The following is a 121,896-nucleotide window of genomic DNA, read 5'->3' on the forward strand; positions in this document are numbered from 1 at the left end:
TTTCATGTAGATGTTTCTTATGCTAGAGGTTTAACAAATTTCATGTCTTTTTGTGAATTAAGTGTGTCAGGGATGGTGTTTAGATTTGATTGATGAAATCAGTACAGCAGGATTATATTGAATATGTTGTAGTATTTGTACTGTCCTGCTAGGTAGACCCATGCTTATGTTGGCTTATTTAGTTACGAGTTTGTGAATTTGTGATCTGATTTGACCAAAGAAGCTCTCATCATTGTGTGAATATAATTATGGTTGTTTTCAGTTTGTTTCTTTATAACAGTAAATTTGTGAAAATAAAAGAACTTTCAACTTGACATTGCACTTTTGTTTTAAATAATGGATTTCTTGTTTTTATTTTTATTTGATTTTTAAGTGAAAAGCAAATTTCCATCTTCTATCTTTTTTCACCACAAAAACCTCACTAGGGTAATTTATATTCTAAAACGACAATCAAATGACCAGTTTTTGTGTTCCATGTCTTGTTTCTGTTGCGAAAATGACCTAATCGTGTAAGGACCCCGAAACACAACAAAGTGAGACCTCAGGCTATTTTATATGAAATCGTGCAGTAGTCGGGATTTGTCTTGCACTCCAGCCACAAGGCGGCGCTAGTGTTACTTCACTGTCGCAGCTCTGCATGTTTTCTGAGCCAGAGTCGGGGTTTGTCTGGCTGCTGCAGTGGTTTTTAGGCTGTCTGAAAGTCACTGGCCGTCTGAAGGACACATGTGAAGAGAGAAATATTGTCATTCATATTCGTAATATCCGGACGTCTCCATTAAACAAGACCCACACCTTCCAGTTGCGGGACTCCTCCGCGGCTGTATAAGAAGCTAACGGGACGCTAGCGTCCCACGGCGATAGGTTAACAGCGCTGTTGGTAATACTGTGTAAGTTTCTTACAAACGTAATGAATGAAACCATCATTTTTTGTTTGTAAAGACATAAAGGTTGCTGGAAGGGAGAGTGTAGCGTCTTTCTCAGGTCCAGCCTAGCTAGCAGTCGTAAACCTGACGCAGGTGTTGAGCTTTAGGTTGATTAGCAACACAAATGTTGCTGCGCCTCTTGGGGTTAAAAGACAAAATACACATGTGAAAATGTACTGAAGTAAAAGAACAAAATGAGATTATTTTAAATTTATTTCACTTTTCTTATTTTGTCACGTTACAACCACAAACCAAAAGGCATTTTACTGGGATTTTATCTAGTGGACCAACGCCAAGCGGCAAATAAAGTGCCTTTATAAGGCAGCTTTATTTAATAGCTGCGTAGTGTGACAGCTTGTGTATGTAACTAAAAGATTTTCTTTGCTTCAAGGTTATTAACTCTGAAAGTGGAGATTTAGTTGAAAACCGCACCTCACAACCATGTGTTTCTGCCTCTACATTGCAGCCCACCGCCAGATGAAGCACGATGCATCCAGAGCAGCAGACAACAAGCCCTGCCCTGCACAGACGAAGGGCAGATTCCAGCCCCCAGGGCGTGATGAGCACAAGCCCAGTGCAGGGCCTCATCCAGGCTGCCATGCCTCGTTTCTTCTGCTTTCTGCTCCCCAGGGTCCATGCAGCTGATGTGACTGCTGGGCAGCTGCCCTCCTCCTCTCCCACCACTAGTCCTGCTCCTGCAGCCGTGCCCCGATCCAGCACTCTGCCAAAGATCATTGGCAAGCCAGAATTTCCTGACACAGGATGGGAGCGCATCAAGGACCTCTTTGATCGAGAGTTGGTGTCTGTTTGCTTGTGTATCTTTTAGCCTTAGTTTGATTTCTAAGTTATCAAAACATATGTTTGCTTTTGTGTTTGTTCTGCATCAGTTTGGTTCTTTAGTTTTATTTTAATGGTATATTTAGACAAAAATGTGCAAAAATCTACATTAAGTTAATCATAAAGTTTTTCTGTTATCCTTTTTTTACTCTTTTAGGTTTTTAAAGAAAAATACGGGAAAGCCCAAAAATATTTGTCCAGTATCATAACTTTTTTAAAAGATCAGTTATTTTCTGTCACCTCCCCTTCAGCATGATGCTGCCACCACCATTTCTACATTACCAGGGCTACAAGAGGAAGCCATTGTAGAAGCAGAGATAGATATATCAGCCCCCAGCCAACGAGGCCATAAACGCCTTCCTCTTTCTTTGTCATTATTTTTCAACCCATTTTAAATTCCGACTTCTGTCTAGCTTGTTGCCTCAGGTTTAATCTTCTAAAATATACAGTTTAGGCTGATTTTTTAACTCTCTTTTTGTTTATCATAGCATTTCCTGGGTGCCAGAAAAACTCCCCCTCTGTTCTTCCTTCCCTTTTCACATCCTTCCTTTCTTCCCTGTTTGCATCCTTCATGTTGCCCTTCCTGGTGCCCTCTCTTCCTTGATTTATTCCTACCTTCATTTTTTCCTTTTTCCTTTCTCTCCTTCCTTCCTTCCCTCTCTTGTTCGACTGGTTTGCATGATCTATATTAAAGGCTACTAACTGTAGAATTGTCTGTATGAAGTTAATGAAAAAAGTTTCTATTTATATTTTAAAATGGATGAAAAGGATAGAGCTCTGACATTTTGAGTTAGAAAGATTCAGTAATGTAAAGTAAAAATATGGTGGAACCCTAGAGATGGATATTTGCTCTGAAGATGTTACATTATTTTGATTGTTGCAGTGAGAAGCAGAGACACCCAGAGGAGCTCACCTCTGTGATAAAGTGTGCTGTTGTGGCTGCACTCACAGGCTTCTTGTACGGCGGCCTGCCAGCTGCACGCTTCGCCAGACAGAGGTATATTCAAATCAGCCAGGCAGAGGTGTACACGAGTCGCGTGGAAGCGGTCGTAAGTGAAATCCTTATTGAAGTGTGAATGATCCTGACAAATCAGTTCTGATTGTCAATTAAACATGCTTTAGGGTGGATTTACATCTGAAGGGAGACAAACAGATGTGAAAGATTCCTTATGACGATATCTTCAGATCTCAAAATACAGGGGTTGGACAATGAAACTGAAACACGTGTCATTTTAGTGTGGGAGGTTTCATGGCTAAATTGGACCAGCCTGGTAACCAGTCTTCATTGATTGCACATTGCACCAGTAAGAGTAGAGTGTGAAGGTTCAATTAGCAGGGTAAGAGCACAGTTTTGCTCAAAATATTGAAATGCACACAACATTATGGGTGACATACTAGAGTTCAAAAGAGGACAAATTGTTGGTGCACGTCTTGCTGGCGCATCTGTGACCAAGACAGCAAGTCTTTGTGATGTATCAAGAGCCACGGTATCCAGGGTAATGTCAGCATACCACCAAGAAGGACGAACCACATCCAACAGGATTAACTGTGGATGCAAGAGGAAGCTGTCTGAAAGGGATGTTCGGGTGCTAACCCGGATTGTATCCAAAAAACATAAAACCACGGCTGCCCAAATCACGACAGAATTAAATGTGCACCTCAACTCTCCTGTTTCCACCAGAACTGTCCGTCAGGAGCTCCACAGGGTCAATATACACGGCCGGGCTGCTATAGCCAAACCTTTGGTCACTCATGCCAATGCCAAACATCGGTTTCAATGGTGCAAGGAGCGCAAATCTTGGGCTGTGGACAATGTGAAACATGTATTGTTCTCTGATGAGTCCACCTTTACTGTTTTCCCCACATCCGGGAGAGTTACGGTGTGGAGAAGCCCCAAAGAAGCGGACCACCCAGACTGTTGCATGCCCAGAGTGAAGCATCGGGGTGGATCAGTGATGGTTTGGGCTGCCATATCATGGCATTCCCTTGGCCCAATACTTGTACTAGATGGCCGCGTCACTGCCAAGGACTACCGAACCATTCTTGAGGACCATGTGCATCCAATGGTTCAAACATTGTATCCTGAAGGTGGTGCCGTGTATCAGGATGACAATGCACCAATACACACAGCAAGACTGGTGAAAGATTGGTTTGATGAACATGAAAGTGAAGTTGAACATCTCCCATGGCCTGCACAGTCACCAGATCTAAATATTATTGAGCCACTTTGGGGTGTTTTGGAGGAGCGAGTCAGGAAACGTTTTCCTCCACCAGTATCACGTAGTGACCTGGCCACTATTGACGAATTGACGCTGTATTGGCCGCAAAAAGAGGCCCTACACCATACTAATAAATTATTGTGGTCTAAAACAGGTGTTTCAGTTTCATTGTCCATCCCTGTATGTCATTGCATAATCTTTGTTTTAACACCAAATTCTTTTAATACTTACATTTATCAACATTCCCACTGATTTTGGAAATTACTGCTGAGCCTGTTGTATTGGAATGAACCTCTTATACGATTAAGGAAATATAGTTTTAAGACTTTATTGTTAATGGCCTCAGATCTGTGGCATAATGTCTGATTTTGTCATGACCAGTAAAAAAAAAAACACTTTTCTCCCAGCGTTCAGCTCACAATGCAGCTATCCGAGGATTTTTGCGATACGGGTGGAGATGGAGCTGGAGAGTGTCTCTGATAGTCACTTTGTTCAGGTAAGCAGAATAAGTGGAGCATTAAAAGCTCAGTAGGTACAGTGCCTTGCAAATGTTTTCATTTTTATATGTCTTCACTTAAAATCCCAATAAAAGACATTGAAGTTTGCTGGCGTTATGCTGACAACATGAAGGTGTTATATTAATTATGTGGCTGCGTGCTTGTTTTTCCTCGGGGAACACCCCACACAGTTGGATATCGGGCCAAGACTATCCAACATGTTGAATATTTCCGATTTTTAGGTCGGAGCGATCCCAGCGTCCTTCCGAGGAGACTAGATCACTCGTAACACACCACACAGCAGGAATATCTTATAAGATTATCTTAAGATTTAATGTTGAATTGTGTCAAAATGTGGAAAAAGTCAAGAAGTGCGAATACTTTAGCAAGGTACTGTATGTATTGAATATTAAGGAAAGCTATCTAATAGAAAAATTAAACTCGTAAATGTTTATGATACATATTTTTTCCTTTTTGTGTTCTGTGATCTTTCTCAGTGCGACTGTTCATTCCTCTGTCCTTTAGTTCTGTCAACACTGGCCTGTCTGTGTACAGAGACAAAAATGCCCTCAGTAATTATGTTGCAGCTGGAGGTGAGTTGTCTGGGCTTTAATTGGTCCTGGGAAACTACTGATTGTCCATGCTTTGCTAATCTGACCTATTATTGCTGAACTTGTTAATTCAACATCATGTAGCCTTAAATTGTTGCATATCTTGGTACTAAAATATTTTTTTACATTATTGGGCTCTTCTTCCTTACAGTAGCAAAATACTGAAAGGACAATATGTTCACATGCTTACTTGATTATCTTTTCTAGCTTGGGAGAAATTGCTAAATATCAAAGCAAAATATTTGTATTAAACATACAGCTAAAAAAATATATTTAGACTCTTAGAAATCTGCCTATTTCTGATCATTGAATTTCTAATGTAATGGTTTGAAATAAGCTTTATTGCAGTTTGATGTGCTGCGGTTGATGATGAAACTCTCCATGTTTGCAGCCGTGACTGTAGGCCTCTTCAGACTGAACCTGGGCCTGAGAGGGCTGGTGGCAGGAAGCATCATTGGAGCTGTCCTAGGGTAAGGTTGGCTTCACAATGCATGCAGAATTTAAAGCAGCTCATCTATAGTGCCATGCAAAAGTAGCCAACCCCCTGAATGTTTTTACACTTTGTCTCGTTACAACAGGAAACATGAATATATTTTATTGGGACTATATAGACCTAAACAAAGTAGTGCATAATCGTGAAGTGGAATTAAAACGAAATACAGTTGTTGTTTTTTTTTAAATATGTAAAAGTCAAACGGCAGACTTTAATCCAATAAAGAATCAATTGCAGGACTTGAAATTTTATGTTCACAGAGGCTCTTCATCCACCTGACTGAACCTGAGCTATTCTGCAAAAAGGAATGGGCAAATGTTGTCTGTAGATGTGCAAAGCTGGTAGAGATCTACCCACAACTAAAACTGCAGCAAAATGTGGTTCTACAAAGTATTGACCCAAGAGGCTAAATATAAGTGCACGCCCTGCATTTCAGCTTTTTTATAAAAAAGAAAAGCCCGTGTTCTTTCATCCTTACACATACTTCAATCTTTATGCTCAAGTCTTGTTTATTCACTCACGCTTGTATTCTTGTGAACAGTGAGGCCTTTTTGCTTGAGAGCAATGAGAACTCTGGCAGCCAGCTGCGGCCCTCCCAGCGCCCCTCTGCTGCCCAGCTGTACCTTTGCCCACCCCCCCATTCTGCTCCCAAGTCTGTTGGCTGTGCCAGAGGGACTCATGTGCACCACAGTTGGCCATATTTTTTGGGTCCTAAAGTAAAAAGGCCAGCCAGAGCATCAGCTGCCCCCAACATGGATATCATTACTTCTGCCTCTTTAACCTCATCTTCTGATTTAAATTTGGAGTCTTACATCATCTTTTCTCATCTGCTTTTGTTGCTGAGTTCACTGGGCTAAAAGCAGATTGTATTTTGTAAATTAAGTATAAAGATTTCACTGGCACAAGTGATTAGACGACCGGAGGATGAATTGTTCGTAGTCATTGCCCGCCTGTTGGCTCAGGACTGCTGCGTCCTGTTCTCCATGTGCCTGAGTGGGCAGCCACCTGGAGCGTTTGATGTGATGCAAACCGCTCCAGCCTCTAGTCTGGGCTGTAGTTGGTGAGGTGGAAACAGGGCAGGATGGTGATGAGAGGTAGCTAACTGCAAACACATCACGCTCCAGATCTTTGGTTGAAGACCAGAATTTTTACCGTGGAAAATGAAGAGAAATTAGCAGCCAGTGTGTTTCATTTAACTGGAATTACTGATAAAACCTGCATGTTCCTATTTTTAATGAATGATTTTATATCATCTTAGTTTTAAAAGGAAAATAAACAGTAAAATGGATCTTTAACAGGTACTGCAAAAGAACTCTTAGTGGCTGTGATTCTTTTTTTAATAACGACAGCATCTTTTATACAACAAATAAGTACACCATATTTTTCCAATAAAGTGTACATCTCCACAGGATTCCTGTGGGTGCTTTGGTTGTCGGCTTGCAGTCTTTGACAGGAGAAACTACCAGAGAAAGGAGGCGGCGAGAGCGCAGAGAGCTTTATGAGCTCAAACACGCAGAATGGTAAGAAAAGGGCCTTGGAAAAGTATTCCATGGATTTTATTGGTAACGTGACAAAGTTAAATTCAAAGATCATCATCACAGTGAAGCATAAGAGTGAAAGCATCATGCTGAGGTGTTATTGATTATTAGTTGTTAAAACATGAGGCAACGAAATAAAAAATGCAATTTAGGGTAAAAAAAAAAAAAACTTAAAAAAAAGGCATATAATACACTAAGCATTTGTTTTTTTGTGTTTACCGATTCCTTTTCGTTGTTCTGATCAGGACGGCCCGTCTGCAGATGACTGATGAGTTGATAGACAGCTTGAACATCACTGCTCAGCCAGAAGAAACCAATAAAGACCTGGAGAGGATTCAAGAACTGCTCACCTTGTCACGGAGTAACGATGTGGGAAAAGACTCCAGCAGCCAATGACTGTAGCTAAATCCCTCTCTGGTATTTTTCACTCTTTAAAGGTGGGACATATTTTTATTGAAAGGCTAAAATGTTGCCTTCTTTGCCTGGACTCAAGATTTGAAGATGCGAAGACTTTTCATCAACTAGCTGTCAGAACCTGGAAGCTTGTTAAATGTTAATAAAGAACAGAATGATTTTAAAATCATTTCCACTAACACTTTTATGAAGCATAGTCATGGGAACTAATAAATATGTCTTAACTTACAGTTGGATTTGTAAATATTTAGGATTTTTCAATAAAAGCATCTTATTAAAGAGTCTTGGCTCTAAAGTAAAGGAACTGCCCAAACATTTTCAGAAATACACATTACTTACACATTTGTTTGTAGGTGAAAATAAGTTTTATGCAGAACAATCTCAATTGACCAAATCTTTGCTTTCAACATTTCTACTCCAAAAGTAATTAGGATAACCATTAATATTAATATATTTATAATACTGAGGGAATCCCACGCCTTCACTGACTGCCTGCGGTCTGCCTGGAAGTTTAATTTCTGTTCATTCGTTAGTAAGCCTTTACTCCACTTTGTTTGTTGGACTTTTCATCTCCAGATTCATCTTCACAAACTGAAAGCATTCATTCTCATTATGCACCTGAGGCTGTGGGACCCAAGCGTTTGCAGAATACCGTGCCTTCGGCATCTCTAGACGTCCTAAGCTGGTAGAGATAAAACCCAAAACACTTACATCTGTACCTGCAGCTAAAGGTGGCTCTACAAAGTAAAGACTCGGGCTCTTTATAAATGCACGCCACACCTTTGTAAGTTTTATATGTAAAACAAGCATAAACTTTCTTCCACTTGACAGTTAAGTTTGTTTATAATGATCTGCAACATAAAATGCATTAAAGTCTGTGGTTGTTACTTCCCCTAAAGGGAATTTAAAACTATGATGTTTCTGCCAAGTAATGTATGGTTCATCTCAGATTAGAATATAGTCAATATGTTTATATATTTCAATAATTTAGAAGTTCAAACTATTCTTCTACCAAGTCCTATCTGTTCTTGTTGATGATGATGGCTTACATCTAATGAAAACCTGAAATTCAGTTCTCAGACAATATAAATGCTAAATAAGAACAATTTAATAAAAGACAGGAGGAAGGAGACAACTGAGCTAACTTTGGACGTGATAAAATAACAGGACCAACACTAGCAGATGACTCCTCAAATCATCAATGACTGTGGAAACTTCACTCTGGTCCTCAAGCACCTTGGATTCTCTGCTTCTCACTCTTCAGGACTCCGGGACCTTGATTTTCAAAGAAATTAACATTTTTCTTCCATTTCATAAGATTGCTTCGGAGCACTATTCCATAGTCCAGTCCTTTTTCTTGTTAGTCCAGGTAAGACCCTTCTGATGACGTGTCTGGTTAAGGAGTGGCTTCACACATAAATGTGACGCTTGGATCCCATGTCTAGGTGTGTGTGTGTGTGTGTGTGTGTGTGTGTGTGTGGCTCTAAAAGCTCTGACCCCAGCTGCTGTCCATGCCATCTGAATATTCCTCCAAACTTTAAATACATTTAAATCTCTACATTCCTTTTGAAATGTAATAACACAGCTCCATTATTGGGGAAAATTTCCTCCTTTAGACTGATTTTTTTTTTTCTGGGCGTTTTTCTTTTCGAAAGATTTTAGATTAAAAAGAATTTGGACAGATTGAGTTTTGAAACTTTAAAATCAAGTAATGCAGCTCATCAATCCGCTACATTACCCAGATGTGTTTTTTAATCATGATTGTTAACGTGTTACTGAATAAAAAAACACCACTAGATTCTGCGTTTAAACAATGCTCAGCTTGTCCTGAAATGTTTGTGTTCTTTGAACCTCTTTTCCTCTTCACGTCTCTCTGTTCCACCTCTGTAAACACGTTTCTGCAGTTAGCTTTTCTCTGCCTCATGGGCCTTTTTAGTAACTAGGTCGAACAAAGCTTCGGCCCCTGGTGTAAACAAGATGTGACTAATCAACAACTGTGGCCCACGTTGCAGCAGTGACGGCTGATGTGGAAACATGCGTCTGGGATAGAGATGTTGAGGTAAATCCTTCACACAGCAATTATTCATCTCCTGTAGACAGGAAACTGTATCCTTTTCCCTTATTGTCATTTACGATTAAAGTGATAGTTGACTGTTCCCTTTCATAAAGGACCTCTGAGAGGCTTTCTTCATTATATCCATGTATTTTAAAAAGCTGAGGGATACAGCAAAACCGAAGCATCATAATTGTGACTGCAGATGAATCTAAAGCATCAGCAAGAAAAGTTGGCGATCATAACTTGGTAATGAGCGCCCTCTTGTGTAGATCTTTCTGAATCTGGAACATTAATTTAACCCCTTTCGCTCATTAACTGTTTTTGCCTTCAAATGAGGAAATGAATTGGCACCCCTGGTTAAAAAAAAGTTCCATTTAACAGAAATGTATCTTGCATTTGTTCATGACTTGGGACAAAAAATATGGCGGCACAAGGCCTATTTATTTTAACACACATGGCTGGATGGTGACTCATTTATTTGCTACTATGCAGCAGAATGGTTGATAATCCAGATCATTCCAGATTGATAATCTCTGTAGAGAACTGAAAATGGATTTCCACTGGGCTTCAGCAGAGTAATGATCCAGAACATGTTGCCAAATCAACACAGAAAGTTCTCTAGAAACAAAATTAACCTTCCCCTGTGGCTGTTTCAGTGTCCAGCCCTAAATACTATATAAAACCTATAGTTTTAGCTGAGGAGAACAGAGCAAAGAGGACCAAAGACTCTGGAGAGATGGTGCCAAGGAGAATGGTCAAGGATCCATTTCTGTATAAGTGCTTCCCTGTTTGGGGGGGTTCTGTACAGTATTGACACTGGGGTACCAGCAACTACAGGTATATCTAAAAAATGAGATTATTGTAAAACAGTTCAATATTTTTTATCATGCATTTCAGAAAGTGAAACTAATATATAGATTCATTACACAGAGTGAAATATTAACTATTTCTTGTAATGAGGATTATGGCTTACAGAAAATAAAAACCTAATATTCAGTGTATCAGAAAACCAGAATATGTAAATATCTCGAAATTTTTGAGACTCATGGTGTCACGTTCTAATCAACTAATTATCTAAAAAAAAAAACTGCAAAGATTTCCTGAGCCTCTAGATGGTCTCAGTCTGGGCCAGCAGGCGACAAAATCATGGGGAAGACTGCTGACTGGACAGAAGACAGTCATCAACACCCTCCACACGGAGCCTAAGACACAAAAGGTCATTGCTAAAGACGCTGGTTGTTCATAGGTTGTATCCAAGCATGTTCATAGAAAGTTGAGTGGAAGGAAAAGTGTGGTAGGAAAAGGTTGAACAGCAACAGGGATAACAGCCTTGAGAGACTTGTCGAGACATATTCATTCTAGAATTTGGTTGAGCTTCACAACTAGTGGACTGAGGCTGGAGTCAGCTCATCAAGATCTGCTACACACAGACAAATACTAGACAAGATGCATTCTGTGTGTGCCACCCCTGAACCAGAGACCACGTCGGAAGCATCTCAACTGGGCTAAGAAGAGGAGACATGGACTGCTGCTCACTGGTCCAACGTCCTCTTTTCAGATAAAGTTTGCATTTCATTTGGAAATCAAGGCCCCAGAGTCTGGAGGAAGAGTGGAAATGATCAGAATCTACTTTGTGTGAAGTTTCCACAGTCAGAGAGGATTCACGGTGTCATGTCATCTGCTGGTGTTGTTCCACCGTGTTTCTAAAGTCCAGTCAACTCCGCCATCTATCAGGAAATTTTTAGAAAACTTCATACTTCCTTCTGCCGACAAGCTTAATGGAGATGCTGATTTCATTTTCCAGCAGGACTTGGTACGGGCCCACACTGCCAAAGGTACCAAAAGCTGCTTCAGTGACCATGGTGTTAATGTGCTTGATTGGCCAGCAGACTGGCCTGACCTGAACCCCACAGAGAATCTATGGAGTATAGTCAAGAGGAAGATGAGACACCAGACCCAACAATGAAGATGACCTGAAGGCTGCTATCAATGCAACCTGGGCTTCCAACACCTCAGCAGAACCACAGGCTGATTGACTCCATGTCATGCTGCATTGATGCAGTAAATCATGCAAAAGGAGCTCCAACCAAGCATTGAGTGCATGGAAATAGACATAGTTATAAGAAGCCTGACATTTCTGTATAACACCTTTTTTTTGTTGATCTGGTGTAATATTTAAATTTTCTGAGACACGGAGTTTTGGGTTTTCATTTTCTCTTAGTCATATTCATCAAAAGGGAAAGAAATAAAGACTTGAAGTATTTCACTCTTTTTGTCATGATGTAATATGTGAGTTCCACTTTCTGATATTCTAATTTTCTGAGATGAATGCTGGATTATTTTAAGTGTTTTACACATCTCTACCACAAGTGCCAATCCATTTCCCTGCATCTGTGTCAACATGTTGCATACTGACCCTAAACTGAAATTATATCTATTTCATAGCAATTTGATTACTTAAAGCAACTTTCCAGAGATGTTGAAATGACAAAGTAAGATTCATGTTTGCTTATGTTTCGGACTTTTGAGCCAGTGTTTGTGATTGCTGAGACATGGTTGCGAAGCATTATTGCTGTGTAAAGTATATAAAGTATTCAAATAGGCATCTGCATTATTTAACAAGTTTAAAGTAGACGGTTGTCATCAGTGGACTCTCGACCAACTATTAAAATAACTAAGCTTTTACTTTTTACATTGAAAGCTAAACATTTGAGAGAAGATTTTGAAATAAAAATTCAAAAATTAACCAAAACATTTAGTTTGACTCCATGGCAACAAGTAAATTTGGAGTCCACCTGCCATCAACAGTCTTTTAGATAGCAATTAGACATCTTGATAAGCTGCTGGTTCTGGGACTTTTATAAGCAACTACAGCAGAACTTGTATTCCTGTTTTTGTGAACATATGTGAAATGTCACCCAAGCTGTCTGTTAAAATCATAAATCTGCTCAGATTTTGCCATCACTAATCAGCCTTGAATGTTCTCCATGCTGATCAGATCAATATCGATAAACTACATTTTTAGTGGGTATCTGAACTGTGTTTATACAGGTGGGCTTTTAAATTTGGATCAAGCAAATACAGACACATTGTACATAAACAGAGCTTTTGCTCGGACTGTATTCAGAAATTTGAGGTCCAGATTGCAAGCAAAGTAAAAAAAAATAAAAAGTTAATTATAATATAACTTTCATGTGTAAGGTGGTGGGCATCTGCTATATCAATTCAGGCTGCAAGTACCACAAATCTATATAGAAAAACTATAAAACCTTTAACTTGTGCATGTAGTGTCTCCCACAACAATATTTCAACTATAATTGGAAGCCAGTTGCATTTATATTTTGCAGTGCAGTTTCAACTAACAATGTTTAGTGAGCTGATCATGGCCATATAGGGAAAATAATGGGAACCCACTGGTGTACAAATGTGGTAAATATGCAACTGCAGACATTACAAAAAGAAAGTACACCCTGTCTTCATTTTGTGGTTTCTCTTTTTAGGACATAGTGTCAAAGGTCCAGTCTAAACAGGTTCTAAATATATTTAAATCTACCCTTAAGTGTAAACAAACACTGCATACTGGCATTATTTCTAATAAAAGCATAAACCTAACCTGAAAAGCTGTCTTGAGTAACTGAATTCAGCCAATGATTTAGTAGAACGACCCTTAGCCGCAGTAACTCAGTAGTTGGTTTGTCTCATTTAATCGGTCTTTAACCGGGCCAATAGCATTACCTTGATCCTTCTGTTTTTCAGTCATTCTAGTGTAGATTTGCTGCTGTGTTTGGGATTGTTGTCTTGCTGCTGATGCCTTTTTGGTCAAACTTTAGCTCTCTGACGGATGACCTCGCTGTTCTCTCTAGAGTACTTTGGTATCTAGAGGAGTTTATGGTCCATTAAATGACTGCAAGGTCTCCATGTCTTGAACCTGCAAAACGAGAACAAGTCACTCCTCCACCACTTTGCTCGGCAGCTGATGTAAGGTCTGGTGCTGATGATTATGGCCAAACGTCTGTATTTTGGACTCATCGTTCCAAAGGTCTTATGGTTGACTGAAATCTATCCAAATTTGCAAATTTCACATTCTTTTGCCAACCCTTTCAAACAATGTGTACTTGTTCAGTCTTCTAATTGTTCTACAGTGAACTTTAACACGCTAACCTGAGGCCTGTAGAGTCTGAGATGGTTTTTTACCTTTCCTGAACATAGTGCAACGTGTCCTTTGAAAACATTTGCTTTGACATCAACGCCTGGTGAGATAGTCAGCTGTGTTCAGTGTTTCCAACTCATAAATAAGCTTTCCTACTGTAGAGTGATGGATTTCATTTACTTTGGAAATGACCTAATACCCCTTAAAGATTTATTTGCTGCAACAAGTTCCGGATCATTTTTAAGTCCAAAGAAATAAAGCTTTGGGATATAAGGAGGGTTTACTTAATTTTTTTTATCATGACTTTAGGTAGGAGTCTGAAACTTTTAATTTAGTTTGTTAAAACCTAAAATGGAAATATTTACTTTGTTTTTGTTGTACGTTATTCACTTTTTTATCAAAGCTACATGATTTTTATTGTTAAAAACCATACAAATTAATCTACGGCTTCTTTTTTGTGCTAAACTATGTTACAGATCATTTCAACTCGGCTGTACAATTTATTTTCCAGTTGGGTTTAAAAGTTTTCACATTACGCTTGCTCAGGAAACTCATGGATCGCTTGTAATGTCCACATTGATTCCTTGTTCGGCTTAGGAAGCATCGTTGTCTACCTTGTCTGCAGCATGAGAGGACTGGATGGAAATCCACATCTAAATGATTCATAAGGTAATGCACCAAGTAAAGAAGCATGACATTTTAACAGCCAGTTAAAATGTATTTATTAAGCCACATGCAGCTTACAGAAATCAGCATCTGATCTGATCTGGTAAAGGTTCTGGATGTGGATGAAAGGTGAATGTATGAACAAATAGCTGGGGGAAACATGCATCTGTCCCTCAAAAGCCCTTACTTACTTTTTGTTTAATTAATACCCTAAATACATTAAAACTGATGAAAGTCGACACAATGCAACATCGTACTGCTCAAATAACCTGTAACGACTATATTAACTGCTTTGTTCCTCATCCCTGTCTGCCTAACAGCAACAACCTGTCAGTTTTTCAACGTTAGGCTGTGAAATGTTTTATATGCATGATAACTGAATTAAAAGACTGTTACTAAAATCACCCATCATTCATATTGTCATGTGCCAAAGTCAGTTTGTCCTTAGCTCAGTCGACTTTATGACCGAAGGCGGCTTGTATAAAATAGTTAACATTATTACATAATTAAAGTTATTTTTCTAAAAGACATTTTCCATGTCCTTCATTTAAATCTTTTATAGAGGGGGAAAAAAAAACATGGGAAAACACCTTGAGGTTTACTTGTAAAAAGTAGGGACACCTGAACAAAACCACCATAGACACCATTGATGATTATGTGCCAAATGTTTTCAACGAATCTGGAGCTATGCCAGTCTTTCTAACAACTTCATACTAGTGGAATCATGTTGCTTTCATTTATGCTCAGCATTATGGGATTGATGTGTCAAATTACTGAGAACCTGGTTGTTGAAGATATTTGGCAACATTTAGTGATTGAAGTTGCTAAAAGAAAGCAAGTGTCGATGGGGGGGGGGACATTTCTTTAGCTGGATACAAATTACATTTCTGTAGTGCCTTGCAAAAATATTCATACCCTCAGTATGCATGCTCAGTATGAGGGATTGCTGCATAGTCAACGCCAGTGACTGTCCACTGTCTCTACATGCTCATCTGGGAGGAGAGAATGCTGCAAGTCTCTGACTGGATGCAATCTGCTGGGTTTCCTTAGATAGAAAAACTTTTTGTGCAATTTGATAAAAAGCTAACTCCGACTGCACTGTTCAATGGTTAGGACTAATTGGAATGTATGTACCTGACTGTTGTGAAGTGCCTTGAGACAACATGTGTTGTGAATTGGTGCTATATAAATAAATTGAATTGAATTGAATTACCCCTTGAACCTTTTCATTGTCTTGTTGAAAGGTGAACCTTTACATCCGTTTTCCTCAAGTATTTTCCTTAATTTAACTCCATCCATTTACTTACCATTAACTCATCAGTTTCCTTGTCCCTGCTAGCAAAATAAATCTACAGCGCAATGTCATCGCAACCATGTTTCACTGTGGTGCTGGTGTGCTCACTGATGTGCAGTGTAGTTTTGTAGACAAAACTTTTAATCTTCTCTGGTCGAAGTACATGGTCTATGACATAAAATATTTATAAATTACATCAAAGTTTGTTATTGTAATTTGAGAAAATGAGGAAAAGTTTAAGAATGAATACTCCAAGGCACTGCTTGCTTTTATTCCTGTCTGTTGCTTTTTCTATATTTAAACAAAAAAAAGTATTTTAATATTTTAAATTTATCTTGTGAATAAAGCCCTAGTTAAAGCCTGAGGCTAGTCCTTATATTATTAAATTACAACAAACTTGTTCAACAGGCAGGCCCACATGTTCTGTTTCTGCTCATTGAATCCATCTATTTGGAGCCTCATAACCCTGTCAGAGTTAACAATACAGTATTTTACCTGTCCCAACCCTCAGCCTCAGGTGACTGGAAAGGATGTGGCCGTAAAGGTATGTGTTCATTTTCTATGTTCCTATCCCTGAGATTTCCATACATGTGAAGCTTGAATGTTTCCCCTTAAACAGAGTGTTGCTTTAGCAGTATGCTTCAGGTCATTGTCCTGCTGGAAGGTGAACCTCCGTCCCAGTCTTTTCCTTGACTTGGATCAGTTTCCCAGTCGCTGCTGCCAAAAAAACATCCCCACAGCATGATCCTGCCACCACCATATTTCACTGTGGGTATGGTGTTTTAGGGTGATGGGGTTTGCGCCAGACATAGCGTTTTCCTTCGTGGCTAAAAAATACAATTTTGGTCTCATCAGATCAGAGCAGCTTTCATATATTTGGGGAATCGCCCACATGCCTTTTGGCAAACTGCCTTCTTATTTTAAACACTAAATAATGGCTTTTTTCGGGCCACTCTTCCAGCTCTATGGAGTGTGCAGCTTATTGTGGTCCTATGGACAGATACTCCTGCCACTGCAGTGGATCTCTGTAACTCCTTCAGGAATGGTTTTGCAGGTGGAGGCCATACACGTTTTTTCCATACTCATTTTTTTGACTGCGTTGAGTAGTTCTGCATTTGACCAGGGTCACTTTCATATTGGTAGCATGAAGTGATATCTGGACCCTTCAGAGGTTGCACAGGCAGTCCAACTCCATCAGGATGGCACATCAATATGTGCCGTTTCCCCAAAGGTTTGTTGTTTCCCAGTACAGTCTCAAGAACATGGAGGTTCCCATAAGCGGGAACATTATATGCCCCTTTGTGCAGAGAGGAACAGAATGAGTATTGCCAGAGCCCTACAAAGTGACTTCCAGTAGGACACTGGCGTGATTGTCTCTGACCAAACCATTAGAAACAGACTTAATGATGGTGGTCTGAAGGCCTGGTGTCCTATGCTAGGACCTGTGCTCACTGCCTGGTACCGTGGAGCTGGACTGGCATTTGCCAGAGAACAGCAGAATTGTCAGGTTTGGCACTGGTGCCCTGTTCTTATCAGAGATCAGAGCAGGTTCACTGTGAGCTCATGTAACACGTGAAAGTGTCCGGAGAAGCTTGTGCAGCAGTGTTCAACATGATTTGTTAGGGGGTGGGTCATGGTTGGTCTGGGGAGGAATGTCTATTGAGGGACGCACAGACCTGTACAGGATAAATGATGGCACCATGACTGCCACTGGCAAACCCATAAATCATTTCTAGCTTTAAACTTAGTGTGATTTAGAATTAATATATGTGCCTACATCTTCATTTAGGCTTCTGGGGATTTTTTTAAAGTTCTACTTTATAAAAATGTTCCCATAGGCAAAGCCTTACAAAATCCACTTGTTTGATGTCAGTAAAGAAAACAAATTTCTTTGCCTGAAGATCCAACCGCTTAGGAAGAAGCAGAGAGTTGACAGGAAATAAGCAATATAGGACCAAACCTTAGGGCCATTTCATTGAAAAGCAATGAGCAAAGACATAACTGAAGAAATGACTGTTTTTGCTTTGTTTGGATTGGGGTCAATTACAACAAAAGATGCAAAAGAATCATGCTAATTAATAATAGACTATGACAGATTTTGACATTTATTTTGGTGCATGCAAGTTGCAATGAGTTCAACTTTAAGTAACAGTAGATGGTGAAAGGAGCAACTTCTGTGCTTTTAAGGAGAAGACGTCAAACAGCTGGGATGGAAGCTGCAATAAATGGGAGAATATCTTGGATGTGAGAAAGACATGAGCACACAAATATTTGTCTGTATATTAATGATTAATGAAGATAGAAAACAGTTGGAACAAAAACGTGAACTTTAGGGAGATACTGAACTGAATTTTGTTGCAGAGCATGTTAAGATTTTTCTTTAAAAACCACACAAAAGATGTAGATATTAGGAGCAGAGACATTGTCATACTGAACGAGACCAGTTGCTGTGAAACAGACTTGTACTTTTCTTGCACAACAATAACAAAATGATTGAACTGACATTTTAGACTAATTTGAACATCTAATTTTTGCGATTAGCACAGCTAGCATAACTAAAATAGTAGTCTCCGTATGTATTTAGAATAAGCTCAATTGCCAAGTTTGTACAGACAAACAAGGAATTAGATTTAATTTTTATATATACAGGTCCTTCTCAAAAAATTAGCATATTGTGATAAAGTTAATTATTTTCCATAATGTCATGATGAAAATTTGACATTCATAAATTTTAGATTCATTGCACACTAACTGAAATATTTCAGGTCTTTTATTGTCTTAATACGGATGATTTTGGCATACAGCTCATGAAAACCCAAAATTCTTATCTCACAAAATTAGCATATTTCATCCGACCAATAAAAGAAAAGTGTTTTTAATACAAAAAACGTCAACCTTCAAATAATCATGTACAGTTATGCACTCAATACTTGGTCGGGAATCCTTTTGCAGAAATGACTGCTTCAATGCGGCGTGGCATGGAGGCAATCAGCCTGTGGCACTGCTGAGGTCTTATGGAGGCCCAGGATGCTTCGATAGCGGCCTTTAGCTCATCCAGAGTGTTGGGTCTTGAGTCTCTCAACGTTCTCTTCACAATATCCCACAGATTCTCTATGGGGTTCAGGTCAGGAGAGTTGGCAGGCCAATTGAGCACAGTGATACCATGGTCAGTAAACCATTTACCAGTGGTTTTGGCACTGTGAGCTGGTGCCAGGTCGTGCTGAAAAATGAAATCTTCATCTCCATAAAGCTTTTCAGCAGATGGAAGCATGAAGTGCTCCAAAATCTCCTGATAGCTAGCTGCATTGACCCTGCCCTTGATAAAACACAGTGGACCAACACCAGCAGCTGACACGGCACCCCAGACCATCACTGACTGTGGGTACTTGACACTGGACTTCTGGCATTTTGGCATTTCCTTCTCCCCAGTCTTCCTCCAGACTCTGGCACCTTGATTTCCGAATGACATTCAGAATTTGCTTTCATCCGAAAAAAGTACTTTGGACCACTGAGCAACAGTCCAGTGCTGCTTCTCTGTAGCCCAGGTCAGGCGCTTCTGCCGCTGTTTCTGGTTCAAAAGTGGCTTGACCTGGGGAATGCGGCACCTGTAGCCCATTTCCTGCACACGCCTGTGCACGGTGGCTCTGGATGTTTCTACTCCAGACTCAGTCCACTGCTTCCGCAGGTCCCCCAAGGTCTGGAATCGGCCCTTCTCCACAATCTTCCTCAGGGTCCGGTCACCTCTTCTCGTTGTGCAGCGTTTTCGATACACTTTTTCCTTCCCACAGACTTCCCACTGAGGTGCCTTGATACAGCACTCTGGGAACAGCCTATTCATTCAGAAATGTCTTTCTGTGTCTTACCCTCTTGCTTGAGGGTGTCAATAGTGGCCTTCTGGACAGCAGTCAGGTCGGCAGTCTTACCCATGATTGGGGTTTTGAGTGATGAACCAGGCTGGGAGTTTTAAAGGCCTCAGGAATCTTTTGCAGGTGTTTAGAGTTAACTCGTTGATTCAGATGATTAGGTTCATAGCTCGTTTAGAGACCCTTTTAATGATATGCTAATTTTGTGAGATAGGAATTTTGGGTTTTCATGAGCTGTATGCCAAAATCATCCGTATTAAGACAATAAAAGACCTGAAATATTTCAGTTAGTGTGCAATGAATCTAAAATATATGAATGTTAAATTTTCATCATTACATTATGGAAAATAATTAACTTTATCACAATATGCTAATATTTTGAGAAGGACCTGTATATACAATGGTGGAAATGATTTTTTTCTTTTATGTACGTATATAAACAATTGACTTTACAACAGAACTGAGATCAGTTCAAGTATGCATGGTGTTCCTGAACTCTGGCTGTCAAGTGTTCATTAGAGAAATATCCTGGGGGAGGAAACTGTCTCTGTGGTGGCTGGTTTTAGCAGACGGTGCTCTGTAGCACCACCTGAAGGTAAAAGCCTAAACAGTTTGTGTGCAGGTTGTGTGGGGTCTGCAAAAATGTTAGCTGCTCTTTTCCTGACCCTAGACCTGTATAAGAAGTACAACCTGTGGATGGTTGTATTTCTTGAGTAGCCTCAGGAAGTACAGTCTCCGTTGGGCCTTCTTCCAAACATTGTTTATGCGTGAGGACCATCTCAGGTTTCCAGAAATGGTGGTTCCTAGGATCCGGAAGTGGTCCATAGCAGACAGTGTTGTTGAGCAGGGTGAGGGGGATTTGTGGGGTTGGTGTTCTCTGAAAGTCCACCATCATCTCCACCGTCTTGAGTGGGTTAAGTTCCAGAGAGATTCTCTAGACAACATAGATCGTTACATAAATCCTGGGATTTCCAAAAACTTTTTAAAAGTATTTCCAAATCCTGCATGTTGCATGACCGACCAAGGTAAGTAATGAAAATATGTGTTTAAAAATAAAGCTGTGAGATTATACGTTTTGTCAGTTTGCCGTGTCGCATTGTGAACCACAGTATCAGGTTGCATTGCATAGGCAGCTCATGCCTTCAAGCAAGTGAAGCTTTTACTTCTATACTTCTTATTTTTATTTTCCAGGTATTAAGGGACAGTAAGTTATGTTTGAATACTGAGCATTTTGATGGTAGCTGTAAAACTAACCAGCTTCCTGCTTTTGGTCTTCAGTCTGCCTTAAGGTGTTGGACAGTGCCAGCAGCCAGATGTTGGACCCTTCATCGTGGTTTATGAACACACTACAAGAACAAAACAGACACAAAAGGTAAAACAAACATGGCCACCACGAACCATGTCTAGCAGCAGATAATCTTTATCTGTGTAGATACTGTTTGAGAAATGGAAACCAGCTTTCTACACTTTCTGCAGTACAGTAGAATCTGCAGTCCCTGCAGTTTGAAGCCAGAGGAGCAAACCCATAAAGGCTGCTTCTTCCAGGTGATTGTAGGTGAATGTGATCTACAGTGACAAAAAGAAAATCTCACATGTTCGCAGGTAAACCAATGTTTGCATTGAAAGATGCCAACCATATCCCACAGTCAAGTAACAGAAGATCCCAATTAAAGTCAGTCAATCATATAATACCAATTGGTAAAGAGTTATTTAGGGAAGCTCAGTCTGTTGCATTGACGTTTTACCTCCGCAACAGTTTCTGATCAGAAACAAGCATTAGTGACGGTGCAAAGGAATGACTCACTTTTAAGAAAGACCCCAGTCGAACGAGGCTCAGCATGGGATGCACAGGAGCACAGAGCTTGAGTGTGATCACAAGAGTGGGTAGCTCTGTGAACATTTTGATCTATGAACTCTGAGTAAGGCCTGTTGCGCAGTGCACAACCACAAGAATATTGTGTAAAGGATTGGTTGCTAATTAGTTTGGACTAATCAATACATGTGACTCAAAAGTTGGACTCATTTATTGAAAAATAATCCTCCTGCTACTCCCAGGTTTCTGTGAGACACGATAAATCGATCTGATTATCACAAGTCAAATCATTAAATATAAACTACCTATAAAATCACTCAAAGGAACGTCTTATGGTAAACGACTAGAATTAAGTGTGCTCTTAACTGATATGTTCTTCAGCTTAAGTAGGCATTATACTCATTAAAAAGGATGAGCAATGAAGCTCTCCCTGCCTGCCTTTCTATAAGGAACGGCGGGCAGGATATATCAGTCCATATGGAGTGACTTGTTATGACAGAACGTACACTCCAGGTATTTCATTCAGGCTCATTAAGACATTCTCTTGTCTTAAAGTCACATCACATAAGACCTCGCAGAGCTCCATACGTCATAACACATCTCTCAACTCCACTGTAATCCCTCCTGGCATCCTCTTGTCAGGTTTCAGGTATTTGCACAGATGAAGCAGTCACGTCACAGTGTTAATTGACCAGTACATGACTATCCTTTTAATGCCAAATAATTTCAGAAGCTGTCTTTGCCTGACAGAGATTTATGAATGAGTAACTAGAAAGAGAAACCGTTTACAAGATTTGATCCATCACTGCTGCTTTACTGTTAATAAACCATGATTTCCTCTGTCTTAATTTTTATGTGGAAATCTAACACTGTGTATTACCAGGAACCAGAACTAGGAAATATAGACAGTTTTATAATTATCACAAAAATGTTTCAAGCTTAAAGAATATAATAAAATAAATGCTGAGAGTCCAAAGAACAAAGCAGCTGTTGGTACTTTTGAAAAGGCTGAGATGTTTTGTACTCATTTTCACATTGTATCTGTGAGCACACAGTGGCAGCAATTCTGTGACTTTGGACTTGTGGGCCTTGGATTGGTCAATGTGTGTTTCTGGTGCCACAATGGCACAAGATGCTTCTCTGACTTATTTACAAAAAACTGCAAGAAGATTGTGAGCTATTATTTTCTAAATATGGCATCCAATCAGTAAAATTAAAATCTAGAGCTTTTTGTGTCACCTCAAGAGCTAGAGGTAGACTAACACTGAGAATATGAAATGTTCATATGGCAGGAGGAATGATTTTTAGATCTGACTAATCTGTAAAAACCCAAAGTAATTGTTCTGCTTGAAGTAAACGATAAGCAAGATCAATCAAAATGTTTTATCATTTTTATAAAAAATTTTTTAAACAAGCCTTCTGAATATTTTTCAGATTTTTATTTTCTTGTTTATCTCCTAAAGCATGAGACATTTATTAAAATATGCAGTTTTTTGCAAGCTGAACAAGAAATGTTGAGTTAGCTTTCTCTGCAGTCATAGAATAACAATGCTTCACTTTGTGCACCTAGCGCTCTGAGTCTACTCTGAGTCTAAAATAACATCTCCTGATGAAGCCCTTTTTGCATGAATTACTGCATCAATGTGGCGTGGCATGAAGGCAATCAGCTTGTGGTTCTGCTGAGGTGTAATGGAAGTCCAGGTTGCCTTAGTAACAGCTTTCAGATCTTCTTAATTGTTGGCTTTGGTGTCTGGGTTGACTATGGACTTCAGAAAACCCAGTGGACCAACACCAGCAAATGACATGGCACCCCAAATAATCACTGACTGTGGAAACTTCTGACTGGACTTCAAGCAACGTGGATTATGCACCTCGTCACTCTTTTTCCAGATTCTGGACCTTGATTTGGAAATGAAATGCAACCTTTTGTAGCCCATGTGTAGGAATCGTCTGTGTGAAGTTGCTTTTGATGCACTGACTCCAGGCATTCAATTCAAAGATACTTTATTGATCCCCGAGGGGAAATTAGAATTCCAGTACAACCCATCCAAACATACATCATGACACAAGACAATGGGGGGACGGGTCACCGAGGCTTTGCTGCCCACTCACAGGCGCTGCCCTTGTTAGATGAGAAAAGAGGCCACATTAGGTAAGTAGAGGGGAAAAAAATCATATTTCACACTTTATCCTTAGCAGGATACAGTTTGAGATTGCAAAAAAACCTCAGCACAAAGAAGCAACAAGTTGACAAAACAACATCATGCCGGGAACGGTGAAGGTGGTGTGAGGGGGTGCATATGTTTATCTTGAGCATGTGTGTGTGTGCAAGTGAGTGTGTGCAAGTAAGTCCATGAAGCACTGTCACAGAGGCCATTGTCCTTGATGGTACAATGGAAAGTTCATCAACCGGCCACAAAGTTCTGAGCAGGTCCACAGATGTCCTCAGGGAAGGGAGGGAGCAGAGCGTCATGTTTACATAACTTCCAGGAGAGGTTGAAGATAGCCGGCCATCAAGGCCTTGCCGGGGAGCCAGATTCAGAAAAACAATAATTATTTGGGTTAGGCTGACTCTTAATTTTCCATCAGCCTTGAAAGTCTTGCTGGTGCTTCTCAATGGCAAATCCAAACAGCCAACTTCCTGGTCTTTCTGCCAGATCTGAGCAAACAACTTTCTCCAAGATTTATCCCATTTCACCCCTGAGTCCAGGAACCGCAACCTGCCTGCGATCCTGTATAAGGATCACATCCAGTCTGCAATTCAGCTCACGTAACATCTCAGTCTGAGTGTTGATCGTTCTGAGGATCCCATCATACATGCCAGGCAGCCTCACAATTGCCAGAACAGCTGCTGACATTCTCCGAATTTCTCGATATGCCAGGTAACCGCTGACTCCAAAAAGCAGAAATCCTGATATCAAACATCCAATTATATACATATCTTCCACATCCTCGACTGACATTATCGACAAAACACACAGTCCTCCACTTCTGTCAGGAGTCCATCGTGTATCCGGAGAAAAACGTCCCGTCCGGACAAGTTGGGCTCTCCTTCACCCTGTCTTCTCATCAAGAAAATTTGATCAATTGCATTGAGAGACCAGCTGATCAAATCCATAACTAAGAATTTGGAAGATATGCAAGAAGAGGCTCCAAAGACAAAACACAGAGCTGAAGCAGGGCAGATATGGGAGGGGGTGGGGGACAGAGAAAAACGTCCTCCTCCACCGAGAGCAGAAAGAAGCATAGTCCACTCCTTGTGAAGCTCCCCCAAATTCAAATTCTTGAATGGATTTTGCTTGAGAATCCTCTTAAGGCAATGGTTATCCCTGTTGCTGGTGCTCTGTTCTGGCCAGACGTTTCCCTTCCACTTAACTTTCTATGAATATGCTTATCCAGCTTCTTTAGCAAGGACTGTTTGTGTTTTACCCTCCTCGTGGACAGTGTCAGTGACTGTCTTCTGGACATCTGTCAAGTCAGCAGTCTTCCCCATGATTGTATAGACCGTAATATGGCCAAAACATAACATTTATACATTTAAAATGTTTTTTTTAAAATTGGTTTTATGTACTGCACGGTGGCGCAGTTGGTAGCACTGTTGCCTTGCAGCAAGAAGGCCCTGGGTTTGATTCCCGTCCGAGGGTCTTTCTGCATGGAGTTTGCATGTTCTCCCCGTGCATGCGTGGGTTCTCACCGGGTACTCTGGCTTCCTCCCACAGTCCAATGACATGTTTGTTAGGTTAATTGGTCTCTCTAAATTGCCCTTAGGTGTATGAATGAGTGTGTGCATGGTTGTTTGTGTGTTGCCCTGCGATGGACTGGTGACCTGTCCAGGGTGTACCCCGCCTTTCGCCCATAGACTGCTGGAGATAGGCACCAGCTTCCCCGCGACCCACTATGGAATAAGCGGTAGAAAATGACTGACTGACTGACTGGTTTTATGTAATATTGAACTTTTCAGACACACTGAATGTTTTGCGGTTTTCATTATTTGTAAGCCATATCATCAAAATGACATGAAGTAAAGGCCTGAAATATTTTACTCTACATGTAATCAATGTATATGATATGAGTTTAACTTTCTAAAATTAATGGCAAAAAATGTTAAACATTTTCATCATATTCTATTTTTTGTAGATGTACCTGTAGATGGTTATGGCATATGGCACTTGAAAGCAAAAAGAACAGGAAAGTCAAATCATTACATGAGACAATAGGAAAAAAAAACCACATATAGTACAGAAATGTGTCAACTAAATGGTATGCACATCACTGACTCTACAGTATATGTTCTCAATCCTTTTGCATTAATTGCTGCATCAATGCAGCGTGGCATGGAAGGAATCAACCTGTGGCTCTGCTTAGGTGCCCAGGTTTGCATTAATGGTGGCATTCAGCTCCTATGCGTTGTGGTTTCTGGTCTCTCTCATCTTACTCTTGACAGTACTCCACTGTGGGGTTTAGGTCAGGAAGATTAGACTTCCTGCAGTCCTGTTTGTAAAATGGGATGCATACCTACTAACAGCAGTTCTTGAACAATATGTTTTTGTCATTTCAGGTTGTACACAGTTCTCCTGCATTCTGTAACTAAATTACCAATATGTATAACTTCTTCAAACTTCAGTTGTTTAATTGAATACATGCTAGTCAAGAGTTAATACCAGAATAGGCTATTTTGCATTGGCAGAGAGGATTTAGCACGTTTTTCATGGGTGCAACTTAGGCACTGATCTCTGCTGCTTAACCCACAAATACACTCTCCGCGTGGCACCATTTAAATACAGGTTGAAATACAAATCGACCACAACACAAATTTTCTTTATGGCAAATTTATATATTAAATTCGGCTTTTTAACTGAATATCTGAAGTATCTGATATTTTAATTTATTGTGATGCAGCTATTTTTTTCGTGGTCCTCAAACGCACCACAACTGTGCGTAAACAAAACGTAAACACGTGGAGTCGTTTGGACCAGCGTTATCGCACAACCCAGAACTAACGTGGTAGAAACAAGGAAAAACAAGCAGTCGGGAAAGAGATCCATGCAGGTCCGAGCGACAGTGAAGTTGATGCTTCGAGGTAAACAACATAACTCGCTGCTGTAATACCGGATCTGACAGTTCCCCACCAGCTGATGGCTGACCGAGCCTGGTGGCAGAGTCTCCGCCTGCATGCCTTTGTCCTGTCAGCGATTTGACCCCAGGGGCTGACAGGAGAGCGACCGGCTGAACGGATGCCATTCAGACCATGGAGATCAAGGAGAGAGGAGACAGGAGCAATCCGCTGGCGAGTGCCAACCTGTTTTCAAGGCTGTTTCTCTGGTAAGTGTTGATGGATCCGAGGGGCTGCGGACAAGGCGTCTGTCAATGAGCGCCTGCAGTGATTAGATTTAGTAGAGCGACCGCTGGAAATAAACAAAACATACTTTTATTTTTGGAGAAGAGCCGTGCAGCGGTACTGCAGACATGTCCCGCCTGCAACGCTAAAAGTATTTATGACTTGCGAAACTCATGCTGTTGATGTTAAGGAAAATGCGAGTTCTGCCTGTAAGCCTCTAGGTTTCCAATTTAGTTAGGAGCTTCCAAACGGGTTGTGGTTCAAATTTCTTCATTGTTAAGAGTCTGTTCATGTTCCTGCACTTTTAAAACTGTTTATTTATTGAAACGAATTACCTAAAGAAATGAATATTTCATTGCTGAAACGACTTGTACACATTTTACTTTGGTAGGTTTAATAGCTACAGTCCAGAGAAAGTATATGCCCCCATACAGAGTTTATTTTAGTTTTTTGTGTTTGATTTCATTAATGTCAGGCCAAGATGATGAGTGAATACAAAAGACAGTTTTGAAATTTTATTGCCTTTATGACCCTCCTAAGGCTTACATCTCTGTAGACAAATTTTGACTAACTCTTTGCAGAATAGTTTTATTTCTGTCACATTGGTGGGTTTTTGAACATATTCATACTTTACTTGATCTTTTTGTTTTATTAGTGGTTGTTTGCTTGCCCATTTTTGTTTTACGTTCTGGAAAAACCTCTTTGCATTGTATTTGATTGTAAGAAAGTGTTATAAAAACTCTTGATTGACAGCCTGTTCAAGGTCATGCCACAGCATCTAAATCTGATTGAATTCCAGACTTTGACTATGCCCCTCCAAAACCTTTTTTTTTTTGCCACTCAAAAGTAGACTTAGTGGTGTGCTTTGGTTCCTTGTCTTGCTGCATATCCCAAGGTTGGTGATTGGTTTCTGCTGGATTGATATGGGCTGTTCTAACTGCAACTGTGGTTCTGTTTCAGCTGGTTGACCCCGCTGCTGCACCTGGGCCACAAACGGCAACTCAATGAGAATGACATGTACGATGTTCTTCCAGAGGATCGCTCAGAAAGCCTCGGAGAGGACCTACAGAGGTACACTGAATTTGTGGCTTCACTAATAAGTCTAATCTGCTTAGTTTGGTTACAGGAATTTCACATGATTCCAAATGTGACTATAGACAAAGTGGTATTAATTAAAGATGGGTCCATTTGTTCAGATACTTGAGACAGAATTGTCTTATAGGAGAGATTAAGACTGTAGAAAGAGGAGCAGGGATCTTAGCTGCTACTTCAGTTTGCTTTTACAAACAAATCCCATCCACAAATGGATGGGAGAGGCTCAGGTGGGTTCATTGTGGAAGATGAAACACCCTATAACCAGACGAACCTGCCAGACCTGGCACTGCTCGCTTCTGGGAGATCAAGGGGAAAATCTAATTAAAACAATAACATAGTTGCATAAGTGTGCAACCCTTCAACTAATACTTCCTGGGAGCACATTTTATATATTCCTATTATTTCTTAGAAGTCTATAAACATGTCCATGTCTTGACTAAGCAGTTTTTTGGCTACTCTTTGCAAAAGAAACTTGTCTTTTCAGGAGATTTTCTGTTGAATCATGGAAAAAACTTCCTGTAGCCCATGAATGTTTCTGTTGACATCTTGGTACCTTACAAGGTTTTTCTAATGCTGGAGAAAATGTGTGACTTATGTCTGTTGTTAAACTGACTGCACAATTTTTGAACATATTGTAATTGTTTGCTTAACAAAGATCATTTCACTCAGAATGAATTTTTAATACAAGTTGAAAACAGCTGTGCTTAAAGCCGTTGACTTGTATCTGAATCAGTCAGAAAGCATGTTAATCCCAAGTCTGAACAGAGCCTAACAATTTAAAAACAGAAAGCACCCACCTATGAACAGGCTGCAGTGTTGCATAGAATCACATGTAGCTTTGATTATGGCACACCTTTTCCGTGGAATCGTTTTAGTAAGCTATCAACACAGAATGTTGTGGAGCTCATTTCCAGTCACACATTTCGTAGATTTTTTGCCAGCATGTTAAAGAGATGAATTGGACGTTTGCATAAAGATTTCTCTGGCCTGCACCAAAGGTTCTCAGTAGGCCAAAGGTCTGATCTCTGTTATCCTTTAGAGAGAAATTTCATGCTTCCTGAAGCACTTGAGTCTGTTAAACGCTACTGTTGTCATGCCCTGTCAGATGAATCCTTTACCCATCATGTGACTTTGTTAAATAAGAAGCAGCTCATTGTAGCAGTTTAAATTTAAACACTAATCACTGCAACAGTTTTTACATGGGAAACTTCTTTGTATATAGGAAATACGTAGAACAGCTGACTGGTCACTTAAGGAGCCCCTGTTTGGGTGAACAACTATATAAAGTCAATTTATTAAAAAGTAGAGGTATCAAACATTTTACCAGACCTGAAAATGTTGACTTTATTTTCTTCTGGACCTCACTTTTTGTATTGATGCTAATGTTTTTGGGTTTTCCTGTTCTCTTCTACTCAATTGTTAACTACCAGCTTGTGTCATTCTGCAGTGAAAAGGAATATTTACATACAATTCCTTGCAAAAGGGAACAGGATCACATTTTCTCCAGTTACAGCCACAGGTTTTTTATTGGGATTATGTGCGATCGACCAACACAAAGTATTTCACAATTGTGAAGTTATTAAATAAAAAGACAATTTTCAAATGTGTTTACAATATAAATTCTGAAAACTGTGTGTATTTTCTCTCTGATACTCCTAAATTAAATCCTGTGCAGCTAATTCCTTTCAAAAGTAACCTGATTAGTTTATGGAGTACAGCAGTGTCTACCTATAATTTACCATATATAAATATCCAGCTGTTCTAGGAACAGTAGTTTTTTGAGAAAACATTAGAGAGGAAATCGCACCATGGAGACCAAGGGATTCAACAGACAGGTCAGGATAAAAGTTAGGTTATAAAATAATGTCTCAAGCTATAAACACCTTGCAGAGCTCTGTTGAATCTAAAATATAAAGAGAGCGCATGGCTATGCCTCCATGACCTGGAGTCCACCTTTTTCTGGTTGAAAACTTTGACCTTGGGCTCAAATGAGTGGAGTGTCATTCCGACCTCTCAAGTGCACATAGAAGGCTATGGCTCAAGGGCACCAACACAACCACATCATCTGCAATAAAGCAAAGATGAGATTTGAGGCTCCCAAACCAGAGAACCTGCTCTATACGTCCATGCCTTGAAATCCAGTCCATGAACATCTAAGTCCAAACTGTTGAACATTTTGCCAATGTGGACACAAGTTTGGCTTTGATGAACTGATTAGCCCTTAGAAGCATCTCTGTAATTCATGAAAATACTATATCCGGAGAAAGGAACAGCTGTTAAATTTGACGTACAAGCCAAGCTGGCAAGTGAACTGGTGCGTACATGGAAGCCAAATGAAAGGAGCTTGGGCCGAAATGGTAAGAAATGCGTGCGATGCGTTGGAGCGAAGTGGTGAAGGAGTGTCACTCTGTCAAACATGAGCATGGAGAAGCATGGTGGAATGGACTGGGGTCAACATGCATACAGGCACTTGATTTTAGCCACACCAGCCTGTGTGTATGAAAACATATGGTTCTGATTCTCTACAATTTACCCAGTGTGTATTACTTCAAGAGCCTAACCACATTCCTGAGACCTTTTTTATTTTGTGCTGAAAAGCCTCAACATATGTTAGTTTTTGAGTCAACCCCTTTGCTATTTAACAAAGTATTCTAGAGTCAAATTTAATGCCATCTGTCTGACTGTCTAAGCTGAGCTGAAACTGGGTCAATCATCAGCTCAAGGACCCAACTACAACAGCAACTCAAAGGCAGAAGGTTAGGGTTACAATGGTCCAGTCAAAGTCCAGACATTAAGCTGATTAATGTATTATCACAGGCAATTAAGGGTCATGTGTATAAACAGATTCCTTAGTAACAATGTTTGCATCATCATGTGTCTAATTAGTTTATGGAGTTTAAATGTTAACATTTTATCATTCAGTAGTTCAAGTAGTGATGGATATGTTGGTGTGTGAGCTTAAGGCACATCAGCTCTGACCGGGTTTACGGTTGCTGCATTTACGTTGAGACAAGGAAGTGGGAGTGAGCATCTGTTGCATTTGGTATTTATTTATCGTCTCATTAATTTAGCTTCCTAAAAAACATAAATTGCTGATGTTGTTGGAGACATATTTGTTTTATTAAAGGACAAATCCATGTCTTCTAGGTTTTGGGCCCAGGAAGTAAGAAGAGCTACAAAGGAACTCCAGGATCCAAAACTGGCCTGGGTTCTCGTTAAGGCCTATGGAAAATGCTATGCACTGGCTGGGCTGCATGTATTTTCACTGGTATGTTCTGATTGTTTTTTTTATATTTTATTATTAAATAAATCATTTCTGGATTGTTATTATAGTTGGATATACACCTTAAATGATCTTTCAATGTGTGTCCTAAATCCTAGATTGACTTTAAAATTAAATCATTAAGATTAAATCAGGTAGATTTCAATTAACAGCAGTTTTTACAAAATTATGTGTTTTTTAAGTAAACATTTTTTTCCAAACAATTTGGAAAATTATAAATATAATTCCTGTCCCAAAGCGGCCCAAAGCATCAGGGTTGGACGATTTTGGACCTACAGCACTGACTAGTATTCTTTGCACATTCATGGAGAGGATCATTGTTAATCATTTATCTGTGTGAAGATGTTTGGACCGAAATCAGTTTGCATACAAAAGGGGTACAGGTACTCCAGATGCTACCATGACTTTGATAAATACAGTCAGTAAACATCTGCAGCAGCCTATGAATCATGCCAGGTTATTATTTTTTTGATTTTAGTTTAGGTTTGAACTATATGCAAATGCATACATATGTTAAAAGGCTCTGTGATATTATCAGCAACATCATTTAGTGGATAAAGAAGGTTTTAACAGATCAACCACAGAGAGTACGATACAGTGACATCACCTCTGATACGGTCATTGTAAATACAGGAGCGCCCCAAGGAAGTGTGATCTCTCCTGTGTTGTTCTCCTTTTATATGAATGAGATGCAACTTATGAATCCGTATTGTCATCTGTATAGGTATGCACGTTTTTATCAGCATGGCCATCATTACATTGTTGTTCTTGTTTGTGAAGTGCCTTACACAGGCTCCGCCTCCTTGGTGGTGCTGAGTTTACTTCAGTAGCAATTACTTTTCAACTTTGGGCCACGTTTCTCCCCTTAAGAAAATAACAGATTTAAAAACTTCTCTTTGCATAAGGGCTTAGCTTTGTTTCATATTAAACTAACGGCCACTGTCTTTGTCTTAAAGGAAGCCATTAAAGTTGTCCAGCCTCTTCTTTTGGGGAAAATAATCGAGTACTTTGAGAACTATCACCAAGAAGATCTTGGCAGTCTTTACATGGTGTATGGTTATGCTGCTGCCATGTCCATCTCCAGCTTTGCGCTCACCATCCTCCAGCATCTCTACTACTATCAAGTGCTCAGAATTGGCATGAGGATTCGGGTGGCCATGTGTCATATGATCTACAAGAAGGTCAGTCAGATATTTGGATTTGCAGCAGAAATGCAGAGTTTTAGAAGTCTCTGTTGCTGTTGGTGTGTTAGTGCTCAACATTTCTTTCACCAGGCTCTTCGTCTCAGCAGTGAGTCTATGGGACAAACAACCATTGGACAAATAGTGAACCTGCTTTCAAATGATGTAAATCGTTTTGATGAGGTATGGTAATGTTAACCTCAGGTGGTCCAATATGAATTCTGTGTGAGTTCATGAGTGTTTTGCTGTCTCTGTAGATTACACTGAATCTGCACTACCTGTGGGTTGGACCTCTACAAGCTTTGGTTATCATCGTTTTCCTCTGGTATGAAATTGGCCCTTCATGTCTGACAGGTGTGGCTGTCATTGCCCTCATGATGCCTGTACAGACATGGTTCGGAAAACTGTTTGGGATCTTCAGGTGAGAAACAAAAGCATCATGGAGTCTCATTCTTCATGTCTATATGTGTGGTTTTACTCCTTTTTGTCACATGGCTAATTGGAAGGAAAATGTTAACGTTTTTCTTTTAATATATATATATATTTTTATTAGAGCCACTCGAACAAATTACAGTATACAATTATTATACGTATACATCTATTGATACACAATATAATACTGATGAGACGGTGCATAACAAGAAAGTAAATAAAAATTAAAAAATTAAAACGCACCAGCTTCAGCCCTATTTTTTTTTTGCTTTTTCAACTAAAAGAAGAAAAAATTTTTTTTTAAATGAGACTACAGAGTAGTAGTATTTGTTTTATACCTCTATCATACCAAACTGAAAAAGATGGATCCGAAAGAGACGGAGGAAACAAATGGTTGTTAATCAAGGGGCACAAAGAAGAGGCAGCAACAAACTTAAAACGCCTTCTAAATTGAAACCAAATTTTCAGTGTATTAAGAACAACTTGGTTATTAGTGTATAAAGAGTGTTTTATAGCTAAGGAAGAAAACATTAGACCCGCTAATGAGGACCCAGTACAAGAAGATAGATCCAATCTGCACCAAGGCAAACTGGACAATTTTAACCAATAACTCATTTTTTTGTATGTGAGCAGCCCAATAGTACGATTGAAAATCAGGCAATGCAAGTCCTCCGCTGAGTTTGCATCTTTGCAGCAATGTCTTACGAACCCGAGGAGGTTACCCTTTCCAAATAAAGCCACAAATTAACCTATCCAAGGAATCAAGTTAAAGGGTTTTTAACGTTAGTAACCTGGCTGGCTTTTGAGGTTATTTAGATTCAGATGTGGCCAAACTGGTTTGTTTTGCTGTTTGATCAGTTACTGCTGCATAATATTGAGTCAGAAGAGCTGCATGCTACATGTTAAGACCAACCAATAATAAAATGCTGCTAACCCCATAGAACTAGTGCCAAGGCAAATAAAACATCATCAGCTTTCCTTTGCAAAGGGATTGACAAATATTTTGTCATTATTTTGGCTACTTCACATTTGTAATGAACCTAAAAAACTTGCTATTTTGCAGGAGCAAAACGGCTGCCCTCACTGATAGCAGAATCCGTATCATGAACGAAGTGGTGTCTGGCATCAGAATAATCAAGATGTACGCCTGGGAGAAACCACTTTCAGCTCTGATCACCGAAGTTCGAAGGTAAGGAGAAACTTCAAAATGTTGTAGGGAACAGACCAGCTTTGACACATTTCATGGAAGTTACATTTTGATTTTTCTCATGGTGGAGTCAAAAAGGCATTTCCTCCACATAAAAATGTATCTGAATGATTTAAAATCCCTTGATTTAAACGTTCTAATGACAACACATAATCCAAATTCAAAACAGTGGAACAGAATGAGCTTTAGTGTTGAGATGGAATTGTTTAGTCCAGGAATAATTAAATATTTTGTTGCCTTTCTCTGGACTTTTAGTGTAATATGTAGTACAAGGTATACCCTACACCTTTATCTTAGTTGAACAATTTTAAATGGAGTGCTGTAAAGTGTTATATAAGATGTTCACACACAGATTAAAGTCATAGCGTTTGGAGCTAATTTGCGTTAGTCCTAAAATTTCTGCAATGTTGTTTATGATGTCCCATCAATGCCTCATCTGGGTATTGTAGTTCATTAAAATATCCTGCAGCAGGTCTTTAAAAGGCAGTGACATATACTGCAACTTCCTTAAACTGATGACTGAATATAGAAATAAAATAGGAGTAACTTTTTGTTCAGTCTTTTCTTCAGACAATTCAGCACCAGATTTATTATGGTAATATTCAGCAGATGATGCATCACTTGACGACTTCTCAACAATTTGGTTCTCAACTTCAAAGAGCAAACTGAGGCAGAAACAAGGTGCCTCACGCCTGACTAGAAAGTCATTTCTAAAAGGGGCTTTTGTGTCAGTGGATGAATGAGAAACTGTAAAACATCTAGAATACTTTGAATGAGCGATCATTGCAATTACAGCTGCAACTATTTTTTTGTTTCTCTCTTGCTGGTCCATACAGGCTAGTTCGTGAAGCACACCATGCGAATAGTTTCTTTAATCTACAGTTCCTACTGCCTATTTATGTTGCACTGCTGATATTTATTTTTCAAGCTAGTCAATTGTAGCGTTATCCTTTAGCCCAGACAGGGTCAACAAGCTGTTCATCTGTGAACACAACATGCAAAGTCTTAGCTCTGTCCTCGTGAGCTGATTATCTCTGACAAGAAGTAATAATTAACAGATGAATACCTCTTACGAAACTCAGATTACCTAGAATGCCTAATCTTTGCTGCTAACATACTAATTTCTCAGGTTGGTCTCCTCTGTCCTGTTGAGCCTCTGAAATTCTGGCACTTTTTGACCAGTAAGTGTCTCTGAACTGTTGCAAAACACTGAAACAAAATGGTTTTAGAAACCAGTTTGGACTAATATCCATGTTTTTTTTTTTTTTTTGAAGATTACCAGATTGAAGGATACGGCTGTTGCTTACAGTGGGTTCTGATGTGTTTTTTTCTTATTTCTTCAACATGGCTTGTATAAAAAACTTTAGAACCTAAAGCTAATAACATAAAACTAGTCTAGCATTTATTGACGTGCTCTGTGACATCAGTAAAGTTGCAGCATTTTGGTCTGATTGTACCACAGCTGCTAATTTGGTCCTTTTTTGTTGTAACTTTGAGTTCGAGGTACTCTGATAGTAAAGGACAGATGCAGTAACACATTAACAGGCATCTATGGTTACACATCAATCTCCTGTGAAGATAGCCCCTGGAAACAATTTGAAACAACAGATTCCCCAAATATTGACAAAGAGTAAAAATATTTTAAAGGAAGGTTTAATATTTGAGAAGAATTTCATTGCAGTCATCAAATGTGTTTGTTGGAAGCAAAAGCAAATCTATGTATCTTTCTCCGGAAAGAACACAAGGATTTCTGAATGTTCCTCTGGGTTTATTCATTTTAGTTGACCCTTCAGATCTTGTTGGAGATTGCCTGAGGAAATCTCATATCACAGTGGTATGCTGGACAGAGAGGAATATATTTCACATTGGTGAAGGTTCAATGGAGCAAAGAAGCTTCTGCAACAACAAACTGTTTCCATATACCCACAGGAATCTCACCAGATAACATCGAAGTAAATACTGAGATTTATCTGTTTAAAAAAGGTATTTGACGATAGTAGCACTGTTGCCTTGCAGCAAGAAGGTCCTGTGTTTGACTCCCAGTAAGGGGTCTTTCTGCATGGAGTTTGCATGTTCTCCCTGTGGGTTCTCTCCGGGTACTCCAACTTCCTCCCATAGTCCAAAAACATGACTGTTAGGTTAACTGGTCTCTCTAAAATGCCCTGTGATGGACTGGCGACCTGTCCAGGGTGCACAAGAAAGGCCCGTAGACCGCTGGAGATAGACACCAGGCCCCCCCGCGACCCTGTACGGATGAAGTGGGTGTAGAAAATGGATGGATGAAGCAACTTTGTGACAAAGATGAGTTCAATTTAATGAATGATTCCACAAGGTTGCCACACATGACTTTACCTGTAAAATGTTCTGTCATTCTCGTTAGCAACTGTGCTGCGAAGTGAACATATTGTCGCTGTGGAACAAAAAGCTCATATTTTAGCTTTTTGTGAAAATCAACTTTTATTGATCACTCTTTACATCCGTCTTCATTTTCATTGATAAAAATCCTTTGAAAAGTTATCACAATGAGACTTTCACCAAATGTAAATTTACATTTAGAAGAAGAGATACAAGGCAAGGTCCACTTGGTTCAGGTCTGGACTGTTTGCATTACTTATGGAAGTCTGAATTTGTCACATATTTCAGAAAGTGAAACTCATATAGATTCATACACATAGAGTGAAATATTTAAAGCCTTTATTGTAATATTTATGATTATGGCTTAAAGATAATAAAAACCCAGAATTCAGTGTCTCAGATAAAATTGTAAAATTACATACAGTGCCTTACAAAAGTTTTCACCCCCCTTGGCTTTTTACTTATTTTGGTACGTCCAACCTGTAATTTAAATGCTTTTAAATCTTATTTCATGTGACAGATGTGCATAAAAACACTTTTAAAACGAGAATTACATTCAAAATTATCCACTACAAGTTGAAATGCTCAGAAAAATGTATTTATTGTTGTAACATGACAAAATAAGGACAAATTCAAGGTGGAGAAACGTACCTGCAAACAACTGCATAGACTTCTGCTCTGCCTTCAAAGCTACTATGCACATGATTATCTATCCTAAACGGTCCCATAGCTCCCATTACAAGGAGAAAAAAGCTTTATACTCTATAACAGAGTTCAGCTTAGTGACCAGATATGATCTGTTTGTGAGATTGGAGACCACAGTCCTCTTGGGAACCTGTAATGCTCTAGGGAAGAGAAGCAATCCATCTTTCCTTAGATCTGTGCCCTGAAACAAAGCTCACCTTGAAATCTACCATTTGTCCTGACCTCATGTCTTGTTTTTACTTTTGACAACTTTACAGCTTTATCTGAAGCTAGAAAATTGTAGAATCATTTCACAGATCATTATTGAAAGTTAGATATTTTAGATCCTTCTCTAACGTAAACATCTGAACACTTCACTATTTGTGTACTTCTTATTTACAACAGCCACATTTTTGACTTGCAAATGTTTGGCAGTATCATTATTAGTGGTCATGTGTTGCTTATCTCCCAGCTGAGCTTCAAGCCCACTCAGCCTGTTGTCCAATGTTTCCAGGAAAGAAATCCACCAGATACTGAAGAGCTCCTACCTACGAGGACTCAACATGGCTTCCTTCTTCGCCAGTTCCAAGATTACCGTTTTTGCCACCTTCACCGTCTACGCTCTGTTGGGAAACGCCATCACAGCCAGCAGTGTGTTTGTCACGGTGTCCCTTTATGGTACCATTAAGCTCACGGTCACTCTGTTCTTCCCTCTCGCCATTGAAAAGCTGTCAGAGACTGTTGTGAGCGTTCATAGGATTAAGGTAAGTTTCATAATTTAGTCCTTTTAATATGGTTGGAAACAACCTTCTCTAAACTAAGACTATTTTGTTGTAATTAAGAAAAATAGAAATCAACTTGATCTAAAGTAGTACGTTTGGATGTGGGGAAGTTTGGGTGTAAAATTTTACAAATTTTTACACAATGAGTTCACTGCACAGTACGGATATAAAACTAAACATGACTTCACGAGACCCGGCACTGGTGTTACCAGATCAAAATGGAGGAAAGGAAAAAATGAAATGTGGAAAGTCGAGGTCTCGGTGGGATTTATGTTCATCAGAGCGCTTGAGGCTGCGGTCACTAAACTGGATGAGCGGTTGCAGCAGATCCAGGAATAACCAACGAGATCTACAAACACATAAAATAGCTCAAAGAACCCTCCAATTGTCAGGCCTATGATTGAGTACCCGAGTTCGAAGGTCAAAGGGCGACCAGACAGTTTGGTGTTAAGCTATTTGTCTCTACGATTGTTAAATTATTTTTGGGTCAGTGGGGTTGTTCTGTCGAACTCTGGTGATGTAACTTCTTGGAAAGCAGGGAATAAAAACATTGTAAAAACAAGTAACAACAGCTTTTACCTGACCTGGGAAGAAGGACTTCATTAAAGCAGTGACCAATAAATATTTCATGACACGAAGCATGCTTAGTTAAAAATGTATCTTTGATCTCATAACAATAAAAAATCAAATATCTCAGGTCCTTCAAAAATGAATGGAGTTAAGAACTTTTAGAAAACTTATAGAGAGAACATGTCTCCTGGGTTTTGGTTATTGCTGGAAATCTTCTGTGTTTATTAACTTCCTCCTAGAATTTCCTCATGTTAGAAGAAGTTGAGAGAAAAACCTTTGGAGTGCACCTGGAGGAAATGAATGAAAACTCTCTAGAAATTGAGAAGCTGACCTGCTACTGGGATAAGGTGAATGTTTCAGAAGCTAGAATATATTTCATAGGGATTTAATGCTTTTTATATAACAGATGAAATCTGTTTTGGTGAACGAATTTGAGCTTTTCCACTTGCTGTTGTTTTTTCCAGAGTTTGGACTCACCGACTCTACAGAATATTTCTGTCACAGTAAAATCACACCAACTTTTGGCTGTAATCGGACCTGTTGGAGCTGGAAAGGTTGGTAAACCAGGAGGTTGCAGCAGTGAGATGGTTAAACTGCCAGTTATCTTCTCCCTAACTTTATGTTCCCACCAGTCATCTCTGCTGAGTGCCATCCTGGGAGAGCTGCCACATGACACGGGGTCCATGACCGTCAAAGGTCAGCTGACCTATGCATCCCAACAGCCCTGGGTGTTCCCCGGAACCATCCGCAGCAACATCCTGTTTGGAAGAGAACTGAATCGTAAGAAGTATGAGAGAGTCCTCAGAGCCTGCGCTCTGAAGAGGGTGAGATGTAGCTAACACTCCACCAGCACTACCACAGGTGAACAAACTGGAGCTCATCTGCTCCTCTGCTGCGTGGCTTGTTACAATCAAGTTTCATCTGATCCATTTTGCTTACATGTCTGGTTTCTATATGCACCTAACGTTTACAGAAAAGCAGGTGCTCTAACATCACACAGTGCAATATCCATAGAGGTCACCAGCAGGCAATTGGTAACTCTATGAAAACATGTCGGTGGTACAAAATACAGTTCAAAGTGTTGCATTACTGTCCAAACGTTTGCCAAACCAGTCTTTAGGTGGGGTAATATTAGCTGCTAGTAACAGATAACATTTGATCCTGTTGATCATAAGCTGCTGTTAAGCAGACGTAATGAAACTGGTTTAAGTTATGGCTTTAGGCAGGTTTATTGCTATTAAAAGCACTGGGTGGATAACATCAGCCAAGGTGCACCTTTATACAGTTGGCTTGGTACTTTATTGTGGTGGCTGTAATTTGATGGAGGTTGTTGTTAAACCTAAAGCTGTCTTTCAGCTGCTGTCATGTCTTAGTGTGAATCAAACTAAATGAATGTGATTTTGTTTTTGTCTTTTCAGAAATCGCTCCCTTATCTTTGAAAATGTTTGTGTTTCTAATCTAGGGAGAGACCTTATAGAGATACTGTCATCATACAAATATTTGGTGACTGCTGAATAGAAGCTATTCTTTTAGGTGCTTATTTATCATTTACTCAAACTCTTAACATGCAGCTGAGCTTTTAGTATCAAAATAAGTCCTGTATTAATGTATCTTTAACCTTTTACCAGAATGACATTATTAATGCTTGCTGCATATTGAGGTACATCTTAAAACTTAAGAATATTGTAAAAAGGTTTACCGTAGTAATTTTTGTTGCTCATTTCATAGTGAATTCATATAGATTCATTACATAAAGTGACATGTTTTGAGCTTTTATTTGTTGAGGATTTAGGCGTACAGATGATTAAAACCAAACATTCTATTATTGGGAAAAAGTTATATATTGCAAACTCATGGTGTAACACCCTAATCATCTATTTACCTCAAAAACCAGCAAAGGTTTCCTGAGCCTCTAAATGGTCTGTCTGGGTCAGTAGGTTACATAATCACGGGCGAGACTGTTGACTGGACAGACGTCCAGAAGACGGTCGTCAACACCCAGCACGAGGAGGGGAAACCCCGAAAGGTCTTTACTAGAAAAGCTGGTTGTTAACATAGTGCTGTGTCCAAGAATATTTTTAGAAAGTTGAAAGGAAGGAAAAAGTGTGGTAGGAAAAGGTACACCAGAAACAGGGAGAACCGCACCCTTGTCAAGATATATTCATTCTAGAATTTGGTGGAGCTTCACATGGAGTGGACTCAGGTCAGCACATCAGGATCCACTACACACAAACAAGTCCTAAACAAGGGCTACAATGTTGCATTTCTCATATCAAGCCACTCCTGAAGCAGAAGAAGCACCTCAGCTGGTCTAAGGGGTAAAGGAACTGGACTGTTGCTCAGTGGTCCAAGTCTTCTTTTCAGATGAAAGTAAAGTTTTCATTTTATGTTTTTCTGAATGAGTAAAAAAAAAAGAAAAAGAACTTTTTCGCAATATTCAAATTATTTTAGATGTGCCCACCTTGCTCTCTTTAGATTCTTTGTGTTTTATTCACTGAACAGAATGCCTCACTGTGTAGTCTGCAATAAGGTTCACAAGCTTTGTATTTATCTAAAGCCTGTTTTATTTTTTGATTAGGATCTGGAACGTCTCCCAGATGGAGATCTGACTCTGATTGGGGATAGAGGAGCAACACTGAGTGGAGGACAGAAAGCTCGTGTTAACCTGGCAAGGTATGAACTTTACCATACTGACATTTTGCAGCAGAAAAGATGAATGTGCTTCTTATTTCTTAGTGACAACAGGTTTTATCAGAGTGTACTTTTAATTTTGTGTTGCTTATTAACTGATTTTCATTCCTCATTTAAAGCATTTCGTGTCTCACAGAAGCCACAGTCACATGATGGCGTAATCATTTCCTATTGGGAAGTCTGGTATCTCCTCGGATCGGACTAGTCCTAACAGAGGCTTGCGAGACTTCAGTCAAATCTGTTTTTCATGAAATACAACCTTTAATGAGACATGATATACATACTGTTTTGTTGTAAATAATGCTGATTCAAATAGTCTGCAGTATTTTTATATATTTGCACTACAATTAAGCTCACATTATTTGGTACTTCAAGCTTGAATGTTGTTTTCAGGGCTGTGTATCAGGATGCAGACATCTATCTCCTAGATGATCCTCTAAGTGCTGTAGATGCAGAGGTTGGGAAGCATCTCTTTGAACAGTGAGTGAGACTTTTATTCCTCATTGCCACACTGGACCTAAATTCAGTAAGGCTTTGAAATTTGTTTAGTTTTTATTGTTAAGGAATAATCTTCATGCTTCAGTATGGTAGGAAACACAATGTTAAGCATCATGTACCACTTAAACATCTAGTATATAAGGGTAACAAATGGGTAAAAGCATCCAAATGAAATGTAAGGTCACCACATCAGTAGTGAAGGCAGCTATTAAAGCAGCCTGGGCTTCCTGAATGTCTCAGTAGACCCGCAGGGAGACCACCTCCATGCTACACTGCACTGATGCAGTAATTCATGCAAAAGGAACCTCCACTAACCATTACAGTACCTTTTCAGAAGGCTGATCTTTCTGCATTAAAAACGCCTTACTTTTAGTTTGTCCAACTGCAGTTGATGCACGCTGGTACAACCTGCTTCTACCTCTGGTTCACTGTCGAAGCTGTATAATGTTGAAGGAGGCTTGTTACACCAGAAGGTTATGTAACAGAAAATGCCAGAGGTGACCATATTGAAGCTTGTGTGGTCTAGATTTGTTTCTGGTTGAGGCCTGCCCTGTTTCCCCCTTCAGGGTGTGTTTTTTCAGCAGCTGAATTGGCAACTACTGGCAACTCATTTCTCAAAGTCTCTTCTAATAAACGATGTCATGGCTGTCTGTGTTGATGAGCAGGTGTATCTGTGGGCTGCTGAAGAACAAATGTCGTGTCCTGGTCACACACCAGCTCCAGTATCTGAAGGCAGCAGACAAGATTCTGGTCCTCAGGGAGGTATGGAACCTTTTTATGAATGGAAATGAAACGCCGCCATTGTGTTGTCGAGGGTGGCTAAAATGAGTCTGTTTATGAGGATTTTTGTCTCCAGGGGCACATCATGGGTCAGGCAACCTACAGTGAGCTGCAGAGCTCTGACCTGGACGTGGTATCGCTGCTGATGAAAGATGAAGAGCAGGAGCGATGGTCTCTCTCAGCAGACTCTGATAAAGTGTCTTTACACAGTCAAAGGACCAACCTCTCCCATGGTTCCCAGTGCTCTCATAGCAGCCTCCTGCCATCTTACAGTACCTGGTCAGACCAGCTTCCTGTGGGTATATTTCCACAAAAAAGACATTTTGACAGCGCTTTATACTGACATACAGATAGGGTGGTTATGCTTTCATCGGTCATTTTGTCATAAAACGTCTCCCTCTGGTGGGATTTCTGATTACAGCCCCTTTGCTCAGTGTTCTGAATGTGGTTGGATGTGTACTTGTTCTGCAGGTTGAAGCAGCTCACACCCTTGCAGAAGAGAGTCGAGCTGAAGGAAACGTTGACAGCCACATTTATCTGAAGTACTTCACTGCAGGCTGTAATGCTGTGGTCTTACTGCTCATTGTCCTCATCAGTATCATAGCAGAGGTATGTATCATCGCACTGATACTAAATCTAAGTGTTTAATAACTGTCCATTTATCCATCTTTTTATTAGTATATTCATTTATCCATCCCTTTTTCCACACATCAGTTTGTTCATATCTGTCAATCCATCCACTTTTCATTTGTCTATCTAACCCCAGTTTGTCTTCAAGCCAGTCATTCATGTTTCTGTCCATTCTTCTTGACATGTTTCTATCCCTTTGTCCTCTATATATCCATCTTTCATTCCTGTCTAGGAATGAATGATTCATGGATTTTTCTAGGTTACATGTAAACCCTGGTCTCTGTAGAAATATCTGCCATAAATTCATTTTTGTCTCGTTTTTATGCATTTCATTATGGACTGGGAACTATGGAAATGTGAGTCTGAAAAAGCCTAAAACTGGAGTGAGTGCTGAAGGAGTTTGGTACTGAGGCGGATTATGGCTAAGATAAAGGAAGAAAATGAGTTGAAGTCATAACAAAACTCTACCAATCAGGTTCAGTGAACAAGACGAGCTGATTAACATGTTGGGTTTTTCCTTCCACAGGTTGCATATATCCTGCAGGACTGGTGGCTGGTTTACTGGTGAGCGCTTCATGTTATTTTAATGTTTTCACTGTGTAGTGCAGTAAATTCAGTTGTTTTCCGTCACATGCATGCTGTTTTTGTGTCATGCCAGGGCAAGGGCAGAAGTTTCCAACAGCACAGCAGCTCCATTCATCAGCATTAATAGCAGCATTAATGCCACCCCCACTGATGGAGAGTTTCATCTCACCTTTTACCTCAGCATTTATTCAGGCGAGCCTTACTGTTTGCCCTCCTCGTGTATTATCGCTGCAGCCGACTGATGCAAACATCTGACATGGTCTTGCTGTTCTCACCGCAGGTCTAACAGCAGCTACTGTGGTCTTTGGTTTTGTCCGGAGTTTGCTGATCTTCCATGGCTTGGTGAAGTCGGCCCAGATTCTTCACAACAACATGTTCATTGCTGTCCTCAGCACTCATGTTCACTTCTTCGATGTCAATCCTATTGGTGAGCTTTTCTATGGATGGCCTTGAGTTTAAGTACAGAAATACTCACATCGTGCAGGGATAAAATGTTGCTTTTTGTTCCTTTGTTTTAGGAAGAATTCTCAACAGATTTTCTAAAGACATCGGTCAAATGGACTCCATGCTGCCTATAACCTTTGTGGACTTCTACCAGGTGAAAACTTGATACTGGATTCTTCTAAGGAACTGGTATTTCTTCCCAGGCTGTAGCATCTAAAAGCTTACATGAATGTACATAAATAAAATCAGAATAAGCTTCACATTATGTCACAAACTGGTTTAAAGGATACGTTCTTGAACTTGGCTCTTGATGAATTCCTTTAAACATTTAAAGTAGGGTTTCTATATAGTTCTCCCATTGAGATAAAATCAGCTGAAAATAATTACATTTCAATTTATAAGAAAAATCATTGCAGCTGGTAATTATTGTAATCATTCGTGTTTGATTTTTTATTAATCATGCACTTAAATCAACTTATTAATGTTTCATATAAGAGAAAAACCCTTAAAACATTGTGATCTTCAGTTAACTCCACATGAAAGGTCAGATCTGATGTGTTTTGCAAACTACATCAGTCTCCTCACCACATAATGTTTTCATCTCAGTTATTCTTACAGAACGTCGGTGTAGTGGCAGTGGCCGCCTCAGTCATCCCTCTCCTCCTCATCCCAGTCGTCCCCCTGCTCTTATTCTTCCTTTACTTGAGGCGCTACTACCTCCACACGTCTCGGGATGTCAAACGACTCGAGTCAACAAGTACGTTCACTAATGGCGGTAAGGTGAGGATGTGGACAAAATCTTGAAGTCTGCCGTTTATGTTGCACATGCTGCAAGCTGAGTTGTTACTTTAACTGGGAGCTCTGTGCATACTCTGGGCCCAGAGGTAGATACCTGCTTGTGTATATAAACTGATGAGCCTTATCAAGGTAGATTTTCTAGAGTATAAAGAAAGCAATGAAAGAAAGAATGTTATTGATTTAATAAAGTATTAAGACCTTTAGCATATTTTCATACACAACTTTGTCACATTACACCCACTGAATTTTATTTTGTGCTGTCAGAGTAAAGGAGGCTGAATACAGATGCATGCTGCACATTTCAGATTGTTTGTTAAATATGAGATGTTGTATCTTTTTTTTCTTGCACTTCCAGTTATGATCTTTGTGTCGGTCTATCACATAAAATACATAGACATTTGTGGTTGCAATGAGAAAAGATGCTAGCAGATTTAGGTGTGATGAGTTGTAAAAGGCACTGCAATTGAGACTAGTTATCATGCCTCCTTTTATTTTCTCATGGTGTTGTCCTGCAGCTCGCAGTCCCGTCTTCTCCCACCTGTCGTCGTCTCTTCAAGGTTTGTGGACAATCCGAGCCTTCAGAGCTGAGGAGAGGTTAAAGAAAACCTTTGATTCCTACCAGGACCTGCATTCAGGTTTACCATTAACATTTAACGCCTTAATATTCCCAGCCCGAGGTCAGACTTCTCTGTGCGTGTCAGTAGTTAAAATGTTTTTCTTGTTATTCTTCAGAGGTCTGGTTTTTATTTCTGATGACCTCCCGATGGTTTGCTCTGCGCCTCGACTGCATTTGTTCCCTATTTATCACGTTCACAGCATTTGGCTGCATCATATTCAGAGATGGTGAGGAACTCATATTAGAGTTGTACCGGTCTAGCACAAACTCTGATTAAAACTGTTATGAAAACACGTACTGCTGTAACTGTATCTTTATTCATCGTGGTTCATAGGTCTGGAGGCTGGCCAGGTGGGACTGGTGCTGACCTATGCTGTGACACTGGTAGGAAACTTTCAGTGGACTGTGAGACAAAGTGCTGAGGTGGAGAACATGGTACGTGACATGCTTTGTTTTTTATGATGTTTAGGGCTAAATATGAAACATCTTACATTCCAAATCTTCGCAGACGTAGACAACTAAAACCTGGAACTGCTACTGCAGAGTCTACAGTACCAAACAGTTCTCAAGACTTTCCCTGTTTCCATTCTAGTATTTACCAGAACATTTAAATCTGCAGACTTGTTTCTCCTCAGTGTCTCATAATTGAGAAATAAAGCCTTTGTGACCCTGCCAAGACAACATAAATTGTTGGAAAGTATTACACTGCCTAATAACTGGGATGTTACCAGATGGCCCAACACATACAGGTCCTTCTCAAAATATTAGCATATTGTGATAAAGTTCATTATTTTCCATAATGTCATGATGAAAATTTAACATTCATATATTTTAGATTCATTGCACACTAACTGAAATATTTCAGGTCTTTTATTGTCTTAATACGGATGATTTTGGCATACAGCTCATGAAAACCCAAAATTACTATCTCACAAAATTAGCATATCATTAAAAGGGTCTCTAAACGAGCTATGAACCTAATCATCTGAATCAACAAGTTAACTCTAAACACCTGCAAAAGATTCCTGAGGCCTTTAAAACTCCCAGCCTGGTTCATCACTCAAAACCCCAATCATGGGTAAGACTGCCGACCTGACTGCTGTCCAGAAGGCCACTATTGACACCCTCAAGCAAGAGGGTAAGACACAGAAAGACATTTCTGAACGAATAGGCTGTTCCCAGAGTGCTGTATCAAGGCACCTCAGTGGGAAGTCTGTGGGAAGGAAAAAGTGTGGCAGAAAACGCTGCACAACGAGAAGAGGTGACCGGACCCTGAGGAAGATTGTGGAGAAGGGCCAATTCCAGACCTTGGGGGACCTGCGGAAGCAGTGGACTGAGTCTGGAGTAGAAACATCCAGAGCCACCGTGCACAGGCGTGTGCAGGAAATGGGCTACAGGTGCCGCATTCCCCAGGTCAAGCCACTTTTGAACCAGAAACAGCGGCAGAAGCGCCTGACCTGGGCTACAGAGAAGCAGCACTGGACTGTTGCTCAGTGGTCCAAAGTACTTTTTTCGGATGAAAGCAAATTCTGCATGTCATTCGGAAATCAAGGTGCCAGAGTCTGGAGGAAGACTGGGGAGAAGGAAATGCCAAAATGCCAGAAGTCCAGTGTCAAGTACCCACAGTCAGTGATGGTCTGGGGTGCCGTGTCAGCTGCTGGTGTTGGTCCACTGTGTTTTATCAAGGGCAGGGTCAATGCAGCTAGCTGTCAGGAGATTTTGGAGCACTTCATGCTTCCATCTGCTGAAAAGCTTTATGGAGATGAAGATTTAATTCTTCAGCACGACCTGGCACCTGCTCACAGTGCCAAAACCACTGGTAAATGGTTTACTGACCATGGTATCACTGTGCTCAATTGGCCTGCCAACTCTCCTGACCTGAACCCCATAGAGAATCTGTGGGATATTGTGAAGAGAACGTTGAGAGACTCAAGACCCAACACTCTGGATGAGCTAAAGGCCGCTATCGAAGCATCCTGGGCCTCCATAAGACCTCAGCAGTGCCACAGGCTGATTGCCTCCATGCCACGCCGCATTGAAGCAGTAATTTCTGCCAAAGGATTCCCGACCAAGTATTGAGTGCATAACTGTACATGATTATTTGAAGGTTGACGTTTTTTGTATTAAAAACACTTTTCTTTTATTGGTCGGATGAAATATGCTAATTTTGTGAGATAGGAATTTTGGGTTTTCATGAGCTGTATGCCAAAATCATCCGTATTAAGACAATAAAAGACCTGAAATATTTCAGTTAGTGTGCAATGAATCTAAAATATATGAATATTAAATTTTCATCATTACATTATGGAAAATAATGAACTTTATCACAATATGCTAATTTTGTGAGATAGGAATTTTGGGTTTTCATGAGCTGTATGCCAAAATCATCTGTATTAAGACAATAAAAGACCTGAAATATTTCAGTTAGTGTGCAATGAATCTAAAATATATGAATATTAAATTTTCATCATTACATTATAGAAAATAATGAACTTTATCACAATATGCTAATATTTTGAGAAGGACCTGTAGTAGACCACAATTGAGAAGTGGAGGAAGATGACAATCTAAAAGCAGTCTGTACCTTATAGGAAGCCCCTTCAGTTAAATCAGTGCCTGGGTTTCATTTTCAGATCATGTTCTTCTGCATCCTTTTCACTGTAACCTGTATGACTTTCTGCAAGCTACCAAGTGGACTTTTTATGGCTTTTTAAAAAAGATTATCTTAAGCAACTATGCTCCTTGAGCCAGTCAAAGACAATCCTGATGTGAATGCATGAATAAATAACTTTCTTTTGGCATCTAATCTCACATTAGCCAAATAAAACACAGTTGAGGAGAGCCGGTCTTATATTAACTATGTTTGTACAAACTGGACGTTCTTTGATGTCTTCATTGGAGCCAAATCCTGTCTTTGCTTTTATTTGTCTGCAGAATCATGAGACTGAATAATGTCTAATTAACTGAAAAGAAACAAATCTGTCATATTTCCAGATGACTTCAGTTGAGAGAGTGGTGGAGTATACGGAGCTGGAGAGTGAAGCACCCTGGGAAACTGAGAAGCGACCTCCTCCTGGCTGGCCGAGCCAAGGGATGGTGATCTTTGACAGAGTGAACTTCTCCTACACCGCCGATGGTCCGTTGGTCCTTAAGGACATCAGTGCTACAATTCATGCAGGTGAAAAGGTGAGAGACTTCTAGTCACATTAAAAAGTTTGTAGAAATGATGAGCCCTTATTTTTAGATCCAGTATCTTCCAAACTTTATTGGGTATGTGACAGACCAACACAAAGTAGCACATAAAATCCCAATTAAATGTAGATGATCAACTGTATATATATTTTGAGCCTCATCAGCTAGATAGGTTTTCCACCAAAGTCCTGTTTATTATCTCTGTTTTAAACACCAAAACGACTGAGATCATGATTATTGCTCCTTCTGATCAGTCAGGCTCTTGCTTGTTTTTGTCTAACTCCCAAGTCCAGCATTGGAAATCTTGGTGTAATATTTGATTCTTGTCTGGTCTTTGACTCGCATATAAAATCTGTCTTGTTCCTGATTCTTTTATTAAGATTAACATTTCTGTTCAGTGTTCATTTTAAATTATTCTTTTATTGGTTTTCTATAGAGCACCTTCTGAAGAGTTTGTCTGTGAAAGGCACAGAACAACTAATCTTTACTTACTAATCTACCTTGTACTGCTGTTCAACACCCAGTCAAGGTTTCTGCAGCCTCTAACACTGCCATGCCTCCTGCTGCTACAACCAAATACAGGGGTTGGACAATGAAACTGAAACACCTGTCATTTTAGTGTGGGAGGTTTCATGGCTAAATTGGACCAGCCTGGTAGCCAGTCTTCATTGATTACACATTGCACCAGTAAGAGCAGAGTGTGAAGGTTCAATTAGCAGGGTAAGAGCACAGTTTTGCTCAAAATATTGAAATGTACACAACATTATGGGTGACATACCAGAGTTCAAAAGAGGACAAATTGTTGGTGCACGTCTTGCTGGCGCATCTGTGACCAAGACAGCAAGTCTTTGTGATGTATCAAGAGCCACGGTATCCAGGGTAATGTCAGCATACCACCAAGAAGGACGAACCACATCCAACAGGATTAACTGTGGACGCAAGAGGAAGCTGTCTGAAAGGGATGTTCGGGTTCTAACCCGGATTGTATCCAAAAAACATAAAACCACGGCTGCCCAAATCACGGCAGAATTAAATGTGCACCTCAACTCTCCTGTTTCCACCAGAACTGTCCGTCGGGAGCTCCACAGGGTCAATATACACGGCCGGGCTGCTATAGCCAAACCTTTGGTCACTCATGCCAATGCCAAACATCAGTTTCAAGGAGTTGCAAGGAGTGCAAATTTTGGGCTGTGGACAATGTGAAACATGTATTGTTCTCTGATGAGTCCACCTTTACTGTTTTCCCCACATCCGGGAGAGTTACGGTGTGGAGAAGCCCCAAAGAAGCGTACCACCCAGACTGTTGCATGCCCAGAGTGAAGCATGGGGGTGGATCAGTGATGGTTTGGGCTGCCATATCATGGCATTCCCTTGGCCCAATACTTGTGCTAGATGGGCGCGTCACTGCCAAGGACTACCGAACCATTCTTGAGGACCATGTGCATCCAATGGTTCAAACATTGTATCCTGAAGGCGGTGCCGTGTATCAGGATGACAATGCACCAATACACACAGCAAGACTGGTGAAAGATTGGTTTGATGAACATGAAAGTGAAGTTGATCATCTCCCATGGCCTGCACAGTCACCAGATCTAAATATTATTGAGCCACTTTGGGGTGTTTTGGAGGAGCGAGTCAGGAAACGTTTTCCTCCACCAGGATCACGTAGTGACCTGGCCACTATCCTGCAAGAAGAATGGCTTAAAATCCCTCTGACCACTGTGCAGAACTTGTATATGTCATTCCCAAGATGAATTGACGCTGTGTTGGCCGCAAAAGGAGGCCCTACACCATACTAATAAATTATTGTGGTCTAAAACCAGGTGTTTCAGTTTCATTGTCCAACCCCTGTAGGTCTAAGTTGGGATGTTTTTACTCTGGGACTCCTGGTTGGTTCCATCCATCCTCCCTGCTCAGAAAAAGCATCCATCACAGTATGACGCTGCCACCACTGTGTGGGAATAGTCTTATGCAGTGATGGTTCTCTGAAACACAGCTATTGCCTGAAAGCCAAACAGTACTTTTTTCCTTGACACTTTCAGATTTCGATTAGTAAAAACATTTAAAATCATGTTTAATCCTCCTTCCAATTCACAATTAAGTAATACAGTTTTGGCCTTTCACATAAAATACAAATTAAATACATTAATGCTTGTGGTTGCAACAACAAAATGTGAGAAAGGTTCCAAAAAATTATGTTTGTCTTGTGTTTTAGTTGGGGATTGTTGGAAGAACAGGAGCTGGGAAAAGCTCTCTGATCTCAGCTCTGTTCCGCCTGGCTGAACCTCGGGGACAGATCTACATCGATGGCGTTTTAACCTCTGAGATGGGCCTCCATGACCTGCGCCAGAAGATGTCCATTATTCCCCAGGTGAGCACTAACTGACAACCTGATTAAATTATTGTAACAGGTAAATGAAAACACAAAATCCCTAAACCCCAATCTCAACTGTGAAGCATGGTGGACATTATTGTTGGCAGCAGCTTTGCTGCTTTCTGACCCGGTTGCCTCAAAACAATGGTATTGGACATTGGACCTCTTCAGGGCACCAGTCCATGGCCTAACCACACATTTTGCAACTGAGATAGCTGCAACATAAATCAGTTTATAGCAGCTGTGGTTGGTAAACGATTTACTTCTAAGAGTTTCTCAACTCAAGATAATATTAGTGTATGTAAACCTTTATTGTTCATGTTGGATTATGACATTTAAAATAGAACTCTGAAAACCTTTAGAATTCTGTTTTGCTTTCTTTGTCTGTGATTTTTATTTGTTGGCATCATCTTTGGTGGGATTGGATGTGATGTTGTACATGTGTGCAGTTAGAGACTGATAAAGGATCTGTCATCCTGAACTTTGGTCTCTCTCTGATCTCCAGGACCCAGTGTTGTTTACAGAAACAGTGAGGAAGAACCTTGATCCCTTCAACCAGCACACCGATGAAGACCTGTGGAAAGCTCTGGAAGAGGCTAGTATTCATGGATCTCACATAGTTGCGTATACTAGTGAAGTGGACGGAAAAATGACATATGGTTCCTGCATGTTACCATCAGGTGCAGCTGAAGCCTGTGGTGGAGGAGCTGCCAGGAAAGTTGGAGACGGTTCTGGCAGAGTCCGGCTCCAACTTCAGTGTAGGTCAGAGGCAGCTGGTGTGTCTCGCTAGAGCCGTCTTGAGGAGGAACCGCGTCCTCATCATTGATGAGGCCACAGCCAATGTGGACCCCAGGTACTCCACGGGTAGGACCACACACAGAGCCCAAGTCAGGCCATCAGCAGTTTGTTACACACGTCTTCATTGTTGCAGGACAGACGAGCTGATCCAGAAAACCATACGGGACAAGTTCAGAGAATGTACTGTGCTCACCATCGCTCATCGCCTCAACACCATCATAGACAGCGACCGCATACTGGTGAGTCCTCTGCATACCAATCAGAAGTGATGATCAACCTTTTCAAAATCTTGTTTGATGAATGAAGATGTATTAAAGTCAAGTCCTTGCGGTTTTTTAGATGTCTCTGCTTCAGCAAACCTGATTCATATATTGAGCTTGTGTGTAGGATCAGGAACACATCTAAAGGTTGCAAGAAAGGACTGGAGTTTGAGACACCTGCTTAAACTATTTTACCCATCTCACTACTTTTTCTCCACTTGAAGGTGCTTGACCAAGGCTGTATCCAGGAGTTAGACCGACCCTTCACTCTGCTTCAGAACCAAGAAGGTGCTCTCTACAAGTTGGTGCAACAGACAGGCCAGGCTGAGGCAGCAGCTCTGCTAGAATCAGCCAGACAAGTTGAAGCAGGAATGTTTTCTAAACCCAGCCTCTGAGTAGATCTTCTTTATCTGGACTTACAACCATTTTCCTAATGTTTCCACAGTCAACACAGGGCAAATTAAAGGCTCAGACAACCTGAGGCTGGAGGGGCATATTCCTGAAACAATGCTCTCATCAGTGTACTAGTCTGTGGTAACACCTCAGAGGGGAGAGAAGTAGCTACAGCTAATGTGGAAATGCAGGTGAATCTTAATATAAATCAGAATGTCTGGAAATCAGCTCACCATAATCTGAGCAACTCTCAGTGAGCAGTCGTCCCCATAATGTGAACATGGAAATGTAAGAAAGACATACGTGGGGTGTCTGCTCCACCACTACACCATCCGATTCCATAATATTTCTGTATACAAATGTTTTGTAATTTACATAGAGACCGAGTTCATCAGGATTATCAAAATAAAGAAATTAGATGTCTGATGTAAACGTTGGAGCAGCACAATACCAGGAAAATTGTGATTAATCCATCCTAACTAAAAATGGAAATCGCTGTAGGCATCAGTTGCAGTGAAAATATTTGGCAAGCAGAATTTGCATTCATGCAGTCTTGCTCAATAAATTAGAATACTATTGAAAAGTTAGTTTCAGTAACTCAATTCGAATTTCTGCTTTCAGCTAATGAAAACACCATATGTGGGTTAAATGAAATGCTGCATCCTTTGATATGCAGCTCCATGTAAGGATTTTATATAAATTTCACTTTTTGAAATAGTCTGAAATTCTCCTTCAGCTAAAGATTGATTGTAGTCTTAGTTTTCATCTTAACACGAAGTGCACAATTACCAGTGTAAAAAGGCTAATCTTATCTGATGCTTTTTAAATGTTTTTGTATTATTGTCATGTATAGTATTTAGACATAAATACCCATTTCAAGGGATGGCACAATATTTGCTTTTCTGTGTACATTTCTATTCACACTCCAAATAATTTATTTCCTAGAAGGAAGAAAAAAAGTGAACTTTGAAATGTTAGATTGTAAATTGGCTGTTACATGTTGTATGTTTACTGATGAAGTTGTGCTTAAAAATATCGCAATAAAAAGACGCCTTGAATGATTCTACCACGTAAAACAGCCCTTTGACATCAGTCATGTTAAAAAATGAAGCCAGTACAGGGACTACAAGTTGTTTTAAAGCCAATAATCTAGGAAATACAGTGCCTTGCTACAACTTAAAGTTTTAATGTAGATTTGCAAGGAGCTGTCGGGGTAGTGCGATATTTTACTTAAATTCTTTAGATATGAACAGAGCTGAAAACAAGTTTAAAAACCAGATTTTTACTGAGATTTCAAGCATCTACAATTCCAAGGTTCAAATTTAGATGCTTATTCTGTGCAACAATGCCAACAGTACTTACAGATTAACGGCAACTTCGGTAAAAATAAAATTAAAAACTGTAGTGAAAAGGAAACGAGGCACCAGCATTTTGAGCATAAATATAAAATATTCTACCTGAACAGTTTGTAAAGGAGTGCCTCCAAGCTTTCAGTCTGACTGACAGAACATAATCCAGCAACACTGTGTGCAAATCTCAGCTGTTTACGGCCACATGAAGGCAACAGCCTCGCTGTAGCGCCTGGCCTCCTCACTGCAGTGGATCAGTGCTTTCACCAGAGACCGGATCTGCTCAGGTCCACATCGTCCCTGTACTCTTCTGGAAAAGAAGCAGCTTTGCCTCTCCGAGCTCACAGAGCTGTTTCAAAGATAACCAAGTTACCGTCTGCCGTTTCTGCATGTCCATTTGGTATGCTGGGACGGCTTCTGCTGTTGTAAGCCTGGAGATGTATTTCAAAGTCAGTTTTACTTCAGTTTATTTGTGCCTGGTGTCATTTTTCTGACTCTAACTCACCCTTTTGGCTGCTTCTAGTAGTGCTGCTGCCTCCTGCTTTCCAGTCTGCTGCACCATTTTATAGAAGATGCCTTTAGTGTCCTGCAGCAGGATGTAAGGCTCATCGTATGCATGGATCTGCCCTGCATCCAGAACCTGCAAACAAAACCAGGTACAGATAACAATGCCTTTCATGAGTATTCAAACCTTAATACTTTTTCATATTACAACAATAAATGTAAAAATACAAAAAGTATTGTTTGCTACAGGGCAGGGGGGCACACGCTGTCACCATGCCAACCATTGTGCTGCTTATTGGAGCAGAGGGAAAATTTTGAAATGGGTCACTGGTCCAACTCAAATGGCTTTGTCTACTTAGCATTGCTGTCAAGTTCTACAGAATTCTGCCTATGATCTGATTATTAAATTGAGGTGTGTTGAAGCACAACCGTATATGTGCACACCAGTCAAACCTGAAACCACTGTGTTGGTCAGAAAGAAGTTTACCAAAGGATTAAGGAAATAAATACTTTTGCGAGGCCCTGAATTGACAAACCATCAACTGGTAAATATAATGTAGGTGTAGTCTAATTGTTATTACTCATGGCTCTTAATGAAGTACTAAAAGCTGATTTAGGAGAGTAAAAAATGCTACACACTTGTCAAATGTTTTTCTTAGCTTTTTAGGCCGTGATCAGTTAGCAGCCCAAAAATTAAAACCCTTTTTTCTCATTATTGAAAGCACCATACCTAGTATGCGTAGAAGGCAGTTACTGACTCCGCTATTATCAGCACCAGTAAGGCAATGAAATTTATTTCAGAGGAAGGGTGGCTGAATGGAGTAAAGATGTCATGTTTTATCCTTATAACCTTTTGATCCCTGTCTTTCACAGGAACTTACTAGATTTGAAGATGTTTAGGAAATCTCAAGAGTTAAGAACAGGATCTACTGTCTCTACGGCACTCATTAAAGCTGCAGTAGGTCATTTATGAAAAACATTTTTTTTACATATTTGTTAAAACTATCAATATCTCCTGGCAGTATGAGACAGATTATCCATAAAAAAGAAAATTAAGCTCCTCCCAGTGGTCCTGCCACTTGCAGAAATACACTCCTGGTCATAAGCAACCAATCAGAGCCAGGAGGAATGTCTTAGCAGCACCAAAAAAAATAAAGGGAAAACTTAAACAACACAATATAACTTCAAGTAAATCAAACTTCAGTAAAATCAAACTGTCCACTTAGGAAGCAACACTGATTGACAATTAATTTCACATGATGTTGTTCAAAAGGAATAAACAGGGGGAAATCTTTGGCGATTAGCAAGACACTCAATAAAGGAGTGGTTCTGCAGGTGGGGACCACAGACCACATCTCAGTACCTATGCTTTCTGGATGATGTTTTGGTCACTTTTGAATGTTGGTGGTGCTTTCACACTCGTGGTAGCATGAGACGGACTCTACAACCCACACAAGTGGCTCAGGTAGTGCAGCTCATCCAGGATGGCACATCAATGTGAGCTGTGGCAAGAAGGTTTGCTGTGTCTGTCAGCGTAGTGTCCAGAGCCTGGAGGCGCTACCAGGAGACAGGCCAGTACACCAGGAGACGTGGAGGAGGTTGTAGGAGGGCAACATCCCAGCAGCAGGACCACTACTTCCGCCTTTGTGAAAGGAGGAACCGGAGGAGCCCTGCAAAATGACCTCCAGCAGGCCACAAATGTGCATGTGTCTGCACAAACGGTTAGAAACCGACTCCATGAGGATGGTATGAGGGCCAGACGTCCACAAATGGGGGTTGTGCTCACAGCCCAACACCGTGCAGGACGCTTGGCATTCGCCAGAGAACACCAGGATTGGCAAATTCACCACTGGTGCCCTGTGCTCTTCACAGATGAAAGCAGATTCACACTGAGCACATGTGACAGACGTGACAGAGTCTGGAGACACCGTGGAGAGTGATCTGCTGCCTGCAACATCCTTCATCATGACAGGTTTGGCAGTGGGTCAGTAATGGTGTGGGGTGGCATTTCTTTGGAGGGCTGCAGGGCCCTCCATGTGCTCGCCAGAGGTATCCTGACTGCCATTAGGTACCGAGATGAGATCCTCAGACCCCTTGTGAGACCATATGCTGGTTCGGTTGGTCCTGGGTTCCTCCTAATGCAGGACAATGCTAGACCTCATGTGGCTGGAGTGTGTCAGCAGTTCCTGCAAGAGGAAGACATTGAAGCTATGGACTGGCCCGCCTGTTCCCCAGACCTGAATCCGATTGAGCACATCTGGGACATCATGTCTCACTCCATCCACCAACGTCACGTTGCACCACAGACTGTCCAGGAGTTGGCGGATGCTTTAGTCCAGGTCTGGGAGGAGATCCCTCAGGAGACCATCCACCGTCTCATCAGGAGCATGTCCAGGTGTTGTAGGGAGGTCATACAGACACGTGGAGGCCACACACAATACTGAGCCTCATTTTGACTTGTTTTAAGGACATTACATCAAAGTTGGATCAGCCTGTAGTGTGTTTTTCCACTTTAATTTGGTGTGTGATTCTAAATCCAGGCCTCCATTGGTTAATAAATTTGATTTCCATTGATGATTTTTGTGTGATTTTGTTGTCAGCACATTCAACTTTGTACAGAACAAAATATTCAATGAGAATATTTCATTCATTCAGATCTAGGATGTGTTATTTGAGTGTTCCCTTTATTTTTTTAACAAATGTTACCTAACACAGCTTTAAGAGCTGATGTTCTGCAGAACCCAATGACTTGGTAAGGGGCTGACTTAGCAAGTAAGGAGTTACTTTCATAAATAACCTAAACCTCCCATGACTGATAGGTCAGTATGATAACCTTGAGTTAAAATACTCGCTTTAATCTCCAAACAGCCCAAGGACTACAATCAGAAGACAAACTTTGAGCACTTTCTCCACATCTCATTAAAATGACTTTAAACTATATAACAGAATGGATTTTTTTCAGCCACTTGTTATAAAGAGTAAACATGCCCAACTCTGGTTGTTTGCAAACAGGACACAATTAGTCTTCACCAGAAGTTGGACTCACTCCAATTTGTGATAGCATGTGTGATTCTAAAGCTCAAAAGTATCAGGCTAATGTACAGATTTGGCATCAACTTCAGCTACTAAAACCAGATTTTAAATGCTGGATTTTACACAAGTAATGACAGTATTACTGGTTAATAGAGAAAAGCTGCCTCAGTGTAAACGATTAGTATACCATGGTTTGATGAGGTGTGCTGCTGATCGGGCTACTTACCCCAGAATTATTAGTACTCTTTGAAAGTGTGGAGGTGATCATGTCATTAGTTCATTTGGGCTGCAGTGTTTCTAATGGACTCACCAGTATGCGGTCGCTGTCTATGATGGTGTTGAGGCGATGAGCGATGGTGAGCACAGTACATTCTCTGAACTTGTCCCGTATGGTTTTCTGGATCAGCTCGTCTGTCCTGCCACAACAAGAACAGAACATCTTAATGTTAGAGTTCATGTACAGGAGCCCCTCAGTAAATTATACCATTAGTCAAGCACAGTGATCCCATGGTCATTAAAGTAGGTATTGGTACTTCTTCGCAAGTCCTGCTAGAAAATAAAATCAGCAGAGGGAAGCATGTAGTGTTCCTAAATATCCTGGTAGACGGCTGTGCCAACTTTGGACAAGATAAAACACAGTGGTCCAAGTGAAAACTTCCCACTGGACCTCAGGCAACTTGAAATCAGTGTCCCACAGTGAGTAACACAGATTTAAAAAATAAAGTACAACATTTACTTTAATCTAAAAAAGTGGCCCTTGAACCACTGAGCAACAGTAAAGTCCTTTTTCTCCTTAATCCAGGTAAGACACATTAAACACGGTATGTACTATGTCCTGGATACATCTGTGTGGAGTAACTCTTCATAACCCTCTTAACAACGCGGCTTTTCCTTCCACTTAACTTTTCATGAGTATGCTTGGATGCAGCACTCTAAAAACAGGCAGATTTATTAATAATGACCTTTGGTTGCCAACCCTCCTTGTGGGGGGTGCCAATGAGTGTCTGATGGACAACTGTGCAGGCCATAATATAACATTCCTTTATTGCTCTCGTCTAATATTGTCATTTTCAGTAAACCATTAAAATGAAAGAAAAATGCATAGTTTGGCTTTATTTGAAATAGTAAAATAAATGAACTTAATTTTATTAGATTTATTGGGATGTTTCTGCAGTAACTCTGTTAGAAGATTACATCAGTCACTAAATGGATGAATGAAACTTAAATAAAGATGTTATCAGCGTGATTTGCTTTACCTGGGGTCCACATTGGCTGTGGCCTCATCAATGATGAGGACGCGGTTCCTCCTCAAGACGGCTCTAGCGAGACACACCAGCTGCCTCTGACCTACACTGAAGTTGGAGCCGGACTCTGCCAGAACCGTCTCCAACTTTCCTGGCAGCTCCTCCACCACAGGCTTCAGCTGCACCTGATGGAAACATGACAAAAATAAAATAGATAAGGAATCCAAACTGCAGCTAATTTCTTCTCCTGACTGTCGAGCAAAACATGGAGGCTCGATCTACCACAGAATAATTCAAAAACAAGCTGACATTGAGGTTCACACAGTAAAATCCGGCTTTTATTCAAGGCAGATCTATTCATTTTACTGAGTATTTAGACTAAATAATACCAAATAAAAAAGATTACATTTGGATTTAAATCCAGATTTTGAGGACCAGAGTTTAATCAATAAACTAAACCTCATGTTAGATGGTAGGTCATGTTTGAAAGCAGCTTAACAGCAGACCAGGCAGTGGGATTGATTCAGCACGTCCCTGGGTGCTACAAACCTCCTGCAGGGCGTTCCACAGTTCTTCGTCTGAGTGTTGGTTAAAAGGGTCCAGGTTTTTCCTCATGGAGCCTGTAAACAGCACAGGGTCCTGTAAACCAAGCAAGAGAAAGGACAGAGATGTTTATTTCTACAAACTTGTCACAAATAATTACACCTGCACTGGGAACTAACACTTTGGGATGCAGCACCACTTGGCAGCATAAAGACTGTAAACAAAAAGCCCCATGTCTGTAACAATTTGTAAGAAGCTTATTCTTTAAACTTAATAATGTGACGTATCTCACTTTAGAAAGGACCGCATGTGTGGCCAGTGTTAGGGGTTGGACTTTTTGCTTCCATCTACAAAACAAAGTCTTGCTTGTTTAGAACAGATTAAATTAGGAGCTTCTTACGACGGCACACATTAAACCTCAATGAATCAAGGTCAGGGATGGGTACCGACCGAATTCCAGCAGTACTACTGAATATCTCGTACTCGTCGTCTCCCACTTATCCAGGACCGGGTCGTGGGGGCAGCAGACTCAGCAGAGACGCCCAGACGTCCCTCTCCCCAGACACCTCCTCCAGCTCCTCTGGGGGGAGCCCAAGGCGTTCCCAGGCCAGCCGAGAGACATAATCCCTCCAGCGTGTCCTGGGCCGTACCCTGGGCCTCCTCCCGGTGGGACGTGCCTGGAACACCTCCCGAGGAAGGCGTCCAGGAGGCATCCGGTATAGATGCCCGAGCCACCTCAACTGGCTCCTCTCGATATGGAGGAGCAGCGGCTCTACTCCGAGCCCCTCCCGGATGGCCGAGCTCCTCAACCTATCTCTAAAGGAGTGCCCGGCCACCCTACGGAGGAAGCTCATTTCAGCCGCTTGTATCCGGGATCTCGTTCTTTCGGTCATGACCCAAAGTTCATGGCCATAGGTGAGGGTAGGAACGTAGACCGACCAGTAAATCAAGAGCTTTGCTTTTCAGCTCAGCTCTCTCTTCACCACAACGGACCGGCACAGCGCCCCCATTACTGTGGCAGCCGCACCGATCCGTCTGTCGATCTCCCGCTCCATTCTTCCCTCACTCGTGAACAAGACCCCGAGATACTTAAACTCCTCCACTTGAGGCAGGAACTCCCCTCCAACCTGAAGAGGACAAGCCACCCTTTTCCGGTCGAGAACTATGGTCTCAGACTTGGAGGAGCTGATCTTCATCCCAGCCGCTTCACACTCGGCTGCGAACCGCCACAGCGCATGCTGTAGGTCTTGGCTAGAGGGGGCCAGCAGGACCACGTCATCCGCAAAAAGAAGAGACGAAATCCACTGGTCCCCAAACCAGACCCCCTCCGGCCCTTGGCTGCGTCTAGAAATCCTGTCCATAAAAGTTATGAACAGGACCGGTGACAAAGGGCAGCCCTGCCGGAGTCCAACATGCACCGGGAACAGGTCCGACTTAGTGCCGGCAATGCGGACCAAACTCCTGAACTACTGAATATCTGTTGACCTAAAATCAGACGGTACCATCTCTTGATCCCTAAACGCATCATTGTGACACTGTGAGAATGGAAGGGTGAGCGATTTTCCACGCCGGACATGAACACAGCATTACACGTACAAGAGCGTAATGATGTCAGTAGCTGCTGGTACAATCAGCAAAGTTTGGCTCCACTTTTCAAAATGCAATGTGTGCTCGTTGCAATATTTGTGACGTGAAGTGCAAGGCCAGGGGAATTAACATTTATTACCACGCAAACGGCATCATTTCAGTTCAAATGTGAACTGTACATATCCCTAATCAAGGTCAACATCACTGAAGTTTTTTCCCTTTGACCTTATTTGAACACCAACAATAAATGAGCAGCAGTGAGGTCATTACTCGTCCTCTCAGCTCAGTTAGTTTTTGTTTACCTGAGGAATGATGGACATCTTCTGCCGCAGATCATGGAGGCCAATCTCCGAGGTTACCACCCCATCGATGTAGATTTTTCCCTCAGGTTCTGCCAAGCGGAACAGAGCTGAGACCAATGAGCTTTTCCCAGCACCAGTTCTCCCAACAATCCCCACCTGAGACATGGAGGAACATCAGTTTCACATCAAACATGATGTGCAGCTTTAAAGAACAAATACCTCACCTTCTCTTTGGGTTTGAACATTGCCTGGAGGCTGTGCAGCACCTTCGGGCTGTCGTCGCTGTAGGAGAAGCTGACATGGTCAAAGGTCACAAGGCCTTTACTCGGCCAATCAGAAGGAGGACGCTTCTGGGTTTCCCAGGGTGCTTCACTCTCTAGTTCAGTATACTCCACCATTCTCTCCACTGAGGTCATCTGTGGATAGAGATGAAATTTGCTTTAGTGTGTGTGTTTGTTTTTTTAAATCAAACATTTAAAATTAATCCAAACATGATGATCTCTACCTAGTTTACCCTCACAGGAGGGCTGATACCATAATGATTCATACCCCTGTGATATTACATCGAATTAAGGTTCTGTGAACGACGCCTGAAACCTTCTAGACTATCTTCTTTGCTGTGTCCGAGTGCAGACTACGGGTCAATGAACGCAGCATGACGCTGCCATATCAGTCTGTATTTGCAATGAGTGGAGCGATGTCTCCTAAAAATGTCCAGATTATGTTCAGAAACTCAATAGAGCACACTGCATTTAGTCTTAGTGTCGTAAACCGCTAAAAATGCAAACAACAGATAGGGAGGGCTTGCATTTGTTGTAAGATTTTGCCAATCGCATGGAAACATTTGAATATCATTTCATTTATTTTACAAAGAATGGTCAAAGTCTGTCTTCCAAACCCAGTTGGGAGCTGGTGGTAAAATGATCTGGGCTGAATTCTGCTGCAGTATGAGGGACGTGCTACAGATGTTCATTCCAGCAGAGATTCGACTGTGGACAAGTATGTTCGGTCTTTGGAGACAAAACGCTGCATAACAGTAATAATTGGATGTGCTGTGGTCACAAATAATTATATAATACTGTTGTATTATATATTCATTTAACCCTTGTATTGAGTTGAGAATGCAAGACAACGCTTCTGATTATAAGAAGCATTATTGCTACAACTCTTTTTGGGCCTTTACATTTATCTACTCAGTTCATTATAAATGTACCTTTGCAAAGCAAAGCAGTACAACGCTGATCTCTACAGTAAAAGTGTTTTTGCACAAGAAAATCAGCTAAAACATAATTTTGAGAACTTGGTCTATATTGTGGTGAATTTCTTAGCTTTGGCCTAAAAACCAACTGTTTTCTGTATACAGTCAAGTGTGTGCTCAGCATACCACTGCTTTAATTACACAAAAAAAGGGTAAAAAGATGTAAAATTTCAAGTTTCTCTGAGGGCAATTCTACATTTAGACACAATGAAACCAGCTGAAGACAAACAAAAAGAATTACTCTAAAAGGAAGTGTTCAGCACTACAGTGCCATTAAAGAGGTCTAAAATCTTCTATAAACGGAGTGAAAATGTCTCACCATGTTCTCCACTTCAGCGCTCTGCCTGACGCCCCACTGGAACATCCCCATCAAAGTGACGGCGTAGGACAAAGCCAACCCAACAGAACCAGCATCCAGCTCTGAAATATAACCAGGACAGAATATCACCCTAACATAACCCCACAGCAAAAATTGTTTAAAAGTTCAACTCTGGCCACCTCCAGAATAAAACCTCTGCTTACGGTCTCTGAGCAACAGGCAGCCAAACGTGGTGATGGTGACGAAGATGGAGCACATCCCATCAAGACGAACAGCAAACCAGCGAGAGGTTGTCAGGAACAAGAAAAAGGCCCCTGTTCACAATCACAAAGTGTCAGTAACAAGGCAGCATCGTGCCACTGAAAAGGTCAACGTTTAAACCACTGGATGTAAATATGCAGAGAGAGAGAGAGAGAACCTGAGTGTAGATTCTGATGAGCATCAAATGCGTTTTGGAACCTCTCCTCTGCTCCAAATGCCCGGATCGTCCAGAGGCCCTGAAGAGACGAGGACAGGTGGGAGAAGACGGGGCTGCGAGCTGCAGGACACAGACATGTCAGGGACGCAGCAAACGTAACACAAAGTTTTAATAAACACTGTATTGATGCAGCATGAGACACTGACTGGTGGATTCAAGACGTTTGACATCTCTGGAAGTTTGCAGGAAGTAACGGCGCAGAAAGTAAAACACTCCAAGCAGAGGGACAACAGGAATGAGGATCCATGGGATGACTGATGCTGCTACAGCGATCACTCCAAGAATCTGGAGGAACACCTACTTCGAGACAACAAAATATAAAAATGCAGGACAATTATCCACTTGTAAAGGCTATGAAAAATATATTGCAAAAGTATTCACACCCAGACTTCAGTGTTTTATTGCTGCTTTAGGCAGACACAAAGTAGTGCATATTTGCGTAGAAGAAAAAAGCTGCACAGTTCCTAGAAATGACCCGAAAAGTGTGGCGTGTATTTGTATTCAGCCCAACTCAGTCAATACTTTGTAGAAATTACAGCAACAAGTCTATTACGGAGTCTGTCGGCTTTGCAAGTCTACAGACTGAAATATTAACTTGTTCTCCTTTGCAAAGAAGCTCCAGCTCAGTCAGGTTGGATAGAGAGCATCTGTGAGCAGCAACTTATACAGCTGTCGCACTATTGCGTATAAACATTTTGTTTTAAGAGTGTTGGAGGAAATGATTCCAGAGGAAAACAACTCTCCCACATCACCTTCCCATGCATTTAGCACTGTAGCCTAAACAATCTGACTGCCACATAAGCCAGGCTACTTTAACATGTTTAAATATTTGGCCACATGAGCGCCGCAGCTCTCATGTATACAGCACTGACACAGAAACTATGCAACTACGATCCAGATCCACTTAATCTCACACTATGATATGCGGATGCTTTACTCACCTGCAGGTGGGATGGAGAAAGCAAAAGTGAAACATAAGCTATCACCTGTTTTTCAGTGTTCAGTCAATCCTTGTAAATAAAACAAATTGGGATGTCAAAGAAAATCAGCAGGACACTGAATTTCACTTCACACATTTCACAACAGGAGTGCATCAGAAGTGTCGGACATAGTTCAAGTCTTACAATCCATTTCCTCACGTTTAGACCAACAGATGTTTATCAAAACACATCGGATTTAGGCCTGGACTTGGACATTATAACGCATGAATAAACGGATGTCCTGCTGTAAAGTCAACCTCCGCCCCTGTCTCAACTCTCTTGCTGCTTCTAATCGGATTGCCTCCAGTATTGTCCCATAGCATCAACCCTGACCAGCTTCCCTGATTTTCTGAAGAAATCATCCTCACAGGATGACGAAGCCACCACCATGTTTCACAGTAGGGATGGTGGGTGCTTAGTTTTCTGCCACGCATAATGCTTTGAATGTAGGCAATAATCTCAGAAATAAAAATAATCTTAATTGTTCTGACAGTGTTAGAACAACTATCTGTGGACTAGTCTCAGGTATGTCCAAACATCACCCAGTTCCAAAAAGATTGAAAGATAGCTCACTGAAACAGTGTTTAGTGGAAAGGGGCCTGACTTCTTCATAAACCATGTGTTTGTATCTGTTGTACTTTATGTATGTGAACAATGGTTTGTTTTGCTGTGTATGCATGTGTGAAAAATAACATAATGCAACTTGTAACTTCATAACAAACATTGATTATACTTATTAAATTATATTGTTCTTTTTTGTTTTACTCTTATTTTCCAAACATGTTTGAAATAAACTAATAAACTAAATGAAGTTACATTTAGGTTTCGTGAGACAAGAGCACCTTCTTCCATATGTTTAATAAGTTATAATTACACATAGAGGGATCCATTTACTCATAAGGTGATGTCACCTGGTTGTACTTTAGTAAGTGGAGTATGCAGAACTTTTTCCATCAAATAAAAAGTCCACTTTAGTCATGCACTACTTTCTGTTGCTCCATCACATGAAACCCAGCAAAATACATTATAGAAGAATACGTGAAGAAGTTCAAGGGGTGTGAATACTTGGACAATGGAAGGATGGGGTCAATAAGATGGAGCAAACTCATCAAGTGATCATCTGTAATTTAAATGATCTGAACCATGTCTGCCGCCTCTTCAGGTCCGTCCTCACCTGAATGAAGTCCGTAAACGTCCAAGGAAGCATGGAGTCCACCTGACCAATGTCCTTAGAAAACCTGTTCAACACTCTTCCTGAAGAGACACAGCAGACAAAACATGGGAGTATGTAGTTTAGTGAGCATTTAACATTAGGTTGTCATTGGAAACCAATCATTTTTCCCCTGAATGTTTAATGGCTTTTTCTTGCTTACCGATGGGGTTGATATCGAAGAAGTGTACAGGGGCTCTGAGGATGGCATTAAACATGGTGTTATGGAGGGTCTGAGCAGATTTTACCAGCACCGTGAACAAGATGATATTTCTCATGAACCCAAAAAGGATGGTGGCTGCGGTTAAACCTGGGAAAAACAAGCAGGACTCGCTGATCAGCAGGAGCGAGGGAACCCCTAAACCCAGCAGGCTGAATGTGAAGTGGAGGAAGTACAGTCAGATTACCTCCATAAATGCCTAGGTAGAACCCTAAATCCAAACTTGTGACATTGGTTCCGTTTACAATGATGCTGCCATTAGTGCTGCTGGTTAGCTTGTCTTGCTCTCCTGCCCTGATCAGGGACAATAAAAGATGTGAGATAAAATGAGGAAACAGCTGTTCAAGATTTACAAGCAAGCAAATGTACACATAAGTCTCCTTACCAGTATGCCAGCCACCAGTCATGCATGACATATGATACCTATAATAAAAGTGTATTACTTTACCGATTCAACCATTTCCTAATAAAATATGGCTAAAGTATCCTTTATGTACCTGAGCCAGGAGGTTAAGCAGTACAACAAACAGCAGAATGAAAAGGTTGGCTCCAGCTCGCAGGTATTTCAGGTACAGTTTCAATCCAATGGTTCCCTGAGCTCGACTCTCCTCTGGTACCGTCTGCACCTGCTCTGCCTGCGAGGGACAGCAAAAGGCATAGCTGTTGGTATTCTGCATCTTTAAACACGTTTAATTGATCAGCTGCTGACCTGAAGCAGGACGGCACAACATATAAAACCCAAAATCCGAATACATGGTACGACCGTCACAAAGACGTCAAAAAGCTGCAGTGTGTTCATATATTATATTTTTATATTTATCATGTTACAACTTAAAGGTGCACAATCTCCCCAAAACAACAACACACTATATTATTGCTGAATATTGCAATGATCATATCAGCTCTTCGTCACCATGACGTCCTCACCGGTATTTATAAGCTTTAGTTCATTGGTCAGTAAAAGCTACACTATAGCCCAAAACTATTCATACCCCAGACATTTTTAAGTTTAAAGTAATCTTTTCATTTTACAAACATGTTTCTTCTAATATGAATGTTTTCCTGTTGCCCAGTCAGAGTTCTGAACTGAATCTGACAGAGAATCTGTAGAGGGAACTAAAGCTTAGGGTCACTCGAGACTTGAAGCTCATCTCCAAACATCCATCCATTGTTTATACCCGCTTATTCTTGCCGGGTCACAGGGTGAGAGGCGTGGTACACAAACAAAAAAGACACCAGTAGAAACGTCCTCTGGTAAAAGGCTGCAGTACTAAATAAAAGTTTTCAGTCCAAGTTTAAAGGAGTAACAGTTTCTGCACGTCTCAGGTTTACAGGGAGTTTGCTCCAGAGCTGAGGAGCATAGAAACTAAACATGGAATATATTGAGGCTTAACTGTACATATCAGGGAAAACAACCACAGGTATCAAAAGGCCATCTAAGTGCACGCCTCTGGAAATATAATGGCCTGCCGAATAATTACAAAAAAGATCCAAATGAAATGCACCAAAGTTTGTTGTTTTAATTTAACAAAATATGGTCAAGTTAAAGGAATATTTTACCTTTTACAAAACACAGTACAGTTGTCCATTTGGACGGACTCGACCTGCCCTTTATGTCCCCCCGATTTAGATAAAAGTAGCAGATTTGTTAAATCTCAGTGACTCGACGGAAATCTGGTGATGAGAGTGAGGAAATGTGGGTTTATCTTAACTGACATGATTATAATATTTAACAACGATGTTGTTATTTTAGAGTACATCCTTAGATTTAAGGAAATGTTTGAACAAGAATGTTAAACAAGCACATTCAGGGGGAGTCTCCTGGATTTCACGAGATACAAATCAACTGTGAAGTAACATGCATGTGATGAAGCTGCACATTTGAGTCCCAACATCTGACCACACGATTAGTCAAAAAAACCAAACAAAAAGAGGATCTGAAATTAGAGAAGCAAAGAGACGACGTGTATTAAAAGCAGCAGAATCAGCTACTGTGTGTTCATGTTATCGTGCGTTTAAAACCTCAGCTTCGCTGATAATTAATTTCTCTCTCCCCGCACAAAGAATAAAGGTCAGGGTTTAAATTCTCCATCCAACAAAGATGTTAAAGCTTTTGATTTGGCTTCTATTAAAGCCTACTCTCAAGTTTTTCCTTTAGTACTACTTTAAAAACTCATTGTGGAACTAAACACTAACATAAACAATTTGTGTTGACAAGCTGCTCAAAGAAACTTGTGGTGCACCACCAGAAGGGCATAACAGAACAGTAGAGGATGTCAAACATGCTTAAAATCCCTGTACCAACCGGTAAATGGTCTCCATCTTTGACTGACTGAACTGAAGAGGTCTGGGACAGAGTTCTTCTCCTGTCAGGAACATCTTGGGGAGGCTGCAGTTGCTGCTGCTCTTCCTCCTCCTCTTTCTTCAGCAAAGAAGTGAAGTCTACTCCAGAGCGCTGCAGCTCTGTGTACGTTCCTTTTGCCACCATGTGACCCTGAAACACAAACAGCCAGAATTATTTGCACAGCTCTCACTGCTGCCAACAACATGTAACTCTCAGCATGTAAACACAAACTTTTATAACCAGCCGAGTCAATGAGTCAGGTTGGTGGCAGCTGGGAAACCCATAAAGCAAGCAGGACAGGAGGTCCTGAGGACCACTGCTTTAGATACATGGATGACATATTGGCCAGGAATAAAATACAAACTTACAAGTGGCTGCCTTTATTGGACGGTTCTATGAAGCAGGAAGAGGTCAAGCTTTAGGAAACCCAAAACCCCAGCTACCCAAACACCTGTCATCAGAACTTTACAGTATCAGGCTAAAATCTTCCTAGTTAGTCAAAAGGATAATGAACACAAAAAATATGTACTAATATGAGTATGAGCCTCTAACCTCTGAGAAACATGTAAAGTACTCTGCAAAAGTATTTAGCTTTTTCAATTTTGCCGATTCAGCAGTTTGTATTGGGGTTTTATGTGACAGAAAAAGTAGCGCACCATTGTAAAACAAAAAGAAAAAAATACATGGCTTAACACTTTTTTAGGAATACAAATCTGCAAATATCAGCATCTTTATTCAGCCTCTCAGAGTCAATAATCTGAGAGGCTGTATAGCTCTGGATGTATGTTTGGGGACATTGTTGTGCTGGAAGGAGAACTGTATTTAGCTTCATCCATCTTACCATCAACTCTGACCAGCTCTCCTTGCATACCACAGCATGATGCTGCCACCAACATGTTTCACATTAGGGATGGTGTATCCCCTCCCCCTCTATGATGGATTGAACAGTGCTCTGTGAGACGCTTAAAGGTTGGGATGTGTTGTACCTTAATCTTGCCATTCCCACAGCATGATGCTACCACCAACATGTTTTACTGTAGAATAAGATGGTGAACAAACTCCACAACTTTATCCCTGATCCGTCTGCTGTGTTCCTGGGTCTTCATGATGCTTTACTAATGCCTAGTTACTAATGTTCTCTGAAAATCATCTGAGGCTGTCACAGAACAGCTGGATTTATACAGAGGTTAAATCAGACCCACATGGACTCCATTTTCTAATTAGGCGACTGCAGTTGCAGCTTGTTGCATTGCATTTGATTTGGGGCTATCAGAGAAAAAGGGTGTCGAACTGGAATGTAAATATCCATTTTTGTATGATTTGAAAACCATGTATCACCTTCCCTCCACTTTCACAAAACTATGTGCTACTTTGTGTTGGTCTGTCACTGAATAAAATACACTGACGTTGGTGGTTTTTCAAGCACACGATTAGTGAAGGAATATTTGCAGCCCAGTGCAGTGAGGATTGTGGAAAATGTCCACACAGAGCATGGGTTGAGAGAAGAGTAGAAGCATAACCAACATTAAAGAGCAGGTGGTCTGAGGTGGTCCAGGCAACTTCACAAGCATTCCCTTTAAAACATGGAAACAAACCTGACCCACAGAATGGACCAGCGGGTCAGAGGGTGGGTTTTAACTCGGCTCATTCTACAACCCTGTTTTACAGTATGTAAGCACCAGGAACACAGCTACTCCAATGCTCTCAGCTGTAAGATCTAAATCATGTCTAACTCCAGTAAATGTAACCTTCCTTTCCATAACTACAGAGCTTCCCTCCAAGCTTCTAATTAAAGCCCTGACCTCTGAACAGGATGCAGTGTAGCCACATTTTTGAGTAAGTTTGTTAACATCACGGTTCTGGTGGCTTTTTTTTTATTTTTATCTATTCTGTTCTCCCAGAACCACTGAAATGTTGCTGAAAAAGACCAGCACTAGTCTGAGAACCTCCTGGGTAGGAGTCAAACAGAACAGGCTGCAAGGCACAAATGTGCAAAATTAAGAAATAAATACAATTCAAACAAACCTCTTTGAGCACAAAAATCTGGTCTGCTGTCTTCAGGTACTGCAGCTGGTGGGTGACCAGGATGCGAGGCTTGTTCTTCAGCAGCCCACAAATGCACCTGATAAAAACAAGCAGGAAGCCATATTAAGATGTTGAGATGAAAATAAGCATGTCCCCTTCTTTAATACAGCTCATACAAAAGGTTTATCAGGACTGGACTGTGCAAAATGTGTGCTGCTGAATTTGGATTAAAGAAATGTGTGTTCTTACTACGCACCCCATGCAGATTTTTTTTCCTTTTTACCTCCCTTCTTAGTTGCGATGTATGGTTTTATTATCAAAGTTACAACAAATTTTAAAGGTAGGACAGTTAGTATTCATGTTATAGGCTAAACAATGGCCAAGACCTTCAAAAAGCCAGTAAAAATAGGAAAATTAGTTACATCATGCAGGTCTCCACCCTGCTCTTAACAGAGACTTCCTCTGGCTCTGAATCAGAGGCTTTCCGCTCCTCAGCAGAACACATCTACCCTGCTTTCCATTTTGGGAAATTCAGGGAATCTATTGTGGCGATTAGTGAAAGCATGCAGGGACAACAGCTGAATAGACTGGACGAGACTCACTGTTCAAAGAGGTGTCTGCCGACCTCAGCATCCACAGCGCTTAAAGGGTCATCCAGGAGGTATATGTCTGCGTCCTGATATACAGCCCTGGAAAAAAACAGCATTTAAATCCTGAACCAAAAACAAAGACAGAAACATTACTGCTACTGATTTTAGGATGAACCACAGTGGAACAATAAGGCAGAGTTTCTTTTACATGGAACAGACAGGATCACTAGAAAGTTAAGCAGATGTTGAGCCATGCATAAGTATCGGTGCATATTGTTTTACTCAGAAGCCACAAACTTCATTGCACTTTCTTGACCCCTCTGTGGCAGACCAACACAAAGTAGTGCACAATTGTACAGTGGAAGTAAAATGACAAAAGGTTTAACTTTTCTGTTTTTACTAATAAAAATCTAAGACTGCTAGGATTTATATCCAGCCTCCTGTAGTCTAATGCCACAAAATAAATTCTAGAGCAACCAGTTGCCTTCAGAAGTCACCTAATTGGTAAATAGTACTGTCAGAATAAATGCAGAGGATGCTTCATAAAATGAAGATCATGGAGGACCCTGAGCATCCTCTTCATCACACTACCGTTGGGACCGACAGCCATGGATTGGAACATGAAGACTTCAGTACAGACTTTTCTGGAACTTTCAAAATAAATTGTATTTAACAGACTTCCAGCACAACCTCAGAAGGGGAAGAGGGGTAACAGTGGACTTCCCATGATGCCACTGCCCCCACTTCTCCCACAAGTCTTTCTCTTCTACGCGGGTCACACAGGGACCTGGACAGAGAGACCCAGCACGCTGTCTCTTTGCTGGCAAACAGACATAACTCTTCAACTGGATCCAAGAGTGTCATACGATCACGTGATCATATGCACTAAGTTAACTACGAATGAATCACTGTTTGTGTATTCATTCATTAAAAGGGGTAATTAAGATATAAGCATTGCTTAACTTTCTCTCTGAGGCCTGCAGAAGCAAACTGCATTCCAGAGAGTTCCCTGCAGAGACGCTGTCTCTTCGAAGCCGAGTGGAGCAGTTTTCCCAATCTGAAAGAAGGACGACAGTAGCTGCATCACCGTGGTAACGTGTAGTGTGGTCAGCGGACACAACAGGCCGCCCAGCCACAGGTCCCGATGTCAGCTGGAAGCGAACCCTTTGTTCACAGAGCTTCCGTCAAACTTCGTCGTCGCCCGGACAACTCCTCAGCGCGGTTCATACGAGGTTAGGGTTTGGGCAGAGTAATAGAGAAAGATTTGTGATCTGAAAGTTTTTCATTTTATGAAGTTTGGTTTTGTTTGTGTGAAACTCAGCTATCTTAGTGCTAGCAGGCTATCTGCAGCACACGTGCTCAGTTTTGTGTGTTTTTAAAGTTTAGACAAACTTTATTTAAAGGGGTGATTTTAAACAGAAGATTGATCATAACGCGCCGTCCGCGCTTATGCATTTGAACCCTTTTTCTTAACTGTATTTTAAAGGTGTGTGTTTGATTCTGGTGCTAAGCTATCAGCTTTTTTTGTTAGCTTTAACTGCTAACAGCTAAGTAAACACCATTAAGCCCCATTTCTCCAGAAAGATTTGGCTCTTTTCCAAAATATTCCCTTAATAATATTTCTTCAAATATTATTTTAATAAATAAAGGCAGTTAATGAGACACTGTTGAGAAATGGTCATCCAGAAGGTTGGTTTTATTCAGCAGATCATTCTTTAAACATTATTTTATTAAAATAATATTTTATCTGATCTTGCATTGTGAATGATTGTCTAAACGTTTGCTGATTATTGCTTAAGTTGGTTCCGAGACTAACTTAACTTAACTAATTTCCAGATTCTTCAAGATAATCCTTGGTTCTCAAACATAAACATTACATGGTGATGTTGCATCAATCTTTTTGGTCATAATTTCTAATCATCTTTAATCAACTTGTTTATATTGTACATAGTCCATTAGTCTTCATTATTCTTTCATTCTGCTTGGTAGTTTAGTTGGATTGTTTTAGCAAAGTAAAGAGTTTATTGATTGAAATATGTTTGACTTTGAGTTGACTTATTTTTGTTAATAAATTCTTGTATTTTAAGAAATTGTGTGAATTCATTCCATATATGTGCAGAGTTTATGCTGTTCAATAATGTCAGAGCTCGTCTCACACCTTTTTATTTTGTCCTAATACCATCACCTTACTGGGCTGGTATTCACAGGACAACCCTAAACAGACCGAAATATTAGTTGATAAAATATTAATATTAAAATATTAATATTAAATAATATTCTCAGATTCATAGTCACAACACTACCGTCTTCAGTCAGAGGCTTCTTCAGATCTGCTGTAAGACAGACCACTACAGGAGATCCTTCCTGCCCACAACCATCAGCATCTACAACGGCTCTTTGAAGAAACCTACATAATGAGCTACAACAACATTTAATTTCCCTTTGGGATTAATAAAGTATTTAGTCAATTGAATGACTTTGATAAATAAATACTTAAATACTGTTAATGTCATTCTGCTTTGAATTCAGTGCAACGATAATAAATTTAGGATATATTGTGCAATCCCAACCTTTGAACCTCTCACAGAGGATGGTTCAATCCAACATCTGAAATGTAATGGAAGGCACAACAGTAAGCCTATCAAAACACGACCATTCACATAAACTTTAGCATTAATCAGAGAAACAACCAAGATGCCCACGGCAACTCTGGAGGAACTGTAGGAACCTAAAGCTCAGGTGGGAAATTTTCCAGTTTTGCATTATTTGCTGTTATTTAACCTTTTAACTTTATGTTCTCTCAGTTTTCTCTTCCTAGAAGCTACACCTGGCCTGACTCTGTGTCTACCTGTGACCCCTACCTGGAGGGGGACATCATCCAAACTGCTGCTGCCAACAACTTAATGCTCACCCTCTACCCTGTCTTTCAGTGTTTAACCTCGTCTCTCCTAGTCATAGCTACTGACTGAGCTTCTACTGTGACTAACTGTATGTGCTCTTTTTCATCCCCTAGACTTGAAAACTGGCTCAGAGTTCATCTGCTTAGCTGCGTTTCTCTCCTAGATGAAGCCACCAAAGGAGCTATAGCCATTACTGTTTTACTTTTCCTTCCCATAGAAAGTACTCCTGGATCAGTGCTTCTGTGTTCTCTTTGTGTCTCTGCTCTGTTCTCTCAAACCCCCAGTCGGTTGTGGCAGATGGCCGCTCACACTGAGCCTGGTTCTGCTGGAGGTTTCTTCCTGTTAAAAGGGAGTTTTTCCTCTCCACTGTCGCTACATGCATGCTCAGTATGAGGGATTGCTGCAAAGTCAACGCCAGTGACTGTCCACTGTCTCTACATGCTCATCCAGGAGGAGGGAATGCTGCAAGTCACTGACTGGATGCAATCTGCTGGGTTTCCTTAGATAGAAAAACTTTTTATCCAATTTGAATAAATAACTGAATCTGATTGCACTGTTTGATGGTTCGGTATCTACATTCCAGTTAATCCTGACTTGAAATCTGTATGATTCGATTGAACTGACTTTTTTTGGTAAAGTGTCTTGATGTGTTGTGAATTGTATGTAAAGCACACTTCAGTTTTGTATTCACTATTAGTACCCTTTCCACTTCACAACTATGCACCACGTTGTGTTGGCCCATCACATAAAATCCAAATAAAACACATCACTGTTTGTAACGTGACAACGTGTGAAAAAAAGGTCAGAAGGTGTAAAATGAAAAACCTTCTAAAAACAATTGAATTAAAAAGAACCAATTTTCAGACCAAAAAAATGTATGTTAAATACAGATAGTAATATTAACCACCACCTAAATGAGATCCTTTTTTTGCTTTTAACTAAAGAATTTGGTTTTGGTTATGTGCAAAACTGTAACCTTACCTGGCCAGGTTGACACGGGCTTTCTGTCCCCCGCTGAGTGTGGCCCCTCTGTCCCCGATCAGAGTCTGATCCCCGTCTGGAAGCAGTTCCAGGTCCTACAGATAAACACAACCTCTATAATCCCAATAAGGACTTAAATATCACTGCTCTCGTCTGTTAGTCTTCAACAGTCATCTTAAAACTTAAAAGGGATGAGCATGCACAGATTAGTCTAGGGATTAAAAAGATAAAGATTTTAACACAAACCCAGTCAGCAAACTTGAAGGATTATCTGTGACAACTTCATATGAAACACAGACAGGTTATAAAAAGTCAAATATTGACCAGGAGGCATGTTGTGTACCAGCTGCTGAACCAAATGCATCATAGTTCTTTCAGGATATTCACAACCATGTAAGGTAACACGATATCAGACACCTCTTCAGTGGCCTCTCCTGCAAACAGCCAGTAAACATGAGCAGCCCAACCCTTTACATCACACAGACTTCTCACAATTTATACATTTAAGTAGTTCAGACCCATTAGTGTCGCACAGTGAAGGTTTTGTTTGAACTTTATGTTGAAAAATGAAGCCAGGAATCACAGCTTTTCTATCTGGAGAAAGAGGCATGTTTCCATTCAGTTAGCATGACCCTCTATCCCCGCTAAACCGAATTGTCCCAAACCATTTATTTCCCCTGGCTTGCTTGTTGTGCTTCTGTTGCAGTCTGTGAGAAAACATGCAACCAATCTGATTAGGTGCAGTGCAAAACTACGCTCAAAGCTCCAAGACGATGATGTAAAAACTTATTTTATTTGTACAAATCTATTAAAATAAAAAACAAATAAACCACATGTACAGAGGTGTTTATAGCCTCAAGTCTTGAATATGATGCCACAAGCTTATTACACCATCTCCAGGCAGTTTCAGAACCTCTCAAGGTCCATCAGGTTGGGTGGTCATTTTCAGATCTCTCCAGGGATGTTTAATTCAATTCAAGTATGGGCCCAGACTGGACCTCTCAGGGACAATCACAGAGTGGTCCCGAAGCCACAGCTTGATACATTGGCTTTATGCTTGGTGTCATTGAACCATCACCCTAGTCTGAAGTCAACAGCAGTCTGAAGAAGAATTTTATTCAGGAGATCTCTGTATATTACTGCATTCATCTTTCCCTCGATCCTCGATCCTAACTAGTCTTCCAGACCCTGCTACTGAAATTCAATTCAATTCAGTTTGATTTATATGGCACCAATTCACAACACATGTCGTCTCAAGGCACTTCACAAAGTCAGGTACATACATTCCAATTAATACTAATCATTGAACAGTGCAGTCAGATTCAGTTATTTATTCAAACTGGATAAAGGGTTTTTCTGTCTAAGGAAACCCAGCAGATTGCATCCCATGGCATGATGCTGCCACCACCATGCTTCATTGTAGGGATAGTATTTGGCCACGTGATGAGTGGTGCCTGGTTTTCTCCAAACATGACACCTTGCATTTATGCCAAAGAGTTCAATATTTGTCTCATCAGATCACAGAGTTGTACATCTCATGGTCTGAGAGTCCTTCAGGTGCCTTTGCTGGCAAACTCCAGGTGAGCTGCCAAGTGGCCTCTGTCCAGCCCCTCTACCATAAAAGGGGGATTGCTGCAAAGATGGTTGTCCTACTAGAAGGTTCTCCTCTCTTCACAGAGTAACAATGGAGCTCTGACAGAGTGAACATGGGGTTCTTGGTCACTGACTAAGGCCCTTCTCCTCCGATCGCTCAGTTTATACAGCTCTAGGAAGAGACCCGGTGGTTCCAAACAACTTCCATTTACGGATGATGGGGTCTGCTGCGCTTACTGGTCCTGCCAAAGCAGCAGGAATATTTCTGAACCTTGTCCCAGATTTGTTCTTTTAGACAATCCTGTCGGAGGTCTACAGACAATTCCTCTGATTCATGCTTGGTTTCTGCTCTGCTGTGACTGTGGGGCCTTATAAAGACAGGTGTACCTTTCCAATCACCTTTTCTTTTTAGTTTTTTTAAACCGTGTCCTGTCCAGCAGAGTAATGCTCAGAATTGTTGTCTGAGTGCCAAGAAAAAGCCCAACAGATTTACTTTCACAAGTGGAGCATTACAGCTAACACTTTAAAGCTCTGCTTGATATTTATAAAAGAAACTTAATCAGAAACTGCTTTTGGATTATTTCAATTGTTACGGACATGGAGACAGAAATGAAAACGAAAAAATAAGAGAGAGGAGGGCAAAAAGGAAAAGGGGAGAGAAGGAGAATAGAATGGAGGAGAGAAAAAAGGATGAAGAGAATACAATATAACACCCTGCTTGCTTCTACACCTGCAGAAACATTCATATTAACAGCTTTTTTTAACCAAAAAGTGCACAGAACCTAGGAATGCAAGATGTATTTAGTGGTAAATGCGGCTTAATATAGAACATTTGTGTATCTGTTAACACATGAATCTAAGCACCTGTGGGTCTGAGTGTGAACGCGCTTGTGTATACAAGGTTTCTCCATAAAATATGCAATAGTGAGTGTGAGGAGCCACAGACCTGCCCCCCTGTACCTGGGGCAGATACAGAGGAGAGACGAGCCAAAGACATCCAAACGCCCCCCAGAGCACAGGAACCCCAGGAGAACCATCGCCGGGACCACCGCAATCCCCCCAGAGAAGAGCAGGGGAGAGTCCCAGGGGAACAACCCAGCAGCCACAGAGCAGTAGCCCCAGGGAGCTGAAGCGACGAGCCCACAGGATCCGCCAGCAGCAGTCTATGCCCGAGCAGATCCAGGCATGGACCCAGAGACCCCGGGACATATCACTCCCCAAGCAGAGGCCCAACAGAGCCCAGGTGTCCAGGCCCCGGCAGGCAGCCACCAGGAGTGAGCCAGCACACAACAAAGCACACAGCCCCGGACACCGAGAACCACAAGTACACCAGTGGGCACAGACATCAACTACCGGCAGGTAGAGTGGCAGGGAGGGAATAGGCCCCACATTGGATCGGGGGCCTAAACTGATCTAGGAGAGGGAGCAGTCCAAGACCCGACCTGACAAAAAAACAGACACACACACTGTTTTTATGTGTACGCACGAGGGTGGGAATGTGTGATTGTAACTCTCACACCCAACCCCCCAATGAATTCTTATCCTAACCCCATGAGCCCCCCACCCCCAATAAACCCCAACACGAATTTCCACAACCAGGACACATATAGAACACATGCCCCCGAACCCAAACGCCATGAATCCCCTCCCCGCAGCAGAGGGGCACACCCCCACAGGTCAACTTCATCCCCGAAAAACTGACAAAGCCACACCCACACAGTGCAAACTCCACAAACAGCCCTGCACCAAGCACCCCCATCGCATCCTGCCCCCCACCACAGAGCGGCGCAACGGCAAGGCAAAGGCCCTGCGCATTGCTAACCCAAATGCCAATCATCATCATTTACCACAGGTGAGTTTTATCAGTTCACATTGTCATTACAGGGTGCTGTGTGTAGAGTATTGAGGGACAAAAAAAAGGGCTGTATGACACTATTGATGAAAATGGCAGTATTGATTATGATCAATTTTCATTTTTACTCTGCATGTACCTGACATGAAATCTATATGATTGGACTGAATTGACTTTGTAAAGTGCCCTGAGATGACGTGTTGTGAACTGGCACAATATAAATAAAACTGAATTGAATTAAACAATTTGGGCAAATAAGAATGGGTCACTTTATATCGATTTTGACACAAATGACTGTCTTTGAAAAATTAATATTTTTAATATCAATATCATGATTATTTTAACAACCCTAGTGCCAACAACATTCATATAAATTTAGCTACAGTTGCATCTTTCTGGGAAATTGGCCATAAATGTAATTGTAAAAATCAATCTCACCCTTTTTAGAGCACAGGCTTTGATGACCCTTTCATACTTCTGAGGTTCAAGATCTTTTCCAAACAAGATGTTGCTTCGAATGGTTCCAGGAAACACCCAGGGCTGCTGAGCAGCATAGGTAAGCTGACCTTTAACTCTTAGTATCCCCTTTTCAGAAGGAAGCTCTCCCAGGATCGAGCTTAATAGGGATGACTGAGTGAAAATGCAAACACAACATGTCAGGAGCTGAATGATGACTCTGGGTATAGAAATTCCTAAACAACCTACAGTGTTGTGAAAAAGTATTTGCACACATTGTTTTTAGTCGCACCCACATTTTGTTTAGGAATCTGAAACATTATAAACCCGAGCATATACAATCATTACTTTCTCACAGCAATGAATATTAAAAGGGAACATACGCCTCACCTTTCCAGCTCCCACGGGTCCAATAACAGCCAACAGCTGATTTGAACCCAGAGAGAGGCTGATGTTCTGCAAAGTTGGAGCATCTAAATTCTGGAGGAGAAACAAACAAAAACAAGATTTATTATTTAAACTTACTTTCTACTGAAGTCCATCTTCAGCTAAACAATATGATTTATTTCCACTTCTCTCTTGACATTTGGATTTAAATGTAGAAAAATATTTTTTTTCCTGGCAAGTTTTAGGAGACCAACCTCATCCCAGTAGCAGGTAAGATCATTGATCTCCACACCAATATCCTTCTTCTCCTCCTTTAACAGAACAGTGCTGGTTTTCGTGATCTCATCCAGAAGCAGGAACTCCTTCATCACAATAACAGAAAACAAAAAAATGTAACTCATACAAATAAACAAAGTTGCACACAGATAATTAAAACAATTACTAAAACATAATTGTTCCATACAGGAGATTTATGACTGGGATCAAACAAGACTTTGAATCAGTCTGCATTATTGAACTGAACTGATTATATTAATTTCTGTATATGGAAATGCTTAACTTTAAATTATTGTTATTATTATTCAACTTTAGAAACTAAAACATGCTCTACCAAGACATTTGTCAAATGTTTCAGTTCCCAGACAGTTTCTCTGACTTATTTCTGTGGTTATATTTTCTCCCTACTGATAAAAGTCGGACATTCATCTATTCTTCCATGAAGTGCAGCACTGATGTAAGCTGAGAGGTGTAAAACTAATAGATCTCACTTAACAAAACCCTATAAAAACGGATGGTTTTACAGACCACACCCCAAAATGTGGAAACTGGTGTTTGACTGGTCAGCTTGTCGTTATGGTGCCTGATGAAATTATTTAGGACCCTTTTATATTTTGACTTGTTATGTTAGCGTGCCTAGAAGACAATCCTGGAAGAAAACCTGCTAGAGGCTGCGAAAGATACAACACTGGGGCAGACTTGCATCTATACAGGTCCTTCTCAAAATATTAGCATATTGTGATAAAGTTAATTATTTTCCATAATGTAATGATGAAAATTTAATATTCATATATTTTAGATTCATTGCACACTAACTGTAATATTTCAGGTCTTTTATTGTCTTAATACGGATGATTTTGGCATACAGCTCATGAAAACCCAAAATTCCTATCTCACAAAATTAGCATATTTCATCCGACCAATAAAAGAAAAGTGTTTTTAATACAAAAAACGTCAACCTTCAAATAATCATGTACAGTTATGCACTCAATACTTGGTCGGGAATCCTTTTGCAGAAATGACTGCTTCAATGCGGCGTGGCATGGAGGCAATCAGCCTGTGGCACTGCTGAGGTCTTATGGAGGCCCAGGATGCTTCGATAGCGGCCTTTAGCTCATCCAGAGTGTTGGGTCTTGAGTCTCTCAACGTTCTCTTCACAATATCCCACAGATTCTCTATGGGGTTCAGGTCAGGAGAGTTGGCAGGCCAATTGAGCACAGTGATACCATGGTCAGTAAACCATTTACCAGTGGTTTTGGCACTGTGAGCAGGTGCCAGGTCGTGCTGAAAAATGAAATCTTCATCTCCATAAAGCTTTTCAGCAGATGGAAGCATGAAGTGCTCCAAAATCTCCTGATAGCTAGCTGCATTGACCCTGCCCTTGATAAAACACAGTGGACCAACACCAGCAGCTGACACGGCACCCCAGACCATCACTGACTGTGGGTACTTGACACTGGACTTCTGGCATTTTGGCATTTCCTTCTCCCCAGTCTTCCTCCAGACTCTGGCACCTTGATTTCCGAATGACATGCAGAATTTGCTTTCATCTGAAAAAAGTACTTTGGACCACTGAGCAACAGTCCAGTGCTGCTTCTCTGTAGCCCAGGTCAGGCGCTTCTGCCGCTGTTTCTGGTTCAAAAGTGGATTGACCTGGGGAATGCGGCACCTGTAGCCCATTTCCTGCACACGCCTGTGCACGGTGGCTCTGGATGTTTCTACTCCAGACTCAGTCCACTGCTTCCGCAGGTCCCCCAAGGTCTGGAATCGGCCCTTCTCCACAATCTTCCTCAGGGTCCGGTCACCTCTTCTCGTTGTGCAGCGTTTTCTGCCACACTTTTTCCTTCCCACAGACTTCCCACTGAGGTGCCTTGATACAGCACTCTGGGAACAGCCTATTCGTTCAGAAATTTCTTTCTGTGTCTTACCCTCTTGCTTGAGGGTGTCAATAGTGGCCTTCTGGACAGCAGTCAGGTCGGCAGTCTTACCCATGATTGGGGTTTTGAGTGATGAACCAGGCTGGGAGTTTTAAACACCTCAGGAATCTTTTGCAGGTGTTTAGAGTTAACTCGTTGATTCAGATGATTAGGTTCATAGCTCGTTTAGAGACCCTTTTAATGATATGCTAATTTTGTGAGATAGGAATTTTGGGTTTTCATGAGCTGTATGCCAAAATCATCCGTATTAAGACAATAAAAGACCTGAAATATTTCAGTTAGTGTGCAATGAATCTAAAATATATGAATGTTAAATTTTCATCATGACATTATGGAAAATAATGAACTTTATCACAATATGCTAATATTTTGAGAAGGACCTGTAGATGCATGGAAATGTGTATTTATTCAGAGGGAGCGGGGCTTTACAAATGTAGCCCAGCTTTACAGATTTTTATTTTTAAACGTTTTGAAACCTCTCAGAGAACTGGTTTGAAATATGTGAGACACGAGCTTCCACTGCAAACTGAAGAACGTTGAGGGAGTTCAGCTGGAAGAATGTAGTGAGATTTTTAAATTCCTCTAAAATTACAGCTCTGCAAACCTGCGAATGGTTGTCTCTGAAAAAAAAAATAGGAGTGGGCCTAGTTTTTCTTTTTTTTCTCCTAGCAATTATACATGAACCTTAGATGCCAACCTAAGGACAGTTCTACTTTGGTTTAAATGCTTTACTCTGTAATGACTTTAAATATTTAACAGAAAAACAATTTCCTGTCTCTCACTGAGGTGTTTTTATGAATGTGTTTTACTGCAGCATTCAGGTGGTCATGGGGTTTACCAGGTATATAACTTCAACGAAACCTTAAGTGGAAGATAAGACATTTACAGAGCTGAACATTAGAGCAAAAACAGTGATAACACAGTGGACCTATCAGCTCTGTAACCGGAAGGATCACTAAAGGCTTTATCAGCCTTTATGAGTTCTGGCAGTAAACGTCATGCTGATTTTATTTTTTTGTTTAAACACACTAATTTTTAGTTTAGAAAGAGTTAATCTATGACATGGTTACACTGGGTACTCAATGAGTCACAGCGCAGCATTTGCAACAATTTGTTGACCTTCACTTTGACCAAAACAGTCTATACGCTAAACCTTTAATGATGTAAATCCCATGAATGAAGCTCTGCCAGTGCTACCGAGTCCACTAACATGGTCTCTTCAGTCATGTCGTTTTCAGAGAAAGTTTTTAACACCTAATATTACAGCACTTTACCTGAATCCTCTTGATGCTGACGCGGCTCTCAAAAAGCTTTTCTATGGCGCTGGGGAAGAAGAGCGTGACGGTGAGACGCACCGCCGTGTACAAAGACACCGTCACAAACACACGGCTGGCAGAGATGGTGTTTCCCAGCAGCACATAGAGGGTGAATGTGACAAAAACAATGATCTTGCTGGCACAGAAAAAAGATGCCATGTTGAGACCTCGTAGGTAGGAACTCTTCATGATCTTGGAGATCTCCTTCCTAGGATGAAAAAAAAACAAAAAAGAGTTCAGATAATCATCAGAAGCCAGATTATTACCGCCGTCACACTAGAACATATCTGCTCTTTATTTCAATTGCGAAGAAGTTGCTTGTAGAAAGTGGAATGACACAGTTACTGAAATTCATTTAATACTTGGAGAAGACTTTGTTGCAAATTCAAGATGTCTCCTGCATTGAGAAACAAGTCAAATCCATTCTTCCGGTGAGATTCTGACCCATTGCCAGTCTTTTCTATGCACCAACTGAGAGCTTCCTAGGCCGTGTCTTGCCAAAAAAATCTAAACCTCATTTAAAATTCTCCCTTTCTCATCAAGAAAGTTCCACAAAATTCAGCTAATTATGAGTTTACTGGTACCAAATCAGGTCCAAATGTTTTGAGACAACTTGAAACGGGCTTCAACATTCTTTTTTCCTTCAGCAGTGGAGTCTTATTGAGTGTTAGGACTGCACAATATGTTGCAAACGTAGCGTTATTGCAATAATCACTGTCCACAAGATGAACATCGCGAAGAACTGCTTGGACAACAATAAATGACAGGCAAGTATTTAAGTACCATGTATCCAGACTCATATATGTCTGTAACATGTAAGATGACACTTGTTGGCAGCATAACATTTATTTATTTTTCTTTTTTGCAGTGTTAGTGGCCTTTGTTTTCAAATTTTTTGACAGTAAGCTGACAGGAAAGGGTTGGAGAAAGGGGAAGACATGCAGCAAAGGTCAACGGGCCAGGACTCAAACCCGTGACGACCTGTGTCAAGGAATAAGCTCAGCGTCCACTGTTCTTGATGTGCGATCGGGATGCACCACTCGGAGTGGACGCACTCGCCTGGCCCCACGTTCTTCTGTATGCTTTCCCCCCACTGGCTCTGATTGCACCTACTCTAGCCAGAGTGAGGAAGCACCACCACACGCTGATCCTGAAAGCTCCACACTGGCCAGCAATGCACTGGTTGGCGAAGATATATCAGCTCCTGAGAGGAGAGCCTTGGCAACTCCCGCTGCGGGAGGACATGTCTCAGGTAGGGGGGAGAGTGTTTCACCCACACCCAGAGCACCTAAAGCTATGGGCCTGGCCCGTGAGTGGTATAATTTGAGCACAGCAGGGCTCCCTCAGAACATTATAAACACCATTCAGAGTGCTAGGGCTTCTTCCACGAGGTCTTTATATGACTAAGTGGAGAATTTTTGAAGAGTGGACAGAGGTCTCCTCTCTTTTCAAAGTCCTGTTGGGGTGATTTTGTCATTTCTGCAGGAGATGGTTGACAAGAGAAAGGCGTTCTCCACGATTTAGGTTTACCTGGTTGCTATCTCGGCGTGCCATGTAGGTTTTGAGGGGAAAACAGCCAGCCCACACCCTTTGGTGGGCTGTTTTATGATAGGGGCACGAAGACTCCTGCCGGTTGCCAGGTCCCTGGCACTCTCATGGGACCTGACGGTGGTGTTGGAGGGCCTCGCCAGCCCCCCATTTGAACCTTTGGAGGAGGCTGACCTCAAGCATCGATCCCTCAAGACAGTGCTATTGCTGGCCTTGGCATCTACTAAACATGTAGGTGATCTTCATGCTCTCTCAGTGAACCCCTCCTGTACCAAGTTTGGTCCCGGAGGTGTCAAGGTCTCACTGCAGAACAACCCAGCTTTTGTGCCTAAAGTGATGGCCTCATTCGCTCCAATTATTCTTACAGCCTTTTCTCCGCTGCCGTTTTCCTCCTTGGATGAACAGAGGCTGAACAAGCACTATCCAGTGTGGGCTCTGTGGGCCTACTGTGGGACAGGACTAGCAACTTCCGGAGAAGTGATCAGCTTTTTGTGTCCTGGGCAAAACCTTTTAGGGGTACACAAAGCAGCGTCTCCCTCACTGGATTGATGGAGCAATTGCGTAATCCTATACAAGCCAGGGGCTTCAGCCCCCGGTGGGCCTGCATGCTCATTCCACCCATAGCATGGCTGCGTCCTGGGCCCTCTTCAAGGAGGTGTCTATCCAGGACATATGTGCAGCGGCGAGCTGGTCTTCTCCGCTTGCTTTTGCTCGATTTTATAAGTTGGATGTCTCAGTTCCAAGTGTCGCCTCAGCTGTTTTAAACCCTGGGTCCTCACTGGAATAGGATAGTCTCAGCTAAGCGCTGGAGATCACTAGAGATAAGCTGTCTGGCAATACGGGAGTCTCCATATCCCATAGTGAGACATCGAAACGAATGCTATGAATGAGTAACTTTAGGTTACTTGCGTAACCCCGGTTCTCCGAGTAGCATGAGTGAGATGTCTCACCAAACAACCCTTCTCGCTAGGGCGAAGCGAGAGGAGGTACTTATTTCGAATGATGCTGCGTCGTGGCGCAAGCTACTTATAGGGTAGGTGACGCTGGCGTCGTGATCACCAGCCAATCAGGATTGGCGTAATGAGATAAATGCTTCTGAGGGAATACGGCAAGGGGCGTATCCCATAGTGAGACATCTCACTCATGCTACTCTGAGAACCGGGGTTACGCAAGTAACCTTAAATTTTCTATTGTTGGTGAGGCTTAGATACCTTCTAACTACAGTTTTTTTACTCCCCAGAAATAGTGCCTGAAGCAGTGTTTTATCCCTCCTCAGCATGAAGCAAGGCATCCAAGTTGTTTCAAAGCCACAACAGCAGAAACCTAACAGAAGCTTATTGTTGAGATTAGGGGTGGACCGATTGCAGTTTTCTGGCCGATCACTGATCTTTAAAAATCCTGTCCTGCCGAATCAAGATTTTGGCCAATATCGTTTTTTGTTTTTTTTATTATAACTGACACTGTCATGTGTCATAAAATTACAATACACCTTCAAAGTTCTATTCTTATTTTATTCAAAAACATTGAAAAATACCTGTGAAACAATACACATTTTTTTTTACTGCACATAAGGTAGTGTTCTCAAATATAAATGATAAGTTCAGAGCATTGCAGTTCCTTCAGTCTTTCATTTTTCACATTTCAAAAAAGAAACAAAACTTGCACAACAGGTTAGACAAGTAGATAAGATCGGTGGATAAGATTGGTTTCACATGCAAGTATCAGCTGATGACCGATCTCCCAAAATTGAGAAAATCGGGGCAGATTGATTGGCCGATCAAACCCCTAGTTTAAGGATTGAAATAATGGATTATTTCCCAGTAGTTGAATAGACTACTCATTATCCGGGTACTATATTTGCCAAGAACCCAGAGCAAAAACACTACAACACTTTTTGATTTTTGGTCAATCACAAATCATATCATTATCGGAACACTGACCAATATCAGCGTATGTTTTCCTACTATTGTGCAGCCCTAGTGAGTGTGCAAATAAGCCATTGTGGTAAAGCTGCATTAATTTTGTTTCATTTGAAACAACTGTACCTGCTAATTTCACGTCTTCCTGAAGCTCTCTGGGATTAGTTCATGATTGACTCTTCTGGCTATTCTTTTGACCACTCTGCCAGAAATCTCAAGAGCAGAACCGTTTGATTGCTGGTATATGGACAAATGATGTTCTTTTGACTTCTAGGTTATGGCCCTGACAGTGCTGACTGGAACACTCAGAACTTTGGAAATAAGCCTGTAATAAAAACCAGTTTGTTGTGCATTAATAAGGTTACTAAGGTTTTCAGGGAGCTCACCCATTATGAGATGCTATTTGTGTGAAACTTTGGTAATAGGAGACCATTTTAAAAGGTAATGTTAAGACTAATTAGTAGACTTACATAAGGCTGAGAAGGGCTACAGAACTACACAGCAGGACCTGGTCAATGACCTGAAGAGAGCTGGGACCACAGTCTCAAAGAAGACCATTAGTAACACACTACGCTGCCAGCGCCCGCTGGATAGGAAGGATGAGTACAACCCAAAGAACACCATCCCTACTGTGAAGCACGGAGGTGGAAACATCATTCTTTGAGAATGCTTTTCTGCAAAGGGGACAGGACGACTGCACCCTATTAAGAACAGGATGGATGGGGCCATGTATCGGGTATCTTAGCCAACAGCCTCCTTCCCTCAGTAAGGGTATTGAGGATGGGTCGTGGCTGGTTCTTCCAGCATGACAACGACCCCAAGCACACCGCCAGGATTACCAAGGAGTGGCTCCGTAAGAAGCATCTCAAGGTTCTGGAGTGGCCTAGCCAGTCTTAGACTTGACTTGAATAAATAATAAAAATCCACATTGAAGTCATTTTGTAAGAATCGTTTACTATATACTTGTTATATTGTTTCTGAGGAGGATAGTGCTGCAAAATAAGTGAGGGTGTAGGGGTTAAAGCGCACGATCATATGCAGAGGCTGCAGTCCTCGAAGAGTCCCGGACCCGGCAACATTTGCCGAATGTCTCCCCCTCTCTCTACCCCTCTTTCCTGTCTGCCTACTGTCAAAAAAAAATAACAATAAAAAAGTCCACTAGTGCCGACAAAATATCTTTAAACAGGTAGGTAACAGAAGACGACATCAGCCCTAAAAAGCCAACAAAGCTGCCTCAGCAGGTTCAACTCCTAACATCTGTCTGATGAGAGCAGATCTTCACAACTTAAAAATAACCTTCTTGTCACAAAGGTTATTTTCTACAGAACTTCTCAATACATGTTTCATCAGCAGTCATGTTTAACACTTTTTAGATTAGTCATAATCTAAAAAGTGTCTTCACTGAGCTCAGTCTGCAAGTATCAGTAACACTTTATCAACATTCATGTGAACAATCAAAGCTGATAACTTGCCTCCAATCCCTAATGAGTTTCATTTAACATCTAATAACATAGACTATGAGGTCTGCTGTAAACAAACAAGCAGTAAAAGTCCCAATAAAGGGCACACAATTAGTTGCACAGGGGTTCATAACTTCTGATAGTTCATGGACAACAAATAACAACCAACTTTACCAACTTTAACCTTCCATGATATTAGATTTTGTCTTTACCTTCTGACCTCAGAGACCAGAGCAGCGAAAGGTTTCTCCCAGGCGTACATCTTGATGATCCTCATTCCAGACACAACCTCATTCATTGTACGGATTCGGCTGTCAGTTAGAGCAGCAGTTTTACTCCTATAAAGAAAGAGTAGAAAACTGAGACAATGCTTTGGAAATGTTACTTTAAAAGGAGCACTTGAACAACAGAACCTCTTCTCAGTGTGAATGTAAATGTACAAACAATGCCTTGCCTATAGATGGAAACTTCTTTGCAAAAAAGTCCAACCTCATTCAGCCGCGATGGAGAGTATCTGTGAACATTACTTCATGTCTTGTTGCAGTTTCTCAGATGTATGCCTGGGATTTGACTGAGCCATTCTAACACATAAACATCTTTCCTATCAACTCTAGCTAGCTTCTCTGTACCATCTGAAGAAAGCATCCCTACACCATGATCTTGTCACCACGATGTTTCATTGTGGGACTGGTGGGTTCAGGATGATTTGTCATGTTAGTTTTTTGTGTTTAGTTTTCAGGGTTTTTTTTTTGTATATGGGCTAATTTAGTAAATTTGCAATTTTTGGTGTCATTTGTCTATAGCCTGCTATGCTTCCATAAAATCCAGATTTTTGTAGTTCCTGACTAATTGTTATCTTGGTGATAAATTCTCTAAAGTGACTTGTGGATCTCTGTGGCTCCTCCAAAGTTACCACAGAACTCTTGGCTGCTTCTTCAAACAGATGTCCTCCTTGCCCAGCCTGCCCATCAGTCAGACGACCATGCCTTGGCAGGTTTGCAGTTCTGCCATACTCTTTCCATTTTCAGATGAGGGATGGAAGAGAGCTCTGTGAGATGTTCAAACCGTAACATATTATTTAATGACCTACTCCTGCTTTATACCTTTTCACAGCTTTCTCCTTGACCTGTCTGCTGTGTTCCTAGTCTTCATGATGATGTTTGTTCACCAATGTTCTACAACAAACCTCTGAGGCCAGAAACAGAACAGCTGGATCTATAACCAGATCAAAGTACTCTTTGGACTCTATTTACCGATTAGGTGACTTCTGAAGGCAATGAAATAGATTAATCTGTGTTTGTGCATCTGTTGATGCCACACTCTAACGCTACACCACGCGCTGCGGCCCTATTCCTTCACAGTTTCAACAGTTTTTCTAACTCACCCATCATTCACTCTGTCTAATGTCTACATTGCCAAGTTTGAAGATCAACAAAAAGAATCCTAAGCTTCACTTTCAGGGGTCTCATTTGATCACCGTGTGTGCTTTACCTGAACTTAGAGAATAGTCTGCCAAACATGGTTTGGGTGGGCATCAGGAACAAGAGGACCGCCATTCCCACCAAGCAGGAGGGGCCGATTTCATCCCACAGCAGCCCCACAACTGCAGCTGCCTGAAGGGGTCCCACCCAGAGGTAGTGCAGGAATATAGTCACCTAAAGACAAGGATTCAACATTCAGCATAAAACTGCAACACAGGTGCATCCAGTACAAAGTCATTGCAAAGTTTCCAATGAGGTGAGTGTGTCTGCTTCCATTATTAAACAGTGATCCCTCCTGTTTAACGAGCTCAGATCCAAGCACATATGAAAGCGTGAGATGGTGTAATTACCATCCCACCCACTGCCAAGAAACCAAATACCCTCCAGAATCTGGGGCTTTCACAGCATGCTCTGCCCCGATGATTAAAATGAAACTCAACATTCCTGAGACAAAAAGGATTTGGTGCTCGGTGTAATGAGGCCTTAACTTCATGCTTAAAAAGAGACCTGCCACAGTTTCTGATGAACACATTCACAACGGTTCTGACATGACAAGCATCAACACACCTCAAAGGGTGGGGAAAAAAAGGAAATCTGGAGGCAGATCCTGCTGAATTTGCAAAAATTACACAAACCTTACATGGAGCCCTAAGAATTATCCATTGATCAAGTTTCTTCCTACTGTAAAGGAAACATGTGGGAGCAGCCTTTTCCAGAAAGACTGGATCAAATTTAGGTCCTCAGGTAATTGGTGTATTACAGGTACATCCCAAAAATTACAATATTGAGATATTTTTATTTCCCTCATTAAAAAAAGTGAAACTCATTTATTACATGGAGTGAAATATTTCAAGACTTTATTTCTTCTAATTTTGGGCATTATGGCTTACAGAAAATGAAAACCGAAACGTTGGCGTCTCAGAAAATTTTAATTGTGAAAAAGCTAAATATTGGAAACTCATGTTTTCATACCCTAATCATCTAATTACCTCAAAAACACCTGCAAAGGTTTCCTAAGCCTCCAAATGGTCTCAGTCTGGGTCAGTAGGCTAAAAAAAGAAGACTGTAGACTGGAGAGAAGTTTAGAAGACAGTCATTGACCCTCTCCAAAAGGAGGGTAAGACACAAAAGGTCATTAATGAAGAAGCTGGTTGTTCAGATTGCTGTATCCAAGCACGATTAAGAATAAGTGTGGTAGAAATAGATACATCAGCAACAGGAATAACTGCAGCCTTGAGAGGACTGTCAGACAAAACCCAGTCAAGCTTCACAAGCAATGGACTGAGGTTGGAGTCGGAGACGTCAGAAGCGTCTTAACTGGGCTAAAGAGAAAAGACATGGATTGTTGGCTCAGTAGTCCAAAGTCCTATTTACAGATGAAAGTAAAGTTTTCATTTCATTTGGAAATCAAGGTCCCAGAGTCTGGAGGAAGAGTGGAGAAGATCAGAATCCACATTGCTTGAAGTCCAGTGGAAAGCTTCCACAGTCCGTGATGGTTTGGGGTGGCATGTCATCTGCTGGTGTCGGTCTACTGGGTTTTCTGAAGTCCATAGTCAACTTCATGCTTCCTTCTGCTGACATGCTTTATGGAGATGCCGATTTCATTTTTTAGTAGGACTTGGTGCCAGCCCACACTGCCAAAGGTACCAAAAGCTGGTTCAGTGATCCTGGTGTAACTGGTTCATTGACCAGCAGGCTGGCCTGAACACCATAGAGAATATATAGAGTATTGTCAAGAGGAAGATGAGAGACATCAGAACCAACAATGAAGATGATCAGACCTGAAGACTGATCGCCTCCGTGTCACGCTGCATTGATGCAGGAATTCATGCAAAAGGAGCCCCAACAAAGTATTGAGCATAGAAATGAACAGTTTTCAGAAAACTGATTTCTATTAAAAATATCCTTTTTTTAATTGATGCAATAGTCTAATTTTCCAAGACACTAAAATTTGGGTTTTGATAATCTGCGAGACATAATGATCCAAATGACAAGAAATAAAAGCTTGAAACTGTGTAATGCATCCATGAGTTTCACTTTCTGAAATGATTGACAAAACATATTAAACTTTTCCAAGAACTTTTTTTTGATTATATGTAAGAGCCAACACAAGGTAGATAATTATCATGAGGTGGAAGGAAGACCACTTATAGCTTAGTGTGGTCTGTGTTTGTATACCCCCACGCCCCCCTTAATCTGACCCCCTGAATGAAATTAGGTCCAACCCACTGCCTTCAGAAGTCAGGCTGAAATTTAATTGTGGTGTAAATGCAGCTATTCTGTGAATGCCTCTCAGTTTGTCCTCACAGTGTAACACGACAGTGGCAGCATTATGCTGTGGGGTGATTTTCTTCAGCAGGGACAGGGAAGTTGTCAGATTTGACAGGAAGATTGATGGACAACGACCATTAACACATAGCCAGAGCTACAATGGAAAGGTTTAGTTCAAAATTATTCAAATTCACACTTCTCAAATTTACTTCCAATCTTCTTATAAATCCATTGTTTATCTTCTACTTCACAATGAAGTGCTACCGTTTGTTGTTTTACAACATAAAATCCAAATAAAAATACACTGACATTTATGTTCAAATATGAAAAACTTCCAGCTATATGAAAATGTGTGTACCTTAAAGAAGCAACAGAAGCTCTTGTGATTACTTTTATTTCTCCAAGAAATAAAAAGCCTCATACCTCATCAAACTTGTTGACATCATTGGATAAGAGGTTGACTATCTGGCCTGTGGTGGTCTTTCCCATGGCTGAACTGCTCAGACACAGAGCCTGAGGAAATAACAGTGGTACAAAACAAATTCAGGCAGAAAATGAAAACTGTTCACAAGGAATACTTTATGTGATGCCAGTTATCTGCGAGTTATTCTTCACGTGTTGAGTAGTGTCAATGTTAATGAAACACAATGGAATTTTCCCTAATACTGACCTTCTTATAGATCATGTGACACATGGCCACTCTGATCTTCATGCCTGCCCTCTGCACATGATAGAAGTAGAGGTGATGGATCACTGCCAGGCCGATGGTGCAGATGGACAACCCGGCTGCATAGCCCAGAGTCTTATTGAGAGCTGTGGTATCGTTTGGATCGTAAGTCTCAAAGTACTGAATCACTTCCCCTAGAAAAACTGGCTGGACCACTTTAATCGCCTCCTAATTTTCAGAGAAGAAAACATACTAGTAAGTTCAACAAAATAAATTTAAACTTGCACTCTGGTGTCTAAATAATGCAGCATATTTTTATAATAAGAACAGCCACATAAAGTCATACGACACAAATTATGGTCAGTATCAAGATTCAGTATTCCAACAAATTTTGTATGTTAAAATTTAATTTCCGGACTGAAAATTCAAAAGATACAGGAGGCATCTATATTGGATGCTTCCTGGACGCCTCCCTCAGGAGGTGTTCCAAGAACGTCCCACCGGGAGGATGCCCGGGACACACTGAAGGGGCACACCGATTGATCAACTGGCCGTTCGACCGGCCCCGATTTCCTTCATTTGGGTGATCGGCCGATACATATGAAACTGATCTTATCCACCGATCTTATCAACTACTCTAGCCACTGCTTGTTTCTTTTAAAATGTGAAATATTAAAGACTAAAAGGAACTGCAATGCTGTTTTCATTTTTCTTTGAGAGCACTGCCTCATGTGCGGTTAAAACAAGTTTGTATTGTTTCATGGGTATTGTTTAATGTTTTTCAATAAAATAAGATTGGGACATTTAAGGTGTATTGTGACGTTATAGAACCTGACAGTCTTAGTTATTTTTAAAAATCGGTATCGGCCAAAATCGGAATCGGCAGGTTAGGCTTTTTAAATATCGTGAACGGCCAGAAAAGTGCAATCGGTGCACCCTTAATAAAAATATTCACCAAGTATGAACTACAGATTTTTTTTTTATGAAGTTCCAAAGAGTAGGACTAAAATGTAGCATTTGACAACAAATCATGACCATAACGGGAGGAACAGATGGATGGGGGACAAATAAATTGGGGGTAATTAAGCCAGGAAAAACACATTTTTCATTTTTCTTACTAATAAAGACCTTGAAAATATTAAAAGTCCCATATTTTCCCACTTTGAGACAGAAGCCTGAACATTTCACACAGACCAACCTCTAACCTCAAGAAATGTGAAGATTCCCAGCACTCCATATGATTTCCAGTAGCACTGTATGATGACTTTAGTTAGCCCTGGTGTCCGCATCTCTTTGGTACCTTTCTGCACCTCCCGATCCCAGTATCTGTGACAAACATGTAGCAAACATTGATTATAAATCTTTATATCAAGAGGAGTCGAGCCTTGCATCTGAGAAGCCAGTAACATTACTTAAGCTAAAAGGATTCCTTTCATCTGATGACAAACTTGCAGTAAGTTAAACCAGGTCAAAGGCAGGTTTAAACACATCCACGGCCATCAGATCTATGTTGCCTGCAGTAACTCAGGTGGTAGCTTTTCATAACTTTGGTGCAAATTGTAATAACTTAATACTTACTGAAAAGATTATACCTTCTAGTGGAATAGTGAAAAAACTGTTTACTTTTAATGACTCAATAATTTGATCAGTTGCTGAAACAGTTCATCAGGTAAATCTTTTCATCCATCTGTTGTCTTCTGCTTATTTGAGATCGGGTCGTGGGGACAACAGGTCCAGGAGGAAACCCCAAGACATCCCTCTCCCCAGATTCTGGGGGATCCCTCAGTGTTCCCAGCCCAGAAGGGATATATAGCTCCTCCAGTGGGTTGTGGGTCTTCCCTGGGGTCTCCTGGAAGTGGGACGTGCCTGGAAAACCTCTAAAAGGCAGGCGTCCAGGGGGCATCCCTGTCCAAAGCCCTCTTCAGGGGATCCTCCGATTTAGTTATGGTCTCTGACTTTGCCAATCCAAGAGTTACATTTTCTTCCCTATTTTATTTAATTGCTTGGACTCACTGTGATGGTAAAGAATAATATGTCCCCCCATCTCCAGCTTTAGCTGACATCTAAAGGTCTCATGCTAAAACTGACTGGTATTTGAAAATACCATAACTTCAGAAAAAAAAAAAAAAAAAAGTATACCCACATTGAAACTTGGTGATTTTCCTAAGAAAAACTTGTGTCTTGCAAACATACCCCTTAGTTCAGACACACAGAGAATATAGAAGATTGTTAAATGTAGAACACAACCAGTACTTGTCGGAAATTCCTGCAGCTCCTCCAGAGGTGACATTTTCCTCTTTGCAGCCTTCCTGACTACTTTCCATCCAGTCTTTGATTCAGTTTTAGAGAAATATCCAGTTTTTATGATGTCACTGTTGTCCAATTCTTCTACAATTATAAATGACCACCTTCACTGTACCTTGCTGTATACATTTATAGATTTTGTATTGTTGAACATGCATAAAAGCACCATTTATGTTCCTCTGACAATGTTTTAATTGAAAAAGTAGCCATTTTTAGTTAAAAAAGCATTTAAACCTGATTCAGAATCACCCTGTGCCTGGTGGTTGTATAAAATGACATTAAAATGCAACATGTTGTATTGAGTGATAGATGGCGGTAATGCATGAAAACTAAATGTTTTGGTCCTAATAAAACAGATCATAAGTTAACTTATCATGACTTTACTTTGCTTCAGACAAGAAACCAGACTTCTGTTGGCCGATCAGGAAGTTAAACTCTGACAGATTATTCCCACAACCACCGACAACATTATCATTACACGGCTGATTTTTTCTGCTTCTTCATCTGAACCGCAAAGACAGCCTACTGTGAAAGACTTTAACAAGATACACAAACGAATGACTGAGATAACATGTTATAAAGGGCAAGACTTAAAAGCTCATTTAGCAACGGATAAACGTTTCAGAAGTTAAATAGTAGATCATAAAGATACAACACTCTCTTTTTTTTATTTAAGTTTTAGTCACAGGGTTTAAATGGGGGTAACACCGAAACTGTGGCAGAATGTAATTGTGTGAGGCATTAGGCTTTAGAAGAGGACACATCAAGGTTGTGGAGTTGCTCCACTCTATATGTTTGAGAACATATTGGTTTAGAAACTTGAGCATAACTCAAAGATTTATATGAAAAACACAACAAAGAAAACCTGCAACTGGGAGCAGCCTATTTTTACCTCAACTAACCAGTCAAAAACGCAGAAATACAATCTTTTCCAATAAGTAAACGCACCAGACCTGTGCACTCTCTGGTTTGGAAGCTATTACTGAAGATAGCCGACTCAAAGTGAGGTGTTTAAAACTGGTCCATGAAGGATCAAAAGGCATATCAGATGTACATTCATGCTGCTACAACAGAGAGCTACACTTCAGTGGGCTAAAGCTGAACATATTAATGCAAAGTTTCTCCATTTATTTATTTACTTGCATATGTTCAGAAATGTTTAAAGGCTTTTGGAAATCTCAGAGTTAGGAGAAGAATCTAAATTCTCACACAGAGATGTTGAACTGAATTTCTGTACCTCTGCAGCTCCTGTCCCAGCACCTCAGACCTGTCCTCTTGGAGCAGTTCGTACATGTCCTCTTCCTCCAGCCTGCGCTTGTAGCCAATGCTAAACAGAGGGTTCAGCCAGCTGATGAAGAGACAATTGAGGTGGATAGGATGAAAGATGTGGAGAGAATCAGAAAATAAAAGATGAATTCATGATCTTAGTCAGCAGATCAGTTCCACAGTGTCTTAATAAAAGCCAAAAAACCAGACTTGCAGCTGTGAGAAAGGAACATGTTGGTGAATCAGTACTTGCTAATGTAATTGGCTGGAGGGAAATTTTCCACTGTATTACAGTGGACCCCGAGCACAAACAGGGAAACTGACTCATACCACAAAATGAATAATAGGCTACAAAGAAAAGGTTTGTGTGTTTTTTTTTGGGGGGGAGTATGTAAAAATTGTAAGTATTTTTAGAAAGAAAAATTGAAATGCTGCTGCTTTTGCAAGCATTTATTCCCAAATACAAAGCATTTAAAGAGGTAGTACTTAAACGTTTGACACAGTGTTCCCGAGGGTCTCAGATTGCCCGTGCAAAACGTGACCTCAACTGTATGCCTCACACTGGGCCTATTCCTTAAAGGTCAGCTGATATATGACCCCCAGGTAGAAGTGATTACAAGTAGTAAGAGCAATCTAGGAGTTTTACTCTGTTTTAACAATTTTCTTCACATTTTCAATATGAAAATGTTATAATAGTATAATTTTATTTAAAGATTTTCCAACCTCTTTGTAACAATCTGGTACAAAAAAAAAACCCTCAAAAGGTAGTGTAGTTTATTATCTCAAAAATTCACAAATCAAGTTTCTAATTCAGCTGTCAGGTAATACGTTATATTCTACATGACATTTTAGCAGCATAAAATTAATTTTCTTATTTTTTCTACATACTATATATGCAAAATTAGTTTTCCTCGACTGTGGCTGAGGGGGCAGTGTAATCGTCTTGCATTTTAACCCTAAATTGCCTGTGTGTAAATGGTGTATAAATATTCAAATTGCAATGATCGTAAAAAAAATAAAAAATAAATTAAAGATTTATGAATAACACAAAAACATCCCGAGGTGACCCAGACCGGTCTACTTAGTTTAAACGGCCTTTAAAAAGCTTAAAGGAACAAAAACGATTAAAGTTCATACATTAAAAAAATGCATTAAAACATACACAGAACAGTTCACAGCTGTGATCAGAGTGCAGAACGTACATTTCTATAAGCGTTAAAAAATGTATTATGGAATGAGAATCAACCAGCCATGAAAAAAACTGCAGGAAATGAAGTTTCCAAATAGAAAATCTTCCTCTTGTACTCGGCAGTCTAATCTAAAACACCTGCGCCAGCGAGAGGGACGTCTACTACACGTGTCTATTTGTTGTTTTCAACCTGATCGTTGATAACTTTGAACTCTCACACTAACTTTACGCCAAATGTATAGTGACCGTACACTATACTAGACAGTTTTAAACTCCCCGCGAACTTAACACTGTTTAAAAAGTTTAAAAGCGTTCACCTCCGCGGACTTTCGCCTCCACTCACCAGAAAAATATCTTGGACAGAATGTTCGCCGTCGCCGCCGGGTTCTCCTTGACATCTTTACGAACGTTTTCCATGGCTAACCGGGAGGTGCGCTTCTTCTCCTCTCCCCTCCTTCAAAAACTGCAGTTCCCGGTTATGTATCGTAACTTTGAAGGACGGACATGTTATATGACGGTGGGCTCCCCCGGAAAGTGCGTAATGTTATTCGGTACGTACAAACGAGGCGGCGGCAGACAATAAAAGACAGGAAAGCACCACCCAATAGCCCCGCCCATGAACACACCTGATTGGTCAGACAGAGAAACCTGTCTTGCCTGTGGAGAGCCCTTTCATTCAAAATTAAATAAATAAATAAATACTGCTATTGATAAATTATTAATAAATATTCCATGATGTAAATTAATATCCCCATGAAATAAAACAAAATAATTATGTTAAAAGAAATTTTCATATTATTTTATTTAATTCATATCAAGATTTAATTTACTTAAAGATTTATTTATTTATTTAGTTCATAATGCAGTTTTATTTTGTGAAACATTCTTGTGTAAAGCTACTTTACATATTTCAGTGACTTTTACTTTTTAACCCCGTTTTTCATTTTATTTAAAGATCTTATATTCAAATGAGGGGGCGGAGTTTTATATTTGGGGCGGGGCTGGGACAGCAGGGAGGGAGCCTAGGGATTCTGCCAGAAGGTGCCAGACCATAAAAGTCTTTAACATGCTGCCACGGCGGTTGCCGCTGTTTTTGTGGAAACCAATGCTGATTGTTATAGCCTGTTAATTTTAAATGATGATGTCTTTATTGGTTTGTATTTAATAAATAGCGTTAGACCCATAACATGAGGTGGCTGTATTTACTTGAGATGGAAAATAAATAGTGTGTGTATGACGTGCTGAAAGGATGACGAAGACTTATTGCACAAACAGCTTCCACAAAAACAGCGGCAACCGCCGTGGCAGGATCCCTCCGCCATGCTGTCTTCAGGCGGACTGAGCCACGAATTGAGCTCGGTCCTGCTGTCCCAGCCCCGCCCCAAAAATAAAGCTCCGCCCCCTCATTTGGATATAAGAACATGAAATAAAAAGAGCTTAAAATGAAAAACGGGGTTAAAAAGTAAAAGTCACTGAAATACGTAAAGTAGCTTTACATAATAAAATTGTCACAAAATAAATCTGCATTATGAAATAAATAAATAGATCTTTAAGTAAATTAAATAAATCTTGAAATGAATTAAATAAAATAAGATTAAAATTTCTTTTAACATAATTATTTTATTTCATGGGGATATTTATTTATTTCATGGAATATTTAATAATAATTTATCAATAGCAGTATTTATATGTTTATTTAATTTTGAATGAAATGGCTTTCCATACTTGCCATTATTGGCTGTTTGTCCACGGTGCTTTAAAGAGTTTAATTTGGCATAAATCTATTTGTGACACATTTAGCTACATCCAATTTAAAATAGGAGCTATGTATATATGTATATATAGCTATAGATATACATCTATATATGCAAGATACTATATTCTAGAGTTACAGCAGCTCAAAAAAGCCCAAGTAAATTTCCAGTTCATTTGCTAAAATCACATTTTTATGACTCGGCACTAGGTCAAGTTCCTTTATTTCTGTCACACAGTCATGCCTTCTCACTGTATGTCTAGATCATGATGACACTGCAAATCGGCCGTAGAAGCCAGATACTGTGGCAATAGTCATATGAAAGGACTGAATCAAGGTGGTAAGTAGTTTTCCTCTCAACCCTCCTTGGTGGAGGAACTGCCTTTTGTTTTCTCACTCTTTGGTTTGTTACAGAGAGACACAAGCCGTGCTGCACACACAGAGAGGATATCCTATGCACAAACAGTAGCGTGTGTATAAGAGATGCCCCTGACTTTCTACAGGTGTTTCCTGTAGGAACACTTATCTTTCTTCCCAGCATGGCACTCCCTTCAGCCTCGTATTACTGGTATACTCAAGGAAACTTCTAAAGCTACCGACTCACATGTAACTTAGGTAAACAATTATACTGACACTGAGTCTAATGATAACAGAACAGAATGGCTATGACACACATTTTCCTCCTGTTGATGTTTAGCTAGTACTGACTAGGAGAAAGACCAAAGGTGAAAAGACAGTGGGACATTATTTAAAAAGCTCAAGTGAGTCTGGTAAGAATAACATCCAGAGGATAAACGCTGCTTTCCCACACTGTCCTCGCTGTTAAATACATCTGCTTTGTTCTTCATACATAAACCTTTAAAAATGACCACTGACAGGTGAAACCTTGAGTTTGGAGTGACAGAACCTTTCATATCTATAATCAGGAGTTAAAAAGAGCAAGGCATTATATTCTTCTGCTATCACTGATCAAAAAAACATCAAAAATGCCTGGACTTTATTTACTGTTGTTGACAGGCTGAAAGACCCCTAACCACCTGTCCCTCCTGAACTCTTTTCAGATGTTTCTAAAGACAAAATTCAGAGAATAAGACAAGCAGTACGTAAGTCCACCTCTGATAACCTGGTTATGTCTCATGTGCCTTCAGAATCAGCTAAATGAGTAACAAACTGAATAATGTGTATGTGACAGAAACACTTCATGACCTAAACTCTAAAACTTTCTGCCTTATTTTGTTGTCCACTAGGTTATTGAAAACTGCTGTGATAAAACCTCTTCTAAAGAATCAAATCAAAATGTATCAATAATAAATAACTAATGACCTATATCCAAGACACTATTTTTGGCAAAGGTTATTAAAAAAACTTTTTCTGAATAAATTTACCCCTTTGTGATGCAAATAATTTCATTGCCTTCCAGTCAGGTTGTAGACCACACACAGCACCGAGACTGCATTGGTAAAAGTTTTAAAAGATGCATCTCAACAGTTATGGATCTAGAACTTCTATCTTAGTATCACTGGATCTCAGTGGTGCATTTGGCACAGGTTGTCATAACACATTGACTGATAGCCTAGAAAAATGGATGGGATTTTCTGATACTGTGCTGAGCTGGTTCAGTTCCTATTTGGCAAACAGGAATTTCTTTGGATTTTAAATGTGCACGAACAAAAATTAATCGTGGGGTTCCTCAAAGACATATTCTTGTGCCACTTTTAATTAACATTATTCTGATCCCACTTGCTCAGATCATTACAAATTATAATATAAGAATACTACAGCATCTCCTACCACATGTATGCTGACGGCACACAACTTTATATCTTCCTGTCCCCGCTTGAGCCTATTCCACTATACTCACTGAGTGATTACGTCAATAAAAAACGAGTGGATGGGTCAGAATTTATTTCAGTTTAATACACATAAGACAGAAATTGTTTTTGGTCCCCAAAAATGTGAGAATGGAGATCAGCGCTCAACTACAATTAATGGAACCTGGGTGCAGCTATGGGCTCAGATCTAAACTTTGACAAGCACAAAATTTCTGTTACCACATAAGCTTACTTTACTACTAAAAACATTGCCAGAATAAAGGATTTCATGTCAAAACAGGACAGAAAAACGTTAGTTTCAGTAGATTACTGCAACAGTGTTTTTACTGGTCTCTGTAAAAATCAATGAGGTACCTGAAGCTCATTCAAAATGCAGCTGCCAGTCAACAACAGGTACATGGATTACATCACAGAGGTTCTTAAATTATTGCACAGGCTCCACGTTTGTCAAAGAATATATTTTAAAATTCTGCTTCTGGTCTAAAAAGCACCAAATGGTTTTGGTCCGAAATCCATTGTTGAGTTACTTGTGTGTATACCATGTATTGTAGACCCTTCAGCCAATATAAATGGTGCTACGTTAATAAAGTTGCCTTGAAGGGATGTTGTGGAAATAATACATGAGGTGCTGAGAAGATTGCAGGTCTTCTGGGGTGTTCAAATGTCAGAAAGGAGAGGTAAAAACAGGAATCAATAAAAGTAATAGGCAACCAAGGCTCCCTGATGTACAGTAGTGTAAATAACTGTTTACCCCTAACAGATTTACTCTGTTTTTGCTTTTTTGTCACTTTCAATTGCTCTAGATCATCAAACGAAGTTAAATATCAAACAATGGTCACCTGAGTAAATACAAAATGCAGTTTTAAAAAATATTTTTTATTCTTTAAGAGGAAAACGCTTTTCAAACCAATCTCGAACCAGCCACACCCAGGTCTGATTACTGCCAGACCTTCAGAATCAGGAAATTACCAAAACAGAACCTGACTTTCAGAATAAAACAGACAAAAATATGTCAGATAGAAAAACATCATGCAAGACCATTACCAACCCCCAAAGAACTCAAAGGCAGGTCTCACACATCCTTAAGATTTAAAAAATATATATTCTGTAGACTCATAAGACAAAAGCGACATTTTTTGGAAGGTGTGAGTCCTGAAGCTAACAGCTGTTCAGAAAAAGAACATCAGATCAACAGTTAAATATAGTGGCGATAGTGTTATGGTCTGGGATCACTAAGGTGCTTCAGGACCCGGATTACTTGCTGTAATTAACAGAACCATAAAATCTGCTCTCAGAAAATCTTGAAGAATTTTGGGCCATCAGTTTTTGATCTTAAGCTAAAGCACTCTAAATGTGCACTCTGATGTGCTTTAAAAATGTAGCATAATTTAATTTTCATTTTGCGAAAAGGAGAGTCCAAAACTTCTACAGCGGTGTAAAAGACTCATTGCCAGTTTTTGCAAACATTTTATAACATATGTTGCCAATAATGGCACAACTCACTAGATTTAAGGGGCAAATATGTTTTCACATTTGGTAGGTGGGTTTCAATAGCTTATCCTGTTTAATAAATTAAATTTGAAACTTTCATTTTATATTTTTACACAGGTATCTTTGATATTTAAACCCATTTGATGTTCAGGAACATTTAAGTGTGAAAAAATCTGCAAGGAATCAGCAACATATTCACTGCACAGTAAATAGAGCAGCTACTGTTGAACTTCACTGTATGAACGAGTTAAAGCAACACAAGATCATTATTACAGATGCTCGTTTGGAGGAGTGATAAACAATATTAGCTTTTCTAAAAATAGACCCAGTGGAAAGCCCTGGGTCGAGCACAGAAAGGCCCGAGTGAAAGATGTAAATTTATCACAGACATATTTCATTACTGAAGTATGAGTATAAGGAATACGGCAGCATGTTTCCACTGAGCTCAGTTCAGTTGTTTGCACAGTAAGTGGTGCAGTGTAACAGACAAATAAAGGGACAGAGTATCCGATTACTGTGTGCATATTATTCTACAAAATAATTGCTAAATATGTATGTCGCCTTTACAACCAGTGTTCCTATCTTCTAATGGCTACTTCCAGCAGTATAAAGATAATGTCAAACTGGGTTGTTAAATATGCAACAGAGTTCAACATACTCCAATGGCCTCCACAGTGACCAGGTATCAGTCCTGTTGAGCACCTTTGTGGTGAAACCAAAGATTCTCATCTAGGATATGTAGATGATCTACAGTACTGAATCTCTGAGGAATGCAATTTGACTTCTACCAGAAAACAAGGTTTTTGACTTTAGCATGGGTAAAAGAAAAGTTTTACCCATCCTAAAGTCAAAAACATTGTTTTCTTACTTCTGATGCAGACCTTTAACTAGATACTGAATTAGATCTGTGGTTAAGATCAACTTCTTTCAGTTAAGCCACTTTCTAAGGTGAAGGTCTGATTATCATGTTGGGACTTTGAGACAGGGATTTGTACACTGGGTTATAGATCATGCCCTAGTTGGTCATCTGCAAGTCTTACAATATTTAGCACAATGATACCACAAAACACAGGGGTTCACTTCTCTACAATGGCTTTAAGTGTATATAGAGGCTGTTTTATAAATTTTTCATTGATTTTTAATTAAGGACTGGCACCTCAGTATACAACAGATTATTTATCCATTCACATTCAAAACCAAACCAGGTGCTTGTCCAGGTTCTTTGGTCCAGACTAAAAGCTAAAGAGGGCAAGGCCTTCTCAGTCATGGTCCCTCTGGAACAACCTCAAAGTTCATGCGTAATAAACCCAGGACTATGAACAAATACAAAAACTCAAAATATTTGTTTTTCATAGTTGTATAATACTCCTTTTATGAGTTTCGTATATTGTGTAATCTTTTTAATTAGCTTGCGCAGTACTTTGGTGCAGCTTAGGTTGTTTTAATGTGGTTCACAAATTAATAAATGCAGGGAAGTTAGGAAAACTTAATTCAATTTGACTGTGTAGCTCATAGAAGACAAATCAAATCTTTTAAAACTCTAAAAACACTGAATACAATTCTTTACTCAAATGTAATTCTATCCATTTTGTAACATATATATCTAAGTTACAAAACCAATACCGTCATCACCAATTCCTGATTTTTCTACGTGACAATATCAGATGATCATTAGCATCAGGATACATTGTCACAAACAACAACCTGTACCAGCTGCTTGCCTTTGAATTGGCTGCTTTACAGGATTAAGAAAGGGGACCTTCTAAGAAATCCCAGCAACAGCAGCCATGGAAACAAACGTCTGATGCTTTAACTATCTAGAGATTTCATTAACACGCTCTCAGCATCTGTCTCTGTGGCATTTACCAACAGTAAAAACAGCTAAGCTTGGATTTTCTGGAATTTTCCCTGTGAAGGTTCTACCTGTTCCCAGTTTATGACCCCCCATACTGGTCACTTATAAAAGAGATAACTTAACAGGTAACCAGGACTGTCTGAATAATGTTTCTCAGAATTAAAATGTTTCCTTTTCTGCAACAAACAAAGATTAAGAATTATTTCTTTCTTTGAACAGCTCAAAATTAGGTCAACACACATGTTTTGTTTGTGATGTTTTTCTAGTACAGGATTATTAAGGACCCTAAAACGCTGAGTCACTTTGGCCTGATTATGTTTGGAACTGTGTCCACATGTTTACCTCGTGCTTCTAAATTTCACACAGCTCTTTACACTTTCGCCTCGTCTCCTACTTCCTTCCACACGCTCCCTTTAAATCTCCAATCACAGCTCAAAGTTCAATGCTGATCTTACAAAATACAATAGCGGTGCGTGACTCCTGCACTGACAGAAGATAAATAAGAAAGAACCATCTATGAGGTTAACTCTGATGTAAAACACCTCTGCAGCAAAAACTTTGGTCACCTCTCCTTGGTAAAAACCTGTCCTCGGTACTGGTAAAAGTAAAGGATTGTCTAGATCTACAAAAGATCTCATCTTAAATCTATTAATTTTCTTACACTTTCCTTTCTTTTGGTGAAAATAAAATAAACAAAAGACAAGTGTAGTTAATCTTTATGAGTGCAACTAAGCTACGAGGATTTTAGTTTCTGTTTTGATGAAACTCATTTCTTTTTCTTAAAATGGTCCAGATCCTGTGGGATTATATGAACATGTTGAATCTGATGCACTTGCGAGTTCTTAACAGAGATTTGGAATCATGTTTAGGACTCCTAAGGTCATAACAAAACATTCAACTGATCACTGATAACTTGTAGATGTGTTTAGGAATATTATTGCCTCTCTCCAGCAGCCAGTGGTGATGATGCTAGGTACTTTGCAACAAAACCTCAAAAATGCAAACTTTACCAGAAAAAGATTAACTGCACCCTACTGGTGGGGCAGAGGATTTAATGTACCATGGGCTCTTGGTCATGAGTGATGGTGGGATGGGGGAGGAGATGGATTGACGAATTGGGAACTTGTCCGCAGTGTTGGGCATTGCCGCCATCTAGTGGAGGCTCAGGGTGGATCAAGTCTGATCAGGATGCCAGGATGCGGTCTTGCCTTCCACCTGAGCTTTTCCAGACAAGTCCCACTGAGAGGAGACGCAGAGGAAAAACTAGAATTTGAACTGGGTGGGAGGACTATTGATTCTTAGCCAAGGAGCGCCTTGGGCGGTCTAGGGTTCCCTCAAGGTTCCATTAGTGCCGCAAACCATTCTTTGATAGGTAGAAGGCCATGGGTGGATGTACATGGTTCTACTGATCATATTTGTGCTAGCGCAGGAAAAGACTACAACAGAAGTCCATAGTTTGTATAATCTTATTATAGCAAATCCCCAGGTGTCAAGTCTGGTTATCTCGGCTCTTCTTGGCTCTCCTAGAACTGGACTTAGTGACAAATACCAATGTTCCTTGCCCTGACTTTGGAGAACTGGAAGAGGTTTTATCAAAAGAAGTCAACGAGGAAAAATGAAGGTGATAACTGTTTCCTTCCAGAGGTAACCCTCTGAACACACATCCCTGAACATCAGCAGTCCTGTACAGATTAGACAGTACTTTGTTTCTCAGAGTGGATTTCTCTGTTGACTTCATTCATTTGACTTCATTCATTTGTGTTGCATTAAAACAGCTAAAGAATCCTGATATTCACCAGTTCCTAGATGTTAATCTGCTACATACTTACACTGATTTATGGTAGGTTACCCTTTATCATTAACTTTATCATTTTATATTTTAGAGATTTATTTTAGTTTATTTGACAATTATGCATTTTAAAACCTACATACAACATGCTTACACCCTGGACATAAAGGCGTAATTATGATGCCTTTATAGTTTTCCATCTATTTAAATGTTAGTTAAATCTGTTACAGGGAGGTTTTTAGCAACATTTTCCAGAATTAATAGGATTGCTGCCAGTAATCTCTGTACCCTTAGGGTTATGGCAAAAGGTTGGGTGCTAACTTAGCAGCTTCAGATTGTTGTTAAAGTAAGATGCAACATTTTGCAGTGTTGTAAAGGACACTGTAGAGGTCTACTCTCTGTTTTCAAAGTACAGTGTACAATCAGCCCATCAGAGTTTCAAATGCGACTATTTTCATAAATCCAGTTCAGAACCAGATCTTCGTCAGCTTATCATGGGAGGAAACCGATCTTTAACAGAACCCTACCTTTGTGCCTAATTAACAAGAAGGATGTTCTGATCAGGTGTAAGATTCTTACAGTTAAAACAACTAATCCATCCATCCATAATAACATATAAATCATGGACTTTGGACTGTAAGAGAGGTGCCTGTACTATAAAACAAAAACTACAGCAAAAGTGCATTTAGCAGTTTTTACACTGTAAGTTTTTTTAACCTTGATACAGGAAAGCGACCCATGCTTATTCTACAGTGTGAACTGGTTCCTGGCAATCCTAAACTCTTTCATAACTTTACACTATACCTGCACAACATATTTAATCACAATGATCTTTTGAATATCAGTGTTTGCAATATTGCAAAGTACTGATTGGATACAATATTTGGACGAATATTATATCTCAAAACACATGTATTAACATTCTGCAAGCCAATAAATCATGACAGCTGGATGGTTTGTTAGTGCCCTTGATGCCCACACTAGATATATTGCTAAAGGTCCCAAAGAAAAGTGGTAAAATTGTAATAATGAAAAAGAAAGAAAAAGCATATATTGTCATCACAGTTTTTCATAATAGTATCCCAATTACATGTGTTCCTGATATCATTCAGCCTTAATGTGCACTCACTCTTATGTTTAAAGTTTTAGAGCATTGTGTCCAGATCGGCTCAATTTTACGTGTAATTTTATCCAAGAACACTCCCACAAACAGAGAGGCATCGATCCTCCTCTTAGAACCTCTTTCAACAATTCAGGTAGAGTTTGGTGATAATTTTCCAACATGATGGCGTATCTAATCACAAGCCAAAATCTAAACCCACCCTTACCAAAACCTTAAGCCATGGCTGTGTATTCCAATCACACATAGATGTTTTCTCTAGAACTGAGAATAACTGTTTCTTCTTTCTGCCACATGATGGCGCTAAAATGTAGTAAACCTATAGGAGAATTGTCTTGTTACATGTTGTACAAAGTAAAGAAATTCCGACATTGATCAGTCATGATAAAGAAACATCCTAAACAGCAGTTTAAAAGGGATCTATAAACCTAACATTTGTGAACAAAGGCGTCTTTCTTTCTCTAAGTCAGTCAGTTTCCTATTTTTTCCTCCTTGAAGTGCCCCCTGCAATCAAAAACATTTTAGTTCCTTTTAATTAAAGACTGCCATCACATTCCCTTAGCAGATTATGTACCTGAAGTAATGTCTTGGGTTTCAATCATGGCAGATCCATCTACAACACAAACTAAAGACAGTACATGATCACTGGCTGTTCACCAAAGCCTGTGAGACTGGGGTGATTAGAAAGAGACTGTGCAACATTCTGCAGAACTGCCAACTCCGACATACCTTTCCTGGGCTGACCAACCCACTTTCTCTCCATTTCTCCTGAGGGAAAGATCTCTTTCTGATCGAAGTCCAGACCTCCAATCCAGAGTAAAAAAAATGGGCAACATGGCAACAGAGATCAGTGCTTTTCTTTTAACCATCTCTGGGTGGATCTTGGTGTCGTCCACAGTGCCCACAGACTACTGGAAGGTGTCATCCGTGGATGGGACGGTTATCACCACAGCAACCTTCTGGTCGAATCTGTGGAAAACATGCGTGACTGATTCCACAGGAGTGTCCAACTGCAAAGACTTTCCATCGATGCTGGCTCTGGATGGTAAGTTAGTGGCTTGTTTGTTTGAATGCTGTGACTGTATTGAGCTCTATGACTGTGTATTTGTTCATCTATCTTCATGATGAAAATAAACAACAAATTAGGAAAATGTATTCAGACTTTAATATTTTCTTTTGACCACAACATTTTTAAAGCGGAAGGCCACCTGGAGCATGTGTCAGTGAAGTATCTGTGCTACACCGATATGACCTCCTAATGTGTCCTAATGAAGCAATATGATAAAGCAACACATTCTCACTAGCGTCCAAATGTGACGAGTTGGGACTGAGAACGTGTTGGATAAAGTCATAACAGCATACAGGGTCATTTGTGACAAACCAGAAGATACTTTGGTTGACACAGCATCATCTGTTATCCGTCTGAAACTTGAGGGGCCTTTAAACACATCTTAGCTGGTTAAGTTGCAGTGTTCAAGTTTGTGCATTGGTCTATTTTCAATACACAATTCTGATCCCAGTTTGTGCTTCCATTTTCGTCCCTTTTGTACCTTTAACCAAACAACTTATGTATTCATTGGAGTCACATGTTTTCCTAACAGTAAAACAAAGTATACAACCTTAAATTGTCAGCTATCAATGTTGGTACCAAACGTCTGTCTTGCTGTACAAAACACCCCATGGCAGATGGCCTTATGTTGGACTACTTAAAGACAAGTAATAGCCACCCCAAATTTCCAATGGTATAAAATCATGAAGATACTAATAAGCAGCACAGCTGGAACTAAATTTAATAACAAAACTCACCAAAAAAAATGTAATTCTGATGTGTAAATACTTAACTATATACAGCCCATGTCTTTCATGCTAAACAATAGCTGTTGCTAACAGCCTAGCTAGTATGCATCCATCCTTTTAACCACAACCCACCATTAAAGTCTGGTAATACATTACATTTCATTGGTGTACGAGGAAGAGAAATCAAAGTGTAATGAAATGTACTTTCAAAATATGCATGCTTCATATGTAGTAACTTTACCCGGAAGCAGCTTGGAAAAGTTGTCTTCCGGTGGACCTGTTGAAGGTAAAGTTTAGCCCAGTTTTTAGTGCTAAAAAATATCAAGATGGTTAATAATTATGGGAAGAAACTTTGCCATCGGAAACTGAATTTGAATTGCTCAGACTAAATCTGTATTTGTGTAACTTGAAATTAAATGCATTGGTTTGAAAATGAATTTCACTAAACTGAAACTGAATTTATTTGCTTTTAAAATGTATTTCGTTGTGTTAAAAATTCATTTTGACTACTTTCACTTTCAGGTCTGTAATTCAATTTCAGTTCCAAAATTCAGTTTTTTGTGTCACACATCCGGGTCCTTGAGGATAGCCACAGATTAATCAAACACAGATTCATGGATTTAAGTTTCACCTCAGGTTAAACTTCCTTTACGGCATGTTGAGCTGGAGCAGTGCAACTACATGAGCTTGGCGGATGTCAATCACCAAGTTAAATGAACATCTATAAGAAGCATCATGTAAATAAATGATGGTCAAACAGTAACATTTATGCTACCTGTAGCTATTAGCTAAACATGCCAGATTAGCTTAGTTTGCCGCTGGTGTTACATCGGTCTGCGTTTCTGTTGCCCTTACCTTAGCAGAACTTCTGTTGCCTAGCAACCATGTTAGCACACGGTTTTTATTTACCCTTTTACATATTGCTGATGGCTTATAATGCTGTTTTGTTTTAAAATGTTATTGTTTTATGATCTTGTTCATTATTCAATCATTTAAAATGTTGAAAATATTTTTTTTTGTTCATAGATATAAAAATCTAACACTAGATAAAATACATTGATGACAAATATAATTTGTTTAATTTATTTGTAAAGCTTTAAACAACGTAAACACTAACATTAAGTTTAAATCAGTTTATTTGCAGGGCACAATAATAATAATAATAATTATAATAAATAAACTAAAAACATTAATATTAGATTTCATCTGACTGAATTATATCTGTTTAATCCCATTGGGGAAACCCAGCGGGATTATGAAAACAACGTGCCGGGAGTCAGCTGTTCTCTTGGGGTTTAGCGCACCTCAACCACCCGGTCAGCTGACAGCTGGCGAGGCGAGCGGCGGCTGGGACAGCGGACGAACATATCGGCGCATTTGTGTAATTAAGCGATATCTTGATAAACTGATCAGATATTTCAGGTTTACACAACTACATTCTCGTCTAAAAACATTGTAACAATTCAGCTGTTTCACAGAATGCGCAATATATCCAATTTTATTCACAACTTTTTTCTCTCCTCTGGCCTTTGCTACTTCCGTTTGAACAATCTACTTCGACCCGCAATGAATCATGAGATAGGGTGGGACACGGAGGATACACCTGACCCATCCTTCAAATCTGGGATAGGAAGGACGCATTTCTTGGAACCTTGGAGATTGGACAGCATTCATCGCCTCATCCAGGACGTTATCGTCCTATAAATGCATCCTTCAAAGGATGCAGTCCTGAATTTGGACACAGCAACAGTGAATGACATCCGTGAGTCATTAAATCTCTGGCTTCAGGAACCCGGATGTGTGACACAAAAAACAGAATTTTGTAACCGAATTGAATTTCAGACCTGAAAGTGAAAGTAGTCAGTCAGTCATTTTCTATCTATCTATCTATCTATCTATCTATCTATCTATCTATCTATCTATCTATCTATCTATCTATCTATCTATCTATCTATCTATCTATCTATCTATCTATCTATCTATCTATCTATCTATCTATCTATCTATCTATCTATCTATCTATCTATCTATCTATCTATCTATAAAATGATGATATATTAGTTTATCTAATAACAACACACTAGCTCAACTAGATCGACTTCTCCGAAACACGATATTTGAGCTTTCAGGGTCACCATAGTTCCCCTGTGGCGCGAGCACAGCGCGACGGTTCCGAGCCTGCAACAACCACGCGCCTTTTTTGCCGCGTGAGCGGCAATGAGACGCTGGGGAAACTGTATCTGATGGGGAAACGCGAATCGACGTAACACTATCTTTAGCTAAGCTGAATATTTACAACCCTCTTGTCCTGTTGTTGATACACTGACGGTACTTACATACTATCTTTCAACCACATTGAAAGGCTTTTTTTCATCCCGACAACATCTTTATCCTTCTCCCTTTTCCTTTTTCTGTTTTGCGCCCCGGATAACTTTGTTTCTGCCGCTCCATCCATCTTGTTGTCAGGTGCACTACGAGTGTTAGTCTAAGATTTAAAACAACAAAAACGCGCCTGAGAGGTTCTCTTAGGGGCGTGTGCCCAAGCCACCTGTGTGGTAAGGGAGAGCGATAGGAGGGGAGGTCTAATCAGCGCCGTTACTCTGTTATTGACCATTTCATGCTGTTAAATATAGAAAAGGCCAACAAGAAAAACATGTTTTCTATTGGGAGTTTTGACGCCCCCTCTCGTGCAGCGCCCCTATGCGTTGCATACAGTGCATACCCACTTTTTGCGCCACTGGTCACCGTGCAGCCCAAAGTGAAAGTAATCAAACTGAATTTTCAATACAAAGCAAAGCAATTTTCAAAGCAAACAAATTTAGTTTTAAACCATTATATTCAGTTTCAGTTAAGTGAAATACATTTTCAAACCAATGCATTTAATTTCAAATTACACAAATACACAAATACAAATTTCCCTTTGGGATAAATAAAGTATTTTTGAACTGTTTTTAATTGAATTGAGTCCCTCCTCCAACAAAGCTGACTGAAATGGCTGAATTAGCTCCTTAGCACTTCTTCAAATTCTGCAGGGGCCTGGTGATCACCTTTGGTAATTCAGGGGTGTTGAACCAGGGGAATTCTAAAACTTGCAGTATACTTGTGGGCACTTGGTACTTGGTTACCTGTGTAACCAAAGCCTTTCTCCCCTGGTTACTTAGTTTAGCATGAAGATCATAAGAGGGTCCTGGTTGTTCCACACTGCTTCTGTTTCCAAATAATGGAGAACAAAAATCTCTTCTTTGACACAATCCAGTCTCAGGGGGTCCAGAGATAATTTCTGTAACTTCATTTGTGGGTTTCTGCTGATAGACAATGTCAGCTGTGAGACCTAATACAGAAAATGTTTATCAATTATAAATCAAGTTCAATAAATTGAGTTTACCACAAATGGACTCCATTAAAGTTGTAGAAAAATCTCAAGGATGATCAGTAAAAATCAGATGCACCCCAACCCCAACTCTCAGTGACAGTACTTAAATTTAACAAGAATGTCAGGAAACATGTTTTTACTTTGTCACTGTGGGCTATTTTGTGTAGCTGTTTTGCATACGTGGAGGAGGCCATAGGAGGGCAACAACCCAGCAGCAGGACCGCTACCTCCACCTTTGTGCAATGAGGAACAGGAGGAGCACTGCCAGAACCCTGCAAAATGACCTCCAGCAGGCCACAAATGTGCATGTGTCTCCACAAACTGTTAGAAACAGACTCCATGAGGATGGTATGAGGGCCCGACGTCCACAAATGGGGGTTGTGCTCACAGCCCAACACCGTGCAGGACGCTTGGCATTTGCCAGAGAACACCAGGATTGGCAAATTCACCACTGGTGCCCTGTGCTCTTCACAGATGAAAGCAGGTTCACACTGAGCACATGTGACAGACGTGACAGAGTCTGGAGACACCGTGGAGAGAGATCTGCTGCCTGCAACATCCTTCATCATGACCGGTTTGGCAGTGGGTCAGTAATGGTGTGGGGTGGCATTTCTTTGGAGGGGCACATGGCCCTCCATGTGCTCACCAGAGGTAGTCTGACTGCCATTAGGTACCGAGATAAGATCCTCAGACCCCTTGTGAGACCATATGCTGGTGCGGTTGGCCCTGGGTTCCTCCTAATGCAGGACAATGCTAGACCTCATGTGGGTGGAGTGTGTCAGCAGTTCCTGCAAGATGAAGACATTGAAGCTATGGACTGGCCCGCCTGAACCCCAGACCTGAATCCGATTGAGCACATCTGGGACATCATGTCTCGCTCCATCCACCAACGTCACGTTGCACCACAGACTGTCCAGGAGTTGGCGGATGCTTTAGTCCAGGTCTAGGAGGAGATCCCTCAGGAGACCATCCGCCGTCTCATCAGGAGCATCTCCAGGTGTTGTAGGGAGGTCATACAGACACATGGAGGTCACACACAATACTGAACCTCATTTTGACTTGTTTTAAGAACATTACATCAAAGTTGGATCAGCCTCTAATGTGTTTTTCCACTTTAATTTTGTGTGTGACTCCAAATCCAGGCCTCCAATGGTTAATAAATTTGATTTCCATTGATGATTTTTGTGTGATTTTGTTGTCAGCACATTCAACTTTGTACAGAACAAAATATTCAATGAGAATATTTCATTCATTCAGATCTAGGATGTGTTATTTGAGTGTTCCCTTTATTTTTTTGAGCAGTGTATATCTATATATAGAGATGTATATATGGTTTTAGAAGTCATAATGTGGAAAAGGTGACAGGATGTGATTACTTTCTGGTAGCACAGTATGTAGCTTTCAATCTAGAAAGTCTGGCTCTGTCCAGCAAACCCTTCTGTCCACCATTAAAGTCTGGAAATATATATATATTGGTCTAAGTGTACAGAAATCAACTCGGAATAAAGCATATATTCAAAATATGTGATATTGTCCCTTCTAAACATAATATTTATTGACATTGATAAGAGTGCATTTTAAAACTGTACTATTAGCTCCCACTTGTGCAAAGATCTGAGTGCTTCCTCTTTGTTTTCATCTCAAAGCTTATATTCAGGTGTGTCGGGGTTTGATGATTGCTGCCGTATGCCTGGGTTTCTTTGGCGCCACTTTGGCTTTACTGGGAATGAAGTGCACAAAAATAGGGGGCTCGGACACTACCAAGTCTCGTCTGACTGTCCTGTCGGGCTTCCACTTCCTTCTCAGTGGTGAGGTTTTGACATATGAGTTATAGTTCAGTCGGCATAGCCAACTGTGTTCTGGAAATTTATTCATATCATCTGCACAGGCATCTGCTGCATGACTGCATGTTCCATATATGCACGTAGGATCACAACAGATTTCTTTGACCCCCTCTTTGTCAAACAGAAGTATGTATTCAGGACCAAGAAACATTTCTGACTCTCAGCCAAAGTTAGATTCAGATGAAAGTAAGACCAGGATTCTTTTTTTCTCCATGTAGGTTTGAACTGGGAGCAGCTCTCTTCATTGGCTGGGTTGGATCCGTGCTTTGTATTTTAGGTGGACTTGTGTTCTGTCTCTCCGCTTCTGAAAGCTTCAGCCTAAAGTCAGCATCATTAAGTTTCACAAACATACTGTATGTAACCAGTTTTTTAAATTCATGGTGACACGTGGCTCTGCTCCTTTTTGCAATTTTTGCAGAGGCAAGTACTGTTACACTGGAGCACCGTCATTTGGGACAAAACACAGCCAACACAACAGGACAGCCAACAGTCTGCAAACAGAACCACGGGAGCCGAGGAGACCGCTACAAAGAAATGCCTATGTGTGAAACAAACTGGACTCTTATTTTGCTTCTTTGGTTAATGTTAACTACATAGATTTTCAAATTTTTAGCAGAAAACATTTTAATGATAGAAGCCAATATGATAAACATGTTGTGCAGTGCTGTGAAAAAGTGTTCCTCCTTTACAGATGTCTTCTGTGTTTGCTTATTTGTCATAGTTAAAAGTTAAAATTAAAAAAACACATTTAAATATCAGACAAGGATAATTAGAATAAATACTAAAAAGAGTTTGTCAAATGACGATTTCCTTTGTTGAGAGAAAACAACCTATCCAAGCCCACCTGGCGTGTAAATGTAATCACCCCTCCTTGTTTAATTTTAAATTAACTGTGATGAACCACATTTTTTGGACAGCTAAGCTCAGCTTTTCTAGCCACACCCAGGCGTGATTACTGTCAGATCAACAAATCACTTAAACAGAACCTGTCTGACAACATGAGGTACTCAGAAAGCAACACACCATGCCCTGATCTAAAATAAATTAAACAATGGAGGAGGAACAAAGTGACGGACATCTCTCAGGGTGAAAAGAGTTACAAAGACATTTGAAACCACAGCGAGAGCCATTATCCACGAATGGAAAAAATATGGAATGTTGGTGAACCTTCCCAGGATTGGCCAGCTTACCAAAATTAAACCAATAGATCATTAATAACTCATCCAGGAAACCAGAAAACATCTGAAGCACTGCAGGCCATCCTGCCTCAGTTAAACTCAATGTTCATGATTAAACAATAAGAAAGAGAGTGAGCAAAAATGGAATGCATGAGTTCCAAGGCTAAAACCACTGCTGACCAAAAAAGACCCAAAGGCGCATCTTACCAAAAAACGTCTTGATAATATCCAACTCTTTTGGAAAAATATTCTGTAGACTAATGAGACAAAACTGGAAAGAGAACATCATGCCAAGAGTCAAACATGGTGGTCATAGTGTGATTATATGTGGCTGCTTTGCTTTTCAGGACCTGGACCACTTTAGTTGATGGAGCTATGCATTAGAAAATCCTAAATGAGAATGTCTGACCATCCATTTGTGATCTTAACGTCAAGCACATTTCCAAAGCTCACCAGCAAGTCCACCTCTAAATGACTCATAAAAAGAGGGTTTTAGAGTGTCCTAATCAAAGCCCAGATTGATATTCAACTGTGATGCTGTGGTATGACCTTGAAAACATCAGTCATGCTCAAAAGAAAACCTCCCAAGTTGGACATATTAGGACAATTCTGCAAAAACATGTCTTAAAATCCCTCCACTGCGATGTAAAAGACTCATTACCAGTGATTGCTAATGCTTGATGGCTGTTGTTGCAGCCGAAGGCTGTATTTGTTTTACAACACAATACGTTTCAAATGAAATAGCTGATAGAGATCGTACCTGGCATGTGCTCAGAAAAGTTGAGATCACAAACAATTTTACCATTCGTGGACGGTAAATGTCAAAAATATTTCAGTAGTATTAAGTAAACGGCAATTCATTTTGTAACATGGCAGTAACATTTGTAAAATAAATACATATAACAATTACTGCTTTGACTCATTTGGTCACCCTCCAATTTGTTATAGTTCTGTGTTTTTTGCTCATTAAAGTACCTTTAAGCAAGTGGTATGAAAGAAATTTAGAGTCCCCAGCAGTCGATGATTTTTAATATCTTACTACAATAACTAATTCAAAAGCCAACTGGACTTAGTAGCAAATAACAGTTCTTTCATCTCTGCCATAAGAACATTCATTGCTCCCGGGAACTTTCATTACCTTGGGTTTACCTCTAATTAGAACAGCACAAAGACCCTATGGTGTAACTCGGAGAATCATGGCACAGTGAGGTCCTGGTGAAATGATAAGTGTCCAATAACTAGCAGCTTATAGCCCAAGGCACACTCAAAAGTGATTCTTCAAGCAGCTTCACTCATATCAGTAGTGTTATTACATACTTCATGCAAAGCTTATAACCACAGAAGCATACTGTTTATAGGCGTATCATAAAATTTTATACTTACACAAAAAAAAAAAACTGAACAAAACACTAAGATGTATACCTGAAGAGAGGTGTTTATGATATAAGTTCCAAAGAAGTAAAGCAGGGGGAGCTTATAATTGTATAGAGGGCTCCAGTATTTTAAGTGTCAGAATACAGTTCTAATTCAGATTTTTTGGAATTATTGATAAATTAAATCAGTTCATATGTATAAAAAAATATGAAATGTTTTGTGGTTCTTCATCAATTACACAAATGCATTTAAAGAAGGATATTAAGCTTTCTACTAGGGGAGGACATACATCTAAAGTGTTTTGTATTTCGGAATGTGCTCTGACTCTTCATTCTAATTATTCTGGCCTATTGAATCCATGAGAACAGGAAGTCACATATTTTACAAGTTGACATCCATCTTTGACCCTCTTGACCTAAGCAACTTCAAAGAACAGACATTACTGACTGATCTTGTTCAACAAGACACATTAATTGTGGGCATAAAGGACAGTCAATATATATACTATACGTCTCATTTTTAGCATATCCTCTGAATATGAGAGAAATCTGAGTAGATGCAGGAAGTCTTATGTAATCTGATACTTGCTTGGATAAGCATTTTCAGTCTAGATAAAAATCTAGCTACTCTTAGCAGTAGCTCATGGGAACCAGAGTGACTTTTCTCTCCCACCCACATTGTAAGAAACACCTGTAATAAACAGTCCTAGTGGGCAGCATCATACTTGATATATCTGCTCGACTGTCTTTAAATACCTGCTTGGTGGAAGACCAATTTTAACATCTGTTTGGTTTTGGACATTGGACTCAGGATAAACACAATTTCTGCATATCTGAAGAATAAAACCGGATTTTGGAGACAGTAAAGTCGTTGGATGAGAAATTTAGAGGGGAATCCACTCGCAGAGGCTTAAAGATGAAGATAAGAGTGGTCCAAATCTGGGGATTTTTAATGACAGTGTTAGGCTGGATCTTTGTGGCCTGCACTATGGCTATGGAGGGCTGGAAGATAGCCTCTGTTGGTGGCATGGGTGGGTCGGCCATCATCAAGGTGGCCTGGCACTGGTCCAGCTTATGGAGAAAATGCTTTACAGATTCAACTGCCGTCACCAATTGTCATAATTTCCCTGTGCTCTGGTCTGTGGAAGGTAAGTGGACACATATCGATGTACTTTAAACTGCAACTGCTCTCTTTGCCGAACTGCCAATTGAAATGTATTTCTGTTTTTTGTGTGTGATTCAAGGGTACGTTCAAATAGTGCGAGGCCTACTAATGGGAGCTCTTTCTCTGGGCATGCTGGGGTTTATACTCAGCCTGTTGGGTATGGAATGCACCTATGTTGGGGGTAAAAACCCTTCAAAGTACAAGAAGATCTTTACTGGCGGATGGTGCCACATCATCAGTGGTAAATGTGTAGCTTTTACATATGGGGATTATTTGATTCATTTGAAATTCCAAAGAATTCTGTGCATTACACCAACTTGCTTGAGCCACTTATACCAAATACCATTTACATTAGAAGTATCTATTTAGGGATGACAGTATCTTATAGTATGAGCTCAGACCCAACATTTCAGAATCAGAATCAGAAAAGCTTTATTGCCAAGTACGTTTTTGGACATACAAGGAATCTGTTTTGGCGTAGTCGGTGCAATACCGTACAAATTAAACAGTATAAACATATCTACAATATAATATAAATATATGTGCACAGTTTTAAGTGAGTGAGAGTAAATATAGAGCAGTATAGGATGCGAGAGCAGTACAACAGTGCAGGTGATCATTGTGCAAGTAAAGCAGGAGTCCAAGCTGAGCGTTAATGTAACGCATAGAGTTACAGGTTACAAGTGTCCTGTCAGCAAAAAAGGGGGTGTGTGGGGGAAAGGGAGAATGTCAAGGTGATTTCCGGGCTTTGTTAACCATTTGTTACTAAAATGACTAAAAACCCGCTAAAATAGTGATATTTTAACATACCAACCAAAGAAAGGATGATAAAAAAATATACTTTGGGTTTTTGTTGTGCTAGCAAAGTAGCGGTAGAAGCTATTCTAGTGCTTTCCCCAGAAGCCCAGGATGCTAGCTAGCTAGCATTCTATTCAAAGATGCCAATATTTAATTTCATTAGCTCTTTTAGTCAAAGATTTCTCAAACAGTTCAAAATATGACCTAAATATTTTAAAGCTTGAAAACATAGCTTTCAACATAATTTGTTTTAGGCCAACATACTTATCAAGGAAAAGATGAGGAAAAGTTTTACTTAGATTTTTACATATGATAGCATGCTAACATTGAGAATTCTACAAAAGCATTGCAATGGCCAGAAACTAGCTAGCAGCTACCAATACTAACAGTTACAAATTGGCTTTAAATTAAAAAAGCAATAAAAATTAAGGTTTGTTATGCTCTATCTCGTCCAAATAAAATAACTATATTATGCTTCTTTGAATATGTTTGAATTCCTTCTGCATTAGCCTACCTGTAGGAAAAAAAAATGCCAACTGAAAGCAGTGGCTGCTCATGCTGTCCTTGGTTTTAAGCAAAGTCTCTTTAGGTGGTTGTACGTTTAATGCAATCCACTTCTAAGACCGCCAGCCTTTCTCTGATTGGTATTTTACAATTTCACTAAATTGCATTCTAAACAAATTGAACAGTTTGACAAAGTCTCTCAACTGGATGCTCCATTAATATAGTATTTCTTTTCTTTCAACCTGATTTTCTTTCAGGTGCATTGTCCACTTGTGGGTATGCAGTGTATGCAGAGCATGTCTCGGTTGAAAACCTCAATCCTCTCCCGAATCGACTTAAGTAAGTAAACAGGTTAACAAATGTGGTATAAAGATAGTGACCCACTTAAATTTGAAGCATTACGATTTTTCCCTGTAAGTCTCGGCTTTTTTCACTGGACGTTTTTTAGTACAAGTAAAATCTATGTCTATTAATCTCACATATCCGTTTAACCATTTTCAGTTATGACCTTGGCACACCGTTATTCCTTGGCTGGGTGGGCTCGGCCTTTCACATGACTGGTGGTTTTTTCTACCTGTGGTCCGTGTTCAGACCGCTCTGTGGAGGAGGAAGAGAAAGGTCAGTATGGGGTCAATACCTGTTTTGACGTGACCCAAATGAAGTGAATACAGTTGTGGGAGTGCGCAATTATTCATAAAAAAGCACTGTAAAAACACAGGATGCAACAGCTACAGTGGACACATGGTTAGGGACTTTAGTAACGACTAAGTTTTTATGCTACATGCAAAATGGATAACACTATCCCCACTAGTAGCATCCACACACCATGCTGTGTGGATGTCTTTTTTTGCAGGGACAGGGAAGCTGGTCAGATGGGTGGAGCTAAATACAGGGTCATTTGGAGGAAGACTAGTTAAATGTTGCAAAAGACTTAAGATTGGGTTTTGAGCTTCACTTTTCAATAGGACAATGAAATATACTGCCTACAAAGAACCGTTAAGATTAAAGAATATGAATGTGTTAGAATGGCCCAGTGAAAGTCAAAACCTAATGTCACTTGGAATAAATTAGGAAAATGTGAAAACTGATGTTCAAAGTGAAATAAATAGCACAAGCATTTTGGCTCTTCTGGTTACACTTTGTGTTACCTGTGTGCTATAGGATGCAGGTTTCTACAGCTTATTCATTTTAAAATGTACCCTCTCCTTTTTTCTCTTTAGAGAAATCGAGATAAAACCACAGCCAGACCTGGAGAAAAACAAGTCCACCACAGCATCTTCTGCCATATCAGAGGTCACCCCCAATACTAAACTGTCTTCGATCTCCAAGCTGTCGTCCAGGTCTAAGCGCTCAGATGTATCCTCCTTATCTTCCAAATCTGGACGCACAGCAAGGTCAGGGAGGTCGTCCATGACAGGACGGACACCCAGATCAGCTGGGACCTTTGTACATGGCTCAGGATCGAGATCAGGATTGGGATCTAAGTTTCAGTCCGGCCTGTCCTTAGAGCCCAGCCTATCTACTTTGTCAGAATCAAGGAGTAGGAGTCGCAGCAGTGACAGCAGTCGCAGCAGTCGAAGCAGTGACAGCAGTCGAAGCAGTGACAGCAGTCAGAGCAGTCGAAGCAGTGACAGCAGTCAGAGCAGTCATACAGTGTCCTCACTGTCCGACAATTTGAGAAGTGGAACCACAACATTTGTCAAAAACTCCTACATTTGAACTGATTAACTGCATCTTTTTTTCCAAAGTTCTTGTAAAAACGTAAACCTTAATTGCAGTAGACAGCTGTCTGAGCAAAATTAGTTTGTGGAATAAGGGAGAAATTCCTGTTAATGAAGTCAAATTAGCAGCTCCTTAGAACACAACTCACACCATCTCCCCCATGAAACATGGTAAAGGCAGCATCATGCTGTGGGGATGCATCTCCTGTGGATTAAGATGGTCTGGTCAGATAAACCCCGTACTGAACGTTTTGGCTAACATGCAACACATTACATGTGGAATGGTAAATGGTAAATGGACTGAATTTATATAGCGCTTTTCCAGTCATACAGACCGCTCAAAGCACTTTACACTAGAGCCACATTCACCCAATCGCACTCACTAACGCTCACACATTCATACACCGATACGCAGATCGGTAGGCAACTTGAGGTTAAGTGCCCTTCCCAGGGGCACATCGGCAGGAGGAAGCTGGAATCGAACCCACAACCTTCTGATTGCAAGACGACTACTCTTCCTACTGAGCCACAGGTAGAAAGAAGAAAACCACACATCACCATGAATAGGCACTGCAAAACATGGTGCTGGCAACATCATGCTCTGGGGATACAGCTACGGCTATGGCAATGGAAGGCTTAGATGAAACCATAGTCATTAGTTAGAATGGCCCAGTCAAAGCACAAAGAGCTGGACCCATTAAAAAACAAGTTTCAACCAAACTGAAAATGTTCTGGCCAGCTTAAGCAAAAGCTATTTTAAGAATTTAACACAGTACACTGACATGAAACTGTTGTTTACATTGTTGCTGCTTTTTCAGCAAGTCACTGTTGCATTTTTATTTTAATGCTGCTTGTACATTTCAACTGCTAAGCAAGATGCAATTGATTGGCGGCAGAATAAAGTGAGTAGCCTCCTATGCTACTATTATTTGTAGCAGCATGAATGTTGCTTAGCTGATAATGAAAACCCAAACCATTCTTTTAGAAGTGTGAGTAAGCTTGACTTTGCAACATAGAACATCTCAATCTCCAACTGAGATCATTCCCATTTCTGTCTTATGTGGGCAGTACCAGCTTTGGATTTAAACAAAGCAAAACTCACTCATTGTCATAAACTTAGAAGATTAGAATAAATTCTGCAAATGTTTTTGCTATAGAGCAAAACTTTGATGAAGTAGCTAATAGACCCAAGCTAACTAAATTGTTAGTTTAGAGATGTTAGCTGTTTTGTGTTTAGCCTGTGTAATTGTCTTTGCTTAACTGAGTTATTTTCATGTAATAATTGTTCTCCTGTACTCTGAAACATCTGATTGAGATTTTCAAAAGAACAATGAAACAAAGGACTTACTCCAAGAGTAAAAGCTAGTTAGCTTTAGCTGAACTAGAAAAAAGTTTGGCCTCCCCTTCCTGAACATCTTAATGTTCAGGAAGGGGAGGCCAAACTTTTTTCTGATGATTTTCCAGTTAGAAATACAACAAAAATGCCCCCCCGATGTCACAAATTCAACTTGGTAAGTCTGAGTATTCTGAGCATTCCTGCATTCATTGTCTAATATGGCTGCTGCATGTAAAGAATGTTGTCGGTACACACTCTGGTGGAACGTTATTCATGATCGCCGCACAGTCTGAGACTAATTGAATGCATTATAAGTATACACATAAGAAAAAAAGTACAACAAACTTAATATTGGCCTGTTTATAATTTAAAACTAAAAACTCTGTTCAATATCAGCACAATATTAAGCTGTTTTCTTTGTACTTCTACTATCTTAAGATGCTACCAACTTAATATTGTGTGCTTATACTAGAGATGTACACAACATTTTAAGTTGAAAAGGCTGTTTAATTCAAAACTTTGAATATCTCTTTAATACTGTATACTGACTGCTTATAACTATTCCACACAGCCGTAACTCAGAAAACAAGCAACCCCTTTTCCTTTAATAAAATTACAGTGAGCACATATTTGGACACTGGTTCAATTTCTGAATACAGAAATAAGTGTTAAAAGCTTTACCTGTGGATGTTTTTAATATTAAAACTTGCCTTGCTGACTAATTAGGTTGGACACTTCTAATACTTTCATTCTTTCAGTCAAACTTTATTTCTAAACGACCTTTTTGAAGTTTTAGGACGTTTTCAGAATCAGAATCA

At 40.3% G+C, this 121,896-nt stretch overlaps 6 protein-coding genes across 10 annotated transcripts in view; 5 read left to right on the forward strand and 1 right to left on the reverse strand.

Moving 5' to 3' along the window:
- Positions 1–314, forward strand: part of poglut1 (protein O-glucosyltransferase 1) — a 5,457-nt gene extending 5,143 nt beyond the window's left edge. The window contains exon 11 of the mRNA XM_047355537.1: positions 1–314. This exon is cut by the window's left edge and continues 1,004 nt beyond it. The gene's annotated coding sequence lies outside the window, so the exon portion shown is untranslated.
- Positions 315–591: 277 nt separating this feature from the next.
- Positions 592–7,813, forward strand: timmdc1 (translocase of inner mitochondrial membrane domain containing 1). 2 transcript variants are annotated; one of them, XR_007036705.1, is made up of 8 exons: positions 592–887; positions 1,390–1,718; positions 2,644–2,809; positions 4,387–4,475; positions 4,719–4,866; positions 4,974–5,069; positions 5,479–5,557; positions 6,990–7,059. XR_007036705.1 is itself a non-coding variant. In XM_047355538.1 (8 exons), exons 2-8 carry the CDS (start codon positions 1,411–1,413, stop codon positions 7,512–7,514), a joined length of 972 nt encoding a protein of 323 aa, XP_047211494.1. In that variant the 5' UTR covers positions 599–887; positions 1,390–1,410; the 3' UTR covers positions 7,515–7,813. The 2 variants fall into 2 exon arrangements, 1 of the variants encoding a protein (XP_047211494.1); XM_047355538.1 differs by lacking the exon at positions 4,719–4,866 and adding an exon at positions 7,364–7,813 and having other exon boundaries at positions 599–887; positions 5,002–5,069; positions 6,990–7,100.
- Positions 7,814–26,332: 18,519 nt separating this feature from the next.
- LOC124861322 (ATP-binding cassette sub-family C member 4-like) lies at positions 26,333–53,426 on the forward strand. Of its 2 annotated transcripts, XM_047354922.1 has the most exons (30): positions 26,333–26,696; positions 27,673–27,783; positions 30,955–31,075; positions 32,047–32,271; positions 32,365–32,454; positions 32,529–32,692; positions 33,767–33,892; positions 37,464–37,713; positions 38,541–38,648; positions 38,766–38,855; positions 38,934–39,125; positions 40,880–40,974; positions 41,386–41,472; positions 42,156–42,252; positions 42,347–42,565; positions 42,742–42,879; positions 43,427–43,464; positions 43,559–43,677; positions 43,766–43,912; positions 44,004–44,083; positions 44,536–44,686; positions 45,243–45,362; positions 45,460–45,570; positions 45,678–45,778; positions 48,338–48,529; positions 50,751–50,906; positions 51,415–51,504; positions 51,590–51,762; positions 51,841–51,946; positions 52,192–53,426. In XM_047354922.1, exons 1-30 carry the CDS (start codon positions 26,623–26,625, stop codon positions 52,360–52,362), a joined length of 3,942 nt encoding a protein of 1,313 aa, XP_047210878.1. In that variant the 5' UTR covers positions 26,333–26,622; the 3' UTR covers positions 52,363–53,426. The 2 variants fall into 2 exon arrangements, with proteins under 2 accessions (XP_047210878.1, XP_047210879.1); XM_047354923.1 differs by lacking the exons at positions 26,333–26,696; positions 27,673–27,783; positions 30,955–31,075 and having other exon boundaries at positions 32,216–32,271; positions 32,382–32,454.
- A 200-nt stretch (positions 53,427–53,626) lies between these two features.
- abcc4 (ATP-binding cassette, sub-family C (CFTR/MRP), member 4) lies at positions 53,627–106,875 on the reverse strand. 3 transcript variants are annotated; one of them, XM_047354920.1, is made up of 32 exons: positions 106,719–106,875; positions 106,564–106,614; positions 94,932–95,042; positions 92,596–92,716; positions 91,394–91,618; positions 91,147–91,236; positions 88,463–88,626; positions 87,184–87,309; positions 82,003–82,252; positions 78,770–78,877; positions 78,519–78,608; positions 78,111–78,302; positions 74,228–74,322; positions 70,359–70,445; positions 69,757–69,853; positions 67,693–67,881; positions 65,885–66,022; positions 65,773–65,810; positions 65,575–65,681; positions 65,331–65,477; positions 65,132–65,211; positions 63,124–63,274; positions 62,918–63,037; positions 62,703–62,813; positions 62,500–62,600; positions 61,147–61,338; positions 60,923–61,078; positions 59,040–59,129; positions 58,503–58,675; positions 57,557–57,662; positions 54,215–54,349; positions 53,627–54,140 (listed from the first exon to the last, which is right to left on the reverse strand). In XM_047354920.1, exons 3-32 carry the CDS (start codon positions 94,985–94,987, stop codon positions 54,051–54,053), a joined length of 3,825 nt encoding a protein of 1,274 aa, XP_047210876.1. In that variant the 5' UTR covers positions 94,988–95,042; positions 106,564–106,614; positions 106,719–106,875; the 3' UTR covers positions 53,627–54,050. The 3 variants fall into 3 exon arrangements, with proteins under 3 accessions (XP_047210876.1, XP_047210877.1, XP_047210875.1); XM_047354921.1 differs by lacking the exons at positions 106,564–106,614; positions 106,719–106,875 and adding an exon at positions 99,288–99,357; XM_047354919.1 differs by lacking the exons at positions 106,564–106,614; positions 106,719–106,875 and adding an exon at positions 96,493–96,711.
- cldn10a (claudin 10a) lies at positions 106,725–115,057 on the forward strand. Its single transcript, XM_047354924.1, has 5 exons — positions 106,725–107,034; positions 112,806–112,967; positions 113,048–113,129; positions 113,222–113,326; positions 113,422–115,057. The coding sequence occupies exons 1-5, from the start codon at positions 106,815–106,817 to the stop codon at positions 113,549–113,551; spliced, it is 699 nt and encodes a 232-aa protein (XP_047210880.1). The 5' UTR covers positions 106,725–106,814; the 3' UTR covers positions 113,552–115,057.
- A 1,413-nt stretch (positions 115,058–116,470) lies between these two features.
- cldn10e (claudin 10e) lies at positions 116,471–119,740 on the forward strand. Its single transcript, XM_047354812.1, has 6 exons — positions 116,471–116,702; positions 116,799–116,960; positions 118,279–118,360; positions 118,523–118,643; positions 119,252–119,594; positions 119,676–119,740. The coding sequence occupies exons 1-6, from the start codon at positions 116,471–116,473 to the stop codon at positions 119,738–119,740; spliced, it is 1,005 nt and encodes a 334-aa protein (XP_047210768.1).
- The last annotated feature ends 2,156 nt before the right edge of the window (positions 119,741–121,896 follow it).

The sequence above is a fragment of the Girardinichthys multiradiatus genome, chromosome 24 (assembly GCF_021462225.1).
Source record: "Girardinichthys multiradiatus isolate DD_20200921_A chromosome 24, DD_fGirMul_XY1, whole genome shotgun sequence".
Taxonomy (NCBI): domain Eukaryota; kingdom Metazoa; phylum Chordata; class Actinopteri; order Cyprinodontiformes; family Goodeidae; genus Girardinichthys; species Girardinichthys multiradiatus.

Coding starts and splice junctions, on each gene's coding strand:
- abcc4 (XM_047354919.1), bottom strand. CDS start 96,566: ATGGAAAACGTTCGTAAAGATGTCAAGGAGAACCCGGCGGCGACGGCG. Junction 78,609..78,769: donor TTACCTGCTACTGGGATGAG/GTTGGTCTCCTA, acceptor TTTCTCCTCCAG/AATTTAGATGCTCCAACTTT. Junction 67,882..69,756: donor AGATTTTTGTGCTCAAAGAG/GTTTGTTTGAAT, acceptor TTTGTGTTTCAG/GGTCACATGGTGGCAAAAGG.
- cldn10e (XM_047354812.1), top strand. CDS start 116,471: ATGAAGATAAGAGTGGTCCAAATCTGGGGATTTTTAATGACAGTGTTA. Junction 116,703..116,798: donor TGTGCTCTGGTCTGTGGAAG/GTAAGTGGACAC, acceptor GTGTGATTCAAG/GGTACGTTCAAATAGTGCGA. Junction 119,595..119,675: donor CAGTGACAGCAGTCGCAGCA/GTCGAAGCAGTG, acceptor GCAGTCATACAG/TGTCCTCACTGTCCGACAAT.
- LOC124861322 (XM_047354922.1), top strand. CDS start 26,623: ATGGAGATCAAGGAGAGAGGAGACAGGAGCAATCCGCTGGCGAGTGCC. Junction 45,779..48,337: donor GTGCTGAGGTGGAGAACATG/GTACGTGACATG, acceptor TCATATTTCCAG/ATGACTTCAGTTGAGAGAGT. Junction 50,907..51,414: donor AGATGTCCATTATTCCCCAG/GTGAGCACTAAC, acceptor TCTGATCTCCAG/GACCCAGTGTTGTTTACAGA.
- timmdc1 (XM_047355538.1), top strand. CDS start 1,411: ATGCATCCAGAGCAGCAGACAACAAGCCCTGCCCTGCACAGACGAAGG. Junction 1,719..2,643: donor AAGGACCTCTTTGATCGAGA/GTTGGTGTCTGT, acceptor TGATTGTTGCAG/TGAGAAGCAGAGACACCCAG. Junction 2,810..4,386: donor CGAGTCGCGTGGAAGCGGTC/GTAAGTGAAATC, acceptor CTTTTCTCCCAG/CGTTCAGCTCACAATGCAGC.
- cldn10a (XM_047354924.1), top strand. CDS start 106,815: ATGGGCAACATGGCAACAGAGATCAGTGCTTTTCTTTTAACCATCTCT. Junction 112,968..113,047: donor CTTCCACTTCCTTCTCAGTG/GTGAGGTTTTGA, acceptor TCATCTGCACAG/GCATCTGCTGCATGACTGCA. Junction 113,327..113,421: donor TCTGAAAGCTTCAGCCTAAA/GTCAGCATCATT, acceptor CAATTTTTGCAG/AGGCAAGTACTGTTACACTG.